The following is a 121,896-nucleotide window of genomic DNA, read 5'->3' as shown; positions in this document are numbered from 1 at the left end:
GCAACGTACGTGGTGCATAATTTAACAGAACTTTATTATTGACGTGTTAAAAGGGTCGTGTAAAATTTAGACCTCCGGGAAACAAAAACAGTTGAAAATAAACAATGGGGTAGCCATGGTTTTTGGTTTGACAACACGTTTTCTCTTTACAAAACGAGTCAAGACTTGCATAATCCCAGTGAGATCTCAAGTCTTTTTGTGACTTCTCTTTGCCCCCCCCCCCCCAGTGCCACAAAATACACAACTGCATGCAAGTATATTCGTGGGATTTAAATTAACGGTTTGCTCTTTTCTGCCATAATTAAGAACAATAGAGGGGGCAAACTGGGGTCCATATCCAAAATTGTGTGTTCCATGGTTCAGAGAGACCTATCACCGGACTCAACGAAATAGTGAATACATGTTATGTTGTTACCTCACTGCGTGCTTCTGATTGGTAGCAAGAAATTGAATAGCATATTAATTATCCCTTACAATAAACCCCATAAGAGGATCTTATAGATCTCAGAGAAGTGACGACAATTCTATAGGAAGCATGTTTAAATCCATATGATTCAAAGGCGTTCGTCTCTAAACCGTGATTGTGACCAGTGTTGCATTCTTTGGCTAGTCTGCGGGCAAGATACTGCACTGGTCATTATGTGAAAGTTGACATTTTGTCATTAAAATTTTCACATAAATCCAGGAGTTATGAAAGTAAAAGATGGACAAGTTTTGAGATGTGCCCCCTTTCATCATATCAAACGTTGAAGAATAAGACAGTGCAATCTCCATACAATATAAGACTTTATGATTTCTTCCAATAGGCTTTGTACAAATCATGCCTGCAGGAAGTCCAGGCTCGGTGGTTCTTTTGTAAACATGTAATTTCACAGGTCACATCGTCTATGGATATGACTTTTTTTATGCGTGAACATGCTGGATCATGGAGGATAGCACCATTGTCCACTCCGTAACCCCATAGACCTTTATCACGCTGTCACCATCTTGGTCATGTTCCATGTTCCATGACAATACTGAATGCTAACATTCATTGCACATGGCACCATACTATTATTTCGTCCAGCCTCAGTTTGGTTACAATGAGTTCGAATGGAGTAAAATCAAGATGGCCACACCGTGATAAAGGTCTACGCACAGTGGATTGGACCCAATTGGGGCTAGCTGGAATATGGACCTGTAAACAATTGATAATAAAATGTAAACATGAAGTATAGATAACTTGCTGAATGTCACCATAGTCGATTGTGCCGCAGAATGTTTTGAGATTATAAAGGAGGTGGACTTCATTGTTTTACACTCAGTTTATGTCAAAAATATTGTTGGAAATTCTTTTCAAACCGTACAATCCAAACTGCTTCTGGTGAATTTTGCAAACCGTGTTCCTGCTTGGAGTACTGGATCCACGTTGCCTAATTGGATGGTAAAGAAAGTTGTTTGAACACTACATGTAGTAGAATACACGATCCACAACAAAATATGCCTTGAAATTGCGTGCTTTTCCTTATAATGTCGTGTCGTGAACTAACCATGTAGCAATGAACTTTAGTTTATTGCTTCATGAACTAACATCACATTGAGAAAACAATTAATGTTTGGATGATTATATTCTACTTTTATCTAACCATACGCATTATTTTGGAAAACAAACGGCTACAAAGGCTTTTCACCAACTCGCCCGATCCAAGGCAACATGTCTTTTAATCTGAAACGGTGTCTTCATGAGGACCCGTGCGCCAAAGGAGAAGAGTACAGAAATATTGCAAGCTGAGAGTTCGCATTTGTACCACATTTTTTAATAGCAGCTTAATTGAGCATTCAATTGAAGGTGTTCGGCTTTCTGGAGATGATGTCAACATCTGGAGAAGAGCCCTCGGCGGCGTGTCCTGATCTCAGCAAGGTCCACGAGCCTCTTGGAGCTTTGTTTGCACCAGTGATAGTAAGCATCACAAAACATAAACTAGACGTTACTTAAAAGTGTTTGTCGATAAATACATAGCCATTCCCTGTTGTTTTGCTTTGAAACAGGACCTTATGAAGTGTAGTTTCAGAACTAACACGAGAGATTAAGAGATTATAGGTTTCAAATCCTACCTATAGATAATATTGTTGTTTTTGCAATAATTATATTTGACCTGGAAATTTGTCCTCAATTCCTCCTAAAACAGAACCACGAAGGGTAGTTTCAGAAACAACGATACCCCAAAAAGATGAACACTATTGGTGTTCCTAACAAACCCCGCATATACCCCCACCATGCAAAGTCAAATCCTACATAGATAATATCTTTTTTTTTGCAATGTATTTAACCTGAAGCCGATTATAACAAATCAATAAAATTCATCGCAAGACAAATTGTTAGTATTACCTTAGTGATTTGTATTGTGTCATCACACTTAACTTAGCAACTACGATTGATTTGCAGTTAAGATCAATCTTGACTCTATGTGAAATCGGCCCCTGGGGTGGATTTCAAAAAGAGTTAAGAGTAGTCCTATCTTGAGTTAGGATGAGTTACTCGTTCGAAGTTAGGATTCGCCCAAAGTTTTTAGTAACTCCCAAATAGTACCGAGGTGGATTTCACAAAGTTAGTCCTAACTTAGGACTAGTCCTAGGCAATGCTAAGAGATAGGACTGGTCCTAAGTTAGGACCAGTAACTCATCCTAACTTAGGACTGGTCCTATCTCTTAGCATTGCCTAGGACTAGTCCTAAGTTAGGACTACCTTTGTGAAATCCACCCCTGGGACTAGTTCTTAGTTAGGATTATCTTTGTGAAATCAACCCCTGAACTTTTACCCTCAATTCCTCCTAAAACAGGATCCTGAAGGCTGGAGACAGTTCCGTCTTACGCAGGACCAGGTGGATCGGTTTTGGCAAGATGGTTACCTCACCAACATCCAAGTCCTGTCTCACCATCAATGTGATAAGATACTTCTAGACTACCAGAGACTTGTTGTGAGTGGGTGACTGGTCTCTTGTATTTCAAGAGAGACTCTAAGGTCAAAATAAATTCAGTTTTGTGGTCTGTTCAAATTTCTTGAATCTGAGAAAGACTGCAGGCCTGCATATTTTTTTAATTTAATTTTTCTTTAATGATCAATCGAGCCCAAATTTTCACAGACTTGTTATTTTTGTGTGTATATGTTGGTTGGGATACACCAAGTGAGAATACTCTGGTCTTTGACAATAATTACCAAAGGTGTCCAGTTCCTTTAAGAGACAAACTGATTTTACATCTCTGATTTGAAACTCTTTTACAGAATGAGGCGGACTCCTTCCCAGGTATTGATGTGATGTATGAATTCCACAGCAACCAATCCAAAGATCCAGGAAATGTCCTCCTACACTGTCTCGGTCATTGGAGACTAACGCCAAGCTTCCATGATGTCTGCTTCTTGCCTGCAATCGCTGTAAGTGTTGGTAGCTTATCAAAATTTAAAATAATAATTACAAGTTTTTATATAGCGCTTTTCACACCCAAAACCCATGGTCACTTGGCCTTAATTCATTCCTTAAACCATGGAGGTATGCTTAAACCATCTCAGCTCCCTCTGAAGTATACAGGCTGTGCAACAAGTATGCACTACTAAGCTAAATCCACCACAAGAACCATCTCTGCCCTCACAGGTACCCCTGGTCGGAGAGAAGCAATTATAGTTCAGTGTCTTGCTCAGGGGGACAAGTGGGGGTGACAAGACAGGGATTTTAACCCACACTCTGCTGAACAGAAACACCAGAGCTCGAGTTCGGTGATCTTATCCACTCGGCCACCACGGTCCTTTTGTTTTGTCTTTCTCCTTCCAGGTGCCAGCATCCCAGCTCCTTGACCCGAAGAAAGAAAGGAAAGTCAGACTGTGGCATGACCAGCTCTTTGCCAAACCTCCACTGCAAGGAGGAAACGTGGCTTGGTAAGAAATCGTTAGCATTATTACAATCAATCAATCAATCAATCAATCAATCTTACAATCAGTCAATCTATCAGTCAATCAATCAACCGATCACTCAAACAAGTCAATCAGGCAAACAATCTGTCAGTCAGTCATCGAACAAGTTGGTTAGTAAAAAAATCAAACAGAACATTTCAAATGACTCCTTGAATACTAAGAGTAAATGGCAATTTGAAATGCAAAGAGTTTTACATTCCTGTACAGCTGAAACTTTGACAGCATTTATCATGACTGCAATTCTTTTTTAAATTTCTTAAAGGCAGTGGACACTATTGGTTATTGTCAAAGACTAGCCTTCAAAGTTGGTGTATCTCAACATCAGCATAAAATAACAAACCTGTGAAAATTTGAGCTCAATCAGTCATCGAACTTGCGAGATAATAATGAAAGAAAAAAACACCCTTGTCACACGAAGTTGTGTGCGTTTAGATGGTTGATTTCGAGACCTCAAGTTCTAAATCTGAGGTCTCGAAATCAAATTCGTGGAATATTACGTCTTTCTCGAAAACTATGGCACTTCAGAGGGAGCCGTTTCTCACAATGTTTTATACCATCAACCTCTCCCCATTACTTGGCACCAAGTAAGGTTTTCTGCCAATTATTATTTTGAGTAATTACCAATAGTGTCAACTGCCTTTAACTAATTCTCCAGGCATCAAGATTTTTCCTACTGGACTAGGACTACACCCATGGCTCATCTGACCATCCACATGGCTCTTGATTCACAGACGCTGGACAATGGTGGCCTACATTACATCCCAGGATCTCACAGGTAAATGAAGGCTGAAGCAAAGGTCACTTTAGACACCTAAGCAAACACTGTGTGAAGTTGACTGTGATACCTTTTGTTCCATCATGAGAATGCTGGGATTTTAACCAGGGACCTCCGACTCCTATCTCACCACAAAAGTCCACCACTTGACCAACTCAATCAGTTAAGAAATCCTGGGAAAATCCTACTCATGAATTTCCGTCACCCATCAGGTTTTCGAAATATAAGTTGTAATAAGAAATTTGTAAACCCCGGCCGAGATTTGAACCTGGGACCTCTGAATCCAAACAAATGGTTCTTCCACTGGACTGCCTCGTTCAGTTAAAAAAATCCTGGAAGAAATCCTACTGATAAGTTTCCTTCCCCTAATCAGTTTTCAAATAAAATGAAGAATTCATTTGGGCTTTTCAGGTGGACAAGGCATGGGGGACCTCTTCCAGTTACAGATTTTGACTTCAAAGATATGGAATCCATACAGGCAAGTAATCATCCAATCTCATTTCCTTTGGGCCAATATCACCCGTTTCAGACAGGTGCGCCAGAGTTGCGCCGAACCAAATAGATTAGGAGCGACTCTAGGTCAACCCAAATATTGTTTGTGTTTCAGACGGGCGAACTTTCATAACATTTAGGTTTGGCTTACATGTATGACAAGAACAAGGTCTGAAACCAAGACACTCCACAGACATTCCGAACAAAAAGTTGATCTTTCGACTTCTAGCGCATCCTGAAATGTTTCAGCCTTCAAACTGTTCATGTACTTAATTAAGAATTTGGTTCAGCACGACTCTGGAGCACCTGAAATGTAGGGTGTTCTTCCACAAGGAGAAAATACCTTGGTGCCCCTGCCGGCCCTCTCAAAAAAAGAAACATACAAACCGCTCGGCCATGACACCCTGAACATCTTGTCTCATTTGTTTGTTTTTAGACAATCTTGACTGATGAAGAGAAAGCCAACTTCAAACCAGTTCATGCCAATCTGAAGAAAGGAGAGGCGAGCATCCATCATCCTCTAACAGTGCATGGTTCCTGGGCCAACAGGTCTGTCCTCCTTCCCTAATTGATCAAGATTCATAGACTTACCCAGTCCCTCTGGGAGCTAGTCAGCATTGCGCCCTGTATACACCAACATCACAGCCATCTGTTTGCCCCCCCCCTCACCCCCCCCTGCCTGTAATGGTGTTATGTATCATGAATGTAGGTGAAAGGTGATTATGGTTTGGAATTGACGTATAGGTATGGGCTCAATAGCAGCTCTTTGGCGCACTTCACAAGCCTTGAAGTGTGACGTCAGATGTTCAGGCTACCTGTTCGTGTTGATCACCAAATCTCTTTGTTAATCTTCCATTATGTAAAGTTTCAAATCCTACTTATACAATGATAGAGAACTGTATTAAGATTCAAATTTCACTTCTCCTGCTTTACCCGTAGGTCTGAGTTTTCTCGTCGTGCCTGTGTAGTGAACTACATCGCGGACGGAGTATGCAGCAACAGTGATGAGCCTCTCTTGCAAGGAACTACCAAGTTTAAAAAGGTAAGACTAAAGCCCCGTTCATACTTCCTGCAAATGAGGGGTTCTCCCTTAAAGACAGGGACACTACTATTGGTAATTGTCAAAGACCAGTATTCTCACTTGGTGTATCTCAATATGTGCATAAAATAACAAACCTGTGAAAATTTGAGCTCAATGGGTCGTCAAAGTTGCGAGATAAAAGACACCATTGTCACACGAAGTTGTGTGCTTTCAGATGCTTGACTTCGAGACCTCAAGTTCTAAATTTGAGGTCTCAAAATCAAATTAGTGAAACATTACTTCTTTCTTGAAAACTATATTACTTCAGAGGGAGCCGTTTCTCACAATGTTTTATACTATCAACCTCTCCCCATTACTCGTAACCAAGAAAGGTTTTATAATAATTAACTATTTTGAGTAATTGCCAATAGTGTCCACTGCCTTTAAGGGATGTGAACGGCTATTATAAAAAAATGAACTCTGAGCGCAAAGCATGAAAGCTTGCTAGTTTGAAAACTTGCAAGCATGAAGCCCAATATTGACATTTATCTTTTGATTTAAAAGTTCTACTCTGCAATCTGGGGTGTTAATATCTGTTTTCATCTTAAAGGAACACGTTGCCTTGGATCGGACGAGTTGGTCTATTAAAAGCGTTTGAAACCGTTTGTTATGAAATGCATATGGTTAGAAAGATGTTTTAAAAGTAGAATATAATGATCCACACAAGTATCACTTGAAATTGCACGGTTTTCCTTTTACGTCGCGAACTATCACGGTCGGCCATTTATGGGAGTCAAAATTTTGACTCCCATAAATGGCCGACCGTGTTAGTCGACGAGGTAAAAAGAAAACCACGCAGTTTCGAGGCATATTTGTGAAGATCATCGTATTCTACTTTTACAATATCTTTCTAACCATATGCATTTTACAACAAACGGTTACAGAACGCTTTTCAAAGACCAACTCGACCGATCCAAGGCAACGTGTTCCTTTAATTTGTTTTATAATATTTGAACCCCCCCCCCCCCGGTCCGGAATTCAGATTAAGAATGGATGAATCACATCCCTGCTTTTTTAACAGTAGTTTGCTGGCCAAATGGCAGTTAAAACATTGGAGGGCCAGTCATAATTCTCTCTGAAATGGCCAGGGCTGCTGGCCAGATCAGTGTTAGAGGCCATCTTTTGTTTCATTTGAAATTATGGAACAAGCTAAATGGTCCTGCTGCCAAGTTATAATAAAAAAGTTAAGAGCAAACCCTGAAATGTGAAGAGAATTTTGACGTCATTAACGGCTGTTTTCCACTGTGAATGTTTCGCGCAAAATTGAACACATCTCAACTCTTTCCAACACAAGATAGTGGGTTCGAATCCTACCAAGCTAACTGCTGATTTAACAGGGACTAGATTAAGTCTAGTGGGGGTTTAATTGAATCACAAGTTCTTGATTTGTCTGTTTTTCATAATTGTAGACGCTAAACTAATGTTTGAATGAGAAAGATTGGCTGTTGCCAGTTTGGTGTTTAATATCTCCTTTTGAGAGTTAGCCATGTTCTCTTGACAGGAAGATCATCTAAACTATTCCTTTCTTTCTTCCTTTGTTTCTTCCCTCGTACAGGGTGACAAGATGGAGGGGCAGTTCCACCCACTGGTTTATGACCCAGCCTGGTCAAGGTCTTGAGATGGGGGTCTGGTGTGGTTTGATGTTCCTTTAAAGGGAAGGTACACGTTTGGTAATTACTCAATACAAATATTAACCTAAAAACTGACTTGGTAACAAGCATTGGAGAGCTGTTGGTAGTATAAAACGTTTTGGGAATTTCTCACTAAAATAATCAAAGACTTCTAGCTAGAAGTCTTTTATTCCTATGTATCTGAAAGCACACAAATACGTCCAATCAGCCTGGTGTTTTTTCTTTCATCATTTTCTCGAAACTTTGATGACCGATTGAGCCCAAATTTTCACAGGCTTGTTATTTTATGCTTATGATGGGATACAAGAAGTGAAAAGACTGGTCTATGACAATTACCAAATGTGCACCTTCCCTTTAATCGTAAGGGAATCTCAAATCAACAGCCTCGATAATCAAATAAAGAGTTGACTTTTGAGTGTTCATGTTTTCATTTGATTGATTTATTCAACTGATGGATGATAGTTGACATATACATTGAGTTAATTCTGCAGTCTGCATTTTGAAGTATTTAAATCTTCATTCATAAATACCCCAGACAGTTTCGCTACTCCTATTGGTGGAGAGCGAGTCACATGGGGGTGTTTAAAAGGTTGATAATGCCCAGCTGGAGCTGTTTATAACCGGCTGTCTTCCGTGTGTCGAGTGCGCAAGCTAGAGTATGCAATATTATCACGGGGAATGCAATTCATAGCTATAAGTAACAGCGCATAATCTAAGCGCGCGCGAAAGCGTACACACAACCCACGTGCATCAAACAGATTCTTCACAAAGTTTTTGAACAAATATTTCAAACCTCAAATTTTAGTTGTCAAAGTGTCTATAATTGTAGTTTTTTAACAAAAGGGAATTTATGAAATGGGAATAAAGAGTAGTGACTCGTTTTTAAATGCCCGATTAAAACCTTGCAAGGTCGTTGCCGTGCGATAAAGGCCCTTGTCTATCACACGGCAACTTACCCTGCCGGTTTTAAACGGCTGTTTAGGAACTCGTTGCTACCCTTTTACTCCATTAATAATTACTTAAAAGTAAAATAGTTGCATCTCAAGACTTTCAATCGGCTTCCCTTTGCAAATATATGGCTTAACATTTTTAATACGGCATTTTAGCTGGTAAACTTGTTCTGCTGAGCATAATTTTGTTGTGCTTAGGAACTTTTTACGATGAACTTTTTATGGTTTTAATCATAAAAAGTAGCTCTGTGCAATTGGTAATTATTTAGACTTATTTAAATACCCATCGTCAAGTTTGGTTCGGCTGAATCAAACAAAGCAGAACACTTGGCTTTTAAAGTATGTTGGTTAATTTAAATCCAAACAAGACTTATTTATCTTTTGTGTAATCATAATCACTTAACTCATCGTCCGTCTCTTCATTTTCGAGATCTTCGTTCCTCCCTTCATCCTCCTCATCCAATGCTACCTCATCCTCCGCTTCTAAATTCTTGACGAACATCTCAAACTCCTCCAAGTCGATCCCAGCACATCTCTGAGCAAACCTCGAGTCTGTACAGTCAACGATCCTGCTGAGCTTTGGGTTATCGATACGCGTTTGTCCTTTCTTATCTGGCATCTCGTATTTGCCGAGTCTCTCGAGGAGGATGTGTCGTTGCCGGGTGTGGCTCAAGGAATATTTGAAGATGTTTGCGGAGACCATGTCCTCTTGATTTGTGAGTCCCATCATGTAGTACACATACTGGAATCTACGCTCTAGTGAGGAAGTTGAAAAAATAGAACCATTACTTACATTTGAAAAATAGTTCCAACTTGTATGTACATAGACCTGGGGCCTATTTCATAGAGCTGCTTAAGCAAAAAATTTGCTTAAGCACGAAAATAGCTCGCTTATTTTACACATGTTACTGGCTCAAATTTCATGCCATATACATTGCTTATGACTCGTATTTAGCTGTTGTTTACTTAGCATAACAATTGAGTGGTATCTTGGCCAGTAATCTGATTTTACTAAGCAAAAAATTTTGTGCTTAAGCAAAATTTTGTGCTTAAGCAGCTCTATGAAATTGGGACCTGTGGACTAGTCGTTAAATGTCTATCTCTTGGCTATCTCGCGACACTGGCGTATCCAGTGCCTTTAGGAACAGTACCAGATTGTCTTGGATCACAGATCACATAATGACAGTTAGTAGAAAACATCCCTTGACATATTTCTGTCTGAAATGCCATATTTGATGAGAAATAAATAAAACTAATTTCTCGTTTAGAGTTTATTGCACAGTGAGCGTTTTATTAAAGTTTGTTGTTAAACCGATGTCATGCAAAATGTGTAATTGGTTTTACACTATTTTCTTGTGACCCAGATGGCTGATCGATCTCAAACTTCAACAGGTTTGTCAGTTTATGTACAAGTACATCTATAAAGTGCTTACACTGCCAGCAACTGTTTTGTTAGCAAAAACAATTCTGGCATTTAACAGTTGTATGGCTTCTGACTGGCACCCCCGAACAAAGACATTGACAAAAAAGGGACACCGCCAATATAGGGCTAGATAGCTCAGTTGGTAGAGCGCCGGCACGTTAATCCGGAGGTCGTTGGTTTGAATCCCACTCTAGTCAATTCTTTGTTCAAGCCCAAAAATCATTTACAAATTTACCCAGTCAGTTTCCCTTGTGGTTTATATTGATGTCTGAAACAAAAAGTCGCATCCCCTTAAGGTGATCCCCTAGCTGCCGCTTCCCAGGTTGTATCGTAATTTGGGTGTGATCCCTGGCTACACGGCAGTTAACAGTTGTATGGCTTCTGACTGGCACCCCCGAACAAAGACATTGACAAAAAAGGGACACCGCCAATATAGGGCTAGATAGCTCAGTTGGTTGAGCGCCGGCACGTTAATCCGGAGGTCGTTGGTTCGAATCCCACTCTAGTCAATTCTTTGTTCAAGCCCAAAAATCAAAAACAATTCTGTAACGTTCCTTTAAACATGAGGCCAGAAGGGGACCATTTTCTTACCAATATCACTAGGCTCAGCATCCAAAACTTGAGGGGCGTTAATGATCACAGTAGCAATCTGCTTGCTTGCGAAGTGGCAAGCTCTCAGCTTACTGATAGCTGCATTGAGTCTAACTTGCTTCAGAGTCAAGATAGTCGGAAACGTTATGATGACCCTTTGAAGACCGCCCTCTCTCAAACCAAGCTTGCGCAGTCTCCTGATGCGCTCTTTTAAGTCGTTCAAGCGGGCGCTGAAGAGCTTAGGGTTACGGTCGAGGACGAGAAGAATGCGGTTGCTGAACACCTGGAGTTCATTCAAGTATCGGATGTTACCGATCAAAACATCCCAATTGGAATTCAGAACTCGTGGATTGGAATCTAGAAACCTGAAGATGTTTTTAGGGTCTGCTCTGAAGCTGAGAAGAAGCCGGGTTAGCTCTTCAATCTTTGACTTGGCATCCTCTGCGCTGATTTTCACTTTCTTGGCAAAGTCGGGAGTAGAAAGAAGTTGAGTGAGATTGCCAAGAAGCCTTTGAAGGTCACCTTCGTCTTTTACATAAGTGACGATATCATCACTGTGGTGTCTCTCAGGAGCATTTATCTGGAATTCTGACATCAAAGATTTTCCACAATGAAATGACGCAACATGGTGTAAGTTGGGAGTGCATTTAAGTTTTGGTCTCCGCTCATGACTTAGAAAACAGGCAGTCTGAAGTAGCTTGGGGTCCTCCAATCTTACCAATCTTTGTAGCAGGGGAGAGCTTGAGAATGTGACTTTTACCCCGATATGTGAGCATAGTGGCGTCAGCCGTAACACCAAACATTTCTTCAGTAGTCCTGCCATGCTGAAACATAAACAAAAAAATTGAAAGAATGAAGATCAATAATTAATTTTTTTTTTTTTTCCACAAGAAAAAAACTTGATTTTTGTAACTAAAATTCAACCTGAAACTAATAAAAATTCTATTTGAGCTGTAATACTTTACAGTTTTATGCCTCCTGGGTTATATAGGCGAGTTGACGGCACCTACCCAGTTGATGCCGGCAAGATAATGCACTGGTACTCAAAGCCATGCGCACTTGGGCTCACACTATCAATTAGTACACGATGATCACATCGCCAGTGCAGAACTTCGACATATTTTCAGAAATAATTTCTTCCATGGATATATTTGTTAGCTGTGAACTCGTTGAGAATAATAGTGAGGGGCACTATGAATATATGAACGGAATTTCAACTTCTCAAATCAGGTAAAAAATAAAGAAAATTGTAGTCAATTTTGTGTTCGCATTAAGAACCTTTATACCCAGGATGTCAGTGCAGTGGCACTGACTGACGTCCTACCAGGGCTAGCTAGACTCTTGAGTTGAAGCAAGTTGTTGTTAATGTTGAATTGTTTGATGAAGTTGTTGCGTCCTTTTTGAGCAAGCACTTACTACCTACGTATCCTCATTTATATTAATCCAACATGTAACTTACGAATAGAATAGGCATTGTTAGGTAGATGTAGAATTACTTGAAAGAAGTAGACATAGTTTTGAAACTGTTTTTAACCAACCATTACGATTTATAATATAAATATACGTCCGGAAACTGGACAAAAAGTTAAACTGATGGTTATTATGGTAAAATTACAACAAATATGAAATTAACTGTCACTATTCGAAGCACTAGGTTTGATTTACACTTTTTGCCGAAAATTACCAAAAATGTATGTGTTAAATTACAGTACACGTCGAGAAAAACTTACATACACACCGCAGAAACGGGAGCACATGTCAGGTTGTGTTATGGTTTGATGATAACAGCGGTGGGTTTATGATAGCGCCCTCTCTCGGTGGATATTTTTTAAAGGGGTGGACACACATCTGTGAATTATGGACTCAATTGGTCATCGATTCAGCGAAGGTTCTAGAGAATATTGAAACACCCCCTCCCACCCCCCCAAAAAAAACCAGCTTGTTGCACATTATTGTGTGCTTTCAGATGCCTATAAAAAGCCTTTCATGGCTTCGTGGACCTACTTATTTTTGAGAAGATAATTGATAATTTGTAACACGAAAGTCACCATCGTAAGCTATGACGTCGTCAAAGAAGAGGATAAAAAAAAATATAATAATAATAATAATAATAATAATAATAATAATCAAAGAAGAAGGAGAGCCGTTTGACCGCCGCATAACTATGTTATGGATATTAATTCATCAGTTGAAGCAAAATTAATACTTTCACTGTTTGTATGCCATGAAGTAATGCATTTGAGTGGAGAAAACCAACTAAAACACTTTGACATCTGACCTTGCTATACAGAGAGGTCAATCGAGTAGGCACATATTAATTTTTTAGATTCTCAAGGTCAGGTTTCTATTCACCTCTACAACAATAATTGTTGTATTGAAAATGAATAATTTTTAGAGATAATTGACCTCAACATTTAAAAATTACCACATAATTTAAATATGTTAATTAGGTCCTTTCTGGGTTGAAACTCTTGTCCCATTTTGGATGTGTCATCAATAACCACCCAATAAACAATAATCAACAATGAAACAAACTTTTGCAATTAATTTGTGTGACTCAAACTTGTCTAAATATGGTCCTCGTTATTGCATATCGCGCAGTGACGTAAGCTTTATATTATCTGTGTTTTGAGTTTTGAGTAATTTAGTAGCCTCGAAGCGTGACGTCAGATGTACAGGCTACGGGGGGGGGGGGGGGGGGTGGGGGGTATGCTCGGATATGGTCCGTGTAGCAGAGCCGTCTGCCCTGTAGATCATCACAGCGCCCTCCTGTGACCACAAGTGACACGTTGACACTTGTCAAACAATAAAAAGAGGTAATACTTTAAACGAAAGAATGTAATATTTTTTCCATAAGAGACTAAAAGACTTGATTTCAAGTCTGAGATCATTATTTATAATAAAAAGATTACTGGGAGTCATGTCGATGCAGATTAATCCATGATACAAAGTACACTGCAATCAGAGCGAGTTGGCTGAAATACCCACTTCGCAATTTGAAGATTAATATTTTGTTCCTTTGGGGAAATTACATCGTCAGATCACATTACACTGGGTTGGTTTTGGGTGAAGACAGAGCAGAACATGTCACCAACCTTTTTTCTATTAAAATGAGAATGTGTGTAGATATTGCCTACGGGTTTATGTACATTTTTTTCTTATGAGGGAGCTGTTTCTCACAGTGTTTTATACTACCAACCCCTCCCCAATACTCGTTGCCAAGAAGGTTTTATGCAAACAATTATTTTGAGTAATTACCAATAGTGTCCACTGCCTTTAAAATGGTAATCGAAGTTAATAATAAACGGAAAAACCACGTACAGTGAAGTGTTTCATGTAAAAAGATATGTTTTACATTTACCGCACACACTTCACAGGTAACGAGTAATGCAGAGCTGTTGATAGTATCATAAAACATTGGAAGAAACGGCTCCCTCTAAAGTGACGTAGCTTTTAAGAAAAAGGTAATTTCTGACAGAAAAACGACTGAAGCCTTTTATTATGCATCTGAAACAATCAACGCAACAAGGGTGTTTTTCTTTCATTATTCTCTTGCAATTTAGATTACCAAGTGAGTCAAAATTTTCACTGGTTTGTTATTATAATATGCATATGCTAAGATACACCAAGTGAGAAGACTGGTCTTTGACAATTACCTAACGTCGCTGTAGTTCCTTTTAGGATTTGGGTACTTTTTGTAACCATTAAAATCACAACGTCCACAGATTTACATTAAACTTTCACCGTTTGAAGATAATGATAGTAGAAAGCATACCTTAAAATAATAATTAGCTGCTGAGGTGCTGTAGTTTTTGTGAAATGAGTAAAACAATGTCATGGAAATCCCTTTATCCATTCTAAAATAATTTTGGTCTCATGATCACTGAGACGAAACTTATTTTCAGGACATTGTTTTACCGATTTCTTAAAAACTACAGCACCTCAGCAAGTAATGTTTTCATGGAAGCTTTCTACTATCATTATCTTCAAACTGTGTAAGTTTTAGTGTAATTCTTTGGAAATTGTGCTTTTTGTCCTACAAAAAGTACATGGACCCTTTAAAAGAAACGTAAACTACTTACATATTTATCTTTTGTTGTAAGCAAACGCACACCGTGCGGCTTGAGGTCGACATTACCACTTTGTAGGCGGGAAAAAGACAACAAATAGGCCCTATCAATGCCAAAACATTGAGGTCACTGGCAGTGCGAATTGCGTTTTATGACAGCAGTTAAGGGTATAATTAATGACATACTACTGAGCTGAGACAACCCATGTTATCGAACACGCCTTGGCGAAGATGGATTTTGCCGACTTTAAAGTGATCCGTTCTACGTGTCTCCAACGGGATTGTAGCGTTCATCGTTATGGGAGGCGTATTCTCGCCAGCGATTTACATGAACTATCTGTTCACGAAATTTATTTGGTAAATTGTCAAAAACCATGTCTTCTCACTTGGTGTATCCCAACGTATGCATAACATAAAATACATGTGAAAATTTGGACTCAATCGGTCATCGAAGTTGCGAGAAAATAATGGAAAAAAACCCGACCCCCCCCACAATACCAAATACAATTGTTGGACATTATTGTGTGCTTTTCTGTTTCAGAAGCATATTCGAAAGGCTTCAGGCCTGAAGTCTTTCAAAGCTACGTTATATTCAGCTGTAGAGGGTGCTTCCGCGGTGGTTTGTCGTACACTAGGCCGGTGTCAGATGCAATTGTGTCCGCCATGCAATACTATCCGCTCCGGACACTTTTGCATATGCAATCGTGTCCGGGGCTATGCAAAAATGACTGTACATGTATGTGGGCGCGTAAGCGAGCGTGCATGCCCTGAACCTACGTATATGCAGCATGAATATTCACGTATTTTATGATTGCAGCGAATACCCAACGGCCGAACATTTCCCATGTCATTCATGACATGCACTTAGTTAGCTTGTAAAAAAATGGCGAACCAAGGGCGTTTAATTTACTGCAACGACTTTGCACGGGCGGACACAACTGCACATGCAAATGTGTCCGGGCGGACACAATTGCATTATGCATCAGCGTCCGGCGGACATTATTGCATATGCAATAATGTCCTCCGGATAGTATAGCACAGAGCATAGAGAACATAATTGCATGCGATACCGGACATGCTGTATTGTAGTAGTTTGCCGTACTCATTGTATTGGACGATTAAATCGTCGGCAACAAACTATTCTGTAACATCATAATATCTAAAGGCAACAGACAAAATAATAAGGTTAAGTGTACTCTGATACTGTTTATAAAACAGATTATATGCGATTGTATCCAATATTGACCCTTATTTCTGATGACGATGTTGAATGTGGTCTGTGCAAAGTCAGCAGATCCAGAATCTCAACAATTGGTTCAATCAGGCGATTCTATTATTGCTTGAGTTTCGAGGGTTTTCGCTATCAACGTTCATTCATAAACCGACGTTGGTTTGGTCCTTCCACTATGTTTATAGGCAAAGGATACTATATTAATATTGTTAGCATAAAATCTTACATGATAACGAGCTATGGAGAGTGTTGATATAATAAAACATTGGGAGAAACGGCTCGCTCGAACGATTTTTTCGAGATTATGTGTGGGGTGTGATTGGTTAAATTCGATTTTTGTTTCTATTTAAAAAAACAAACAGAAACACCCGCGTAAAACATTACTTAGTAACGAGTAATGGGGAGCTGTTGATAGTATAAAACATTGTGAGAAACGGCTCCCTCTGAAGAAACGTATAGTTTTTGAGAAAGAAGTCATTTTCCACGAATTTGATTTAGATACCTCAGAATTAGATTTTGAGGTCTCGAAATCAAGCATCTGAAAGCACACAACTTCATGTGACAAGGGTGTTGTTTCTTTCATTATTATTTGCAACTTCGACGACCAATGAGCTCAAATTTTAAACAGGTTTGTTATTTTATGCATTATGTTGAGATACACAAAGTGAGAAGACTAGTCTTTGACAATTACCAACAGTGTCCAGCAGTCGATTTCACAAAACTTTTCCTAACTTAAGACTAATCTTAGGACTTTAGGACGAGTCCCAACCCTGCACTGTAGCATGCAGACCTTACGATTAATCCTAAGTTAAGACGAGTTACTGTTCCTAACTCGAGATAAGACGAGTCCTAACTCTTTGTGAAATCGACCCCAGTGCCTTTAAGAGATTACAACAATGACGGAAATCTGACAAATCTTGGCACTTTTAATATCAATTTATCAAAATCCTAATCGGAAAGATCGGTCTTTCACCTTTTGAATAAAGACCGCTAATGGCCAGCTATAGATAACAGGTAACCATTAGACTAATAGGTAAAAAACAAGCAAACAAAAATGTCGATATTTTGTAGTTTTATATTCTAGGTTCTATTCTCAACTTTTAAAGACAGTGGACACTATTGGTAATTGTCAAAGACCAGTCTTCTCACTTGGTGTATCTAAATATATGCATAACATAACAAACCTGTGAAAATTTGAACTCAATTGGTCGTCGAAGTTGCGAGATGTGAATGAAATAAAAAACACCCTTGTCACACGAAGTTGTGTGCTTTCAAATGCTTGATTTCGAGACCTCACATTCTAAACTTGAGGTCTCGAAATCAAATTCGTGGTAAATTACTTCTTTCTCTAAAACTACGTCACTTCAGAGGGAGTCGTTTCTCACAATGTTTTATACTGTCAACCTCTCCCCATTACTGGTTACCAAGTAAGGTTTTCTGCTGATAACTATTTTGAGTAATTACCATTAGTGTCCACTGCCTTTAAAAACATTTTCCTATGATGTTTGGTATGACCAATCGGAAATTTATAAACCTGGTAGGCGATAGCCTCTTATATATAGAAACTAATTAGGACACATAAAACAAGCTTTCATAATTTTACAGGTGACAGCATCTGTACAAGATGTATTACCAAACTTTACTGATTGAAGTACGGAACTTAAAAGACTTATCATTGGAAAACAAAAATGATGACGTATTCAATTATGGTTAAAGCAAAGATCATAGCAAAACAATGAGCGAGATGTTCACTTGTTTTTCATTTTCCTGTAACCTTAATGACCAGGGTGCTGGCAGTTACAAAAAGGTCTAAGATCGACATTATAAAGGAGATGTGTAGACATAATGGCATTTTTTTACCTAGAGTAACCCCATGGGGTAAACCTCTTCAGGTTTGTAGGATAACACATTGATATTTTGTTTTGTTTTATCTAAAAACTATACAAGCGTTTTAATAGATGTTAAATTCGCACCGGGATACCATATGTTAAGTTTGGTTTTACCAATTTATCACCGATGTGTGTTACATACTTTTTTTTTTTTTTTTTTTTTTTTTTGGGGTGGGGGAGGGAGGGGGGGGGGGGGGTTGAACTGCGGGGTGAAATATGGAGGTGGGGTGGATGGGTAGTCACCGTAAAGATCGTAACCTAAAGGTATTTCGGATGTCAATTGACCGGTATGATTAGCTTTATAATAAAAAACATATACGTCACAGGAAAAATGAGGCAACACTGGAATCAATGTGGGCGTCTTCTATAAATATGCAACACTCCAAACTCTGCGTCACTAAAAAGCCATGCACCCCAGGCCGGTGTTTAAAGGCACAGGGGTCGATTTCACAAAGAGTTAGGACCAGTCCTAACTTAGGACTAGTCCTAGGAGATATACAAATTGCATGGATAGTCCTAAGTTAGGACGAGTAACTGGTCCTAACTCGAGATAAGACTAGTCCTAACTATTTGTGAAATCCACCCCAGGACACTTTTGGTAAATAATTGTCAAAGACAATAGTCCTAGTTGGGTGTATCCCATTCCCAACACGGGAGGGGAGGGCACATCTGGGAGGGCACATATTTTTTGATGACAGTTTTTTTTTTTTTTGCCCTTCCCTGGACGGCCTGTGCTTGTATTATTGTTTTGTCCGAAGAATTAAAATAATATAATTTATTCACAAAACATCGAAGTTGCAAGAGAACAATGAAAGTAAAAATACCCTTGTTGCACAAAGTTGTGTGCTTGCAGATACCTCAAAAAGCTTTAGTGTTAATTATCAGAATCAAACGATTGATTGAGTGAACTACCTCTTTCTCAAAAACTACGTTACTTCAGAGGGAGTCGTTTCTTACAATGTTTTATAATTATTATCAACAGCTCTCCACTGCTCGTTCCCCAAGTTGTTATGCTAACTACTTTGAGTAATAATAATGTCCACTCTCTTAATTTCAAAGAGTGAAAAATCACTCTTTGAAGAGCCTTATGAGGAACAACTCTTTTTCGAGTGATCTTTCACTCTTTTAGATTGAAGTTTGCATCTTTTTAAGGTGTTTTTTTCACTCTGTCCTGGAATGAAAACCCCTCTACAAGAGTGAAATAACCACTACTCTTTTTAAAGAGCCATATGAGGGACAACTTTTTTTTGAGTGATCTTCCACTCTTTGAGATTGAAGTTTGCATCTTTTTAAGGTGTTTTTTCACTCTGTCCTGGAATGAAAACCCCTCTACAAGAGTGAAATAACCACCACTCTGTTTAAAGAGCCATATGAGGGACAACTCTTTTTCGAGTGATCTTCCACTCTTTTAGATTGAAGTTTGCATCTTTTTAGGTGATTTTCCACTCTGTCCTGGAGTGAAACCCCTCTAAAAGAGTGAAATAACCACCACTCTTTTTAAAGAGCCATATGAGGGACAACTCGGAATGTAAAAAGTGGTGTTTTTCACTTTTTTACATTTGTTTTTAGAGAGCAGTGCCTTTAAAGGCAGTGGACACTATTGGTAACTACTCAAAATAATTATTAGCATAAAACCTTTCTTGGTGACGAGTAATGGGGAGAGGTTGATGGTATAAAACATTGTGAGAAACGGCTCCCTCTGAAGTGCCATAGTTTTCGAGAAAGAAGTAATTTTCCACGAATTTGATTTCGAGACCTCAAGTTTAGAACTTGAGGTCTCGAAATCAACCATCTAAATGCACAGAACTTCTTGTGACAAGGGTGTTTTTTTCTTTCATTATTATCTCGCAAGTTCGATGACCGATTGAGCTCAAATTTTCACAGGTTTGTTACTTTATGCATATGTTGAGATACACCAACTGTGAAGCCTAGTCTTTGACAATAACCAATAGTGTCCATTGGCTTTAATAATAAGACAATTGCAGTTTTCGCCCATTCTTTTTGTTTTATATACCTCCCTTTTAGGAGGAGGATTTTAGCATAAGGTCATGTATTTATCAAGTGGCTTTAATCCAAGCCACACAAAAGCTTCACCTGCTTTGCGCCAAGCCAGGTGAAAAGGGAAGCATTGAATAAATGAATGTATCTGTGATCTGATTTGCTTGTTTGCCCCTTGTCCATACCCGTGGCTTTGCGATGTTTCAATTCGAGAAAGGAGATCACTTTGTGCGCTGGGGCGAGCTCCATTCTTTCGCCTTTGGCTCTTGGCTCATTGTGACAGTTTCGGTATGGGGTGTAGAATTTTGCTATTTGGGGGCTGGAAAGATGAATGAACAGGGAACAAATTTGATTCTATTCAAATTTGTTTTGTAGCGACGAAGTAGGACTCTTTTAGAGCTCAACAGGTTTCCCCATAGGTAAACCCAATTGTTTAGAAAAAGGAACAAGTCCACATTAACAAAACGTATTTGAACTAGGTCCACACAGAGCTGCTTAAAGTGAAGGTAGACGTTTGGTAACTACTCAAAACAAATATTAACTTAAAAACTGACTTGGTAACGAGCATTGGAGAGCTGTTGATAGTATAAAACATTGTGGGAAACGACTCCCTCTGAAGTAACGTAGTTTTTGAGAAAGAGGTAATTTCTCACTTAAATAATAAAAGACTTCTAGCTAGAAGTCTTTTATTCTTGTCTGATAGCACACAAATTCGTCCAACAAGGGTGTTTTTTCTTTCATCATTTTCTTGCAACTTCGATGACCAATTGAGTCCAAATTTTCACAGGCTTGTTATTTTATGCTTATGATTGGATACACCAAGTGAGAACACTGGTCTTTGACATTTACCAAACATACCTTCCCTTTAAAGGCCTTTAGATAGTGATTATTTTCGCTTTTTGGTTATCCGCAGGCTTGTTCTCCGTGTAGTCTTATTTTTATTGCCTATTCTTTGTTTGTACTGTTTGCCTGGAAATAAATAAATAAATAAAAGGCCGATTTTGTGCTTTTTGATTTCCATTTCATAGCGATGCTAACCGTCAGCAGCCGTCGATTGCACAAAGAGTTAGGACTCGTCTTATCTCGAGTTAGGACGAGTAACTCGTCCTAATTTAGGATTAATCTTAAGGTCTGCATGCTACAGTTTAGGGTTGGGACTCGTCCTAATTCCTAAGATTAGTCTTAAGTTAGGAAGAGTTTTGTGAAATCGAGGCATACTAATTTTCCGGAGCTTACTGCACGGAATGAATTACGTCACAATGTAAATCCATGCTGAACGCACAATATTCTTTTTTATGACCGCCTAATGTTCTTACCACAGCAGGGTAACGAGCCAAGTATGCTATGTCAGATGTACAATAATTGTTTACTGGTGTCTAGCAGTCTATCCGCAATATTTTCTGCTTCAGCAGTTCTTTGAAATTCGGCCCATTAAAATTTTAAATTGCCACTAATTTTAAGACACATTACCAAACGTAACAGACCCTTAAAGGCACTGGACAAATGTTGTAATTGTCAGAGACCACTATTCTCTCTCAGCATGCATACAGTAACAAACCTGTGAAAATTTGGACTCAATGGGAGACTTTAGCTTGGTGGCAGCAGACTTACCAGGTAAATTTCCATTGTTTATACTACGTAAAGTTCTGAGCGTTCGCACATGACCATGCCACTTAGCGTCCCAAAGTCTCTCATTGGTTGTCGAAGTTGTGAGAGAATATTGGAAGAAAAAACACCCTTGTCCCAAAGACGAAGTTGTGTGCTTTTCAGATGCCTTGGATTTGAGACCTTTTGAGGATGAGAAATTACCTCTTTGTCAAAAACTATAAGTTACTTCAGAGGGAGCCGTTTCCCACAATGTTTTATACTATCAACAGCTCTCCATTGCTCGTTACCACGTAATTTGTTATGCCAACAATTATTTTGAGTAATTATCAGTAGTGTCCATCAGTGCCTTTAAGATCTGGGTCAGATTTTACAACAAGAAACTTTCAAGACACACACTCACACGCACAAAAATTGCGAATCACGAAAAAGCAATTATACTAATTCAACAAAAGTATCATCTCTCTGTTTGTGGCTCTGATAAATCGTCTTCTAGAGAGAGCTGCTATCGGATCTTAAATCTTTGTAATCTATTCTATTTCCCTTGAGAGAAATAAGAGACTCACGAAATATCAGTCTTTTAATTAAGACATTTTTTGAATACGGTACTTTGTCATCTGCCTACTGTCATTGACCGTCATTGGAAGTATTTTCATCTAATTCTGAAGTCACGATGCTGCATTCCAATGTTACGCTGAAGTGATTTGTTTTCCTTTTTTTTTGTCTAAACAAGAGAGGTTTATATTTGTGGTAATAACATGTGGACATCTTTTTTTGACTAGTGGTGGTTCTAAAAAGACCCGGTGGTTAATTAATCAACGTTTCGACCAGTACCATCTGATTGTCTTCTGGAGAATCTTAAAGTCTGTTGTTGGATGCTTCTCACTGGTGCGCGAAAGCAAGGATCTGGAAAAGGTTTGTTTCGAACAACTGGTTTGGCAAAAATCTGGGATGGCAAGTTACAATACTAACCCGAATTTGGTGACGTGAACTGAAATTGTACAACAGGAGCATGTTTTGTGTCCAAAAAGGAACGTTTGCAGAATTGTAATTTGCCAAAAAAAAAAAAAAAAAAAAAGTTGCTGGCATTGAATAAGCAATTTATGTAATCCACAATGTACATTAACTGACAAACTTGTAGAAGTTTGAGATCGATCGGCCATTTTTTAGGTCAGGAGAAAAAAAGTGAAAAACCTAACAACAAGTCAAGTTATATTGGCATCGTTTAGGTATTATTTAAAGACAGTGGTCAATATTGGTAATTGTTATTTGGTGTATCTCAACATTTTGCATAAAATAACAAACCTGTGAAAATTTAAGCTCGATTAGTCGTCGGAGTTGTGAGATAACTATGAAAGAAAAAAACACCCTTGTCACACGAAGTTGTGTGCTTTCATATGCTTGATTTCGAGACCTCAAATTCGAAAACTACGTCACTTCAGATGGAGCCGTTTCTCACAATGTTTTATACTATCAACCTCTCCCCATTACTTGTTACCAAATGAGGTTTTATGCGGATAATTATTTTGAGTATTTACCAATAGTGTCCACTGCCTTTAAGGTTAAGCAATACTCAATTATTATATATAAAAGAAGCGAAGAACAACCAAATAAGAAAAAAATAACATTGCGACTAAATCAAATAAAAAATCCGTATTTTATTATCATATTTTTTTTCAAAGGCAGTGGACACTATGTGTTAGCACTGAGCATAATTATTAGCATAAAACCTTACTTGGTAACGAATAGTGGGAGAGGTTGATTAGTATACAACATTGTGAGAAACGGCTCCCTCTGAAGTGGCGTAGTTTTCGAGAAAGAAGTAATTCACGAATTTGATTTCGAGACCACAGAATTGGATTTTGAGGTTTCGAAATCAAGCATATAAAAGCACACAACTTCGTCTGACAAGGGTGTTATTTTCTTTCAGTATTATCTCGCAACTTCGATGACCAATTAAGCTCAAATTTTCACAGGTTTGTTATTAATGCATGTGTTGAGTTACACCAAGTTAGAAGACTGGTCTTTGACAATTACCAATAGTGTCCAATGTCTTTAAGGTTGAGGAAGATGACTCTGTTCCCCAACCTATTCACAATCAAACAGACACAGGTAAAGTTTTATGGACGTATAAGACAAGTGAAGCTTTAAAGACACTGGGCACTATTGGTAATTGTCAAAGACCAGTCTTCTCACTTGCTGTATCTCATAGCAAACCTGTGAAAAATTGAGCTCAATCAGTCATTGAAATTGCAAGATAATAATGAAGGGAAAAAACACACTTTGCTGTGTGCTTTCTGATGCTTGATTTCAAGACCTCAAATTCTAAATCTGAGGTCTCGATATCAAATTCGAGGAAAATTACTTCTCACAATGTTTTATACTATCAATTACTCGTAACCAAGTAAGGTTTTATGCTAATAATTATTTTGAGTTAATACCAATAGTGTAAGCATACAATACAACTAACAAAAACAACACCGCAACTAAATCAAATAACAAACCACTAAGTTAATATCATGTTTATTTTTAAAGCATAAAACTTCATTTTGAGGGCACTGAAAACATTGGTATTCCTACGCAAACTTTGATGGCTTTTAGTATAATCACAACAATTTAATTTGCAGGTTGGCACGTTTATGAGACACTAAAAACGCAACAACTCCCTACAGAAAAAGTGGAGGCAATTATCAAATTGCCACATTATTGACAAACATGAATATCAATCCAAGGAAACGTGAAGTCTGTTTGTTAGGCTAAGGCCGACTGTGTGAACATTTGCTCACCCTTGTTTTGGTGTAATAAGGTCATACAATGTTAAGGCTTTCAGTCAACAGAGTTTAACACCAATGTTGGTGGGATACTGATTAATAACAGCCTTACCTCAAGGCAATACTGCAAACAATAAAGACTCTGCAAATAGTTTGGTTTACAAGTTAAAGACACTGGAAACTATTGGTAATTGTCAAAGACTAGTCTTCACAGTTAGTGTTTCTCAACATATGCATAAAATAACAAACCTGTGAAAATTTGAGCTCAATCGGTCGTCGAAGTTGCGAGATATTAATGAAATAAAAAAACATTCTTGTCTCACGACGTTGTGTGCTTCCGTAGGTGCTTGATTTCGAGACCTCAAATTCTAAATCTGAGGTCTCGAAATCAAATTCGTGGAAAATTACTTCGTTCTCGATAACTACGTCACTTCAGCGGGAGCTGTTTCTCACAATGTTTTAAACTATCAACCTCTCCCCGTTACTCGTAATCAAGAAAGGTTTTGTGATAATAATTATTTTGAGTAATTACCAATAGTGTCCACTGCCTTTAAACCATCATTTTTATTTCTAAAACAGACGACTGACCCAAATCGACGAGGCCGAAATACTGAATCTTCCACCGTATACACTGTACAGGATTTCCCACCTCTCGTTTTCAAGACAAGTACACTTTGCGTAATAATTGCAGCATAATCACAAGATCACACTTTTTCCAGATGAACACCATTAAAAAGAGCAGTCAGAACAAATCAGTCGGGATTCGAATCAACCAAGTCCGGTTAAAATGAACCCAAGTGCCCTATACGCAGCTTAAAAACCCTGGACACTATTGGTAAATGACAAAGACCAGCCTCCTCACCTGTGAAAATTTAAGCTCAATTGGTCGTCGAAGTTGCGAGATAATAATGATGAAAAAACACCATTGTCACCCGAAGTTGTGTGCTTTCAGATGCTTGATTTCGAGACCCCAAATTCTAAATCTGAGGTCTCTAAAACTACGTCACTTCAGAGGGAGCCGTTTCTCACAATGTTTTATACCATCAACCTCTCCCCATTACTCGTTAATGCTAAAAATCATTTTGAGTAATTACATAGTATCCACTGCCTTTAACAACTGACTTTTGATCGTGGGATCCTAATGTTAAAGGCACTATGAATACATTGGGAAATTCACAAAGACCAGTATTCTCACTTGGTGTTTCCTAATGCACACAATAACAAATTTCAGGCATTAATAATTCTAATTTGAGTGAGAAATAACTTGTTTTCTTCAAAAAGTACGTTACTTCAGAGAAAACCGTTGTTCACAATGTTGTATGCTATCAACAACTCTTCATTGCTTGTACAGATGAAGCTAACATTTATTTTGAGTATTAACCAATAGTGTCCAGTACCTTTAAATAACCATGAGACAGTAAAGCTAAACGAAAAGGCAGAGATAAGGAGTTGCGTGGGACCAGTTTGTCTCCACGTCAACCAGGCTTAATTTGATGGGCTGTCCATGCTCATTTGCGAAAATATTCATTCCTCTACGTAAGTTTTATTGATAAAAAAATATTTTGATTGATAACAAATAGTTTCCATGACCTGTAAATTGCAGGTTTCTTGTCTTTCTCTTGAACTCCACTTATTGCGTCATGGCTTTTCATAGTATCGCTTAAGTCCCCTCTAGATTCATTTGAATGCCCTAGTCTACGCTCCTCCGAGCCCACTTAAATATCTCCCATCCAAGCTATGTTTTTAAGTGCTCAAATTGAACCCTTACCCCATTACGCGATGAAATTGAGCGTGAGGGACCACTTTATGCCCAATACTTCCAATCTCAGTGGCCAAATTAGAAGACCTATCGTAGATAATTTAGCATCATGGACGGGTTAATAATGAATGTAGTTTAAAAGCCTCACCAATTTGTTCTCCTTTCCTTTCTTGCTTTTAATGGACGGGTTCCTTGAACGATTGCGTGTCTCTTGTTGGTGATGAACCTGGACTTAACGGACCATTTTCAAGCTGTGGGGGAACGAGCTTGATGTCCCCGAGGAAACATTGCTCACGGCCCGGTGCGTTTTCTCCTCGTAACTATATTACCCGTTTCACCCCCATCATTTGAGTTGTTTTCGGAATAAGGACAGGGATATACGTCTAATGAAACGGGGCAAGTCAATTATCAATACCCTATTCCTGAAATGCTCGAATTAAACGTTTTAAATGGAATAAAATTGTAGAAATAAAACAACAATAAACTGACAACAAATCCAGGTATAGTTATTAGGAGTCGAAATAGTTGAGCATAACAAATAAAAAACAAACAAACATTACAAGTAGCTATAAAATAACTGATTAATATAGCAACAAAACAAATAAACAACAAGACGAAGATATAGAAACAAGAAAATCAAACACATGAACAAATAATTTCAAATTAAGTTATAAATAAACATTATTATAACAAGAATAATCTTGGCAAAATCGTTTAAATACAGAAATAATAAATAAAGTAGTAATATTTGTGGACAAAGTTATACAAATCAAGTCAGCTTGAGGCTAAACAAGTATAAGTACAATAAACAGCAATGGATTAGACAATAAATTAATGAATAATAACAATAAATCCGGGTAAAGAAATTAACAAAAACAGTTTGTTTAAATCAAATGTATACGAACGTCACTCAAAACTTATCTTATATCACAGGTTTTCAAGGACTAGTTATTTAGTTGTGCCAGTTTTTGTGTTTGTTTTTGGTTTAACTGCGCCTTGAACACCAGCAGGGTAGTTGTGCGAGTCTTTACTATTTTTTGACTATTATAAAAAATAATCATCTTGATAACATAATAATGACGGATGGGATCAATTATAAGATCCGGGTTTCTTTTTTTAGACAGCCTTTGGCTGGCACTAGTTTTAAACCTAACAGTCTCAATATCCGCAAAATGGCTCAGCAATATCGATCTATAGGAGGGATGAATATATTCACTAATGACCATGGACAGCCAATCAAAACAAGTTTTATTGATGTAGAGACAATCTGGTCCCACGCAGCTTTTACCCCGCCTTTTTGTTTAGCTATATTGTCTCCAGGTAATTTAAGACACTGGCACCAATGGTAATTACTCAAAATAGTTGTTGTCACGAAAACTAACTTGGTAACGAGCAAACATAACTGGGCATTGTGAGAAACGGATCAATCTTAGAAACGTAGTTTTTGAGAAAGATAGTTTTTCACTTAGATATAAAATACTTCAGGCCTGAACCCATTTGTTAAGGACAGTGGACACTGTTGGTATTTGTCTTCTCACTTGCTGTATCTCAACATGTTCATGAAACAACAAACCAGTCTGTGAAAGTTTCAGCTCAATCGGTCATCAAAGTTGCGAGATATTACACGAAATTATGTGCTTTCAGATTTCGACACCTCAAATTCTAAATCTGAGGTCTCGAAATCAACTTTGTGGAAAATTACTTCTTTCTCGAAAACTATACGTTACTTCAGAGGGAGCCGTTTCCCACAATGTTTTATACTACTAACCTCTCCCCATTACTCGTTACCAAGTAGGTTTTTATGCAAAAAAATATTTTGAGTAATTACCAATAGTGTCCACTGCCTTTAATACGTTTTACATGCTTAATAATTGTCGACTCACTGAGAAGAAAAATTATGTTCGTGACTCGGTGTACTTTTTTTTCTAATAAACTACAGCAGTGAAGTAATATTTCAAGGGAAGCTTTATCTTATCATCAAATCAAGTTCAATGTAAATCTGTGGACATTGTGTTTTGTGTCGTACAACAAAGCCTTAGCCCTTTAAACACGGTTGGTTAACGCCACTTTAAAACGTCATCCCAGTTTAGTGTTAAGTCTGGCTCCAGGCCATAAGTTGATGGTTTGCTTCTAAAACACTGTTCTCAACGTTTATTGTTTTGCTTGAAAGTAAATATAAAAATCACTGTCAATATTATGCAATTTAAAATTCAACTTTGTACTATCACGAAGTTCCATTTTATGTGTTATTTAAGTCAAACCCCATCAGTGTATTCCCAGTATAATTGACATCGAGAAGTTAACACCATATCCCGCTTACATAATTTATCTCAAATGATTTCAATTAAGTTGATGTTACCTGAGATCTAACACCCAATCCTCTCTCCGGAATGCAAGAAAACAATTAGTGTACCTGAAACTCTTTCCAATGCAATGCATTCGTGATCAGACGGCACCGACTACCGTGTTTCCCGCCCGTAAACATGATTTTTGGCGCCAAAAATGCATCGGCAATATTTGCGACGGGACTTATCGTTAATCGCCAGCTTAAGTTAATGTACACGTTCATGATGATATAGAGACCGTACGACTGCATGGTGTGAGTGATAATGGACAGATTTGTGTAGTATGGTGACGTCATAGAGGTAACAAATCTGGGCTGGAGGCTGTTCTGGCCTGTTCCATCGGATTATTTCGATGGTCATATGTGTTATCACAGTAAAAAAAAACCAATAAACAAAACAAAACACACACACAGCAGCCCCTCAACAAACAAACCAACCCAACACAAAGCCTAATGAGCAAACGAACAAACAAACAAATAAACAAACACCCAGTAAACCAACAGACGAACGAAAAAAAAAAAAAAAAAAACCCAAAACAAACACCCGTACACCCAAGTACAATATAAACAAACGAACAAACAAATAAACAAACAAAGAAAACCCCAACAAATAAACAAACAACAACCACAAAAACACACGCACAGTCTAAAGATTGGTTTGTGGTTTCCTACTATTGTCGATCTATCTGTCCCTTTTTTCAAACTAACTTTAGGCCTTCGAGAAATGGGTCTTTATAAAGGCGGCTACTATACAAACATAACGAATACGAGAATTTAAAATAACGCAAAATATCAGAAAAGGAGAGTAACATCAGAGAACTGAAAGTACGCACAGTCTCTTTGATTCCTTAATTTCAACCAAAGTGCTTAAAACTCACTGGAATCATGCCTTATAAATGCAACTTTGTACAGAGACGCGACCTACATAAATACTGGTTAAATGGAAGCTTTCCCTAGACCCACACAATACTGAGTACACATCTTTTTCCCCCCACAAATGTTATTAAGAAGCTCAACAAATTCCTTAAACTTTCAGCAAAATTATATCAAGATGCATACATTATAGAAGAAGCGTTTTCAAAGACCACTGTCCGTGGAAAATACACGTAATCACAACAGATATGAAAGACACAGACCCACATCAACACAATTATTTAAATTCATAGAACCTCCAACGGCGCTTCACACAAAAACATCCACTGAACACGCCAATTAGCAGAAAAATTGAACCTTCAAAAAAATAGAATTTAAAGATATTTTAACCTTGAACTTTCAGCATCAAAGCGTTTCAATAGTGAGTCAGGGAAGGCGTTTTTCGCTGATTCAATAATACATGAAAAAGAGTCCCACAATCTTTCTCATTTCGGACCGTGAAATAATTTCCACATCCTTAAATGAAGCTTTAAAATTCTGACAGCGTAATTACCTTAACCTGCCTAAGGCATCAAGCGTACAGGACTTTTGAAATAACAAGCACTCTAAACATTAAGACGTCATGTATTGAACAAAGTCAGGACAGAAGATAGGACACCTAGGAGTAAACCGGAATAGTTTACACCGTGTGTTTATTTGTACAAGTTGTGCCTAATTTGGGACAAGTTATTAAAAATAGAATAAAAAAAGATAAAATTATTGCTATTGTGCTCTGAAAACCTGCAGCGAGGTTTGCTTGCAACGCCCATATTTCAGGTGTCATAAACATGCTGAAAATCTCCCATGATATAGGTGAAAGGAATATGTATCGATTTTTGTTTATCTACGTGTTTATTTATGTCCGGATGATGGGGAAGCTAGTGGTTTGCTGATTTAATTCAGTTTCATCAAAGTTATGTTATTTAGCAATTGACAATTGGTACAATGATGTTGTACATAAATGAGGCTGCCAGAGTTTTGTCCTGGCTTATCCTGACTTTATTAATTAAGTGGGCCAGCCCCTGTTGATTGACACCCCTCCAGGGTGTTTGATATGGTCCAGCTTAGAAAGTCAATGCATGAGCTGATCAGTGTGTACGATGTAGTTAAGGTAATTGAAACATCAAAAAGGTTATATCAGCGCCCTTCAATGCAGAGTTCGGTAATAAGACGTGAAAGAAAAACAGGAACAACCCATGCTTCTTCTAGGATGTTTGATATGGTCCAGCTTCGGGTATCGATGCATACGAGCTGACCAATGTTTACCATGTAGTTAGGATAATTGAGCTGATAAAATAATGTCAACATCAACTGCCCTCATCCCAGGGTTTTGGCGAGGAGACGTACAAAATAAAACCCAGGAGCAACTCGTGCTTCGTTTTGTGAACACACCAGGGTGTTTGATTAGGTCAGGCTTACGATATCAAAGCGTGCGAGCAGACCAGTGTGTAGAATGTAGTTAAGATTTTAACAATAAGATGTCAATATCAACAGCCCGGATCCTTGCAGTAGTGAGGAGAGGTGAAAGATGACCGAGAACAACCATTTTCTATTTTTTGCAGAGGTAACCAGAGAGATGACACAATACGGTTTCCACTTGCTGGCTTCACATTTTGTGACTGGTCTCCTGCTCATTATTGCTCAGCAATACATTGAAAGTTAGTACTTAGTAACAAGCAATGGAGAGCCGTTGATTGTATAAAACATTGACAAGTTACGTAGTTTTCGAGAAAGAAGTATCTTTCGAGACCTCAGAATTAGATTTTGAGGTCCCGAAATCAAGCTTCTGAAAGCACACAACTTCGTGTGACAAGGGTGTTTTCTTTTTTATTATTATCTTGCAACTTCGACGACCAATTGAGTTCAAGTTTTCACAGGCTTGTCATTTTTTGCATTAGGTTGAGATTCACCAAGTGAGAAGGCTGGTCTTTGACAATTACCAATAGTTTCAAATGTCTTTAACCAGCTCTTTGAAATTGGGCCCTGATACTAACGGAACTGGCCAGGGGTTAAGCACCTCGATTTACCCTCTCAAAATTGCCCGGTTGACCTGCGCGTCTTTTACCCCATAAATCACGCACACACCAAAGTCTTCAACCTCGTTTGTTTTACAGCTACGCACTCAAACCCCTGCTTGAAGGCTCGAGTGGTACTCAACGCACACACACACGCAAGGTCAAAACCAATCTGCTAAAAGCCCCTTTTCAATATTACCCGTATACAACGATGAACAAAACCCTTACAGCGAATATCCATCATGTGCATTCGTCTATACGAAGGCTATTCATTAGAGTAGTACGTGAGGAGTACTTTAAACCTCAAACGTGAAGAAAAGGAGTGAGTGTGGATAATATACTCATAAAGGAAACACCCCAGCCGAAAGGTGGTTGTGCATTGTACAAACATGAACTTCAGGCAAGGTGGCTTATTGCAAGCCATGTATGTATATAGTAAGTGTGCACGTTATTAACACTTGGAAACAACCGTAGACAACAGAGCTTAACTCCGTTCATGAAACCTTTGAGTTTTCTTTTCTTTTTTCTTCTTCCCCCCCCCCCACAACACACACAACCCATTACCCACTTGCAGGTCATCCTACCGACACATTGAACCATCATCTTTAGCTCTGGGCTACCTCTATCTCATCAGTCTGTGTTGAAAAAACAAGAACCATTGTTTGGGTTATGTGGCTTTAGTGAACCTTTCATAGTTGATGTATAACATGCTAGAATATTTTGAGAGCAACCAACATCAGTTTTAGAAGTACAGCCGCGGACTGTACGACCATGCGTCGATGTGAATATATTGGCAACGTCCACAGGTTACGGTAATCCAATGTGCACGTATTGACGTTGATTCATTGCGGCAAGTTAACTAATCAATTACTTTGTCTCTTGCTTACACTTGATACGATTCCGATGATTACAAAGTTGAGCGGACCACGGTATAGCAGTCCACATTATGTATGCGAACGTGCCTGCTATAAGAACACTTCAAATAAATATTATGGCTTTCGGCGGATAACCAAATGGGGGATATTTTTTGTTACGCTCATTCTTGACAGGAGTTTACTATAGTTAGAATAAGAATTAGAATTAAAACAATTTACTCAGCCAACGTTAAAAAGTATAAAAAAAACACACAACAAAAACAACCGAAAATTGTATAGTGCACCAGTGAGCTCTCTGGATTTTAAAATCACAAAACTGCACTAACAAAAAAACTAAGAAGATAAGTAGATATAAGTAAAGGCGAAAATCATGCAAATTGCACCTTTTGACTAGATTTTTGAAATTAAACATCTTGTATTTTTAGCTGATTTTTTCCCTGTTGTTTACACACATAGTAATAACTTTTTCATTTGGCATTGAAATCATACACACAGAGAAAATATATTGAAAGTAAACTGTTAACAAAGCCAGGGATGGCACCAAAAGCTGTTTAGACACGGCTTTATTTTCATTGTGTCCTCTCTAAAGCCCTTTTCACACTACAGGTATTTCCCGGGAAATTCCCGGGAAATGTTAGTCGATCTGTTCACACTACAAAACAATTTCCGGGAAACAACATTTTCCCGGGAAATAATTTACCCAGTTAAGGGGTAGGGTTAAAGGAGTTAACCCCGGGGAAAAACGTTTTACCCGGGAAAAACAGCTAGTGAGAACGAAAGCGGGTTTAACTTACCCCACGTTTTGCTTCTACTGTGTTGAGACGTCATTAATCTCGAAAGGTCACAGACGTCAAAAATAGCGCGCCAAATAATTCGCGTGGTAACAATAGCCCTTTTTTTGTTTTCTCCTTCTGAAAGTGTTTACGTTTAGGTACGAAAATAAAATTGAATTACATCTGTAATTTATAAATAAATATATGAATTAAAAACAATGACCACGTGAATGGAATAGGAGTAGAATAAATAGTTGGTGTGAACAAGCTTCCTTCTCGTACACACGCCATGTGTGTATGGTATTTCGTATTTTTACATGTACTTGGCCGTTGATGGACTTTTGTTGTCCAGAGTCAGATTTGAGTTCTTCGATCGACATTGCTGTCTACTACCTGACAGTAAATATTTTAGTTCAATCTGTTGCTCAATTTTTTACGATGGGTAGAAGTGACCGATGGAGTGATGATGAAATTTTGAAACTAGTTGCATTTTTGGCCGACGATGCAGTCCAAAAACAGCTAGATGGGCATATAGGCCTACAAGAAACGGGAAAGTTTTCTGCCTGCGTGAAGCTGAATATTAACGGACCCCTGCCCATTGCAGATAAAAACTGAAAACCTTGGGGAAAAAAGACTATAGGTCGGTATGATAATAGTTTTGTTTTTCAAGGCCTAAATATTTTCTATTGCATAAGTGTTCTCCTGCAAAAACATTTTTTTTTTGAAGAAACATACATTTAAAAGTCTTTATGAAGCCATGAAAAAATGCTAGCCAATATAGGGCTAAAGCCTATTCCGTGTTCTTTCTTTGCACGATGGGAAAACAGCACTGTTGATGTTGGAAGGGAAGAATGCTTCTTTTTTTTCTACTGCTATTGTCAGATTGTGCAAAATCGACTACGCGGTATTTTTTTCTATAAAACCTTTAACTATCTTGGCCCTAACATCATGGACATTATTATGCAATCCTTCGAAAATGTCATTCAGAAAATTTCTAGGCCTTACCCCAGGGTTGATTCCTTAACCCTGCCCCTGAGCAGGGTTAATTATTTCCTGGGAAAACGTCATTTCCCGGGAAATTCCCGGGAGTATCTTTGTAGTGTGAACAGATCAACCAAAAATTCCCGGGAATTTCCCGGGAAATAACTATAGTGTGAACAGGCAAAAATTGAGATGAACGCCAACACAAAACCTCTGGGTAAAACACGGACACAAAAGTCTATTCAATTACAGTTCTCAAAAGAAAAAAAAACTGTCGCAGATGGAAAGCTTCCTTTCGCTTTTTCTAAAAGCAACTTGCTCCCACCAGTGGCCGCTATTCATGGTAGACCAGATTGACCTTTGACCAATAAATACTTCCAGCAAGTGCCATGAAACCCGTCAATCGCACGACATATTCCATCCGATTGTTATACCACATGTCTTTAAAACACTGTCACAACAATCGTCTTCTCCTGACAAGACGCCAGCGACGTCTTCCCCGAACTGCAAGACTTCTTCTCCGCCGTAATCACACAATATATTGGTATAACAACACGCAAATACACAATTAAAGTGCAGCCATTTTGGGTCGCATGTGGCAAGAATTTTGCAGCCGGCCGCGTGGCATTGTGGGAAGGGACTTCCGTCCACAAACATTGTAACTTCCGCATGGGCTGATCTGTTTACCACATTTCCTGGGGTTTGATCGTAAGTGTGAAACGACCGTGCATATTCCTGGGAAATAGTACTCCCAGGAGTTACTAAATTGGGATAGTGAGAACGGTTGCTGGGGTGGCGGTGGGGTTAACAACTCCCGGGATTTTCCCGGGAGTTGATTTCCCGGGAAATGGCTCTGTAGTGTGAAAAGGGCTTAATATGATCAACATTTAGCCGAATTTATTTAGTTACAAATATGTGTTCGAATTGCAAACTATCAGTGGATATATTTGTTCCCCAATTGTTTTTATTCAGCTTTTAAATACACCGGATTGTAGACAGCAGAGTTATAGACAGCGCTTCATAAAAAAAACAAAACATCGACAGTTATCTGAGTTCGGGGACACCACACGAAATTTACAAACTATAAACAGACATAACTCAACACACAGGCATGTTTATGGTCCCGAAGGATGACTTCTCTGTGTTCTCCCATTGTTTGGACAGTTTATTTTTCAGACGTCCCCATTGGTTTTGTACACAAAAATCCACCGAGGACTGTCCCCGGTGTGACTTTTTCCCGGAACCCTTTTGTTAAAGTCCTCCGTATCAGTAGTAGACATGCCCACAGTACAAATGTTATGTGTTCAAGTATTGACGAATCTTACCTCCTGTTATGATAACCGTTCTATTGCCCATTCGATTCTAAACTCAGTATACACTTTCAGCGATAACCTTATATGCCCCTCTATTGAACGCATTGCGTAAAGACAACACGAACTGACAGTGAGGAAAAAAACCCCTGTCGCTCTTTTTGTGTTTGTTCAATGTGCTAGAGATGGATTGCTCCATAGCTGTTTCTGACGTGCCAATTTACCACGACGCCAACCATCAGTTGCCTGCACTGCTTTTGGAGGAGCCACTGTTCAAGTGATAACAATTTAAAGGCACTGGACATAATCGGTAATTACTCAAATAATGTTAGCATAGAATCTTGCTTTGTAACTAGCAATGAGGAGCTGTTGGTACTATAAAACACTTTGAGAAACGACTCCCTGTGAAGTAACGTAGTTTTTGAGAAAGAGGTGAATTCTATAATAATTTTATAATAACAATAATATTATAATATAATAATAATAATAATAATATAATAAAGAGGTGAATTCTCACTCGAATATTTCAATCTTAGGCCTGAAACCTTTTGTAGGCATCTGAAACCACACACGTTTGTACAACAACGGTGTATTTGTCTTTCAATATTCTTTTCGACGACCAATTGGTTAAACATTTTCACACATTTGTCAACTTGTTAGGAGCACCAAGTGAGTCTTTCACAATTACCGGATGTCCAGTGCCTTTAAATAGATAACAATTTAAAGTGGTCGGCAATCAGGCAGCGCGTACTCTTGCGGAGATAATCGCGGGGAAAAAGTATATCATGGAATGTCATAAGTGATCATCACGGGTGTAACAAAGCACATTTTTATTGGGTGTCAAGGTCCTTTGTTTCGCTTGGAAGATTTCCGCGATTTCTAGCAAGGCAGAATGACACAATAACAGTAGAAAAATCAAAGGTCATTGATATGTTAAACTACTACCCTTCAAACTTTATTAATAATATGGGCGTGTCAGCCTCCTGCTTATCCCGACGCTGTTGGGTACTATTATTTATAACATAGGCCTACTATACCAAAATACAATTTTTTTCAAAGCACCTTTCCAATCAATTTCTTTTTTTTTTTACAAGAAATGGCTTCTTTAAATGTCCGTGATGCGCAATTAACTAATTGAAGTTCATTTCACTTTGCGAACGAAAACCCTACACATTTTTGTAAAAAAATGTAAGTCCACAAACTGGCTTGCCTTTTTTATTTATGATGTACAAGAAAAAAACGTGCAATTTCGAGGCATGTCTTTTTTATTGTGTGGATCATTATAATCTACTTATAAAACATTATTCTAACCGTGTGCATTTGAAAGCAACCGGTTTCATACGCTTGTTCATTGACCAACGTGTCCGATCCAACGTGTCCCTTTTATGTTAGCCACAAGGGAAGGATTCCAGACTGTGTACACGTGATCCCAAGGGTGTTTGAGTTTCCTGCGCAAAAGAAAAAGAGGATCGATGTTCAGCCGAAGAGGGCGCTCGACATTGATTGTCATCGAATACGTTTCCTCGTGCATTACATCACCTGTGAATGATTTGATTTTTAACGGGTAACCAACGATTGGAAAGCATATTCATAAACCACTGTTTGGTTCAATAGGTCTATGCACTTATTGCATGCAGTCTATGTCGACGCATAGTAATTTAGGCTAATGGACTTCTTATTAAAGGCACTGGACAGCTTTGGTAATTTTGTCAAAGACCAGTATTCTGTCAACACGATAAATCATAACCCATTCACCTCTTAGAACTCCATCTTTAAGAACCAACGCCTGCCATAAGTCTTCCCCAAAACTGCAAAAGACTTGAACTCACTCCCATACACAACAACCAGCATCATTGCATCTTTTTACAAACAAACAGAAAAATTGCATCTTTTTCAAAAAACATGTTGCATTCAGAAGGAACCGTTTTTCACAACGTTTTATACTTTCAGGAGCTCTCCATTTTTAGTCACCAAGTAAGTTTTTATTTTAACATTTAGTTTTGAGTAATTACCAATAGTGGCCAGTGCATGCCTTTAAAGATTCGAGTCTTGCGTGTTCAGTTAAAATGACTTGTACAAACACATCGTTACTATAACAAATATTCATTGTTTATTAAACATATTCTCTTACCTCGCCACCCTTGCGTTAACTATGGAGGGTATTTTGATTCTGGCTCTGAAGATAATAACAATTAGGAAGTATTGAGGTTATCATACAAGCCAGTACTTTGCTATGAACAATTATAGATGCAAACAAACATTGTTTAGTATAATTATCAAACCATTAAAAGTGAACAGGTCCATCCAAAGGTTAACATTCACTTCAATGTGTTAAATTATAACAAATTTACTTAAAAATAGGGCACACTTACAAAACAGAACTGCTGGAAAAGGCATTTTGTTGAAAATAATAATATTATGAGACAATAGACGGGTCGATCAAACTTGTGGTTATTAATATTCCAAGGAGCGTTTTATCTATTTGGCTGTTTTCCATTTCACACGCGAAAGTGCCAGGAAAGTGGTATAGGAAAACCCAATTGATTTGAGTTGAATTGAATTAAGGCTCCGGTCAGAGGTGGTATTGGAATTGTTATATTGAAATAATGTTTGTACTATTTGTAACTTTTATCCTTTCCTCCATGTGTACATGTAATTTGCGTGTCTGTACACACTCTAAAAAATAGTGTTGGAATTTCAATCCACTATGTTCACATGTTTAGATTATTGTGTGTTTGAATGCTAAAGCATGTTTATCCTTTAAATTTGTTTGAAAAGTGGGTATAACAATTATGTTTGAACTCTAAACAGAATTTTTGTTACGGTATACGTTTCAGAATTGTTTTTTTATGAACCTCCTCAGTCTTGCTTCTCCGCATCTGTTTATATCTCTTGTTTGTGCAATTTTATTGAGCTTGAGGAGAGAAATAAACAAATATAGTAATGATAGAAATAAACTGTTTTCCACCAAGTTGAAAAGCAGGGCATGGAAACCACGTAGACAGTGTAATTCACTTCGCTGAATAATGAAGACCTTGATAATGTGTAATTTTGTTTCAGTTGTCATTCTTTATTTACAATGATTTTGCAGATTAATATATGTCAAGGGTGCACCGTTTTGTTAAACTTTATAAAAAAAAATAATAATCAAATAATAAGAATAATATAATTTGACGTGTTTTCCCCCCATCTCTTACAGGACTAAGATAACGAAGTACTTTTTGTACGAAAAAAAAAACCACACACAAAAGTTCACATAATTACACAAAACTTCACAGCTTAACGAGAAGGATGGTAGAAAATTAATCGTCAAATGGTATGAGGTGAGGTGCTGTAGTTTCTAAGGAAAATAAATCGAAAATTATTTGAGCATTTAGAACGGAATTAACGCGACTCTCCTGAAAACATTGCTCAGTGGTTTTAACTGAAACTTCTGCAGGTAAATTATACTGCATGCGTCTTCATTTTGGCCCAAAACTTAATCTACAAAAGGTATCAAAACTCTTCAAAAGAACTCATAATGATTCATAATTTCCCTGAGTACGTAGTTTTTCAAACCAAATTATAAAAACAACATGTCTTTGACATCTTCCTGTGAACACAGACTCTTTCCAGGCTTACGGGTTCCCAGCGCTAATCACTGTTACTGATTTCTTTCAATATAACCAACCACCTGAACTCTGCTTTCCATTTTACAATGTCCGCTCACGTCACATTCTGAAGAACATCAGTCACCACAACAAGATTGAAATTAACAACCTCTATAAAAAAAAACATGAAAGCAGACCTTTGAAGACGCTCCATAGGTCCCAAGGGTAAATGGCCTACATGTCTTTAAACCCCCAACAACATGCGGAAATTAAGAATGGCGGAACCACTATTACCTTACAAGACCTACCCGTTAGAATTCGGAAGTAGGGGGCGGGGACTCACAAAGGAATGAATACAGGGGGGTCAGGTTCCAAATGAAAGGTCGTCCGGTGGAGCAGTTCATAATTGTTTTCCTTCTAAATTAAATTCATCAGGTGTAACTAGAGAGGAGTAAGGGACAAAGACGGAACGGGTGGATTCATAGCCTCATGAAAAAAAAAAAAAAAAAAAAAAAAAAATACATGTGTGTGTACATTATAAAGAAGACAAGGGGAAAGTTAAAGCCAATAGCTTCGGGTGCAACTTGTGACTTGCTGGTCGTGTTAAACAAACCAAAGCCACGATGTGTTGATGTGGATTGTTTGATAACAATGTTATTCCATTATGTAATTCGCTGTTACTTTGCAATGAGCATTTTGACAACCTGTTTACCTGTTTACTTTTTTTTTTCCAGTACGAGCATGTGCAGATAATAACCCACGTTCGTCCTGGGAAAAAAAAAAAACGCCACACACCGGGGTAGACCCAGGGAAGCTAAACGAACGCACCCATTGCAGTGACGAAGCCCACATTCCGGAATACTCCAAGGTCATCGATATGACCCGGAACTTGGTGCCTGCCCACTTGTTCAAGATGGTCTGGATTTCGATATCAGAGTGTGGTGGGTTCCTGTCTCAGTTGTGACGCTTGTGTTCTTAAAGCAAGACACTAAACCATGATGCTTCGTCCTTCGGATGGGACGTAAAGACGTTGGTCCCGTGTGCTGTGTGTTGTGTAAAGAACCCAGTGCATTTAACGAAAAGAGAAGGGGTTCGCCCCGGTGTACCTGGTATGATTGGTCGCATATTGCGCCACAGCACCTTGTAAACCATAACAATGATTATGTAAAAAGAGTAAGTCTAATAACTCAAACATGTCCCTCATGTACCTTGCAGGAAAATACTAAAAAAATGTTGAAACGCCTTGAGTGTCACTGAGTGTTGGATATGAGTGCTATTAAGAAGCCATGTTATCCAGTTTTTACAGATTGTAGGTGTCCCCGCCCCCACCCCCCCTCCCACACATGCACCAGGATTTGATCGCGTTCTAAATTCAGAGCGTATAACAACCCAAGGTTGATTTGCAATGACAATGTAATTACACCACCTTGAGTCGACGGGTTGATGGGTCTAATGGTGTCGATGGACGGCAGTTTTCTTTACAAGAACATACGACGATCCTCGTACAAATTTCACGTCTGATTTAAGCTGTCGGGGGAAACAGAATGAGCTCTATCTTTTAGCAGACCTTGATTTCGTTTTATTATCGTCTCTTGATAACCATGAGGTTCAAAGTGTTGATTTTAAATTTAAATGGATCTTCAGTCATGACCATGACCCTATTATTTATTTGCTTTGGTCTCATTGTGCTTTCAAAGCAAGGCTTTTTGGGATGTAATAATATGAGCCTATCTTATGTTTATTTTTGAATTGAGAGGGGTAGGGGGCCTACGGGTAAACAAGGTGAACGACAGGTAGATTTGACACTGAGAAATAGATCTACTACTAAGGTGAAGCCAATCTGAACATTGAGATTTGAAATTTGTTTTGTATAACCAAAATGCAATGTACTTTGCTTTACTGACAATCCAATCATTTTCTTCATTTTGAATTGTGTGATTCCTACTTTGAAAACCCCCAACCCCAATTGAAATATACAAGTCTATGTTTAAAACGTTAGACACTGGACACCATTGGGAATTGTCAAAGAACAGTCTTCTCACTATGTGTATCTCATGCCTCTGTGAATTTTTTAACTCAATTGGTCGTCGAAGTTGCGAGATAATAGTGGAAGAAAAAAACACCCTTGCCACACGAAGTTGATAATAGGCATTTACAAATTTTCTTTGCCTTACGAGATGAAGCAATTATCGCTCTTTAATTCCTGTCCGGTTTATAAATACGTCACGTGGCCCACTCGAGTTGATTGATTCCTGCCAAGTGAAAACAAAACAGCCGTCTTATAATACAGATTACTAAAACTGATCCTAGACTATAAGGGAACTATCTTATAATCTTATACCATGCTTCACCGGATTAAAAACAAGATCAGAAGTGAAGAAAACATATACAAAATAGGTTATTAGGGCAATCATCTTATATCCTGCTAGCTAGCTGAAGCAGGATGCGCGCGGAAATACGCTACAATTCACAGCTGAATTTCTGCAGCTACGAAGTCAAAATCAGCCAATCCAAGACCGTAAAACCCCCTCATCTTTGATTCCCTCATCACGAGCGGTGATTTATTCAATTCCAACGGCGGGGCATTCCAGCGGTCACAGAGAGGAAAAACCACCTGGCATGTGGGAGGAGAATTACAATGCCAATCGGAAGGAAGTTATTTACAAAACACGTGCAGATGTGCAGAAGGCAGAGCGCGGGAAAGAAAGATGAAGGAAAGAGAGTAGAAATGGGCACGAGTTTTATTTTACGATCGAATTGTATGCACTATGAATGAGCTATGAGCTAGTCTTGTTACTGAATGCTCGCTGTGGTGTGTGACACAAGAAGAAACATACATGTTCTGACCTTAGTATCATAATTGCAAATACTCAATAAAGGTGAAAAGCTGCCCGTTTAGCAACACTGTCGGAAGTACACAAAACAAATAGGCTACTATTGCTAAATAATAATTATACAATATTTATATTGCGCCCCTTACAAACAAAATGGTCAAAGGCGCAGAACATTTTGCTAAAAAGCACAAAGAAAAAGACAAAGAAAAAAGCCTGGTCACCAGGCCAGTGCCCAAGTATGGGGCTGCCCCGCCAACAGAGAACTAATAGTTACTCCTAGCACAACACACAAATTGAATTGAAGTTTAGCTTCATATGATAATAAATCTTGTGTTTTGTGTAACCACTATAAAACTATTACTTGATCTTAGCACTGGATACTCAGTACTTTCCTGAGTTTTGTTAACAAAATCAACATGGCTATTACTCTGTTGGGATTCGGACCCACGACCTTTGCCATTCTACAACAGAAGTCTTGCCACTATAAACACCGAGATTGCCTGGTAGATATAGAGGCAGTGCGAACCCTATGTTTCAGCCACGATTCGATTAATGTTGAATTTGCATCGGAGATAAAGACTATTATTTTGGCTTTTACGCTATTACTGATGCGTATTAGCATTGTATTACCGAGATGTGAACAAAACATCACATCATCTTACGCAAGTGTGTTACGTGCATAACCTGGTTCAATGATCCACATCTTCAAATTCATTGTTTCTTAAAGACACTGGATACTATTGGTAGTTGTCAAAGACCAGTCTTCTCACTTGTTGTTGCTCAACATCTAAATTTTAAACAAACATGTGAAAAACTGAGCTCAATTGGTGGTCGAATGAGCGAGACAACTGTGAAAGAAAAAACACCCGTCCAAATTCAAAATCTGAGGTCTCGAAATCAAATTCATAGGAAACTACTTCTTTCTCAAGCGGGATCCGTTACAGCTCTCCATTACTCGTTGCAAGTAAGGTTTTATGCTAATAATTATTTTGAGTAATTACCACAGACATAAAGCACCTTTATAGAACCTTTATGTCTGTGGTATTTACCAATATAGTGTCCATGCTTTTAATAGTATCAATCGAATCTTCACTGAGACTACCAGTCACTGTTATTCTACCCGGACAAACAAGCGGCATGTACACTACCTATCAAAATATCACCATTAGTACCTGTCAAACCTTTTCAACGCAAGAAGTTAAGCAATCTGAGGCTGCTCTTGGAGTCTATGACGTAGTTTTAAAGGTACTGATGTGGATTTCACAAAGATAGTCCTAACTTAGGACTAGTCCTAGGCAATACTAAGAGATAGGACCAGTCCTATAGTTAGGATGAGTTACTGGTCCTAACTTAGGACCAGTCCTATCTCTTAGCATTGCCTAGGACTAGTCCTAAACTAGGACTACCTTTGAGAAATCCACCCCTGGGTCGATTTCACAAAGAGTTAGGACTAGTCCTAACTTAGGACTAGTCCTAGAAGATATACAAATTGCATGGAGAGTCCTAATTAGGACGAGTAACTGGTCCTAACTCGAGATAAGACTAGTCCTAACTATTTGTGAAATCCACTCCAGGACACTATTGGTAAATAAAATCATTTTACTCTTACTTGGTAAGAGCAATGGAGAGCTGCTGATAGTTTAAAATCATTGTGAGAAACGGCTGCCTCTGAGGTAACGTGGTTTATGAACAACAGATTCATTATAATTTTACTCACGACTTCAGGCCTGACGCCTTGTGTTAGGCATCCTGAAAGCGTACACATTTGTGTAACAATGGTGTTTTTTCGGTCATTATTTGATTGCAACTTCCATGACCAGTTTGGGTCAATTCCTTTTATCCACGTTTGCATACTGGTCTTTGACAATTACCAAACGTTGGTTGAGTGTTTTTAAGGATGTGTATTTTTTCCCCTATTTAAAAATGCTATTTTTGTTAGTTTATGTGTGCTTGGATCTAGTGTTTTTTAAATGAATGTGCAATGTTTTACTGTGTACATTTTTAATCTTTTATCTTAAAGGCAGTGGACACTATTGGTAATTGTCAAAGACTAGCCTTCACAGTTGGTGTATCTCAACATATGCATAAAATAACAAACCTGTGAAAATTTGAGCTCAATCGGTCATCGAACTTGCAAGATAATAATGAAAGAAAAACCACCCCTAACAAACGAAGTTGTGTGCGTTTAGATGGTTGATTTCGAGACCTCAAGTTCTAAACCTGAGGTCTTGAAATCAAATTCGTGAAAAATTACTTCTCTCTCGAAAACTATGGCACTTCAGAGGGAGCCGTTTCTCACAATGTTTTATACCATCAACCTCACCCCATTACTCGTCACCAAGAAAGGTGTTATGCTAATATTTATTTTGAGTAATAACCAATAGTGTCCACTGCCTTTAAGTGCACTTCTGTAAAGATTGTTATTAGCTGGGATCCATGGGAGATCAGTGAGTTTTTCTTACTGAATGGATTTCCCAGGACAAACAAGAAATAAATAAACGTGTCCAAGCTTTTAAACGCAATCCATGGAGTCAGCAGTTAACATTTTTACATTTCGACAAAGTCAACTCAGGCGTGTGCTAAGACCTTCTCCAAATTTACAGCTGATCTTTTTTTAAACCAAGGTTTTCCCAAATCTCAAGAGTCCAAGATCGATACATGCCCATCAGATGTGAATCTAATCGATAATGAATGAAAACATCAAGTTGTGTTGGTGATAGAAATACAATAATTGTGTAACTTCCCAAGATGTACTTTTCGTTTTTTTTTTTTTTTTTTTGGTCAGCTCAAAGACGGAATTTGCACCCACGGAAATGTCCAATAAGTTGACTGTCCTCAATAGTTTGCTTGTTTGTTTGTGTTCGTTTAAATGGTTGTTACTTGTTTTTTGGGGGCAGTAAACACTTGTTTCCTCGTACAAAGTTCAATACAGTTTAAAGGATTTGGGTACATTTTCAAAATGTCCATAGATTTACATTGAACTTACAGGGTTTGAAGATTATGATAGTGGAAAGCTTCACTTCAAATATTACTTACTGAGGTGCTGAAGTTTTTGAGAAATGAGTAAAACAATGTCATGAAAATAAGTTTGTAAATGATTAAAATAATTTTCGTCTCATGAGACGAAAATTATTTTCATGACATTGTTTTATTCATTTCACTACAGCACCTCAGCACGTAATATTTTTAGGGAAGCTTTCTACTATTATTATCTTCAAACTGTGTAAGTTTAGTGTAAACCTGTAGACATTGTGTTTTTTTGTCCTACACAAGTTACATATAGACCTTTTAAAAACAATTTCTGAAAGTTCTTGTTAAAACGCTGCTTATGATTTATTTAAGATCATAAGTAAGGTTACATGTATACGTCTTTAAAGGTCTTTAAAGCCATTGGACACTTTCGGTACAGAAAAAAAAAAAAGTTCACAGATTTACAAACAATTTACAGGGTTTACAGAAGGTAATGGTGAAAGACTTCTCCTGAAATATTATTCCATGAAATGCTTTACTTTTTGAGAAAACATTAAAACAATTATCAATTCTCGATAGCGAGAATTACGGATTTATTTTAAACACATGTCATGACACAGCGAAACGTGCGGAAACAAGAGTGGGTTTTCCCGTTATTTTCTTCGATGACCGATTGAGCCTTAACGTTCACAGGTTTGTTATTTTATATATAAGTTGTGATACACGAAGTGTGGGACTTGGACAATACTGTTTACCGAAAGTGTCCAATGGCTTTAAGGATAAGTTTATGTTATGCTGAATGAACATTATTTAATACCATTTTAAAGACTGTAATATTCGACCATTGTTTTTTCTTAAAGCAATCGCACAAAATCGGTAAACAGTATTGTCCAAAGGCCCACACTTTGTGTATCACAACTTATATATAAAATAAGAAAATAACGGGAAACCCCACCCTTGTTTCCGTACGTTTCGCCATGTCATGACATGTGTTTAAAATAAGTCCGTTATTCTCGATATCGAGAATTGATATTGTTTTAATGTTTTCTCAAAAAGTAAATCATTTCATTGAATAATATTTCAAGGGAAGTCTTTCACCATTACCTTCTGTAAACCCTGCCGTCGATTTCACAAAACTCTTCCTTACTTAGGATTAATCTTATGACTTAGGACGAGTCCCAACCCTGCACTGTAGCATGCAGACCTTAAGATTAATCCTAACTTAGGACGAGTTACTCGTCCTAACTTGAGATAAGACGAGTCCTAACTCTTTGTGAAATCGACGGCTGTACGTTATGTGTAAATCTGTGAACTTTTAATTTTTGTTCTGTTCAGAAAGTGTACAATGGCTTTAAACCGCCCCAAAACATGGTTCTGTAGCCTAGTCATACAAATCCACACAATGAATATTGGTCCGTAACAATTCGGAGGTGTGTAATCCATATCGGAGTTAGTCCCCGAGTGGTCTAATTAACCGCTCCAGATATTCGGCTATATAATTATCTCAAAAACACTACCAGCTTTTGACATGAAGTTGCAAATATTCATTGTATTGTGTATATCCATATCATAACATGATTATTTCATGTATTTAAAAAATCCGAATGGTTATATTAACAATAAAAATTGCTTGGTCGGCAGCAGACATAATAGGGTAATGATATTTATTACGTGATATTTTCGGAAACGGATTTCCACCTTTAGCGTGTCTAAATGTCTGCTGCTTGAAATAAATTGTCTGACACTTTAAGGTAAGAAAGATCTTGAGTTTAATACAAACACAGAAGGCTACTACTACTGTCATTGAAGGAGACGAGCTTTAAGAATAAAACAAACACCTACTTCTACCGGGGCTTTCAGTTGCGTTGTTTCTGCCTTTGAAATAAAGGATATTTAAAGAATCCTTTTAAAAATTAGCACTCAGTTTTTACGTCATCAGTTTACGTCACATGGATTGTACCTTTTGCACTCTTTACTTTTCCTAAGCTAATGATTAAACTAGCACCTCGTGTTTTTCCACCCAAGAATCATATTTAAGGCAGCGGACACTATTGGTAATTACTCAAAATAATTGTTAGCATGAAAACTTACTTGATAATGAGCAATGGAGAGCTGTTGATAGAATTTTTCTTTTGTGAGAAACGGCTCCCTCTGAAGTAATGCAGTTTTTTGAAAGAGATATTCTCACTCAAATATTTAAAGAATTAGTCAAGCCTAAACCCTTTTAATTTTATTATGCATCCGAAAGTAGACAAACTAAAATGTGTTTCTAACAATCCTACTTCCTCCTGTCATTATGTCAACAAAAAGTTGTGGCAAGGGTTGAATCATAGTTTGAGTGTGTGATGAATGTAACCATCGAAGTATACATTTTATGAAAATGTTATACTTGTTTAAAATACTGGCTGATATAAAACATCATGGGGCAAATGCAAGTAAAAGCAATTGTTTTACCCCCCCCCAGATTACTTCACAAAAGCTTAAAGGAACACGTTGCCTTGGATCGGTCGAGTTGGTCTTTGAAAAGCGTTTGTAACCGCTTGTTATAAAATGCATATGGGTAGAAATATAATGTAAAAGTAGAATACAATGATTCACACAAGCATGCCTCGAAATTGAACGGTTCGTCGACTAACACGGTCTTGGCCAAAAATGGCCGAGCGTGTTATTAGTTCGCACAGTAAAAGGAAAACCAAGCATTTTCGAGGCTTGTGTGGATCATTATATTCTACTTTTACACTATCTTTCTACCTATATGCATTTTATAACAAACGCTTTTTATAGACCAACTCGTCCGATCTAAGGCAACGTGTTCCTTTAAACGCGAAGCCTGATTATACAAAGAAAAGTTTTGGGTTTCCCCTGACGTAGTTTGTGAAGGTTGATCTACTTTAACCGCGCTGAATCGACTGCCGCTTTAAAATGTCAAGTAGCCGTCAAAGACCTTCACCAGAAGACGAAAGGAGGTTATTCCTGGTTACTTGTCATTTTGAAATCTACCTCCAATAATCGGCTTTCCCCTTATGCCTGTAATATTCATCTTTCCTTTTTTTCTGTAGTTTCACCCTATTGCAGAAAGGTTTTGCTATAAAAGTCACAATATCTCGAGGGAACCAGACTAGATAAACCCAATTGTAAAAGACTATGAGGAAAGATACATCTTATATTTAATTCAGGTAATTCTGCTGAATATCACATGCTTTTAATAGTTAATCTAATAGAGTAAGAAAACTTACATTAAAGCCATTGGACCCTTTTGGTACAGATTTCTTTTTTCAGCGTTCACAGATTTACAAATAATTTACAGGGTTTACAGAAGGTAATGGTGAAAGACTTCTGTTGAAAAATTATTCCATGAAATGCTTTACTTTTTGAGAAAACATTAAAACAATATCAATTCTCGATATCGAGAATTGCGGATATATTTTAAACACATGTCATGACACGTCGAAACGTGCGGAAACACGGGTAGGTTTTCCCGTTATTTTCTCCCGACTCCGATGACCGATTGAGCCTAATTTTTTAGTTTTTTTTTTATTTCATATATAAATTGTGATACACGAAGTGTGGGCCTTTGTACAATACTGTTTGCCGATGTTGTGCCATTGCTTTGAAACAAGCAAAGCGTTATCATTGTTTTCCTCAATTCGGATCGGCGTGTTGGACAATAATGTTGAAATATTGTTTGTATACGAGGAATGTGTTTTTCTGCCATTTGCAAACTGACTTATACATCAGACAATAGCAAACCTCGGCAGTCCTAGAATATATGTCTTCTTGTTAATAATAACAAACTTAATACCAAGTTTCCAGAATTAATTATTGAAACTTTAGTTTGAGAATGTAAAATTAAAAATGTACCTATTATAAGCAAGTCCGCATGTTGTACTGTACTAGTATTTGTATAAATTGGTATTTTTTACCAAGGAAATAAAATAGTAGCGACGAGTTAAAGAACGAGTCACTACTCTTTTATTCCCATCCATAAATAAATGCTATTTTGGTTAAAAGGCGTACTGAAGTAAGAAACTCTGTAAAACTTATCCGTTTCATACGTGCTTGAGCTCTGTATGTACATGTACGACGTCCGTTCGTTGCATTGTTATGACTGAGACGCCTATTTACGACAGCCCTGTTCCGTTCGTGCACGTATAGTCTTGGTGCAAGTACGTTCTCGTTTTCCTTTCACACACAGCGCGGCCAACTCACCGACAGCGCCCGCATCGCCCGTAACAAAAACGTCTTGCACCAAGACTAGCGCGTAGTATCCGACTACAATCGGTTATAAGCAGAGCTCAAGCTGGTTACTATCAACCGTTACAACACCCGCACGTGACGCGCTCTCCACCAATAGGAATATCGAAACTGTCTGGGGTATTTATGAGTAGTTTAGCCATTTGCCACGAGTGTAAAAACAATAAACTAAACTAATCTATTTATCTATGACTTTTTAAAATATTGTTGTTGTCTTTACTCGTTTGATACATTTCTTTGTTTAAGATGTTTACTGTCCGGTCCTGGTCTTGAGCTTTTATCAACTATAGGCATGTAACTTTTGTGTAAATTTGACAATAAAGATTGAATTGAATATGTTTTATTAAGGTCGATTTTTGAATCGTCATACTTTCTTGTCAATGTTTATTACCACACAATAATAACAAGAAAACTACGTTAGATTGCACACAGTGTTGGCCAGATTGAATCCAATCGTAGAACGCATCCCGAGTCTGTGGCGTCATCCAATATGGTGCATCTCCAAAGGGCCAGCAACCGCACTTCCGTTCGTGTCTCGTTTCGATGACTTCACTGGATTACAACAACCATATCATTCTGGTTGCAATGCACTGTCACAAGTCGCCATGGTTTCAAGTTAACGAAATAATATAACTGACTTTGTATTTGTCTAACCGCTTCATCTTGTTTGTGTTAATTTTAACATAAACAACTTCTGGTTGCAATGCATTGTCACACACTCTCACAATTTTAAACCAACGAAGTACCGACAATGTATTTTACTTTATAACATACACAAACTTGACTTAATACAAAATATCGAGTGGAAAGATGGTGAGGGTCACAACTCGCCAGGGTTTCAAAATCCTCGATATAATAATATTATAACTGACTTTAATTATCTCTTGCCACTTTATTTTGTTTGTGTGAATTTATAACATAAACAAACTTAACAGAATGCAAATAAAAATATCGAGAGAAAATTGAGTGTCACAACTCGCACAGTTTCAAAGTCAACGAGATACTAAAACTGACTTTGTATTTTCTTAGCAGTTCATGTTGTTTGTGTGGATTTTAATTTTACTAAATACAAAATTTGGAGTGGGAATTTGTTTCTTCTTTTTCTTAAGAAGTAAGGGGGAGATAATTTCCAAGATCAAATGATTAGTTTCCCAACTAGGATAACATAGTTAAAGGATTCGGGTACTTTTTCAAAATGTCCACATATTTACATTAAACTTACAGGGTTTGAATATAATGATAGTGGAAAGCTTCCCTTCAAATATTACTAACTAAGGTTGTGTAGTTTTTGAGAAATGAGTAAAACCAGTCACAAAATAATTTTGGTCTCATGAAGCCAAAATTATTTTAGCATGTAAAATCCCCTTACCAGTTATGATATTATACCAAAACCATAGCATAACTGGATAATACGTTTTTACATGCTAAAACTGAGACGGAAATTATTACTTTTACTCATTTCTCAAGAAACCACAGCACGGAAAGGGAAGCTTTCTACTATCATAATCTGCTATCAAACTGTGTAAGTTTAATGTAAATCTGTGGACATTGTGTTTTTTGTTAGGAAAAAGTACATAATACCCTTTAAGCACCGATCATACCACAACTTTAACATTAGCTAAACGCGTGTCAATACATTCTCAAACCGAATATAATTAATGAAAAAGTGCAATTAACCGTCGAGTATAATGGGAGGCCAATCAAAGTATGAATCAATTTCTGGGAAGAAGCGGAAGGCTGCCGGCATGCAGTCAAAAGGTAAATGTGATGTTTGCTCTAATCAGAACAAATGGTTACCTCTCCGTCATTATTTTCCTGTTTGAGTGTTTTTTTTCTTCTTCGGAATTTAGCATAATCTCGGATTTGCCTTTCCCCACAGTTAACAAAATCCTAAGAATGCACACAGTTCCATACGTCAAGTTTTTTTGTCTTTAACCCCGTCCCCAGCCCACCACCAAACAAATCCGAACATTGATATAACTTGCAAGCATATACAGAAGCGTATTGCCGCCACACGAACAAAATGTCGTATCGTGTACTTACATCGTGTACGTACACGATACATCCAAAACTTGTCGTGTACGTAAACGTAACTTACGTAAACGAGAACTGATGTAAACGATAATTTACGGAAACGATACTTTACGTAACCGATAACTTACGTAAACGACAAGTGGTGTAAACGATAATTTACGGAAACGATAATTGATGTAAACGATAACTTACAGAAACGGCAACTTACGTAAACGATAACTTTGCGTGTATGTACATGATAAGTTTGGATTTATCGTGTACGTACACGAAAAGTTATCATGTACGTTCACGACAAGAGAGATATTACTGCAGTACCCTTACATACAACCTTGGAAAATCTGTACCATACCAGTGATGTTGTGAAGCAGATGATCGCGTGGTGCATGTGGGCGGTGTCGTAAAGTAGGCTATTTCATGATGATAGAGGGAAACTAATTAATTGGGTCTGCAAGTCACGCGTAGTCACATTGCACAGACACGACATAGTTCAAATAAGGTTCACATACTTTTTATGAAATTGCAAAGCATGTCATTTATATTTTGTTGAGGCCTACTGGTTACAACTCAAATTTTCACAGGTTTATTATTTCATGCACATGGTGAGATACACCAAGTGAGAAGACTGGTCTTTGACAATTACCAATAGTGTCCACTGTCTTTAAGATCGGCAAGTTCATGCGAATGCAAAACAAAAAAATAAAAATCGTCAATATTCGCTTCTTATTTATTTCGCATAAAAAAATAACGGGCTGCGGTCAACTGATGCGAATTATTCGTTGCGAATTAGATGACGTCAACAAATTGTGTTCATATTCACGGGATGTATGAACCTTGCTTCAACCTACATCTGTGACGTCATGCTATAGTATTGTTACAGTGCTCTACTTCGCACGAATGGCGTGGAAATATACCCATTGCATTGGCCGCCATCTTTGATGAAACTTGCACGCATGAAAAGCTACCATTGGCTGTAAAGCCCGGTTCATACTTCCTGCGAATGCGAATGTGATACGAATGTTGACGTCACAAATTCGCAACGAATAATTCGCAGCAGTTAGACTTTGCTCAACTCACTTGCGAATATCGCTGGGAAAGGAGGGTTGTGACGTCAAATTTACGTCAAAATCGCTTCGCATTCGCATTCGCAGGAAGTATGAACCGGGCTTGAGTCGTGTGCAGCGCGTACATGCGTTCACTTTTCCATTGTTTTACATCAAAGATGTTTATCAATCATACTATTATGATGGTGGGCAATGACGTCATGTACAGTCCATCCAGTGTTTAAAAAGGTAGCCATCAAATAATGGAGCGAGTGAACAATAGCATGACGTCAGAGGTGGAGGTTAAGCAAATATCAGCTACACCCATCACACTTAAAACACATAAATAATTCTTTGACTAGGATTCACAAAGGCCGAGGTCTAGGAACCACAAATTGACACATATTTTCCCTTTCAATTGTTTTCTTTTCAAAGCAAAACAAGATGTTGATTGAAGGTTTACTATACCCCAGTTGAATCTGACATAAGGTGAAAAGGACAAGTATCGACCTATATTCTGCAGGATAAGACATGATGTGTAACCATTGAGCGACAAAATAGAGGGGGAAATCTTTTTGAACAAAATAAAGTGAAATAGTCTTCTATCACAAATCACATTGCTCTGTATATTTCTGTAGAGGTATTCAAGAATGCACTGAGGGTTTCGTTAATATAGTATAACCTTGCTTGCCACTTTTTACCTTTACCATGTATTATATTGCACTTGATTGAGTTTATGGGTGCATGGTTCCACGCCCAGCCGCGCTACAGTGTGGTAATCTTCACCTATGAAGCAGCATAATGAAGAAGAAGACATTCAGAAAAAGAGCTTATCAAATTTTTGGCATGTCCCTCTTCTGGACAGACTGTTTCGTACTACAAAGCACCCATCAGCTGAACAAATAATAATTCTGAGTTAAAGGCAGTGGACACTGTTGGTAATTGTCAAAGACTAGCCTTCACAGTTTGTGTATCTCAACATATGCATAAAATAACAAACCTGTGAAAAATTGAGCTCAATCGGTCATCGAACTTGTGAGATAATAATGAAAGAAAAAATACCCTTGACACATGATATGAAGTTGTGTGCGTTTAGATAGTTGATTTCGAGACCTCAAGTTCTAAACTTGAGGTCTCGAAATCAAATTCGTGGAAAGTTACTTCTTTCTCGAAAACTATGGCAGTTCAGAAGGAGCCGTTTCTCACAATGTTTTATACCATCAACCTCTCCCCATTACACGTTACCTAGTAAGGTTTTATGCTAATAATTATTTTGAGTAATTACCAATAGTGTCCACTGCCTTTAATAAATCATTCAGTTTACACTGAGCGTATAGAGGCATTTAACCGTAGCGCAGACTTCTTATAGTTGGCAGAGCCATATACATGTTGCTCTATTAATATTATATTCTTCGCAGGACCAAGGTTACGCGTGACAACATTACTTTAATTCTATAGTGAAGCAACATTTTCGGTGGAGTGATTTTCAGACACATTATCTTTCTCTCCTCAATTATTAAATGTTATTCAATAGATAATAACAATGGCTTATTTTATAGCGGCGCTCAAGTTCGTCATTCAGCGACGCTCCAGGCGCTTCAACATGCAGTATTTTCCCTGCAATGTATGTGGGACTACGTTTGAATTATGAGACATGATACTCCTACATAGCACCATGTAATGGTTTACAAGGTGCTGTGGAGTGTTGTGCATAATGCAGCCAATCAAACCAGGAACACCCCCCGATAAGTGCATGCACAGGGTTATTTCACGTGTGCTACAACACACGAGACCAACCGCTTTACGTCCCATCCGAAGGACACAGGAGTCACGATTTGGAATCGAGCCCACACTCTGCTGATCTGAAACACAGAGCTTGAGTCCGGTGCTTTTAACACTCGCCACTTTTTTGTTTGTAACTATATGGGATTTTAGGTATTGCATGGCGAGGTATCAATATTTGGTTTGCGGTAACACCATGTGTGTGTCAACTGGTGTCTACTCGCCAGGAAGATTTTGTTCTATTAGTATTTATTTCTATAATTTATTTGCTTTGCTTTCGCAGACTGCGATGATTAGATAATCTGCTTGATCTTCTGCCTACCAAAGGATTCCACGGAATCAAAATCCGTACGAGTCTCATCATGCACCCGATGTTTGACTTCCGATGTGTGGTGGTGATTGAAACAAATATTGACCGTTGATTTCACGTGTGCCCGCACCTGTTCTTCGGCTTAATTAGTATACACGGTGTACACTCTTGGTATTCCAGTGGTATTTTGCGTGTGCACATTAGAGAAGTGCCACTGTCGTAGTGCAGACAGGGATGCAACTTTCATCTTAAAACTATGAAGAAGAAGAAAAAAAAATACATACAAATAAATACAAACATGTACAAAATCTTAAACTAAGAAAGTAAATTATTACTTGAATATGTAAATAACTCATTGAATAACACAACTAAAATAGTACACGGTTAATGACCTATTTTCCCTACTCGAGTCTACGCTGTTGTACGTTACTTTTAGGCTGATCATATACGACTCCACCCTGGGCCAATATTGTATCACATGTTGACAAAATACAACACAAACACCATGATACTGAACTCAAACGCAAGTCCCGCTATCACATTGCGGCAGCAAGCACCAAAGTGCATTTAAGGGGTAATCGTATATAACGACACGGGACATTTCCTACCTCTTGACTGTTTTACTTCTAGGCATTTTGGCGCTCTCTGAGTTTAAAATGATTGATATCGCTATGGGAAGCCGGGAGACAGAGGGAGCGGGTTACGGTTTTTAAAACAACTAAGGGGTTACGGGTTATATAGGTCTGTTTACCGGACACTCAATAACGCGGTTGACTTTATTTATTGTGAACTTTAATGATAACAGACCGGTAGCTTGCCCGTGTTTGATGAGAGGTTGTTTTTATAGCTACAGTGATCTGTCACAACATGCGGTGCGTTTGTTTTTTCTTTGTTAAAGAGGAGTCGGGTTGTGATATTATTGAACTTAAAGACACGGGACACAATGGTAATGTCAAAGACGAGTCTTCTAACTTGATGTATCTCAACATATGAATAAAATAACAAACCTGTGAAAATTGAAGCTCAATTGGTCGTCGAAATTGCGAAATAATTATGAAAGAAAGAACACCCTTGTCACACGAAGTTATGTGCTTTCAGATGCTTGATTTCAAGACCTCAAAATCTAACTGTGAGGTTTCTAAATCAAATTCGTGAAGGTTTACTTCTTCCTCGAAAACTACGTCACTTCAGAGGGAGCCGTTTCTCACAATGTTTTATACTATCAACCTCTCCCCATTACTCGTCACCAAGAAAGGTTTTATGCTAATAATTATTTTGAGTAATTACCACTGGTGTCCACTGCCTTCAAGGCAGCAGCACTGTGGGGACGGACTGTGGCTGGAGCGGTACAAGTGATATGGGCCATATATAAGACACCAGTTAAAAATAAAAAATAAAAAAATAAAAAAAGTAACAATAACAGGTTTAACCAAATAATGAAGAAAAGAAAAGAAAAAAAACCCTTCTACCGTCATTAATTTGTTTTAATCGTACAATGGTCTGAATTTTCCACAGCCGGAGTCGAAAAGTACAATATTATCACGTCTGTAGGTACATGTTTGGGGCTACATTTAGGTCAGGCTACATTTAGGGCTTGGGCTCACTATGGTGCCACACACACGTCTGTACATTTTAGGTAAAAATCTCAATTTAACAGAAATAAAATTATCATGTCTGACAGAAGTCATATTGACAGAAGTCATATTTATCTATTTTTCCATACAAAAACATGTTATCATGGACGAGATGTCCCCAACAGACTCGATTAACTGAGAACCCATGCCTTACGAACAATCAATTTTTACAGAATTTAAATAAATTGCAGCTCGGCTCTCACAGTACCGAGTTGATGAAAAATACGTTATAACACTCACCACGGTTCGTATTCTTAAAAGACGCTGCCCAAAATGTAATTAATTTGCTAGGACACTTTATAAAATTATGCAAGAACCAAACAATGCAGTTGGTTTGTGATCTGGGGGACAGAGCCATACCATTTTTAAAAATTGAATTTGGTGCAGCTATCTTACTGTGATCATAGTGCTGTGGATTTCCTTTTTAAAGGGAAGGTACACGTTTGGTAGTTACTCAAAACAAATATAAACTTAGAAACTGACTTGGTAACGAGCATTGGAGAGCTGTTGATAGCATCAAACATTGTGGGAAACAACTCCCTCTGTCATGAAGGAAAGATGTAATTTCTCACTCAAACAATAAAAGACTTCTAGCTAAGTCTTTTATTCATGTCTGAAAGCACACAAATTCGTCCAACAAGGGTGTTTTTTCTTTCATCATTTTCTCGCAACTTCGATGACCGATTGAGCCTAAGTTTTTACAGGTTTGTTACTTTATGCTTATGATGGGATACACCAAGTGAGAAGACTGGTCTTTGACAATTACCAAAGCTGTACCTTTCCTTTAAAGGGTTAAACATTTTGTATATCAAGGTTTTGACCAACACACGAATCCCTGAAATTTTATCTTTTTTAGTTGTCAAGTTGTTTATAAAAAAAAGTGAAATCATATATAGAGCAAAGTTTTCAGGTGAGTGGCGTAAATACTTTGCTCATGCTTAAATAATTTTCGTCTCACTGAGACAGGAATTACTTTCGTGAAATTGTTTTATTAAATTCGTTAAAACTAGAGCACCTCAACTCACGTCAGTTACGTACGTGCAGACTTCCTACGTGAGCATGGAATAAGCCAAAAGTGGTGACGTCACCTAGAAACAACACAATTTTCTGACGTTTATGTTACAGGCAGTGGACACTATTGGTAATTGTCAAAGACTAGCCTTCACAGTTGGTGTATCTCAACATATGCATAAAATAACAAACCTGTGAAAATTTGAGCTCAATCAGTCATCGAAGTTGCGAGATAATAATGAAAGAAAAATAACCCTTGTCACACGAAGTTGTGTGCGTTTAGATGGTTGATTTCGAGACCTCAAGTTCTAAACTTGAGGTCTCGAAATCAAATTCGTGGAAAATTACTTCTTTCTCGAAAACTATGGCACTTCAGAGGGAGCCGTTTCTCACAATGTTTTATACCATCAAACTCTCCCCATTACTCGTCACCAAGAAAGGTTTTATGCCAATAATTATTTTGAGTAATTACCAATAGTGTCCACTGCCTTTAACGTGATTGATCGCGTAACGTGCATCTAAACCTCCCTATTAAACATAAATCTCGTAGCACGTCCCTTTAAGGGTTGAATAAGCTTTTTAAAACATGTAAGTAGTCTGACCCAATTGTCTGGTTTGGAAAGTCTATTTTCAACCCAATGGAAGTCCGCGCCACAAGGGAGATGCAGTTTTAATATTAAAGATGGTCCCTACTACGTGTTCACTTTCAGGGGTAATTCCTAATGACGTATTAAAGGCAGTGGACACTATTGGTAAACTCCAAAGACTAGCCTTCACAGTTGGTGTATCTCAACATATGCATAAAATAACAAACCTGAGAAAATTTGAGCTCAATCGGTCATCGAACTTGCGAGATAATAATGAAAGAAAAAAACACCCTTGTCACACAAAGTTGTGTGCGTTAGATGGTTGATTTCAAGACCTCAAGTTCTAAATCTGAGGTCTCGAAATCAAATTCGTGGAAAATTACTTCTCGAAAACTATGGCACTTTAGAGGGAGCCGTTTTTCACAATGTTTTATACCATCAACCTCTCCCTATTACTCGTCACCAAGAAAGGTTTTATGGCAATAATTATTTTGAGTAATTACCAATAGTGCCCACTGCCTTTAAGTAAAATAAAGCAATAAATTAAAATCGTGGGTCTGTACACTTTATCCATGTGGATTAATTTGTTGTAAGTAAGGATGCCTTTAGTAAAACACGAACAAATCCTTGGAAATAGTTTATGTCTTAGCAAAATAGATACCTCTGTTTTTTTTTGTTCGTTTGTTGTAATCACATCATGATACATACAACTAACCGGTTGAAATGTCATTTCAAAAGGTGATGTGATAGGGAAACTAATTAGCAGAATTGTCAATAATCAAATTAATTACACCACAGCTGTTTTTACAAAACATTTGTTAGACCTGTCTAAACATAACTGAACTTTTTTTCATCTTACGGAGCCCTGAAAAGACCGGCAAAACAATTATTGAAAAGGTAAAACAAAATGTTAAAATTATTTCGTTCCCTCACTTTAGTGTTTCATTCCTTTGAAATGTTATTTTGTTCCGTCGAAATCATTTCGTTACCTGAAAGTACCATACATTTCCCTTTTAAAGGCAGTGGAAACTATTGGTAATTACTCAAAATAATCATTATCATAAAACCTTACTTGATTACGAGGAATGGGGAGAGGTTGATAGTATAACCATTGTGAGAAATGGCTCCCTCTGAAGTAACGTAGTTTTCGAGGAAGAAGTAATTTTCCACGAATTTGATTTCGAGACCTCAGATTTAGAATTTGTTTTCTCGAAATCAAGCATCTGGAAACACATTTTTTTGTGACAAGGGTGTTTTTTCTTGCATTATTATCTCGCAACTTCGACGACCGATTGAGCTCAAATATTCACAGATTTGTTATTGTCTATATGCATAATGTTGAGATACATCAACTGTGAAGATTAGTCTTTGACAATTACCAATAGTGTCCACTGTCTTTAAGGGACTCCGTACCATCAAGCTAGCAGACGATTCATGTAAGTTTTACCACTAACCTAAACCATAATAAAATCTTCCTCCTTTTCCCTCGAAAACGAATAAATTTCCAATTGAACCTTCGTTGTTTGTAAAGCCCAAATATTGACAATTTCCTCGGTAAACAGGTTTCTTGGCACTTCGAGGTCGTCCTGTTTGGATTTATTACTGATCTGTTAGGAGTCTAGATTGCAATTTGAGGAAGCTGTCGAGAGAGGACAATAGGGTGAACCTTATAGACAATCCAGTAATCAAACTGGTCGAACCTGATTATCTTAGAGTATGGCCTACATAAGTAGAGTATAAAGGTTATGATAAAACACTCTCTGAGTTTAAATTAACTCGTCTGAGTGAAAGGAGGCACAATCTATTGCACATCTATATGGTAAGAAAATACCCAACTCCAATAAATTTCGTTATCTGCTCCCCTCAATAAGAAAGGGTGCAATGGTTCTCTCAGATCCAATGCACAAGTTTCATTAATCGTTTCCGTTTTCAATACAGACCGATAACAAACAATCTTCTTTAACTGCCCTAATCCCGTTTTGGCATTTGGGTCACCAGTGTTGTTAAATTAACCCAGATGTATAAATAAATAGTTTATACAAACACGCAAGAGTTGTTTTCCCCTACATAATAATCACACTTTTTGTTTTACACTTGAAGACTCCTTTTATTGTGGTTGTCAAATACGGGAATGCATAAATTATTAATTATTATTATTATTAACAAAAAAATTGACCAAGAGATATTTCACTATATTGTATCCATATTTTATGTTAAATACCTTACAGTACACCTAAAACAAAATCTAGAAAGAAGAACAGGAACTGTTTGGGAGTGTTATAGTCAAAAGTGACTGGAGAACAGAGATTTTTAATGAAAGCAAGCTGCATAATTATTTTGCAAACCTCAGTACACTCTTCTAAAGACACTGGACACCTTTGGTAATTGTCAAAGACCAGTCTTCTCACTTGGTGTATCTCAACGTACGCATAAAATAACATACCTGTGAAAGTTTGAGCTCAATTAATTGGTCGTCGAAGTGTTGCGAGATAATACTAAAAGAAAAAAATACTCCTTTCTCGAAAACTACGTCACTTCAGAGGGAGCTACCAAGTAAGATTTTATGCTACGAATTATTTTTAGTAATTACCAATAGTGTCCACTGCCTTTAAATCAAAATGTTCTCTCCTGAATACCACACAGACACACACACACACACACACATGATTTTCGACACCGTAACAATAACAATTCCAACACTTTTGAATGAAAACTGTTTTGCTTTGACGATTCTCACTGAAGTCCAAACCATTTTCTCCCAATGCAATTCTCGAACATCTTTAACCCATGCAACAAAATATGAATAATAACATGAGCCACGGGCATTCTGCGATCTCATTTATCACGGCAAAGACACGGCCTGCTCTCCGATTCCCTGACCGCGGAAGAAAAATATGCCTAAATGAAACCTAGCTCGGCTCTGCACTTGCCAAAAGCTGTATAATATAACATTTCAATTGAATGGGTCCCCATCTGTTGACAGATTTACTATTTGACTTATTACATAGCGGTAGCGTAAACCCCCTTAGCCGCAAATGAAACAAGTATATCTAGTTTCAGGTTTCCGCTAGATGCCGTCGGGCCGCAAAATCAAATTGTCTAATGTTTGTCTTCGTTTTGGCCCGTAGTAATTGGTGATATAATTTAGGTGTTTATTATACGGGGGTTGGAATGTCAGAAAAGGAAAAAAAAACTGTACATTGGTTTGGTGTCTGAATTGGAACAGGTGGCTGCTTCGGGGAGGGGGTGGGGGGGGGGGGGCACGTGCGAAGTCTGGGAGTTTATCAATTAAGGGAAATGTTCGTCCGCTATGTCAACAACTCTTTACGGGTCGAGAAGCGTTTTCGAAACAGCCGGATTTTGCTCAAGCTTAGGCGTGTTTTTGAACACTTTCCGTACGCGAGGTCGAATACTTTGAAGGTCCGTCTCGGCATCTCAAAACATTCAACGACTCGAGAAGCGTTTTCCGAAGACTATTGATAACAAACAAGCTATTACTTTAAAATATTTGGTTTGCGGTAACATAATGTGTACATATCTACTTGCCAGGTAGATTTGTTTTATCTTTTTCCCCTTGCTATATATTCTACAACGATGGAGTATATTTTTCGGATTTTTCAGGAGACATCGTAGCTCTGAAAAGAACTGCCCTGCTTTTTAACTTCTACCTTGGCAGAAGGTAGGAAAGCGGCTAGGACTACTATAAGGTATTACTATAAACCTTAGTAATTTTTTCAAGTATATAAATATTTTACACAAAAGGTTTTTACAGCAAATCGAAAACTTTATTGAGAGTTATTGAACGAAGAAATAGACAATGGCTTTATATTAAATCCGGCACACTAGCCATCGATTCGTATAACAAATAAAGCCAAAGGCGACTGCAAATAAATCATCTATCGTTCGGTTTGCTTATCAAATCTCCTCACAGTAAAGTCTTCGAGAATTTGTCTGATGTAAAAAAAGAAAATCGTTCAAATTTGTCTAATTTCACGGCACAAAGCTTAGTGCCAGCTTACCATATAGGAACCTTAAGATGTACCTTAGCCATGTTTAATCTGATTGCGGCTTTACAGCGATCTCAATAAGTTGCAGTCTTAGAGACTTGAAAGATCCTTCTTTTAGTTTCTTCTTGTTTTACTAATTTCGCAAAACATGCTGTCAACTCACTTCCAAATTGAAATTCTATCGCTCTCCAAGCCCTAAAATCCATCAGAGAAAAACAGGTGCTCCCTGTACTTGCAGACGAGAATGTGACAACACGTAGGTATTAATGCAAAGTACATTCAAGTTAATATGTGGTCTTTAAAGGCACAGGACACCTTAAGTAATTGTAGAAGACCAGTATGCTCACTTTATGTATAAAAAAACAAGTGCAAACTTGAACTCAATTGAAACACACTTTTTACTTGTGTGTGCTTTCAGATGCAAAAAAAACAAGTGAAAACTTGGACTCAATTGGTCATCGAATTGGCAAAGGAGTACTGAAAAAAAAAACCTACTTTTTACATTTAATGTGAGTGCTTTCAGATGCATAACAAAAGGGTTCACGCCTGAAGTGTTCTGAGTGAGAATTTAAATACCTCTTTCTGCAAAGGTAACCAGAGTCGATCAAATTCGATGTTAAAGACACTGGAAACTATTGGTAATTACTAAAAAATAATTATTAGCATACAACCTTACTTGGTAACGAGTATTGGGGAGAGGTTGATAGTATACAACATTGTGAGAAACGGCTTTCTCTGAAGTGACATAGTTTGCGAGACAGCATTAATTTTCCTCGAATTTGATTTCGAGACCCCAGAATTGGATTGTGAGGTCTCGAAATCAAGCATCTGAAAGCACACAACTTCGTGTGACAAGGGTGTTTTTTCTTTCATAGTTATCTCGAAACTTCGACGTCCAATTAAGCTGATATTTGGACAAGTTTGTTGTTTTGTGCATATGTTGAGTCACACCAAGTGAAAAGACTGTTCTTTGACAATTACTAAAGGTGTCCAGTGCCTTTAAATCGGATTCTACGTTAGTTTGGGTAATAATGTGCATTTTTATATTTTGTCAAGGTTTATCCAAGCAAATGTTGATGCAAACTGACGGAAACAATCCGTCTATGTAAAAACTCATTTATGGCCAATAATGGCCAGTTTTAAAGCACCACGTGGTAGTACTACCGTTAATAATACTATTGGTAGTTACTCAAAATAATTGGTAGCTTAAATACTTACTTGGTAACGAGCATTGGAGAGCTGATTTGATAGTATAAAACACTGTGAGTAACGGCTCATTCTAAAGTAACATAGTTTTTGAGAAAGAGGTAATTTCTCACTCAAACTACCAAAAACTTCAGCTGAAGCCTTTTATTCTGAAAGCAGACAAAATGTGTTCAACAAGGGTGTTTTTCTTTCATTATTCTCCTGCAACTTCGATGAAGAATTGAGTCAAAGTTTTCGCAGATTTGTTGTTAGATACACCATGGATGGGAATACCGGTCTTTGACCAAACGTTTTAACGTACAAATGAATGTGTGTTCTCATGCTTGTAATATAAATGTGTTTTAATCGGTTTTGTTTTTTAAAGGAACATTACAGAATTGTTTTTTTTGCTTCCACGATTTTTATAAAAAACTATGTTTCATTTTATATGTTTTTTTCCTGGTGAAAAAAAGGTCGAAACACAACTTCCAACAAAAACCAAATAAGTTCCATTATCGATCACGTGGTGGATTCACCTGTTTGTAATAAGAGAGTGTGTGTCTTAAAGGAACATTACAGAGTTGGTAAAACAAAGCTCGTCTAAGATTACAGATAATATACGACTTGCACTGTCTAATGATGATGATGATAGTAGAAAAAATCCTTTGAGACATTTATGTCTGAAAAGTCATATTTGATGAGAAACAAATACTAATAATTACCCGTTTAGAGTTTATCGTTTACTGAGCGTTTCAATATAATATATTTTTGTTGTGGATGTCATGCAAATATAATAATTTTTCCCCTTTTTTTCTTTCTCGTGACCCAGATGGCAGATCGATCCCAAACTTCTACATGTTCGTCAGTTTATGTATATGGTGGATTACATAAAATGCTCACACTTCTAGCAACTGTTTTCTTAGAAAAACAAAAACTCAAATTATTATGTAATGTTCCTTTAAGATCAATCTTAGCTCTTAATAAAATCAGCCCCAGGTGATATCGGTGAACTAATAAACCCCTCGTAACGTGCCCTTAGCAAAATACGCGTTTATGTAAATCTGTAATCTTAGACAAGTTTTTGTTCTTACACAATTCTGTAATGGCCCTTTCATAGACGTACAATGAACTAATATAGCTCTCGTAACGTAACCCATAAAATAAAAATACTTTAAGCTTTTTGGATAACGTAGAGTCGTAGACCAATCACCCTTGGACGAATCAGCCTCGCCGAGGCTCACCCGTTCCAGTGTCCATCCCAATTTCGGCCTTCCTAAAAAGTCCCCGGTCAGTGTTTCAGTATTCGATACTCTTTTTTCATCCGCAGGATTACATGACAGGTGCGCGACGTATACACATGATCCCAGGATATTCAACTCCGTTCTAATTTAGCTCTTCACCAAACCTTTTTATTTTATTTGCCACAGTCCCTTCAGGTGAGCTCTTGTTAATGAGGGAAGGCAATTTCGTCGCGGCAACCCATCCGTTGGGACGTAGGGGCAGGGTTTTCATGTACCGACAGCTTGCGATAATATTCTTGTCTTCCACCCAGAATAAGTCCCAGATATACCCTAAAAGCAGGTCAATTAGGCAAAACTGTGGTCCACCAACAGGTTTATATCACACACGAAGGGTTGTAATCAACATGTAGGCGGGTTTGCTGCTCCACCGAATAAGTACAATAATATGTTCGAACATTTATTTCAAAAATTGTTATTCTTGGAGTCGGAATATGTAGGTTTGTATTAGGGACGCTGTTGTAGGTAACGAGGATTTTTTTCTCTATTTTTTCCCCTTTTTTCCCTACGATCTTTTTTGAAACAAATTAGTTTAGTAGGTTCTAGGTTGTCCAGTATGTATTCTTTGAGGTTGAAATTATGACGTTGATTGCGTTAATGGTAAATGAAAATATATCTACGTAGCCTGTAGCAGTTGTGAAGACGTTCCCTAAGATAGATAGATAAAGGATTAATCCACAACCGTCATCGCAACATTATAACCAAACTGTAGCTACATCGCTAATCGAATATCAAGACATAAACATCACAAGTGGAAAGAGTAAAAAAAGAAGAAAAATATAGAAACCTACCTAAGACAATTCACACACACCAGTACACATTTTTTGTTAGATACAGTGCTCTCGTATTCGGTATCTTCTGGATACCAATGACAAAACAAAAAAGGGAAAATAAAAGGACTTCATATAGGGAAATTCTAAAGACCGGGCTGTTTCACAAGCAATTTTGTGTACAAAGTCTATTGGAAAATCATAAGTACAGGGACGCATATGTGAGAATGTGGGTTCTCGAATTGTATGACTTCATTTTAAAGGGAAAGTGTATCACAGGAAAAACAAGTTCTAGTATATTTTTGCACATAACTTATGCAGCATTCATGCAGCGCAGAGTCTTGCTTTGTCCAGAAGACGATCAGCATACTGATCGAAACGTCAAGTTGAAACCAACAGTTCTTTTCAGAACCACCCCAACTCAGAAGCTTTCTCCAGAAGACGATCAGAGCATACTGATCGAAACGTCGAGTTGAAACCAACGGTTCTTTTCAGAGCAACCCAACTCATTCAGAGATTACATCATTACATGGTGTTACCGCAAACCTTTACTACATTATATTAACTTGATAATCCAGTAAGCTTCGATACTAAAACTAAACAAGAATTCATGTTTTTCATCCTAAGAAACCCTGTGCTACCTTTAACTTTGATTAACAGGTGTACCACACCTGGCTCTCAGGCAGCCCTCAAGTGCCTAACTTATGACAACACTTCATTGTTGGCGAATGATCTTCATCCAACACAATTACTGCATGTTCTTGGTGTGGTATGGACCCTCTGCGAATCTGTGCCAAGAGCTTTGAAGATGGACTGTGATTACCAGCGGTCGATATACCTCAAAGGGAACACAGACCGGTTACTTATTTTTAAAGATCTTGGCCACATTTTTGGGGCGAGGGTGTGGTCAAATTTTAGCTTCAAGTTTGAACACGGTTGCGACTTTTGGTTTAGGCTTCCGTGTGGTTCGTTGGACGGGCAGCATTAAGAGTTGGGTAGCATTTTAAAAGAGTTTGGCTATGTTGGTAGAGGGTTCATTACACTTTGAGGCTCACATATACTACAGTTAGTCATAAGGGGTTTAGATGTTACGTTGAGGTACACTGTGGCTTATGGTTGGTGCTGCATTCAGGTTGAGGCTACATTTGTTTAGATGGATTGTACTACAGTTAAACCCATGTCAGGTCACACATAGTTTGAGACTACATTATAGGTGACTGAGTGAATACAGAGCTTCCACTGTTTTAAATGTTCATTGTATAATATGGAAATAAACCTGAAACCAAAAGAACCAAAATAATTTGTTAACTCCAAGAAAAAAATGCTGACCATGTCGGCAGTTTCGACGCATATCTGGGTCAATCGTTGTAGTTTACTTTGAAAAAAAAAACCTCTCAGAGCAACCATGATTAACGAGCGTTTTTTTTTCTTTTGATTTTATACTTTTATTTATGCAATTTCGCCCAAAACAAGGCTAAAAGCAACTCCAGGTAAAGAGCTACAAGGAAGAAAACATAGACATGCAGAAAGTAGAAAGCGTACCTTAAAATATTAGTTTCTGAGGTGCTGTAGTTTTTGAGAATTGAGTAAAAAAAATGACATGAAAATACGTTTTTACATGCTAAAATAATGTTCGTGTCATGATCGTTGAGACGAAAATTATTTTCATTACATTTTTTTACACTGGGTATAACGAGCATTATTTAGAGCTGTCGATAGTTTAAAACATGGTGAGAAACGGCTCCCTCTGAAGTAATAAAGTTTTTTGTGGAGGAGGTAATTTCTCACTTAACGTAACAGGCCCACCACGTGGGCGTTGAAACATAACTGCATGGTTAAGAAACACATTGAGCCTTCAAACATTGTATTTATAGCCCATTCATGATCTAAAATCAAAAGCCATATCCCTTTTCGAAGATGAAGCGCCACATCGGATTTAGACTTTTTCGTCTCCAATCTTGAGTCTAAATTCTCTACCTAAAATTACCTCTAAATGTAACATAAGTTCGATATTATTAAAGATACTTCACACTATTGGTAATTGTCACAAAACTACAAGTATTCCCACTTAATGTTTCTCAACATATTCATAAAATAACAACCTGTCAAATTTTGACTCAAGAGTTCATCGTAGTTGCAAGAGAATAATGGAAGAAAAAACATCCAAGTTGCACAAGTTAGTGAGCTTTCAGATGTCTGTTATAAAAAAGACTTCAGATAAAAAAGTACTCTGCCGTTTCTCAGAATGTGTTATACTATCAACATATTCCCATTGCTCGCAACATCCAAGTTTTTCATGCCAACAATCATTTTGAGTAATAACCAACAGTTTCCAGAGGTCGATTTCACATAGAGTTAGAACCAGTCCTAACTTAGGACTAGTCCTAGGAGATAGAAAAAACGTATGGCTAGTCCTAAGTTAGGACGAGTAACTCATCCTAACTCGAGATAAGACTAGTCCTAACTCTTTGTGAAACCACCCCAGTGCCTTTAATGAACATTGTGGTTGCCACCCCCCCCCCAAAAAAAAAAAAGAAGAAAAAAAAAAAAAAATTATTACTCTTAGATCCACACCGCCCATCCATCACCTCAGAATGTTTTATACTATCAACATATTCCCATTGCTCGCAACATCCAAGTTTTTATGCCAACGATCATTTTGAGTAATAACCAACAGTTTCCAGAGGTCGATTTCACATAGAGTTAGAACCAGTCCTAACTTAGGACTAGTCCTAGGAGATAGAAAAAACGTATGGCTAGTCCTAAGTTAGGACGAGTAACTCATCCTAACTCGAGATAAGACTAGTCCTAACTCTTTGTGAAACCACCCCAGTGCCTTTAATGAACATTGTGGTTGCCAACCCCCCCCCCCCAAAAAAAAAAAAAGAAGAAAAAAAAAAATTATTACTCTTAGATCCACACCGCCCATCCATCACCTTTAACTATTATACACAAAATCAGCTCAAAATCGTTGGACCATAAAAATGTGATTACATTTCGTACCCCCTGCCTGGGGGCTATGTCCCGTCACCATTCGGGATGAGCTTCGGTACATACAGTCAGACTTGGAGGAATCTACTGTTAATTGTGATAGGTAATCGATGTTACACTGCCGCGACTATAGGAGCTCTATGAGAGGCGGGTATGTTCCAGGTGCTTGTCGTTGCATGCTCGGCATGGCATTGACGTTAGACGCTCGCCGTAAGTACAACAAAAATTACTACAGCTGAATTAAAGGCACAGGGTCCAACAAGCTGTTTGCGAGTTTAGGTTCTGTTTAATGTCTGGTACAACTACTTGCTTAGTCAACAAAGGGTGCATTCGTTTAGCTTCCCTGGGTCTACCCCGCGGTGCTCACTCGGTGAGCCCCTGACAAGACCTAATCGAACGATCACCCTCGCCCTCTCGTGGTGACGGCATGCACCTCAGGTCACCCCCAAGTGACCCACTCATCAAGCAGGGCATTGGGGGCTGACCGGGTGAGCCCCGTCGAAGCTTTTCGAACGTACCGGGCAAACCGGGGTCGACCCAGGGAAGCTAAACGAACGCACCCTTTATACAGCTTATACATTTAAACTACTCAGACTATCGAGACAGTTGCTACGCCACGTGATTAGGGGCAAGCTTTTGTATACCAGCCTCCATATGAGCAAACCCTGGTACCATTGTGCCATACACATCCACCCAGAAATGTGTATGGGTGTTGACCGTCTCTACGTAACTACGCAAAAGCTTGCCCCTTGTCATGTGACATAGTAACTGTCTTTTCTAACATACAACGCTCTTGAAATCGGCCAACTGTGGGAACGATCAAGGTCATGTGTACCAGTAAATATGTAACATGCGTCGTTGTATCACATCACGTGATAAGTTCTCGAACAATAAAACTTCGCAATCTGTTATAACAGTACATAATTGTTGCACGCTGTGTAGGGATCCATGGCGTTTTGTACACCCGAGGGGGGAAATGGAACCCGAGGCGTAACCAAGGGTATCACTTTTCCCTTGAGGGTGTACAAAACCCATGGACCCCACACCGCGTGCAAAAATTGTTTTGTTATACATTAGTAACGTTAATATTCCCCTTCTCGAAGTTATCTGCCATTATTACGACGGAGTAATTTTATGCATAGCTTATAAGCAGACGAACAGCTGGTATTAAGAAACAATTCTTCACCATTCCCTCGAACCCACGGCTGTTTCGTACTAAGCGCTGGAAATCGACCAACGGTGGGAACGATCAAGGTAATGTACACCGGGGCTAACATTACTAATTATACCCGCCGCGCTGTGCAGCCAAAGTAGATGCGTTTTTGTTGCACGCCACGTGGTTGGTTCTCGACCAATCAAACTTCACAGTTTGTTACCAAATTATTACAATTCCATTTGAAGGGGAATGGCGTGTTCGTAACCCTGATGACCTGTAAATGGTAACCAATAACCAGCAAGGGGCTTTTAGCCAGTCTAGTAAACCGATACGGATCGCTGTGCGTACGGTACCCTGGCTACCTTAATTAAGGCAATTTGGCCGGCTCTGCAATCCTGCAATATTAGACCATCTTCTTGCAACCTGAACACCGCATTGTGCTTTGACTTCGTCTTTACTAACCATGATCCCTTTCCATCTAAAGTAAGACGGTACCATGCTATTAGAAAATGCACTTGGGTAACCGTTTAAGTTCAGCTAAGATCGAACATTGGAAAAAATACTCTCACAATGTTTTTTTCTTTTAACCGTTCGATTTTTTTCAATCCTACATAAACATAGAAAGGCATACATGTGGGAATTTTATATTAATATTGGTTTTTCCGAGTCTCACTCGGGTGGGATTCAAACCCACGACCTTTGCAATTATAGATCAGTGTCTTACCAACTAGAACACCGAGATTGCCCGGTAGCTAGAGGCAGTTCGAAACCTATGTTTTGGCAGCGGGTACCGCAACGAATATAATAATGTTATATTTGCATCGGGAAAGTACTGACTATACAGTGCTTACACACATCGGTGTATATGTAAAAAAACAAAATGAATGTTCTGTATCCCCTTTGAAAATTTAACATCTAGTATAAGGAGAACTAATTTTTGTTTCAAAAAGCGGTCATGTTATTGAGATGTTTCCGAAAATCCGCAGCGGTTATATGTCCATGTTAAGAATGGTCCGTGATTGGACAAAAACGCGACGTGTTTGACAGTAATTAATTTAATTAATCAGATAATAACTAATATAATATGTTTTCCTTAACTCATTACTTAGAAGTGAAGTGATAATATTCGAAATAATAATACTATCGAAAGCTGCTGTATTTAGTCAAAATTGTCATTGCCACTAATTCAAAATCCACAGCGGTTGTAATACTCAATATAAGAGATGTATCTGGCAGTAATTAATTTAATTAATCAGATGATTTTTTGGGGGGAATAACTAATAAATATTGTCATTATCGCATTACTTCAAAGTGAAATGATCTTCAAAATAATGGTACTATCGAAAGCTGCTGTACTGCTCATCAATTTTTTTATGGCTACTAATTCAAAAGTGATTACTAAGTTTTCTACATTAGGTGAAGATAGTATATAATATTTTGATGCATCATTGTAAGTACATCAGCTCATGCATGCTTGTCTACGCATTAAATACAGTGGACACAATTGGTAATTGTCAAAAACTAGTCTTCTCACTTGATATATCTCAACATATGCATAAAATAACAAACCTGTGAAAATTTGAGCTCACTTGGTCGTCGAAGTTGCGAGAAAAAACACCCTTGTCACACAAAGTTATGTGCGTTTAGATGGTTGATTTCGAGACCTCAAGTTCTTAACATGAGGTCTCGAAATCAAGTTCGTGGAAAATTACTTCTTTCTATGTCACTTCAGAGGGAGCCGTTTCTCACAATGTTTTATACCATCAATCTCTCCCCATTACCTGTCACCAAGTAAGGTTTTATGCTAATAATTATTTTGAGTAATTACCAATAGTGTCCACTGCCTTTAATGTTTATAAAAGTGAGATGTGAATTATTTGACCTTTGCTATCATTCTGTTGGCGTACTTTTTGTATGAAATAATTCATGTGCTAAGTTCAAGAATATTTCGAGCCAAGTGAATTGCTCATCAAGGTGAAAACAAATTTTGTAAAGACAAATTATGAAGCATGCTGTGAGTGTCCCTCATAGTTACAGGCATTCTTCTCGAATAAGTCTCGCCACAGTTCATGCAACAGAGCGGCAAAGATCAATCAGCAAGCTAGCTGACTTTAAAATAAATTCGGATTCGGGAACAAATCTTGCCCCAAAAAAGAAACCAGTTGCCAGTATCTATTTTTTTTCTCTCGAAAACTATGCATTATTAATAGTAATTGCTCAGCATGAAACTAATCCTCATAAAGTATGCATGTGATGCCAATGTTATGGAGTCATATAAAGACATCAACCGCCGTGGACACCCCTTGGGATTTTTTGTGAAGCAAAATCCCCGTGGAAATGAAATCTTGAACACAACTTAAAAGTGCATTTTTTTTTTCTTTTTTTTTTTTAATAAATTATGAAATTTTCGATTATGAAATTTTTGAGCTTCGCTGGACAAATTAAACTTAATATAATATCAGGGCACCCAGTTCGTTTCTAAGGTTAACATTTCAGAGCAGAATTCATATTTGGGTCAAAACACTGCAACTGGGTGAGGAGAAGAAGACACAAAGAAAAAAAAAATAGAAATTGTACCGCAAAATGTGCCGCAATAAATCCAGAGTAATAATAATTTATAATGCATTTTTGGTAATACGTAATTGTCAAGTTGAAGTCGATAGATTTGCATTTTTTTGTTGTAATCAAGGAAAGAGGATTGTGACTGGAAGTACAGAAGTTGCTTGCTAGGTAAGTTTTTTTCCAGTAAACTTCATAGTATACACCAACATACCAAATACTTCAGTTAAAGGCAGTGGATACTGTTGGTAATTACTCAAAATAATTATTAGCATAAAACGTTTCTTGGTGACGGGTAATGGGGAGAGGTTGATGGTATAAAACATTGTGATAAACAGCTCCCTCCGAAGTGACGTAGTTTTCGAGAAAGAAATAATTTTCCACGAATTCGATTTCGAGGTCTCAGATTTAGAACTTGATGTCTCGAAATCAACCATCTACACGCACACAACTTCGTGTGACAAGGTTTTTTTTGTTCTCGCAACTTCGATGACCGACTGAGCTCAAATTTTCACAGGTTAGTTATTTTATGCATATGTTGAGATACACCAACTCTTTGACAATTTACCAATAGTGTCCACTGCCTTTAAAAAACCTGTCTTGTGTTGTGCCATACAAACCGAGACCCTTTAAACACAATAGTTTCTGCAAAACGTGACCATGGTTTTGGTTTAGTTTGCCTGTTTTTACACGACTTGTGTTTGTCACTATAGAAGTGCTGACCGTATTTTTTTTAAACGAATTGGAAGGACACAATAAATGTCATTGCATAGACGAATGGTAAAGCCTACTTTGATTTTAAATGCACCGGACACTATTAGTATACGCTAGCATAACACATTGGTCAGGTGCAATGGAGAGCTGTAAATAGTATACAAAAACATTGTAAGAAACGGCTCCCTCTGAAGTAACGTAGTTTATGAGAAAGAGGTTAATTATCACTCAAGTATTTAAAGATTTCATGCTTGAAGCCTCCTATATACAATGTATAGGCATCTGAAAACACAACAATTTGTACAACAAGGTTGTTTTCTGTCATTATTTTCTTGCAACCTCGATGACCAATTGAGACAAAATTTTCACAGATTTGTTATTTTTTGCACATGTTGCTATTCACCGAGTGAGAAAACTGGTCTTTGACAAAATACCAAAGGTGTCCATTGCCTTCAACCTACTCGGGTGCAGTACTTTCCTAATCATAGTAGTATGGTATTGATTTACAACAGGGTTTACGTCAAACAAATGACAACTATTGCGTATCAAGCAAGACAGAAATCAGAATGATGAAACCGCAAAACAGAAAAAACACACTGCCCCTCGTGTGACGCACAGAATCCTTGACTCAATTTGAGGAAAACAAGTCTGACATGTCATTTACATTTTTTTCCCTTCAATACTTAGGACTTGAATGCAATATGGCAGTAGTGCATTTATCACAATCACTTGTATTGTTAAAAAGCCCTGGCACCTCTGGTAATTGTCAAAGAGTATTCTCACTTGGTGTATCCCAACATATACGTAAAATAACAATCTGTAAATATTTTGACTCAATTCCAACATAAAATACATAAAATAACAATCTGTAAACATTTTGACTCGAAGTTGCATAAGAGTAATGGAAGAAAAATACCCTTGTTGCACAATGTGTGAGCTTTCAGATGCATAGTAATGGGATTCAGGCATGAGGTATTTTATTATAATAAATACCTGAGTCAGTGAGAAATTACCCCTTTCTCAAAAACTACGTTACTGAGTGAGCTGTTTATCACAATGTTTTCTACTATCAACAGCTCTCCATAACTCGTTACCAAGTAAGGCTTTTTGCTAACAAATATTTTGAGTAATTTTCAAAAGTGCCAAGTGCCGATTAAAACAGTTTTACAAGCTGACTTGTAATGTCGCTATAATCGGTACGCGCTGTTTTCCAATTTGTGATGCAGGCAAATTCGATTCACAAGAGAAAAGTATAGTTGTTGATAATAATTGGAACCATTTTTCCTGCCAAAATTTGACAGGGTGATGTTATCAAAATAATAATAACCGCGGCTTCTCATATAGCGCTCATAATTATTATATATCACTCAGTGACGAACATTCTACTTGCAAGGTAAGCGTGTATAGGACAACGTTTGAAAGGTGAGACCTGGGCCAAATTTCATAGCGCTGCTTAGCAGCCGATTTTGTGCTTACTGTGCAATTTCTATTTCATAGCGCTGCTAACCGTAATCAAACAAAAATGCATGCTAACCTTCCAGTGCTTACCGCACGAAAATAAATGACGTCACAATGCAAATCCTAGGTCAACGCGCAATATGGCCGCCCATTTTTTCTGCTAACCTGTGAAATACGCTTGCCCCTTAGCAAATTTTTCTGCTACAGAAGCAAGAAAATCTGCTTACCGTTAAGCAGCGCTATGAAATTGGGCCCAGGCCTTTAATGCTTCGTTTTCGAAAGGGTAGTGGCACCAAGGCATTTTCTCCTTGGTAAAGGGCACCCTATGAGGAAATTGTAAATATACTTTAGCATTTTAAGGGCATCAAGGCAGGAACAAGGGGGCATGGATGCAATCGCCTTCGTTTCCTACGAGGTCTGAGAGGCCTGCTCCTTTTACATAGTATGTTTTACGACGTGCTGTGCGGTGCAACATGCAGCAAATCGGAGCAGGAGAAACACGTCAAATCTGCTTTATATCATAGTGTTTTATGTCTCAATCAATTTCGTAAACGATTAGAAATGAGCCCACCACATTAATTCCGGATCATTATGAGCTTTTCTGACCACCTGCTGGATAAGTACTTGATTTATAGTTAGGTAACTCAGAACCCTTAGGGCGAGGGTTCTGACCAAATCTACCACCGGATCAGGATAATCCCAACTTCATCCAAACTCTAGGACAATCCTAGTGGGTTGATCCGGCATTGATCCGGTGCGATTTAGAACACGGAACACGGACTAGAACCCCTTGTTTCGAGACGATGGTTAGAGGGACGATTGATCAGGAATGGCTCTTGGGTCCGGTTGTTCCTGATAACTGTGTAATCCGGCCGGATTACATGCAATCTTTTCCTTCCCATGCACACCCGAGGCTGTAAGGGGGAGGAAAGTCCGAAAGACCCCCTAGCCTTACGGAGATGTTTGCCAAATGCTTGCAATCAAACGTAAGGGCCTACTATGCCAAGTAATAAACTCCAAAGGGACACAGACTTTAGTACAAATTTTGAGTAAAATGTGGGGTTGAACAAAGAAACCTTTAAAGGCACTAGACACTATTGGTAATTACTCAAAATAGATGTTGGCATCAAAGCCTACTTGATAACGTGCAATAGAGAGCTGTTGATAATTATTAAACATTGTGATAAACGCGGCTCCCTCTGAAGAAACATAGGTTGGGAAAAAGAGGTAATTTCTAACTAAAATAATATTTGAAATCTGAAAAGGACTTCAGCATTCTGACAGCCTATGTGCAACAAGGGTATTTTTGTCCTTTCAGTACTCTCTTGCAACTTTGATGACCAATTTTAAAAGTCCACATTTTCTCAGATAAGTTATTTATATGCATAACATTTTGTCGGGTTACACAAAGTGGTGAGAATACTGGTCTTTGACATTTGTTAAAGACGTAGAGCCTTTAGAGCACAAACACTTGTTTCTGGCTGCATGTACTACAGTGTGCGCTCAGTTGAACAGAGACCCACATTTGTTATCTTATAATAAACCCTGTTGCTGTAAATCCGGAAACCGTTTGACTTGAAAGTGGCAGTTTGTTTGCTCACACTGAAGAGCGGGAGTGAGTGCTTAGCACACCAAAGGGCATGTTACACAAGCACTTTGCGCTCGTACACGGGGGCTTGGAAACAATCCGTGGAGCACTTTAAGTGCTGTTCACACGATAGCAACTAAACAGGAGTCCCTTGTTTAATGTTAGGATATGGTTGTTAAATGTAGCAATGTTTGTCAAGATTTTGCAAGAGGACTAATTGGACAGTCGAACCAATTGTTGTCCTTTCACACGAGGTACATTTTGTAAAATTTGTCAAATATGCTAAATTGCATGCTCTTGTGTGAAAATAGGACAGAAGACCCCAGGGTTTCCTTGCTTAATTTGAACATGGTTGCGAAATTTTTACAAAAATGCATGTCGTGTGAAAGGAAAGCATTGTTTAAAACTGTCAATAAAGAACAGCAAATTTAAGAAAGTTTCACTAGGGACTTAGGACAGTCCATGCATTAACATTGCCCAAATTTCAAACGAAGTGCAATTTTTACAATTTGATAACCATGCTAAAATAAAGCAAGAAACCCCTGTTAAAGTACTGTCGTGTGAATAGCACTTAAGTCGGCCGCAGTGGCCAAGGCAGTTTCCATCATCAGTCATGCACCACGCAGTATGGGTAATCGTGAATGATAGATCGCGCTCAGGGACTTTGGTATAGAGAGAACCATAAGAAATAGATCCGTTGTTTGAACAATTATTGCTACTAAATGAAGATTTTACTAGATGTGTAAACATTGCGGATGTTTTGGTTTTGTTTTGAGTTTTTTTTTTTGAAAGGGATCGTGTAAAGCCAACCGAGCTTGAGCAGACGGGCTTAATTAAGGTTTTCTACCGTATAGCGGCAAGGACGGCTAACGGTTGCCGTGCGGAGGTTTTTACCCGCCCACAAACTATACACATTGTATATCATGAATAGCTGATATTTTATGATGAATAACTTTTTCGCGGGTAACTAATGACTGTTTTGTTTACAATCCGGAAGTCAGCGATCACGAAAAAAATCCCCCACCAGATTTGTCTTTTGATTTTCTCCATCTCGGCAAAAGCGTTTTCTATTTCGCAAGCATCCGCAAAACCCGTAGTCACGAGCCCCCGTCTTCTGATCATGCGCAGTGAAAACAGGTGGGCGTTACCATTTTGGGCAGCAAGTCTTAAAATCCACCACTAGGTTTATATTTATACCTCATCCACTGCGGAGACCTTTAGCAGTTGCTGAGTAGCTTAAAACCCGTTTTGAAACGAGAGCAGTTTGTCCGTTTTGCTAACATCAGACACAGATATTGAAGGTATACTTTGAACGGGTTGGACTTTCTCTCGGCTTTTTCGTGTGTTTTTAGAAGTGTTGTGCGATTAGAAGATCAAGTGAACTGTACAATAAAGCAGTAGGAGTGACAGGGAAGTTGGAACAGCTTATTATTAAGGTAAGTGTCAGGGATGTTTTTTGTGTTTTTTGCCTCTTCTTCTTTCATCTCTGTTCGCAATATCGTTGATTAAAATCAATCGCGTAATGCAGAAATCATTCCAAGCAGGAACACAAACAGTGTATATTTGGTTTGCGGTAACACCATTTTTACAATATACAAGAGTGAAGACCTTTATGGAATTTGAGGCATTGCTTGACGAGGTATCACATAATAATTGGTTTGCTGGAACACCATGTGTGTATATGTTCTTTAAAGAACCGTCTAACTTGCTTTATAATATTCTGCAACCGCAAAGTAGATTTTTCTTCTTCACAATCTTGAAAAAAACTCATTGCGTAATGTGGAAATCAACTCAAGAAGGAAACCAAACAGAAAACGGGATTTAAGGCATTGCTTGGTGAGGTATCAATATAATTTTATATTTGGTTTGTGATAACACCATGCGTGTATCTGCTTGCAAGGTAGAGTTTGTTTTTCTTTGAGAACTGTTTTTCTTTTGTTGTAACACCGCAGAGTAGATTTTCGGAATTCGGAAGACTTCGAAGTTCTGAAAAGAACTGTCCTGCTTAGCATTGAATTTCTTCCTTGATAAAAACAGGTTTACCATCCGAATTTCCACGTGATTTTTAGGATAAGCAAACTACAGCTGAATACCAGTAACAAGCAGTATGCAACATATTAAGCTGTGGTTGGTAATCTTTTTTTTATCAAGGAAGAAATTACATGCTAAGCAAATTTCCGTGCTTACAGTCTTTATGAAATTGGGCCACGGCCGGAAAGTATGAAATCGGCTGGGACTACTACTTTAGCTTTAGTGTTTATAAACGTCACTGCAACTACCGCGTAGTGAGTTATTAATGTTATCAACGTTTCGACTACTCCCGGCCATATCTCGTTGGCCCCCCTGCCCCCTTTCAATGTTGGTTCCAATTGCCGATTGTGTTCTGAGTTACAGTCAACATTTCAATGTTGGTTCCAATTGCCGATTGTGTTCTGAGTTACAGTCAACATTTCAATGTTCCGATTGTGTTGAGCGGGGGGCGGGGGACAAATGTTTTGAATGTGAATGCGAAGTGCACAGGGAATTGTTGTTTACAACGTTAGGAAACGGTGGCCCAAGCATTTTGGCGGGGATTGTAGCTTGCTCTATAGTTATCTTTCGGAGGTATTTTTTGTTTAGTTCGCTGTTTTTTTTTAACAGTGTAAGATTGCGGCTAGTGTGGGCTGCGTGAAGATTCCATGACAGGAATCCGATAAGGTTAAATGGTTAGGATTTTTTGGGTTCGTTTTGGAAATAATTATTGACATTTTAAGGACCGAGTCTCGTTTCAACGAAAAATGACGGAAAGATTTGTGTTAATTAAATTGCGGTTTTGTTTTCGTTCGTTTGAAAAATCGGTGATTTCAAGCCATGGCCGTCTTCAAATTCAATGTTCAATTTTTTTCTTCATAATCATCGGCTGGCGTATACAAGTATTTGGTTAATGATCGTTGATGGAAGTTTCCTGTAAACCCGACTCAAGAAAATGTAAACTCTTTTAATATGCTTTACAAGCAAACTCACAGACACACAATATACCAACAAGTATATAGAATAAAACAACAAACAAAAGTTCAATGTATCTTTAAGTTCAAATAAATTGTTGAGATTTTGTTTTTATCAACTTAAAGGGGTGGTCGATAACACCGGTCATTTGCTTCTCTAACTGAGCCCAACCTGCATGTAGCCCCAGAACAACCATGCACTTTAATTAAGCCAGAGCTAAATAGGTTCATAATTTTGAGCTGCAGTTGAGCCCGGCCTAAATTGAGTTTAGGGCCTCCATTGGGCGCTGTATTAACGACAGTGCACAAAGTGTAGACGCTTCGTTATGTTGTACTCGATACTGGGTACTGCACTACGCGCACAACATTACCTCAACCCTCACAATACAAGTTGCAAAAAAAAAAAAAAAAAAAAAAATATACAGTTCAGTTTCTTTCAACGCGATTGAACTAGCCCAGTCCGTCGTCTACAGAGAAGCTTGCCGATTATGTTATCTTTTTAGTTATTAATAATAAGTATGGCATCGGTGTAGGACAAAAACTAACTCATCAAATTCTTCAATAAAGAAACACGCTCCTGGGGGAATTTACAATTGTATACTGGAGGAGTTGTGAAATGAACAGCGTAATTCGGAATCATAATCAAATGTTTTTCAGAGGACTCGGGGCACATGGACACAAACGGAATCCAATGAAACGCGATTCAAAAGAAGGACAAACATAGTTTAATTATAAAAAGCAAAGTTAAAGAACCACAAAGTAAAATTGATGAAGCGATATACAAAATGTTTCATATTATCTATCCGATGTAAAAATAGAAAGCATTGACGATCCGGAGGGGGTTTGGTCACAAAAGGCAACATTAATCAAAGCCGTCTATTATGGACATTGGGTCGGTAACCACCTGCCCCCTCTGGCAAAGGAACCGCCCACAAACGACTCGCTGTGTAACATTACTACACAAAAGAACAAGTGATTGATGTTAGAAGTTCGCTCAACACTACATACATTTTATGTGTATGACTTGATTGAGTTGACACTGTGTTTAATCCATGTAGTGCTATAAGCCTATATACATTGTTTGCCCATTTTGTTCTCTATCCCACAATAAATATCTGAAAAGGTTGACACACGTCAAATTCAACTTTAAAAGATTCCGGTAGTTTTAAGACAACTAGAAGGCACCTTATACTTTAAAAACTCCAGTGACTAAATTGACCTTACCGTGCTTACGGTAAAGCAGTGTCATGAAATCGAAATCGTACAGTAAGCACAAAATGGGTTCTTTATATTAAGCAGCTCTAGTGAAATTGGGTCATGTAAATTTGCATTATTACTAGCCTTTGATGAGATCACAGTGTTAAAGCAATCGCACAACATCGGTATTAACAGTTTTGTCCAAAGGCCCACACTTCGTGTATCACAACTTATACATAAAATAGCAAACCTGTGAAAATTTAGGCTCAATCGGTCATCGGAGTCGGGAGAAAATAACGGAAAACCCATCCTTGTTTACGCACGTTTCGCCGTGCCATGACATGTGTTTAAAACAAATCCATTGTTCTCGATATCGAGAATTGATAATTGTTTTAAAGTTTTCTCAAAAAGTAAAGCATTTCACGGAATAATATTTCAAGGGAAGTCTTTCACCATTACCTGCTGCAAACCCTGTAAGTTATTTGTAAATCTGTGGACTTTTCATTTTTGTTCTGTTCAGAAAGTGTCCAATGGCTTTAAATACACATCAAAGTATTGAACAACATTTGAAATCTTTCTCATAACAAACCTAAAGTCACCGCTCAATGACAGTTTTAATTTCAGGAAAGTTAACTTCCTTTGCTGCTGGGGGAAAGTCTAGTCCTGACTGACCGGTAAATCCCTTAAAGGTACAGGCGGCACGGAAGGGCTTTGAAACCCGCATATACAAATAATTGCTTCCCCGTCCCTACTATTTGTCTATCAAGAACGATATTTCTTCACTTCAAGTGTACCTCAAAAGTTCTGAGCATGAGCAAAACAGTATGGCCGGCCACAAGAATGGGCCTGAATATTTGTAATGCAGTTAGAATGTAGTCAGAAGTTTTAGAACGCACTTCAAACATTTAGGAATATACACAGAATTGTCATTCCGGTGGCATTTCGGCTCATTCTGCATCTGGTGTAAACTAGGGTATAACAGTCACAGTCGGCACGCAAGGACAAAGGCAGTGGACACTATTGGTAATTACTCAAAATAATTATCATCATAAAACCTTTCTTGATTACGAGTAATGGGGAGAGGTTGATGGTATAAAACATTGTGAGAAACAGCTCCCTCTGAAGCAATGGAGTTTTCGAGAAAGAAGTAATTTTCCACGAATTTGATTTCGAGACCTCAAGTTTAGAACCTGAGGTCTCGAAATCAAGCATCTGAAAGCACACAAATTTGTGTGACGGAGGGTGTTTTTTCTTTCATTATTATCTCGCAACTTCGACGACCGATTGAGCTCAAATTTTCACAGGTTTGTTATTTTATGCATATGTTGAGATACACTAACTGTGAAGACTAGTCTTTGACAATTACCAATAGTGTCCACTGTCTTTAAAGGCACTGGACACTATTCTCAAAATAATTATTAGCATATTAAAAAAACTAACTTGGTAACGAGCACCGGAGAGCTGTTGATAACATAGAACATTGTGAGAAACGGCTCCCTCGAAAGTAACGCCGTTTTAAAGTAATTTCTCACTATAAAAGTATACTTGAATTAGCCAAGGTCTCGAATTCAAGCATCTAAAAGCACACAACTTGTGTGACAAGGGTGTGTTTTTCTTCCGTTATTCTCTCGCAACTTCGACAACCAATTGAGTTCAAATTTTCACTGATTTGTTATTTCATACATATGTTTAGATACACTAAATCAGAAGACTGGTCTTTGACAATTGCCAAAGGTGTCCAGTGTCTTTACAAACCCCGCACATACAAATAATTGCATCATTACCTTTCTGTTTGCCTCTCACAAACGAATGATCTGTTTTTGTTTGAGTTTCATTGTTTCAATATTGGAGTCTGTTGATTACCGCAGGGATTGACGGCACCACTTTATACCTGTCCAGTCTTGTCTGTTACGGATTATGTATGGCCTATCGACTCGTTGCTATTATGTTTACTGTCTTTGAAAGTTTAAGATACATAGAGACGTTGTTTACATACATTCTGTTCATTTTTTGAGAGGATTACTTTCAAATGTTAGCATAATAGCTGAAACTATTGATGAATATTAATTTTGGTGATGATGTTGTTGGTTTGGACGGGTTGTGTTTGTTAGTGGACTTTCTGGATCAAAAGGACAAAAGAAAAAAGTGTTTTCCATCGACGGTTGCCTGTTTTATGAAAACGACCTTGCTTCTTCGTATAAATTATCCATTGAAACGAGACACTATAAAGCTGGAGAGTGTGGGGTGAAATTAGTGCGCGTTTTTTTATTTTTATTTTTTAAATAATGAAATGAACACTTAATGACTGACTTCACTCGTCTGACAGAAATTAGTTTCGCTTGAGTTGGTCCGATCCATTATAATGGTTCGTTCACGGCCAAGCTTTCTCTGCACAAAACGGAGCTTATTTCTGCTTGGACAGATATGAGCTGGCTTTACACCTGAGATTGTCAGAGGAAAGCACATACAACCCGGGTCTGAAACAACTTTTCCTGGGCAACTGAAGGGGCAGACACCCCCTGGTCATTGCCTTGGTGCCCTAGGTCGCCAGGCCTTAATGTATCTGGGTTTGTTTCTCCCTTGGTGGGCTTTTAACCTGGGATTAAAGAGAGCGCGTACAACCCGGGTATGAAAGGACTTCTCTTGGGCAACTACATGGGTAGAAACTCCCTGCTCATCGCCTTGGTGCCCTAGGTCGTTAGGCCTCAATGCAATCTGTTAATTTATTTTCTCCCTTGGTGGGCTTTTCACCCGGGATTAAAGAGAGCGCGTACAACCTGGGCCTGAAACGACTTCACTTGGGCAACTATAAGGGCAGAATCCCCTGGTCATTGCCTTGGTGCCCTATGTTGTTACTTCTCTTGGGCAACTATAAGGGCAAAACCCCCTGGTCATTGCCTTGGTGCTCTGGGTGAATGGGTATCGTTTTTTTCTAGTGTACGCGTTCAGTGATTTTATGCCCATTGGTAACTCCCTTTGTGCTTAGTATTTCATTTGGCCTAGATGCTGCCTGTTGTAAGTGTGGTTTTCCCCGTTGGTGTACGTGTTCAACTCCATAATGCCCATTGGTCAATTCATTGGTACCCTACCTTGTTGTCCTTAATGCCCTATGCTGTTGGAGGGTTTCGCCCTCTGTTCAATGCCACAATGCCCGTTGGTCAATGCCTAGCTGCCCTAGCTTGTGCCCTCTAATGTTTGAGGGTTCGCCCCCTGTTCAATGCCATAATGCCTATTGGTCAATGACTTGTTGCCCTAGCTTGTTAATGCCCTCTGTTGTTTGAGGGTTTCCCCTTGTTCAGCGCCATAATGCTAGGTCCTCGTAGAATAAATATTAATAGTTGAACGAATACGCAGCTTTAAACATTGCACATGGTTATATTTTAGTACAAATATCCACAAGGTTTCATGCCAGATAAGTCTTTTATTTATTCATACCAAAAGTCAATAGAAATTGGACAGTGCTGTCTTCATGAAAGATTGACCGTTTAAGCTGAGCAGGCCTGCAAGAAGTCCATGCCCTGTTGCTCTTTTGTAAACAGTATACTGTCACAAGTTGCGTGGTCTAAGCACATGCACACACACCATATTATGAAATTGTTCAATAAGTTAATATAAACATATTTAAAAATGACTCGTGTACAGGGCTGGAGGTAACCGGCCACTCTTTCCACAGGCAGAGTAGATATGATTTATGTTCACTCAACCCCACCTCGCACTACCCCCGTGACATAAGCTAAAGTACAACGTGCAGTCTTCGTTAATAATTCACAGTTCATTTACATTCTTAATCCTGTTGTGGTATTCCTTCCATTTTACGGCTCTCTGAAAGTAATGAATCACGACAGCATCCCCGTTATTTTCCTTCCATTCAATCGAGGCTTTAACATAAACACTTCTTAAATAGCGTTAATTGTGTTGATAGGCGTGGAGAGTCTCTTGGTAATAATGACAGACAACTGCTTTAAAGAAACTGGACACCTTTGGTAATTGTCAAAGAGCAATATTCTCACTTTGTGTGTATCTCAAGATATGCACAAAATAACAAACCTGTGAAAATTTGAACTCAATTGGTCGTCGAAGATGCAAACAAAATGTGAAAAACACCCTTGTTGCATTACTTTGTGAGCTTCCAGATGCCTGGAAGGAATGAGTTTTTTCTTCTATATCGTATCGCAACGTCGACGACCAACTGGGTTCAAAATTTTCACAGGTATATGTTGAGATACACCAAGTGAGAGACTGGTCTTCGACAATTACCAAAGGTAAGTACAGTGTCTTTAGGTCCCCTGATGGGTTCCGGGGGACACGGAACAACTGCAGTAGGTGGTATCTTCGTAACATGAAGTAAAACTATGTAATAGACTTTGCATTTTTTTAAAGTAAGAAATTAAATTGATATTGTTGTATTTAAAGACACTGGACACTATTGGTAATTGTAAAAGACCAGTCTTCTCACTTGGCGTATATCAACATATGCATAAAATAACAAACCTGTGAAAATTTGAGCTCGATTGGTTGTCGGAGTTGCGAGATAACTATGAAAGAAAACAAAAACAAATTCTAAACTTGAGGTCTCGAAATCAAATTCGTGGTAAACTACTTCTTTCTCGAAAACTACGTCACTTCAGAGGGAGCTGTTTCTCACAATGTTTTATTATCGACATCTCCCCGTTGCTCGTTACCAAGTAAGGTTTTATGCTGAGCAATTACCAATAGTGTCCACTGCCGTTAATGAGTAGGGTAGATGGCCTGAGCTTTCGATCCAAATCGAACCTTCTTCAGAGGTAATATATTTTGTTATATTTATATAATTTGAAAAGAAAAACATAAAATAAAAATATAACGAGTGTTATATGATATTCAAAGCTGCCTTTATGGCATTATAGGTTTTCAACATAACTTGTCTTCACTCAAAATTACTGTTACCGCTTTGCAGTAACTCAGCACGTTTTGGTGCGAGTGTGTATGAAACACTGTCGCTAGCTTGTTGTCGTGTTTATGACTCCAGAAACCGTCTGGACCCTGGATATTAAGGCTCCATTAAAGCTAAGATACAGTGGGGCGAAACCAACCCATTAACGGTCATAGATGGAGTGGGATTTGCGGTCCATCAATTCTCATTAAGCTACGCACGATTTGACGTGGAAAAAGAACATTTTTTTCCTGTAGATGTGTTTCAACTCGACTAATACATCTTGGATTCTTCACAAACTATGATACCTTTTTAAAACCTGAACACTTTATTTAAATGAACATTACAGAATTGGTTTTTGCTAACAAAACAGTTGCTGGCAGAGTAAGCACTTTATGTAATCCATCCTAAACATAAACTGACAAACCTGTCGAAGTTCGGCCATCTGAGTCACGAAAAAATAGTGAAAAATCGATTACAAATGTTGCATTGCATCGACGCCAAAACAAAAATGAATAAAACGCTCACTGAGCGATAAACTCCAAACGCGAATATAGATCATTTATTTCTCACCAAATATGAAATTTCAGACAGAAGGGGTGTTTTTTTACTATCATTATCATTAGACCGTGTAAGTTTTATGTAAATCTGTGATCATCACGAGTTTTGTTTCTTACCAATTCTGTAACCTTCCTTTAAAGGCACTGTACACATTGTCAAAGACCAGTTTTCCCACTTTGGTGCATCCCTACACAAATGCATAAAATAACAAATCTGTAAAAATGTTGACTCAATTTGGTCATCGCAGTTGCAAGGGATTAGTGAAAGAAAAACACCGTGTGGAAAAAATTTGTTTGCTTTCAGATGCCTATTCAAAGGCTTAATGCCTAAAGTATTTTATTACTTGAGCGAGAAATAACTTCTTTCTCAAAAACTACGTTACCAAAGAGGACCGTCACTCAAAATGTTTGTTTTATACATTGAAGTAACATGGGGGTAATCTCAACATTGGCCCACCAGTCGAACTGCCGCGGTCGGCCTGAGGTTTTAGCAACATTATTTTGTCTTGTGCCAAAATGTTACTTTCAGCAAAGTAAATACAAATAGAATTATAATAATGTTATCAACCATTTTTTCATATATTTATTTATTTATTCAATTTTTGGTTGTCATAACTTAGTTAATATTAAATTTACATATATCTAAAGTATTTAGACAAGACTTACATGCCGGGAAACCCGAGTTCTTCAATATTCTATAACTCAAACGGAGACACCACTTTATTTTCTTAATTTTTATTTTTTTATTTTGTCTTCTTATTATTTTTTTAAGTTATTATTTTTTTCTACCAAGAACTACATATTGAAGTAGAGATAGCAACTCATCCGATGAAAAATTGACAAAGAATCAACTTCGGAAGAAAATTTCCAATAAATATTAAGACTTAAGAGCTTATTAAATTTTGGTTTTACCCATATCAAAAATATGAAGAGCTTGTTATGACACAATGTGATTAAAGGCTTGTCGTATATATACACACAGGGGAGGCTTGGCAACGATTTAAATACATGAAAACTGTACTTCGATAATCAAATATTAAAGGAACATTACGGAAGTGGTGTTTACTAACAAAACTGTTGCTTGCAGTGCAAGCACTTTATGTTATGCACGATATATAGGCTGACAAACCTGTCGAAGTTTGAGACCGATCGTTCATCTGTTTGGGTCACGAGAAAAAAGAAAAACCGATCACACACAAAAATAACTCCGACTGGGAAATTATTTTCTATTATTTCTCATCAACTTGAAATTTCAGACAGAAATATTTCAGGGAATTTTGTCTATTATCATCACCATAAGACCGTGTAGGTTTTATGTAAGTCTGTGATCTTGGTTTTTTCTTAACGGCTCTGTAATGTTCCTTTAAGATGGAAGAAAATTGTCTCAACAAAACAATTATTCATGTGTTATTCTACAAACTCGAAGCAGCTGCAGTCAACTAATAAACCGTCTAAAAGTTTATATTTTTTAATTTATATCTGGTTTTAAGAAATTATCCCGTTTACTTAATACTGGCTGTTATTATTTGGACAATAAAAAACACATTCTACCCGTCACCGTCTAATATACTGCAGCTGAAATCGTTTTTTATTTATATTTGGTTTTAACATAGTTTTCAGTCTACTTGTTGATGTATTTAATTGCTCAATAAAGAACGCGTTCTGCCCCGTCACCGTCTAAATTTTTGCAACTGAAATCGTTTTTGATTTATGTTTGTTAAAAAAAAAGATATGCAGTCTACTTTTTGATGTTTTTATTTGTTAAAAACAAAGCCATTTCTGCCTCGTCGCCGTCTAAAGTTTTGCAACTGAAATCGTTTTTGATTTATACTTGTTTTCAACAAATTATTCAGTCTACTTTCTGATGTTTTTATTTGATAAAAACAACGCAATTTCTGCCCCGTCGCCGTCTAAATTTTTGCAACTGAAATCGTTTTTGATTTATATTTGTTAAAAAAAAGATATGCAGTCTACTTTTTGATGTTTTTATTTGTTAAAAACAAAGCCATTTCTGCCTCGTCGCCGTCTAAAGTTTTGCAACTGAAATCGTTTTTGATTTATATTTGTTAGTCAGTCTACTTTCTGATGTTTTTATTTGATAAAAACAACGCAATTTCTGCCCCGTCGCCGTCTAAATTTTTGCAACTGAAATCGTTTTTGATTTATATTTGTTTTTAAACAATTTTTCAGCCTACTTTTTGATGTTTTTATTTGCTCAATAAAACGCAATTTCTGCCCCGTCGCCGTCTAAATTATTGCATCTGAAACCGTTGATGAAAGTTCGTCAAGAAATGATTTGAAGCCGAGGTTACAATTTGGAAGTGGGGGGGGGGGGAATTTAAATAAAAGCAGTACCCGGCGTCCCAAGTGGGGACTCATGCCCCGGGCCATGTTTTTAGTATAAGTCATTGGAAGTGATGTAGTGTTTTGCAATACAATACGGACTGAATGCCCCTTAATGGATTCTACGCATAACATGTGGCTAACAGTTATTAATATGAGACACGACATGGGGCACTTTAGTTCGGAAGTCGAGCATGGTATCGAAATATATAACCGGATGTAAAGTTAACCCTATTATTAATTTTTGATTTCCCCTCCATCTTTTTTGTTTTGTTTTTGTTTTTCATTTTGTTTCCCCAGCCGTCATTAGTAATTTGTTTTGCAAACCTTACAACGGACTTAAAGCCACTTAAACTTACTAAGAGACAAGGAAACGTGCCTGCAACAGATTATGGTCTTACTCTTTGTTAGATGAGTCAAACGCCTGTGGTGGTTTAAGTGATGAAACATTTAAATCCGCCTATTCTACTTGGATACGTGAGTCGCTAAACGGAATGCAGGGGCGGATCCAGGATTTTCATAAAGAGGGTGTGGTTGCTTTGAAAAGGCTAATGTTTAAATGTACAATTTCCAGTAATCCCTCTGTTCGTGTTGATCACAACGTGGGGGTCCAATTCCCTTTTTCCCCCTTTTTTCCCCTTTTTCTTCATATGAGATGCTCTCTGGTGCAATCTAGGGTATTTCAAAACCGTTTTAGCAGTCACTTTAAAGGCAGTGGACACTATTGGTAATTACTCAAAATAATTGTTAGCATAAAACCTTACTTGGTAATGAGTTATGAGGAGCTGTTGATAGTATACAACATTGTGGTATTTGCAATACAGGCAAACTGAAATAAAAGTAAAATATATGGAAACAAACAAATTTCATTTGTGATGAACAAAAACTCTTTAAATGTTAATATTATTTTTTCTTTGAATATTAGGCTCGATGATTTGTCAAAGTGTTTATGCGCAGATTCTTCCATCGGTTAATATTATGTACATTGGAAATTCACTTAAAATTATGCGAACCTCTCCTGAACTAATCTACTTATTTGATTTTAAACAAACACCTCTTGACATCCCTGGGAACAATTTGCGATTTTAACCTTTCACAGAGGGACACTCTAAAATGAGCTAATTTTCTTTACAAGTGACAAGGTCTGCGACTGCATTGTTTGAACCAGCGACCGGTAGTCTTTGTTAATGCATTTGCCACGATTTTACCATCAGCGCTAAATTAGATTAAACTGTCCCTACTCAATTTTATTTTATTTTTTTATTCATATTTTTTTTTTTAAATTGATGACTAAAATAACATAAAAGGATTCCGGCTATGAGGGGTATTTTTGATGTGTGTGTGTGAGGGTGGGGGTGGGGGAGGGGGTGGGGGAGGGGGGGGGGGTGGGGGAGGGGGGGGGGGGTAGGATACAACAAAGGAATTTCTCGTTCAATCGTGGCAGAGAGTTCACATTGCCAAAGGCCTTTGCTGTCATTTCAAAATCTACTCGATCCCGGCCTCACATGTATCTCTTCTTTGGCACATCACGCATTTTCCAGGCTACACTTTATCCAAGTTTAGCATAATATGCTTTGTTTTTTGTTATTATAGTCTGAGCTGCAATTTTCTTTGTCCTTGGAAAAAACGTGAAAAAATGTGACAAACAGCCTGAACATTTAAATCTTAATAGCCATTCACCGTGAACATGTAGGTCAGGCTTTGTGCTCGAAAATGATTTGCCCACCTTTTTTTTTCTCAAGGACCAAAATCATACCATGCCTGTGTAAAAATACGCGGGATATAAGTTATACTGAAATTAGTTTGGATTTCCATGCGAGCTTTTTCATCCTTCTTCAATCAATCAATCAATCAATCAATAAATAAAACATTTATTTCCACATTCACATCACATGGAGGCATCATCCTAAAAGCCGAGGCTTGTGGCGGATGTGCCCGTTACAAGATTACAGAACAAAACAGGATAACAGCACTAAATAGACGAATAAATAAATACATACCACTACGGTATGTATTTAAAGTAGTACAATTAAAGACACTGTGGACACTATTGGTAATGCTCAAAGACCAGTCTTCTCACTTGGTGTATCTCAACTTATGCATAAAATAACAACCCTGATGTGAAAATTTGAGCTCAATTGGTCGTCAAAGATGCGAGATAGTAATGGAATTAGTAGGATTTGAAACTTTGCATGGTGGAAATACGATATAGAAAGGTTTGCGGTAACACCATGTAATGACTATCTCTAATGAGTTGGGATGGTTCTGAAAATAACCGTTGGTGAAATTAGAAAAAATACACCCTTCACATGAAGTTGTGTGCTTTCATCAGATACTTGATTTCAAGAGGTCTCGAAATCTAATTCGTTGAAAATTACTTCGTTCTCGAAACCTACGTATACTTTAGAGGAAGCCGTTTCGCACAATGTTTTGTACCCTCATTATTTTCAGACTGTCTATGGGAAATCAGCACTTTTAGTATGGAACTCATGCCTATCAAAGTACATCTCAATATTATTACAAAGGATGCGTTCGTTTAGCTTCCCTGGGTCGACCCCGATGTTGCGTATTTTATTTTTTTCCAGTGGGCAAAAGTGGGCGAACGTGGGCACACAATTACCCCACGTTCGTCCTCGAACCAGAAAAAAAAACCACAGACACGTCACCACGTGAGCCTTCCCGTGGTGACGTTAGTGCACCTCGGGCCAGCCCGAAGTGACCCAATCCACAAGTGGGGCTCTTGGGGCTGGCCTGAGGTGCACTGACGTCACCACAGGAAGGCTCACGTGGTGATGTGTCTGGGTTTTTTTTCCTGGTTCGAGGACGAACGTGGGGTAATTGTGTGCCCACGTTCGTCCTGGAAAAAAAATATAATACGCAACATCGGGGTCGACCCAGGGAAGCTAAACGAACGCACCCACTGTCTGTCTGGGTCTCAACCACAAATACACATTATATACATACTGCAGGCTAAAAAGAAACCCCTCCTCTGTTCAAAACTCTGCAAAAAAATATATATATAACTATGTCATCCCCATGAGTATCAAATGTTGGAAGTATTCAAGTCTGTTCATTGTTTTCTTGCAAAACTTAGAGTTCATTACCCACATCCTGCTCCCGAGGGCTCAGATGTACTTCACGCAATTAAGCGTCATGGAAAACAATTTGTCACAGAGGGCTGTAAAGATGTAGTCGCAGCTTAAGTTGTCTTCAACTCACAGAAAATACTTTTGTAAAACAGAAATATTCGATTGAGAGTGATTGAGCGGATTTGTATAGACCTTCAATGTTTTAAGATGATAGAAGTAATCGATGTATATCTCTTATGGCATTCGGAGCATTAGAGCGTGGCTCAAGACGGTAGTGTTTGGGATTAGGATTTCCAATTGGTGCACAAGGTGAAAAACCATAAGGTAAGAGAAGTTTGAGTTTGCATTCCAAGGTCATGGGTTCATTCAAGTTCGATTGAACTAACCACCCCAACTGTAAATTGCTGCGAATGTTGTATTTGATTATTTATTGATTATTTCAAGGATTTGGGTACTTTGTTTGTGACATAAAACACACAGATTTACATTAATGACGTTCTTCCTAAGCCTACCATGGAATGTTTAAAGCAATGTTTTAGTTATTCTGGTTCTGCAATATGGTCCTAAATAGGGCGAACTCTGCCAAATGTTATAGAACTGCCTCAACGGTAAGCACGGTACGCAACGGTAGTTTGTGTGCTTACCGTATAGCTTAATAACTTACTAAAAAGTAAGCGTATTTAACAGATTAGCAAAGAATTAAAGCGTCTATCTTGCACGTTCACCACGGATTTACAGCTTAAATATCGCAAGAGGATATTTTGAACACCACATTTTTTTTTTACCATTTTCCCTCCAAATTGTGAAAATCTTATTTAAAATTTTACGATGATTTTATTTTTTATAAGTTCCACTGACTTATTTTGTTAGCAATCTATCCCTTCCTCTTTTTCGTTTAGTTTGAGCAGCAAAGAGTAACCCCTTCCACGTACTGACTGGGTTTGAGCAACAAGGAACAATTTATCCCTCCTCTTTTTGGCTGGGTTTGTGCACAGTTTCGTACTTTGTTCTCTCAGAAACACTCTATGAAGAAAAGGAGCACAGTTTGAACTTTCTGAAGAAAGACAAATCAAGAAAAGTCGTCATATTTCACTCAAAGAATGAAACATTTAAATTTGTGGTTAAAAATAAACCTGTAAACGTATGTATCACCATTGACAATATTCCTAGTATAGTTTAACCGTATCATTTAATAAATACACGTGGGCGAACCAATCGCTTCACTGTAATATCGGTTTTGTTCGTGACTACACATGCAGTTATTTGGTTTCCCCTGTCAATGCCAAGATACTTAGTTACAAGCCTCTCCATTGTAAAAAGCCGACAGTCCATAAACATATCTTCTAAGAAAAAAAAATCGACCTCATTGTGTTTTCCCTCCGAGTCCTTGATTAACCTGACAGGTTTATGTTGCACTACTATAGCGACATTTCAAATCATCTGTCACTTTCGAACTGTCGCAATCTCGGTTTTGAACATCCATTCGACCCAATAAAACACAGGTTTTTATTGGGCACTTTATCATTGACGGGGAGAGTCTGTTATTTGTGACACAAGATGTACTTAACGGGGAAAAACAGTTTGAAGGGCTATACTCGTGGGTTTTAGTGGGTTTTAGTTTAAAGGCACTGGACAACTTTGGTAATTGTCAAAGACCAGTATTCTCACTTGGTGTATATCAAAATAATACAAGACAAATTCTCACGCGGAGAAGACAGTTTTTTTTTTTAAGTACCCGAACCTTAAAAAGGGTTTTGGTACTTTGTTTGTACGAGACAAACCACATTGTCTACAGATTTACATTAAACTTACACGATTTAAAGATGATGATGTTAGAAAGCGTCCTTTAAAAAAATACTTGCCGAGATGCTGTAGTTTTTGAGGAATGAGTAAAACAATTTCACGAAAATAGTTATTTCCTTCTCAGTGAGACAACAATTATTTTAGCGTGTACAACGGATTTACGGAACTCATCTGGAATCATATTGCTCTGTGATTTTCACTTTTGTTTCTGCAAAAAACTTGACGACTAATGAAACAGTGCAGAGCCAGTGCAGAGCATCTAACATTTATCCATATATGACTCCTATAATGTGTTTCATTTTTAGCCTTGCCTTATTAAACCTGGAAAAAATAATGGATGAAACGTGACCCGTGCTCCAACAATCAAAATGACAATTGTATAATTCAATACGCATTACTGATACCTGAGAAGATAATATTTCCTTCAAAGTGTTAATAGTATTCATTATTTTCTCGACAAAACCTCCTTAACTTGTTAATAAGAAGTGAACATTCACATTGGTTGTGATTAATGCTGAAACTTGTTGAGTGTGAGACAAATTTTACTCCTTCAAAAGCCACTGATCACAAATGACACGAGTGACAAAATGCGCACTCTAAAAAGTCCAGAGCAAGTTAAAATAAATTCAGAGTCTCATGACGTGCTATTGTAATTAGACACTGGACACCTTTGGTAATTGGCAAAGTACCAGTCTTCTCATCTGGTGTTTCTCAACAAATGCATATAATAACAAATCTGTGAACATTTGAGCTCAATCGGTTGTCCAAGTTGCGAGATATTAATGAACGAAAAGAAACACCCTTGTCACACAAAGTTGTGTGCTTTCAGATGCTTGACTTCGAGACCTCATTCTAAATCCGAGGTCTCCGTCACTTTAGAGGGAGCCGTTTTTCACAATGTTTTATACTATCAACAGCTCCCAATTAAGGCCGGCTTATAGTCGGTCGTGCGATGGTCGCGCGACGGAAATCTTGCGCGCAATCCTAAGAATGAGACCTAAAAATTGTGTCTTTTTACGATCGCGCGTCTAGATTTCCGACGCCCGACCATCGCGCGACCGACTATAACTCGGCCTTTACTTGTTACTTAGTAAGGTTTTATGCTAATAACTATTTTGAGAAATTACCAATAGTGTCCACTGCCTTTAGCTGCTTTATAAACTATTGTCGTTCAAAAATTAGTAAAAACGTAAATTTTAGTATTTTTAACTGCTGTCGTGGATTATTTTTAATTGAACAATGAAACCAAAATGAATGAATGGAATTACATGTACTTGGATCAATGACCATACGTCCGAACTTCATATTCTGGTTATAAAAGTAACCACACGAAACATGGGTATTACGAGACGAGACTCAACGCCCTAGGGGCACTGAAGAACCTACCCCATCTATGAACGCAAGACCCATAACCGGAAAGCAATCTCGACAACTTTCTACTACACCAACACTGTATGGATATTGACTTCATTAATCCAATGATAATCGTGCTCCTGATGGGGTTTAGGCATCCCGTCCTTAAGTGGACAGGTGTAGTCACACTCTCAAGGAAAACATCCGGTAAATCACTAAAAACATCTTAGGATTGTCAGGGAGTAAGACGTTAGTTACTAATGCACAAAGTCCGGTTGCGGGCCAACCCGTTTAAAAAGGTTAAATGCACAGGAGCCGATTTCACGTGTTAGGACGAGTTCGTTCGGACGAGTAACTAGTCCTAGCTTATCTTAAACATGTTAGAGTGCAAGGCTGGGGGGCTCGTCCTAAGTCCTAAGATTAGTCCTAAGTTTGGAAGAGTTGGGTGAAACCGAAGGCTGGGTAAGTTCATTTATTGTCAAAGACCACAGTATTGTCACTTGAGGTGTCCCAACATAAAATAACAAATCTGTGAAAATGAGAACTCAATTGGTCATCGCAGTTCGAAGCGAATATTGAAACAAAAAACACCCTTTTAGCACAAAATTGTGTGCTTTCATATTCTTGAGAAAGGCTTCAGGCCTGAAGTATTTAATATTCAAATATTAAGGTGGGAAATGTGGCCCCGTTCAGCAACACATTGTGCATGTGCATACCTACCGTTACTTAAGCAAAGGCCCCTTGACGTCACTGCAGTTTGCTTTATTATACAATGGGTATTTTTTTTTTTTTTTTACATAGCTATAATGCGTCTACCTTTATAGTGCTCAACTACAAGGCGTTTGGCAAACACATAGGCCGTTTTCGAAACCACGTCTTCAACTTTGGATTCGGCTTCAGGCTCCATCCGCGCGTCGTCCGAAGCCCAGAGCGCGTATGCAAAGCACGCGCAACTTTCAGAAACAATCGCGATGTCCAACCCATCTGCGGTTCCGTGTCCAATGCGCAATTTATTCTCTTACACAACGGTAATAATTACTCAATAAAGTTCACCGCTAAATCATGAGAAGAGCTAGGCTGGGGAAAGGTGTGGGAAAGCAGTGTCGTGCCCCGGGATAGTCTGTTCTAAAGGCAACAGTACTGGAGTCTCCGGCATGGACTGCACGTAGTACTGCAGAGCCTGCTGCTGAAAATGAACCATTTAGTCACCTAAAGATTAAAGGAACACGTTGCCTTGGATCGGGGGAGTTGGGATTTGAAAAGCGTTTGTAATCGTTTGTTATGAGGTACATGGTGTAGATAGAAATTTCAAAAGTATAACACAATGATCCACACAAATTTGCCTCGAAATTGCATGGTTTTCCTTTTACTTTGCGAACTAACACGGTCGGCCATTAAATGGGAGTCAAAAATTTGAATCCCATAAATGGCCGACCGTGTTAGTCGACGAGGTACAGGAAAACCACGCAGTTTCAAGGCATAGATCATTGTATTCTACTTTTACAAAATCTTTCTAACCAATATACATTAATTTTTATATCAAACGGTTACAAGCGCTTTTTATCGACCAACTCGTCCAATCCAAGGCAACGTGTCCACCTTTAACAAATCTGATTTTTACTCCGATTGAGCGTCAGTTTAGTAGAGTTCCGGTCAATTTTATACAATTCCGGTCAGTTCTGACATAGTTCCGGTCAGTTTTGACACAGATTCCGGGCCAAAAGTGGGTAATGCTCAAGCATATTTTGTTGTGATCATGTTGAAACTAACTATACTCGTTGACCTGTTTGACTAGGTTCAGAATCGATTATTAGGGAATGCGTGATACCTACGCCAAAGTGAGAACACCCTCATCAGAAACAGGAGGGGGAAATAAAACACAAAACAGAAACAGAGTTTTCTGTGAAAACAATAAAAATCACGTAGCCACCACGACATGTCAATAGCCCTTTAGTGATGAATTCCAACACAGTCGAATGGAGATGTCAACAAATTCTACTTTTCTTTTGAGCTTTCTTTTTGGAACATGTTTTGTTCTGTGTTGTCTAGAACATTTCACATGTTGTCTTGTTGTAACTGTCATCTCAGCAGTCATAATTGCTTTCAACTACGAGAGCTTCTTCCATTTTATTTGGCCACAGATCGTTTCCTTCTGCAGCACCGTTTCTTTGCAATATTATTCCTATGCTTATTCGCCGGGCTAGTTTATACTGTTTTAAGTCTCTGTTAAAAACTAAACTAATTTTTGTTTGAAGCTGCTTATTACTTTGTAACTGTATATTTCCACTCATTGTTTATTTTATTAATCTCTTTATACGCTTAGAGGCTTTGGCAGTAGGCGCTTTACAAATGTCTTTTATTATAGTATTACAAGTGCATCCTACTAGGTGTTCAACCAATAGGAAATCCTCAACAGTACCCTAAAAAATACCATGCACTGTAACACGAGGGTTGAATATAATTGTGTAGAGAAGATGACGAAGAATGGGAGACTTTTTATGGACGCTTGGTGGCAGCAGACTTACCCAATCCACAAGTGGGGCTCTTGGGGCTGGCCCGAGGTGCACTGACGTCACCACAGGAAGGCTCATGTGGTGACGTGTCTGGGTTTTTTTCCTGGTTCGAGGACGAACGTGGGGTAATTGTGTGCCCACGTTCGTCCTGGAAAAAAATAAAATACGCAACATCGGGGTCGACCCAGGGAAGCTAAACGAACGCACCCCTACTTATTTTGAGATTTCCTCCCCATAAAACACAATATGACAACATTTCCAACTGAGCATTCATTTGAAAGCTACTTTGCTCAGACCAGTAAGTTAACACTACAGTGAATAGTGGCTTATTTTATAGCGTACATATCCGTCACTCTGTGAAGCTCGAGGCGCTTCAACATACACTGTTTTCCTGCAAGGTATGTGATGGGACTACGTTTGAATAATGATACCCTACTCCTTTTCCATAGCAGAATGTAGTCTTTTACAAGGTGCTGTGGCGTAATATGCTGCCAATCAAACCAGTAACACCGGGGCAAACCCCTTCTCTTTTCGATAAGTTTACAAGATGCTGTGCCGCAGTATGCTGCCAATCAAACCAAGAACACCGGGGCAAACCCCCTTCTCTTTTCGATAAGTGCTCTTAGTTCTGTGACGTGCGTTACACAGCTCAAGAAGCAATAAAGCAGGCTTATATTGATCATGTAATGCGGTAACGAGCTCAATCTGTCAAAACTATCATAGAGGATGGACGCTTGAGGCGCACATTGGAGGCGTAATTGTTGCTATAAAAGAATGCCGCTATGGTTGCGTTTTGACGTAATAAGATATTCTATGTCAGGCTACCTCAATGTTTAGTGTCAACTGTCATATCTCATACTCTACGACAGACAGGAAAAAACATAAACCTATTGCAGGAATTTGCATTGTGAAACGAAAAGGTACATGCAGCGAAGCTAACGGGCCAGTCTTAATCTGAATCACTGATTAAGAGCAGGTGAATTGTTCAACCAATGCGGAAATTGAGTTCCAAAAAGAATAACAATAAAATATTTGTTTATGATTTATCTTAATGAACATAGCTTTAAAGTAGAATTTGTGTTTAATATTGGCAAAATGAAATCTATGGCCTGTGCTGTTGGTTAGTGGTTATTGTTCCATACTGGTTTCTAAATAATAACATTACCAAGGCTTATTTGTTTATGATTTATCTAAATGTACAGTCTTGAAATATAATTGTTGTTCAATATTGGTAAAACGAAAAACCATGGCCTGAGCAAATTTGCTTAGCATAATCACTCCAAAAAGAATGCCAACAATGGTCACTTATTTGTTTATGATCTAGCTGTAATACCTGCTAATGTATAGCTGTTTAATTTTACATGATATTTTTGGTTCAATAATATTGGTAAAACGAAAACCATGGCCTTTAGCAAATTTGATTAATATGATCACTTCAAATGGGTTGTGGTTTTTAGCGGTCCCCGAAGACAAACATGGTTCCACGGCTACTTAGTGTGCGCGACGCCGTCCCAGCGCTGCGACGTACTTTCCTGAAACAAGGCCCGTGAACATTTTTGCTCGCTTTTATTTAAATGGACTGTCACGAGTCCATTGGGAACAACTCTAGTCTACCAGATCGGAAATGAGTAGGGTCCTCTAGCAGGAGGAAGCGTCGCTCTGGGAGGTGGTCTCAACTCCAGCCGAATAAAACTATTTAAGACTGTTCCCCCTAGTATTGGTAGCTACGGGGGGAAGTGTTGTGATACGGAGAATGCATTCATACAAATGAATAACTTGTCCGTGTAATTTCCATGAGTAATAAAAACAAAGTTAAAACTGTTGTACTTGCACTGGCAGATTAACCTGTGTCACTCTTTGGCATTTGCTAAACTAAACAAGGTCGATGCAAATCAGGCACCGGTTTGTTAGGATGGTGCCTTTTATTTGCTTTCTGTGTCGCCAGATCACTTCTGTTTAATACCGAGATAGACAGAAAAACACGACTTAAGCTTGAATTATACCAATACACCTGAGCATTATTTTGAGATGATAAACAGACAATGAAGTTGAGTTGCCGAATTGCAAGCAACCAAGGACAACTTTAAGAAAGGTCCTGTAGTAAATACATTCCCGGCACTTCTCTTTTAAAGGCAGTGGACACTATTGGTAATTACTCAAAATAAAATTATTAGCATAAAACCTTACTTTGTGTGACGAGTAATGGGGAAAGGTTGACGGTATAAAACATTGTGAGAAACGGCTCCCTCTGAAGTGCCATAGTTTTCGAGAAAGAAGTAATTTTCCACGAAGTTGATTTCGAGACCTCAGATTTAGTATTTGAGGTCTCGAAATCAACCATCTAAACGCACACAACTTCGTGTGAAAAGGGTGTTTTTTCTGTCATTATTATCTCGCAACTTCGACGACCAATTGAGCTCCAAACTTTCACAGGTTTGTTATTTTATGCACATGTTGAGATACACTAAGTGAGAAGACTGGTCTTTGACAATTACCAATAGTGTCCAGTGTCTTTAAACTGTCAGTACTGAGGCCTTTTATGATGTACGAAAGCACACAAATGTGTGTGTTTTCTCTCATTGTTCTTTTGCAAGTTCGATGACCAATGCCGTCAAAATGTATATATGTATTATGTTGGGATACACCAAGTGGAATTACATCAGCCAATTTTACGCAACACGGGTATACCTCTAGTTAGGACGAGTAATTCGTCCTAACTTAGGATGGGTTCAATGCGTCCTAACGTCTTTAGATACGGAACTAAACTCAACACACAAGTCCTAATACTAATCATAAGTAAGGAAGAGTCTGGTGAAATCGACGGCTGTGCCTTTAACGGTATGTGCTTTGTGACACTATTGATGTAGCTCCGACGCCCGCTTCGGCTGAGAAAAGTCTGCGTAATCAAATAACAGATTCGATTCGTTGAGCCCAACAGACTGAAAAGTCAAAGAATTTTGTTTGCCGACGTCATTGCTTTTGATCTATCCTTGAACTTATGTCATCTTCCTCAGCAGATGTTCAACATGTAGTTTTTCTGGAATTTGTTGTTTGAATTTTTTTTTTCCAAATCGCTTGGCCTCAGATTGAATATAAGAACTGTATATAAGGGAGTTGCAGTTTTAAGGGGTTGTGTAACATAAAACTTGACATGCAAGACTATTTCGACCGCGTAGTCTTCAATATAAAGCATGACATCTTTCACTGAATACAGTGTCGCAATAAACAGGGCAAACGAATAACTAATGCAAATGTAAATGCAATCAGAGTTTTTTTTTTTTTTTTTTTTTTCAACGGAGGATTTTTTTCATTCACACTTAAGATCTCTTCATTTTACAAACACGCTGAAAATACGTAACATTAACAGCAAAACAAAATTAACAAAATACAAAATACGATGTTAACCTTGAACCAATAGTTTTAAAGAGTCCCATTTTTTGAGAAAATTAACAGTGGAATCATTGGTGATGGAGATGCATTTATCCAAAGTATAATAAAGCTTTAAATCCAGTTTTATGCAATCGGAGTGCCTGTGTGTGCATCAAATCTCGAACTTTCTAACTTGTTTTTATTTCGCTTATTGTACTGTTTCTTGTAAAGCGCGTGTTCAAAGTGTAAGAGCGCTCAACGTGTAAGAGTGCCCGTTACTATTAAACGTGCAAAACGAGGACGAACAAAAAAAAAGAAGAAGATGCGATTTTTTTGAAAGTGGATACCGAGAACGAGCGGCCACCGACTGTGCTCATTAAACAAACAAAAAACCCGTAGTCGTGACTTTCCCGTAGAAGTCCCAACCTCCCCTTGGGAATCACAAAAAAATGAACTCTCAGAAACCCACGATCATGTGTCCAGAGACCCGGCGTAATAGTCCACGAGGATAGCAATCGTGATCTTCCATTTTAAACGGTATATAAAGAGAGCTTACCCAGATCATCCCAGCAATCATAGAGCGTGTACCTCAATAGTACAGTACCACCCGAGAGACCTCTTTCCCTGAATGTAAGGTGGTTATATATCCACTGGATCGCTCTGTTTTCTAGATAAGGGACAACATAAATTGGTTATCAAAAAGTACAAATTGGACAATGAATCTGTTTTGATGACTGTTATTAGTATAAATATCTCATTTGACGAGAGAGAGTAGGGGATAAGCGGGTGATTATAATAGCGAATAAAAACAAATCACTCTTACTTTTATGATCGAATGACGATTTCGAGGAGTGATATTCCGAGGTACCGTCAATTTGTGACGATTAATAAGTGATATTTTGGAATATTTTCCGGTATTGATAGTGAATTAACATCCCATTGATTGCCATCTGTACTTTTTTAATAGCAAAGTATTAATTTAATTTAATGGTTATCCCAATTCAGCTGTTGCTGTTTAGAAAAAAAAAGTGTAGAATTTGAAAACGCGATTTGTGTCGTAGCTAATTAAAGGGAAGGTACACGTTTGGTAATTGTCAAAGACCAGTCTGTTCACTTGGTGTATCCCATCATAACCATAAAGTAACAAGCCAGTGAAAATTTGGGCCCAATTGGTCATCGAAGTTGCGAGGAAATGATGAAAGAAAACACACCCTTGTTGGACGAATTTGTGTGCTTTCAGATAAGAATAAAAGACTTCTAGCTAGAAGGCTTTTATTATTTTAGTGAGAAATTACCTCTTTCTCAAAAACTAAGTTGTTTCAGAGGGAGTCATTTCCCACAATGTCTTATACTATCAACATCTCTCCAATGATCGTTACCAAGTCAGTTTTCAAGTGAATATTTGTTTTGAGTAATTACCAAACGTGTACCTTCCCTTTAAAGACACTGGACACTTTTGGTAATTGTCAAAGACCATGTCTTACTTGTTGTGTGTCCAATCATAATGTGCACAAAATAACAAATCTGTGAAAAATTTGACTCAACTGGTCATTGAAGTTGCAAGAGAATAGTGAAAAAGAAAAAACACCGCCACAAAAAATGTGTGTGCATTCAGATGCAAAAAAAAGAGAGAAAAAAAGAGAGACGTTTCCTCCATCGTCTCAAACTAAAAAAAATCACTTTTCACTGTTTGTTTTTTGGACGATCTTCCCGTCAAGGGAACTCGGCAAACTCCAATAATACAAACACCAAGCTGGCAACAGCTAAACTTTCTCATAAAATCATTGGTTGAAATAATGTCATGCCGAATTGCACAGATCATGATGGTGTGCTTCAGTAACAAGAAGACAATTGATGTATTACACATGACGTCATTGGCCGCCATCTTTGATTGAACGTGCACGCATGAAAGGTTATCATTATTGCTGAGAGTTATTCGCAATGCGACACGTGTGCACTTTTACATTGGTTATCGTCATCAAAGATGGCAGTCGGTAACGCTATGTGCAATCATACTATCTGTATCTGTATTGTTGAGCCGGCAAAAAAAAAATGTCTAAAGACACATCACACCAGCTTTGCGCATTGTGTGGATGGGATGGCTTAATTTTTGAAGTGCTTAGCGAGAGTGTCTTTGAAGACATCTAATGAGTTGCTGATGGAAATCACACTACCGGGTAAGGCGTTCCAGTCCTTGATGGTGGCCGGAAAATACTTATGTAGTCACTGTGAGATCAGCGGTTAGGGTAGGATTCGAACCCACTGTTTCCCCCCTTCACTATCAAAGGCAACTCAGATACTTAATTCTGCAGAATATACATTCTGTCGCTTTGATTCAACAAAGTTTATGAGTGAGAGTACTTTAACGACAGAGTGCAAGTTGCATCATATCTGCTTCCGATAAGGACTTCTTGTAAAGGCAATTTGTTCGCATTAATACTTGTTTGCTGTTCATCTAAATTACTTTGATGCAACCGACCAAGACAAACTGAGAATGTCCAAAGGTTACACCATTGTGCCAAGCTGCTCAGACCTGCCTGTATACCATCTCGCTTGCATCAATCCAATGATATGACTCCTAGTAATGACACATGCAAAATACCTAACAGAATTAAATAACAGTGTCCATTCACGCCGATAAGTTCAACACAAATTACATCATGTCTATATACAAAGTCATTTTTATTTTGCTGCGTCGCTGGATTAATTTATCCCAACATGTAATATAATTTCTGTTCATACCTTCTTTGTCACCCCCCCCCCCCCCACTCTCCAAGGAGACTTTCCGAGAGCCGAGGTCAGTGGAATTCAATTCCCCAAACCAACCCAATCAATTTAGGGGGGTTATTTCTAGTGCTCCACCGCTCTCTCGGAAAGCCTGGGATACGAAATTGTGAATTTGTACATGTGTATGCGGCTATTTTTACCAGAAATGAGGTTGTTTGATCTTGTGTGAACTGACTTTCCTGACTTCTCGCGTCTAGTGTTTGCCCCGGGGTTACACACTTTACGATTAGAAAACAGATAGTGCAGCTACCGTGTACATGTGTATGCGAGCTGTCAATGCTATAGACTATGTAACTTGATTTACTCACTGCGACACTATAACGGGACAAAAGGAACTACATGGAACAATGGGATATGCCAAATTACAGGATAGTTGACTTTATATGCAATCACCAAAAAAATATTCAAACGATTGGGCTTATTGGTCATAACGCGCTTTATCGTAAATTATGACAACGGGAAAGACATTGAACAATAAAATATATGCAATGACAAGATAATTGTTGACCTTTTATATAGTTGTAAAAAAAGATAGGGCTTAACTTGGTTATATCGCACATTTTGGGGAGAAAATTTGCAGTATCCCATAGATTTGAATCCAAATTGAAATGAGAAGGGAATTTAATTGTCGTTACCGTACATTACAGCAGAATGTGCACACATGAAATGAACTTTGAAATTTTGATCCGTCAAGGAACCAAAAGAAAGGTTTCCACAACGCTGAACTTTGAATGCATTTCAAGATTATTAGATTTTTGCCGTGGTTGGAGTTCTTAAAGACGTAGTCCATTGTGACGTATTAGACTTGGGTCGAGAAAACTTTTACACTTTCACCAGATTGTGTAAAACGTCATAAAAATGCGCAAAGAGTGATGACGACATATCCACCAAAAGTCGTCGCTGCGATAACCGTACGCCAACGGAACCTATCTATAATGCTACGCATTATAAGCCACGTGACATAAATGAAGTATTTGAAACACATCATTTTAAATTATCCAAATGCACTTGTACGCAGAGCAAAGTTCAACCTAGCGATTACATAATACAAACTCCAGGGGACGTTAACTTTAATTAAAACTTGCATTAAAGTCGTTAGGCCCTTTCGGTACATAACAAAAAAGTTCAAAGATTTACAAATTAGTACAGGGTTTACAGAAGGTAGCGGTGAAAGACTTCTCTTGAAATATTATTACGTGAAATGCTTTACTTTTTGAAAAAAAACAGTAAAACAATATCAATTCTCGATATCGAGAATTGCGGATTTATTTTAAACACAATCATGTCATGACACGGCGAAACGTGCGGATACAAGGGTGGGTTTTCCCGTTATTTTCTCCCGACTCCGATGACCGATTGAGCCTAAATTTCCACAGGTTTGTTATTTTATATAGAAGTTGTAATACACGAAGTGTGGGCCTTGGACAATACTGTTTAACAAAATGGTCCAATGGCTTTAACTTACAAAAACACATGTTTTGTTGCTATACAAAAAAACTGCCACACCACTGGACCCCCTTTCCCCAGCTCTAACCATACCTCCAGCCGTGAATCTTGGCCAAACCATGAGCAATATACTTAATCAAATTGTTTGCAAATAAATTTGTAAAAATGTAACCAATGTTTGTTGCAATGTACCTCTAAAAATGATTTCGTCTACATTTGTTGTCAACCAAACAGAATTCTCCCTTAAGACATTTTTTTTCTTCATTCTTTCAAAATGCCAAGATGGCTTTCAAGTAAGTTTTACTCAAAATGCCTTTGGGCATTTCCCCCCTTTACATTACTAACACCTCTCAATTTAAATTGAAGATAACAAACAAAGTTTGTTTGACGCCGTGTAATTCCTTATGGGGTACAAACCTGGGGAAACTGCACAATATTGTTCCATTTTATTTCCTAAGGTGTCTACTGTTAAGCAATCTGTTCGAGCTAGCGTGTACTATTATAAGCTCTATCTCCGAGATACGGTACACAACTAGGTCATCTTGGGAACGCCCGCCCACTTCCCGAAATGGCGGGAAATTAGTCCCCGTGTTCTATTTGATCAGGGCCCAATTTCATGGCTCTGCTTACTGTAAGAACAGAATCAGTGCTTACTGAAGCAGTGAATTCTGTGCTTACGGCAAGCGTATTTCACGGGTTAGCAGCGAATTTTGGCTTCTGCGCGTGCGAACTCCACGTTATACATAGACATTCTACGCTTACAAGGCTAGAAGAAATTCGGCGCTTGCACGTAAGCGGGGAATCTTGGTCGTAAGCGCAGAGTTCGGCGGTAAACAGAACCATTAAGTTGGGCCCAGATTGTGGTGCGAAAGATGGATTGCACATGACGTCATTGACCACAATCTTTGATGAAAAGTGCAGGCGTGAAAGGCTATCATTGGTTGGGAGTTGTGTTCAGCGCATACACGCATGCACTTTCCCATTGCTGAATGCATAATTGGATTCAGGCCTAGTGTTTTATACGTTGTGGGCACAAAATGTGCACCCGTAACATGCACATGTGTTAACATTCGAGTGAGGAGTTAACTCTTTCTCAAAAACCACGTTACTTCAGGCGAGCTGTTTCTCACAATGTTTTATACTATCAATACCTTTCCTTTGTTCGTTACCAAGTAAATTCTTAGGCTGACAAATATTTTCCAAAAGTGTCCTTTAAGATAAGGAGTTCTTCTAGAGGCAGTTTTTGCAGAAATGCTTGCTCGTTATTCAACTTAATAATGTTGATGCAACCGACAAGAGATGAGCTCGGGGAGGGTCCAGACTGTTTTCTTTGTCAGCTTTCGGAAGTCGCTGCTATCATTGTTTTCTTTAGGCTTGAAGCGAAATAGATAATCCCATAAACTATTGGAGAAAGTTGAATTAGTTCTTAATTGGACCTTACGTGCGTTACTTTAAAGTTTTGCTCATGTTTGTATGCGTTAAACATTTGTATCTTACGAAATACAAACAAACAGGTGGGTCTTTGGATGGCATGTTCCTCCCCGTCCTTAATATGTAAAGTATTGTACGTATTCATGTGTGCCATGTCCTGGCGGTTAAGAGCACATGATTCAAGTTTTGGTGTTTCTGATAAGCAGAGTGTGGACCCAGTCGTGACACCTCCGTCATAGCAAGACACTTGACCATCGATGCGTCCTTCGGACGAGACGTAAATCCGTTGGTCCCGTGTGTTGTGTAACGTAAAGGAACTAATTGCACTTATCGTATTACAAGAGAAGGGGGTTCGCCCCTGTGTTCCTGGCTGGATTGGCAGCATATTGCGCACAGCACCTTGTAAACCATTACATGGTGCTATGTAAAAGGAGTAGATCTCATAATTCAAACGTAGTCCCACAATACCTTGCAGGAAGTTACTGATTGTTGAAGCGCGTTAAGCATCACTGAGTGACGGATATGAGCGTTATTAAAGGCAGTGGACACTATTGGTAATTACTCAAAATAGTTATCAGCGTAAAACCTCACTTGCTAACGAGTAATGGGGAGAGGTTGGTAGCATAACAAATTATGAGAAACAGCTCCCTCTGAAGTTACTTAGTTTTCGAGAAAGAAGTGACTTTCCACGAGTTTGATTTCGAGACCTCAAGTTAAGAGTTTGAGGTCTCGAAATCAAGCATATGAAAGCATACAACTTCGTGTGACAAGGGTGTTTTTTCCTTTCATAGTTATCTCGCAACTCCGACGACCAATCAAGCTCAAATTTCCACAGGTTTGTAATTTTATGCATATGTTGAGATACACCAAGTGGGAAGACTGGTCTTTGACAATTACCAATAGTGTTGTCTTTAAGAAACCACTACAAAGAGACCCAACAACTCATAAGAGATAGAGGAACCTGGCACCATTTCATCCAAGCTGCTTCTACTATTCCGTCCAAGGACGAAGGATGATGATGATGACGATGATGAATATCATTTAGTAACATGGCATACAAATCAAATAGTTCATGGCCAGACGATTTGATTTTGTAGGCGTCTATTTGACGTTCTGCCGTTATTACGTTGTCGAAGTTTAGTTTTTTGGTTTAGATAATTATTACTTTTTTTGTTTGTGTTTTTCCACATTTTTAATACAAAACCGAGAATCTCCTTTCAGCACTAAGATAATCCTGTCCTCTAAATGTCGATTTAATTAAAAATATCCTAATTTAGTAAATAAACAAACAAAAATAGTCGTATTAAAGCCATTATACACTTTCGGTAAACAGTATTGTCCAAATCCCACACTTCGTGTATCACAACTAATAATATATAAAACAACAAACCTGTGAAAAATTAGGTTCAATCGCTAATCGGAGTCGGGAGAAAATAACGGGAAAACCCATTCTTGTTTCCGCACGTTTTGCCGTGTCATAACATGTGTTAAAAATAAATCCGTAATTCTCGCCAACGAGAATTTATATTGTTTTAGTGTTTTCTCAAAAAGTAAAGCATTTCATGGAACAATATTTCAAGAGAAGTCTTTCACCACTACCTTCTTTAAACCCTGTAAATTATTTGTAAATCTGTGATTTTTTTTTTTTTTGGTCCTGTACCGAAAGGGTCCAATGGCTTTAACAATGTATACGTTCCACTGTACTGATTTTAAGCGACTGTGGTGCTTGTATAAATACTGCTTCACAACTTGTATAGTTGTTCACTCAAATTCACAACTTGTAAAGTTGTTCACTCAAATTCAAATCCATCACATCTTAAACCCCAAAGAATTACCTCCCAGTAATTTGAGTCCGTACGTGCAATATTATCACCAATTCTTTGATAGGCGTTAGGGCGGTCCCGACCCGTTATAATAACATGTTCACACTTACCCAAATAACACACCTCCGGCGTTTCCTATAAACCTCGTTTTATGATTGATTGGTTGGTGGAAATTATTTTGTTCGCGCTCAAAAGACGATCATCTATAGAGCCTATGGGTATGTATGACTTTGTTTTTCCACAGACACAAGAACATTAAATACTGGACGATATTGGGTAGCCTTGGGGTATAGGAGCGGCTTAATCATCCTCCACGGAGTGATGTGAACATCACACATACTGTACGTGGATTAGTCCGTTAGTCTTGATGAAATCTTTCGAAAACACCTCAATCTTAATTTGAGTTTCTGAAAAGATTTACTTTATTTAAAAGTACAGTTTAAATTAAATGAATAATCTTGCCTTCGGTGCTTGCTGTATTGTTACTACTTTTGTTTAATCCCCTCATTTTAAAACAAAATAATAATAATAATCGTTGGAGCTGTCGGGAAAAGATAGTTTCTCACAATGTTTTATACTATCAACAGAGTCCCATTACTCGCTACCAAGTAAGGTTTTATGCTAATAATTTGTTGGAGTAATTACAAATAGTGTCCACTGCCTTTAATTGCATTTACTTTTAGATGGATACATTGTGAATACTTTTATTTCATTTTTTTTTTTAACCTATGAAATATTTACAAAGAAAATGCAGATTTCATATGGTTGGATTTGTTATCCTAAACGTTAAGTCGGTTGGGGACTCTATAATGTTTTTGTATTTTTTTGTCGATGGAGACGAAAAGGTATAGTTTGAGTGACAAGCTCTGGTCACAGGAAAAACAAACAAAATCGAACTTTGATTCCACCCATAGGGACGTGACAGTGGAAAGTACTTGCCGCCGAATGCCTACTTTAAAAAACAAAAACTCCATCATCATTTCGAAAGTCTTCCGTCGCTACTCCGAAAAGCTTGTTTTCAGAGACAATATTATACATCCCCGTAACACGCACTTTTAACTCCGAGCTGGAGATCGGGACACGTTATTTATATGCTAGTTTTACCGTTTATGACCTCTCCTCTCCTCGGGAGAATAAACATGTATTACTAGTTTATTAGAGATGTCATTTAAATGGATGGTACACGTTTGGTAATTACTGAAAACAAATATTAACTTAAAAACTGACTTGGTAACGAGTATTAGACAGCTGTTGAAAGTATAAACAATGTGGGAAACGACTCCCTCTGAAGTAACGTAGTTTTTGAGAAAGAGGTAATTTCTCATTTAAATAATAAAAAACTTCTATTATTAAGTCTTTTATTCCTATCTGGAATGAAAGCACATAAATTCGCCCAACAATGGTGTTTTTTTCTTTCATCATTTCTCGCAACTTCGATGACCGATTGAGCCCAAACTTTCACAGTCTTGTTATTGAATGTTTATGATGGGATACACCAAGTGAGAACACTGGTCTTTGACAAACGTGTATTGTGTCTTCACATAAACACTAAAGAATTTGTGAGAGAAAAAAACTCGTCTATAAAGATCACAGATTTGCATAAAACATACACGGTCTAATGTTGATGGTAGAAGACAACATCCCGTGAAAGATTTATGTCTGAAATGTCATAATTATGAGAAATAGATATCTAACACCCCGTACGGAGTTTATCGCTCAGTGAGTGTTTTATTTGTATTTATTTGTTAATCGATATCACGCAAAATATGTAATCGGTTTTTCACTATTTCGTCGTGACCCAGATGGCCGATCGATCTCAAACTTCTACAGGTTTGTCAGTTTATGTATTAAATAGTAGCCTACATATAAAGTGCTTATACTGCCAGCAACTGTTTTCTTAGCAAAAAAAAACAATTGTGTAATGTTCCTTTAAGCTATAAGTCCAGAATAGTTTGTTTGTCTTCGTCTTCTGTTGTATGTGATTTTTTTTTGAGTGGCAGCTACACTTGCCCCTGAAGCTTTTCCTCTAAGCCGCTGCTATCCTGATTGATTGAAATGAGTTTTAATTTCTAGCCCGTTGCGGGGGTGATTGAAAGTGGGCGTTTGTTTGTATTTGCTCAGGCAAGGAGTCGTTGACCCAAATTAATTTTGTGATATCTGGATTCTGAAATCAATCAAGTTCTATCACACGACGTGAATCTCGCGTCTGGATTTTTTCTTCGTCAAACAGATGTCAAATTCGTTGTGGTGCCCTTAAAGGGAAGGTTCACTATTGGTAATTTTCAAAGACCAGTCTTCTCACTTGATGTATCTAAACATATGCATAAAATAACAAACCTGTGAAAATTTGAGCTCAACTGGTCATCGGAGTTGGGAGAAAATGATGAAAGAAAAAACACCCTTGTCGGTCGAATTTGTGTGCTTTCAGATAGGAATAAAAGACTAGAAGCCAGAAGCCTTTTATTATTTTAGTGACAAATTACCCCTTTCTAAAAAAAACTACGTTACTTCAGAGGGAGCCGTTTCTAACAATGTTTTAAACTATCATTAGTATGAAGAGCTCTCAAATGCTCTTTACCAAGTCAGTTTCTAATAATTGTTTTGAGTAAAATCAAACGTGTACCTTCCCTATAAAGGCACTGGGCTCTGATGGTAAAATACTCAAAATAACTGTAAGCTTAAAAAAAACTGGAGAGCAGTTGGAGAGCTGTTGATAAAACATTGTGAGAAGGGGGTAAATTCTCTCTCAAAAATAATAAGAGACAACATTCCGAAGTCTTTTGTTATGCATCTAAAAGCACACAATTTTTTGCAACCATGTTTTTGTTCTTCGTTATTCTCTTGTAGTTTCGATGACCAATTACTGAGTCCACATTTTCACAGGTTTGTTATATTCTGCATATGTTGGGATACACCAAGTGATAACACTGGTCTTTGACAATTACCAATAGTGTTCAGTGTCTTTAAAACTGTGTAGGGAATCGAACTTTTTTGAAGTGACGTAGTTTTTGAGAAAGAAGTTATTTTCCACGAATTTGATTTCGAGACCTCAGAATTAGAATTTGAGGTCTCGAAATCAAGCATCTGAAGGCACACAACTTCGTTTGACAAGGGAATTTTTTTTTCTTTCATTATTATTTTGAAACTTCGACGACCAAATGAGCTCAAATTTTCACAGGTTTGTTATATTATGCATATGTTGAGCTACAACATAGTGAAAAGGCTGGTCTTTGACAATTACTAAAGGTGTCCAGTGTCTTTAATGTTACCGATCTTGATGTTTTATGTGTTGGGGGCGGGGGAGATTTGTAACAAAAGGTTAATACACCTAAAGTAATTTATTGTGAACAACAAACGACCTCTTTTTACCCGCAGAAGATACATCTGTCCCTTTTAAAAATAGCCCCTCCAGAATGAAAAAATTGGTGCAAGAAACGACTTGAGTTATCCCATCTCTAGTTGCAGCGTTGAAATATCACACGCACAAATCAATCTCATTGTGTTATGGAAACAACCTTAGGACTAGCAGAACATCTGCTCCCAATTATTACGAACACATGAACAGAAAGCTGTGATCAACCGCAATGGGAAATCTTGTCCAAAATTGATTTTTCTTGGAAGAAAACAAGCAACAGAAATCAACAGATACAAGGAGTTGCAGTGATGCGTTAGATCACAGGGTACACTTTTCACAAGCCAATGGCGTTCATCAGGGTTATTGGTGGAGTTCAGATTTTAGACTAAAGAGTTAGGACGAGTAATTCGTCCTAACTTAGGACTAGCCTTAAGTTTTAAATGACTCCTAGGACTAATCATATTAGTAACACCTATCTTTGTGACAGTTGGTAGTAACTCTGATTTGGATGGCAATAAAGACTTTACATTATACAGCAGCTTTTGATAATATTCATTATGAGAATCATTTCACTTCAAAGAATTGCAGTTATGGAAAAATGTGTCACTTTAAATCCCCCAAAATCCCCCGAAGCTTTTAAGGTCTATGTACTTTGTGTTGGACAAAAACACAATGTCCATATATTTACTCTAAACTTACACAGTTTGAAGATAATGATAGTAGAAAGCTTCCCTGAAAATATTACGTGCTGAGGTGCTGTAGTTTTTGGGAAATGAGTAAAACGATGTCATGAAAGTAATTTTGGTCTCATGAGACCAACATTATTTTAAGCATTTACAAACGTATTTTCATGACATTGTTTTACTCATTTCTCAAAAACTACAGCAACTCAGTAAGTAACATTTGAAGGGAAGCTTTCCACTATCATTATCTTCAAACCCTGTAAGTTTAATGTAAATCTATGGACATTTTGAAAAAGTACCCGAATCCTTATAAGCATACCCAACCCTTCCATTGGCAACGTGCTTTGTACAATAACGATCAAATTGAACTAGAACAACAGTACAGAGCTGTTTAGCTTTTGACCAAAAACGTGACATGTCCCAGACAGCAATAGTTGAAGTCGTGCCGCTGTCATTATTGGTTTATGATTGGTTATGATTGGATACGATGACAAGGCCTTCGTACACCAACAGCAAATTTCTCGGCGGTGATGTGTTCATCGCTTGTGTATAGACCAGTTTTCTCACTAACATTGCATAAAAAAAAAAAAAAAAAAAATCTCTGAAAAATTGCACTCATGATTGGTTATCGAAGTAGCAAGGGAACAATGAAAGAAAAAACACCCTTGTTGCTACCACATTGTGTACTGTCAGAGGCACAATAAAAAGGTTTCGGGCCTGAAGTCTTTTAATTATTTGAGTGAGAAATTCCCTCTTTCTAAAAAACTACGTTCATTCAGCTGCTTATAAACCGTTAATTTTGTTATTGTTTCGGTAACGATTCTCTTTAAGTCCACATTGAACGAAAACGGCAATAGATGATCTTTGCTGAAAATTCGTTTAAAATGTGTTCAGTCAAAAGACAAAACAGTTCATCTGATTTATTTATAATACAAACAAATATATTCTTCGCTGGTATACTTTTCTGAAATAATAATATTTGCGAAAATGCCCAATACTTCATCATTTATGTTACGTCATTTCGAAGTCTCCGTTTTTATAGCCACTTACGATATTACACGGGGGTATACAAGAGCAGCAACCCTCACATGACGTCAAAGTGACGTCATGTGACGGAGGCCGTCGAAAGCAGAAGTGCTTACATTTTTTTTCTTCAAATGACCAACAAACTCATTGTAAACAAGTTCAAATACATTTCTCTTTTAAAAACAAACGCTCGGGGAGCTGTATACACTGGACACGTTTGGTAATTGTCAAAGACTAGTCTTCTCACTTGGTGTATTTTAACAAAAATGCATAAAATAACAAACCTGTGAAAATTTGAGCTCAATTAGTCGTCGAAGTTGTGAGATAATAATGAAAGAAAAAACACCCTTGTCACACGAAGTTGTGCGCTGTAGATGCTTGATTTCGAGACCTCAAAATCTAATTCTGAGGTCTCGAAATCAAATTCGTGGAAAATTACTTCTTTCTCAAAAACTACGTTACCTCAGAGGGAGTCGTTTCTCACAATGTTTTATACTGTCAACCTCTCCCCATTACTCGTTACCAAGTAAGGTTTTATGATAATAATTATTATCAGTAATCCCCAACAGTGTCCACTGCCTTTAAGAACCAAGCTTGTTTATGCACTCAAGATCACTTGACCGGGAGATATATTTTCGCGGACACAACGAAGGCGATTGCCTCCATGCCCGCTGGTCATTGCCTTAGTGCCCTTAAAATGCTCCAGTAGAAATTTACAATTTCCTCACAGGGTGCCCATTACCAAAGAGAAAATGCCTTGGTGCCCTTGCCCTTTCAAAAACAAAGCACACAGGCCTGCTTGGCCCTGATGTTATTCTACTTCAGATGCATTACATTACAAATTTTACTAATACGGTGCCACATAAGGAGTCAAATAAAATTTATTTTTATTATAAATATACTTACAAAAATATTGTGTTGTCGCAATATCGTTGCTGGCGACGATAATCCATCATATGACGTATGTGTACTTTCCCCTAAGCCTTGAGCACTCACAATTTACCCAATACAATCCGCCTCTATAACTGAAAAGGTTCAACATTCTTAATTTCCCCTGGAAGACATCCTAAACTTGCAATATCTAAGCCAAAATGTGGGATTAGTTTTGCCTTGCCGAAGGCGATAACAGTCACTTTACTCCATTGTGTAGCATGATGTGTTATTTTGGCCACCAGGATGTCTTAAAGTAGAGACTAGAATTTTCTGAGTCTACGCAGTTTGGACAATGACGGATCCTTTATGAAATTACAACGGGACGTTATCCAATTTGATAAGTCGATGGGTCGTCCCTGGTGCGAGGCACACACAAAAGGGCACACTGGAGTCCGGTTGGATTGCGTCAGATTTGGTGAGGCTAGATTTTTGAGCTTCGCTAATTTATCTTGACTAGCTGTACATTACAATCAATATCGGAATATAACGTTTGCGTAAGGCTATCTTTGGGCCAAAAAGTAAAAATAAAAAAAGTGGATTGCCCACTCCCTATCCCTTTTTATTTTATTTTTTTTATTTTTATTTTTAGGCCGCATCCTTTTATTTTATTTTATTATGACAAAATTAATTGTCTGTGTCTCTTTCTCATTAAACTTATAATCTTTTAAGAGTTTGTAACTACATTAAGTAAGTGGTGACCTTCAACCGAAGAATTGGTGGCCAGTCTGAATTAAAATGCTTGGCAAAGAGATACAAAATAAAACAAATATATTAAAAGGCCCTCATCCTCCTCTTTTTGAAAAAAAAAACAAAACAAAAAACCGGACGATCAACTGTTATTTTTATTTTTTTATTTGCCTCTTAACGTTTTTGATTTAAGTGACTCTATGGACAAGCAATGTCTATCCATTTACAGTTTTTTTTATTTTGTATTAGTTGGATGGTTTATATCAGAGTTAGGCCTACTGATATTAATTTGAAATACTGTCCCCCGTTTTTGAAGTTCAGTCTTGACGCAAACTCATTTCATATTTCAAAACCGATTAAATCAAATTATACTTTGGCCAGAGCAATAGCGTTGCAAGGAAACATCTGAACGTATTAAGTCTTTAAACGTTTCATTAAACAAAAAGTCAACAAGAATGTAGTCCTTTTTCATTTTGCAATAAAAAAAAACCTGCCCCTATAATTTCGAGGAATATTTTCATTCCTCCAAACAAGTCTTGTGCTTTTATACAATTCGACAAATATATGATTTGAAGCAACATATGGTGAGGTATCAATATATATTTGGTTTGCGGTAACACCATGTGTGTATCTACTTGCCAGGTAGAGTTTGTTCTTTAGAGGAATGTCTTTCTATATTCTACTACCGCGTCCGCGGAGTAGATTTATCGGATGTTCGGGAGACTTCTCAGTTCTAAAAAGAACTGGTGACTTCTCAGTTCTTAAAAGCACTGTCCTGCTTTTTAACTACTACCCGGGCGGAAGGTATAGACAAATTGGCTGGGACTACTACTTAAGCTTATAGGATCGTGATTAACTGTACTACCGCGGAGTCAGTTCTTAAATTTGTCTCAAACGTTTCGACTAGCTTGCTCTAGTCATCGTCAGGAGATTAAAGACAAAGGGAAAAGTAGACTTATTTATAGTGGTTCAGAGGATCCATCGTGAGACATACGCTCTGTACATTTATCTACAGTTTTTCTTTCATTGTTCTCATGCAACTTCGATAAACAAACAAGTCAAATTTTTCAGAGACTGTTATTTGATGCATAAGTTTGTACACACCAAGTGAGAATACTGCATCTTCGATAATTACCAAAGGAGTCCAGTGCCTTTTTAAACCTGCCTTGTGCGGTTAGGAACTTCAACGAAAAAAAAAAAAAAAAAAAAATTCCCTAGATACGGTATAGCTAACTGTTGCTCATTTAAAAAAAATCACATCTATAAAAACTATATACCTCTTTTAAACAAACATTACAAATAAAAAGAACGTCGATACACTTCTACACAATCCCCATGCAATATAAACCATGCATCCATTTTCAAGATGACAGTTTTGTCAGATATTGACGTTTTATTATTAACGGCCATTTTAAGTCATAACTTGTTTCGGGAGATAAAAGCTCTTCAGAAAGATGCATGGTTGTTTTTTTTTCTTTAACCCTACTGCTTCTTCTGGTTCTTCTTTTTCTTACTCCGCGTCTTCTTATTCTTATTTCTCATCGGGATCAATGCCTTGTTTCAGACCGATTGATTGGAGCCTTACGAGGGTCTGCGAATGCAGGCGCCTTGTAGAACATCAACAAGACAATCAGTACAAAATGAAACGGGCTGTCTGGTGGTGAATTTTCCCCTTTTCATTTTTTTCTTCATGCTTTGTGTTTAAGGGTTTGATACTTATTGTTTTACTGGTTTTTTTTTTTCAATTAAATAAATCATTCATTTCGGTATTGCCCTCACTTGATTAAATACATTAGTGTTTCATAAATTTAACAGTAATAAACAGTAGCCAACATTATTAACAAATCAGAAGGGCAAAAATCGGGATTGGGTGAAGTCTTTGCTTTTATATCCTAACCTATTGAAAAAAACTGCATAATAAGACTCAAGTAGTAGTCCAAGCCTATTTCTATACCATCCGCCCTGGTAACAGTTAAAAAGCAGGACAGTTCTTTTCAGAACTGAGAAGTCTCCCGAACATCTGCTCCGCGGTAGTAGAATAAAGCAAGTCTGAAGGACAAACTCTACCTGGCAAGTAGATACACACATGGTGTTACCTCAAACCATTAATATACATTGATACCTTACCCTGCAATGCCACAAATCCTATAAACCTTATACAGATTAAGTTTGAGGCCATGACATGAATCCCTATCTCACTGTCAATGACGATGTATGTAATATAGAAGGGATTAAATGAGAATAACAAAATAAAAAGTATAAATAAAAAGTGATGCAAATGAACAACAAATTAAAAAATGGAAAGATCGATGCCCGATTGAGGTTAATAGGTCGCCTGTCTATGGTTTAATTAAACTGTGAATGCGGGTCACTCCAATTGCCCCCTTCGTGAAAGACTGACTTACCAAGACGCCGAAAAAATGCATATTTTTTTAAAAACAGAGCTAAAATCCCCACTAACAACAGTAAGAAGACACCCTTATTTATGGTACCCGAACTCCTTTCTGAAGCAGAACAACAAAAATTAGAGGAGGAAAAGCGAAGTCTTGATTGGCAAGATTATTTCAGTCTTCGATCCGGACGTATTGATTGCACTGTTTGAAAATAGACATGCCTTAAAAAATGCAGCAATTACTACCCGAGACCTCTATCACTCGTGCCTTATTTAGCGTTCAATCGAAAAATCATCTTGGCTTTGATGACAGATATGACATATATACACCGCTGCCAATTTGTCGCCAGCTTAAAGACAGGGGACAGACAAGGTTAAAAAGTTTCCGATTTTTAAAGGGGTTGTACGTCACAAAACAGAATATGTCCACAAATTTAGATTAAACTGACACGGTTTAAAGCTAATGATGGTAGAGATGTTTCCTTAAACACAGTACTTGCTTATGGTGCTTAAACACAGGCCCAGTTTTAAAGTAGCACGTTGCCTTGGACCGGTCGAGTTGGTCTTTGAAAAGCGTTTGTAACCGTTTGATATAAAATGCATATGGTTGGAAAGATGTTTTAAAAGTAGAATACAATGATCCGCACAAATATGCCTCGAAATTGCGTGGTTTTGGAGTTAATTAACGGCGGATAAATTGGTGGCGACGACCGGAAGAATATCCGATCATTGTATTCTACGTTTAAAACATCTTTCCAACCATATGCATATTAACAAATGGTTGCAAACGCTTTTCAAAGACCAACTCGTCCGATCCAAGGCAACGTGTCCCTATTAGCAACTTACCATTTCTTCCACTTTTTCTACCTCTGCACACTGTTATATGGTGTATAGCTGGGTTGTTGATCAGATTCGACGAGTGTTTAGAAATTTGTTCACCTACTATGTGTGCGTAAGTCGTTAAGCAACGCCTTGGCTCAAATTAATATTAACTAATTAGCTATAACTTACAGTGAATATAGGCCTTACAGTGTTGTGTAAACTTGGAAAGAAGACCAAGTAAAGTCTGCATAAAGGTTCTTATTACACTATACATAGAAACAGATCCAGAAGTCAGGCACTCTGGTAGTATTATATTGAGAGTGGTTGTAACACGCATAACTATTATCTTTCAAACCGAAGTGCCTATTCATGCATGGAAATAACAAAAGGCTGTCTGCAGTGCCCTGAGATATTCAGGTATACATATAAATAAAGGCACTTCGGACAAGAGGTGGTAATGTGGTCACTACAACCACATTCGAAATCGTCCTGATAAATATGGAGAATGTCGGCACAATAGAAACACAAGAGCATTATCTACCTGGCAAGAAGAGACACATATACTTAACCGCAAACCAACATATATTATTAATACCTCACCATGCAATGCCTCAAATCCCTATAATAATAAAAATAGGCTACAATTATACTAAAAATACAATTGTCCGTTCTTTGAATGCTTTTGTTTGAGCCTATATGCCTCTGCCGTTGGTCGAGTTTGGATCGAAAGCTAAAGGCCATCTCCCCTATAGTTTTATACAGTTCGGATGTCGAATATTGTTATCATCACACTTTTGAAAGTTGCACATTACACAGATGTATGGTATTTTCGTTGAAAACTACAGTTTTGCCGTTTCCAAAAGCAACGATGCACCATACCTCCTCTATACTATAGGGTTTGGATTTAAAGACACTGGACACTATTGGTGATTGTCAAAGACCAGTCTGCTCACTTGGTGTATCCCAACATATGCACAAAACAACAAACTTATTATAATCTGAGCTCAAATGGTCGTCGAAGTTGCGAGATAATAATGTAAAAAAAAAAACACCCTTGTCACACGACGTTGTGTGCTTTCAGATGCTTGACTTCGAGACCTCATGAGTTCTCGAAATAAATTTCGTGGAAAATTACTTCTTTCTCAAATACTAAGTCAGAGGAAGCCATTTCTCACAATGTCTTATTCTATCAACAGCTCTCCATTGCTTGTTACCAAGTGAGGTTTTATGCTGATAATTATTTTGAGTAATATTATCAATAGTGTCCACTGCCTTTTAAAGATAGAATCCACCTACCAGTTTTGTATAAACCGGTTTTACCCTGTTTCTCATCACAATTTTAAAAGTTACACAGATGTATGGTACAGACCTTAGGCACGCTGTCACCATCTTGTGCATGTTCCTTGTTTCCATAACAGTAATGCATGCTAACATTCATTGCGCAAACATGGCACCAGACTATTATTTCGTCCAGCCTCAGTTTGGTTGCATTGAGTTGGAATGGAGTAAAATAAGATGGCCACAGCGTGATTAAGGTCTTTACTCGTTGAAAACTACAGTGTATGGATTGATTTTACCGTTTCCCAAAAGGAACGATGCATCTCTTCCCTGCCCCTCTCCCCTTTAAAGGTCGGCTGTCAAAAATCACGCTCCAGACAAACACTGAGTAGATTGGGGGAAAGTGAACAATTTGGCAAAGAAAATAAACGTGTCTCTCTCACTTTGGCAGTGACAGGCGGCGAAGGAGGGACGGATGTTGAACTTGATGACAGAGAGACGAAGTTAAGAAAAGCAATTGTCATGGCAAACGAGATTCTTGCTATCGTTTGCGCGCGAAACAGTAAATGCTCATCACGGCAAAAACAGAAAGAAAAAACAAACAATTTTTCGGAATTCCTGATTATTTTCTAACGCAGGATCGTCTCTCTGAAAAAAAAAATGGAATGGCTGCGTAATTGCGGAGCGAGACTCATTCTTCATCAAAATCATTATATAAAATAACTTCGAGTGATAGAGTGGAATTGCGTAGGTGATTTTGATGGATTCGCTGTCAATTAAAGAGAGAAATTGGTTGTGTTTATGGTGCTGTAATGACGGTTTTAAGGCTGGTTTTATGTTGATACTGTGGCGGGGATAATAAATGTTCAGTGTAATCAGTCTAAGAGGATTTGTTGATGGTTTTCAATGTTCTGGTTGAGTGATTGGAATGGAAACATTGGGCGTACCAACTTTCTGATGTACGCCTACGGTTTCACTGTAGAAATATTATTCTTGACACTATCCACTCGATTCGGGTGTATACCAACCGACGGTGCGGGGGCAGAACTCTTTTGGCATTGACAACTCATTTTTATTAATTTTATTCTAAATCTTCGGACATAAATCTTTGTTGGCAGGGGCCGTCCAAGTTAATGCAACCGTTCAAAAACCATCACAGCGATGTGCCCTCCCAGACTCCGCCTCACAAATGGCATACATGTACATTATATATAAAAAATAGAGGGGGAAAAAAGCATGAACATACAAAACAGAGAATGATAAAATATTATGTATGTTACTAATGAAGTCATAAGAACACAAAACAGGTGACAGTAACGTGGTGGAGTTCTCTTAAAGAAAATCAACTTGTTCAGCAGAGTGTGGGTTCGAGTCCTGCAGCCGATTTTTACGAAACTTTACGCAACTGCGTAAGTCCACTTGCGCAACGTTTATGGCGCAACTTACGCCATAAACGTTGCGCATGTTGCGTAAAGTTTCGTGAAATCGGCCCCTGGTTATGACATTTGTATTCGTAAAGCAAGACACTTAACCATTATTTATGCCTCCTTCGGGTAGGGCGTAGAACCGTTTATCCCGTTTGTTGTGTAATGCACGAAAAATCCAGTGCACAAGTGGTGCATATTGCGTCAGAGGTGTTAGCCTCTTTCTTAAAAGAAAAGTAGCTCCACAAAACCTTACCCAAAAAAAAAAAAAAGAATGTTGCAGCGCCTTGAGTGTCACTGGGTGACGGACATGAGAGTTACAAGAAACCACTACTAGTATAGTGCGACTGTTATATATAAAACCAATCCCCGCTCATAATCACCTATATCACATAATGATATACATTTATTTTACACGGATTAAAAGTCCAGCTGCCAAACGTCACCTCGGACCAATCAAAACACAGATGTGGAAAACTTACGTCACTGCACGTTGATCCAATGAAATCATTGTATTCAATGAAATCACTGTGAAAAGCAAGTATCTGTCTTTATCCTCATTGATAAGGACGGGTACCAGTCTACCATTCCCCTTGTACACATTTCTTTTGATACCCTTTTCACCACCTCTACGACGTCCCACCCCATGTTTGTTCCGATCACACTCAAAGTTTCAATTATATAGTTTTCCCCAGTCCCATTAACTTTATATTCAAAAGTTAATACATTGTGACTGCATGATCGTGTTCATGTGATGTTAGGATATAACGCAGCAGCTTGAGGCCTCAGATCGTGACTTAGCTCTCATTGACTTCTTTTGAGCCCTTAATATACGGTGTCTCCTGGTTATTATTCCACACAGCGTGAACATTGGAATCTGTCGGCAAAATGAGGAGGTGCGAGAACATGAATATTAGATGAAGCACGCTATTGCACAAATTGAAAGGTTGAAATTTGGAACGGAAGCAACAAATGGGACTTGGGAAAAGTGAGACATGCCCTCAGACGTTACAACATGTACGGCATTCACAATGGTTGTTGAAGTTGCGAAGTATGTAGTGACTTTAAATCAAAGAGCATGGGCGCCATGTTTAATGTGAAGCAGCTTTTCGGTAACGACGAGCACGGCTCAATTTCAGAAAGCTTGTAATAGCACAAAAACTTCCTGAGTACAGAACGGTAACATAACATTAAAGGCACTGGACACTATTGGTAATTGCCAAAGACCAGTCTTCTCACTTGGTGTATCTCAAAGTATGCATACAATAACAAACCTGTGAAAATTTGAACTTGATTGGTCATCGGACTTGCGAGATAACTATGAAAGAAAAACACCCTTGTCACACGAAGTGGTGTGCTTTCAGCAGATGCTTGATTTCGAGACCTCAAATTCCAAACTTGAGGTCTCGAAATCAAATTTGTGGAAAATACTTCTTCTCGAAAACTACGTCACTTCAGAGGGAGTCGTTTCTGATAATGTTTTATACTATCAAGCTCTCCCCATTACTCGTCACAAAGAAAGGTTTTATGCTAATAATTATTTTGAGTAATTGTCAATAATGTCCACTGCCTTTAAATTATATATTTTTGTGAATGGTGTCCCATTTAATGAAATTTAGCTTCGTGCCGCCGACAGCTTCGTAGAGCCGCGATCCTAGGCGACAAGAATGGAAGACCACGCACGCGAGTGGCGAAGCCAAGAGGGCCCTTTTTGTTTAACTTTTTGACGGTTTTAATGTTTTTCTTTATAATCTCGATTTTTGCAGACTCTCTGACCCGTTGCTTCTGGTTGTTGTTGTTGTTTTTTTTTTGTTTTTTTTGTTTTTTTTTACAATTTCAAAAGTTTGTAAAATTGTAGATATTTGTAGGACGGCACGTGATCGATATGAAGTATGTGGCTGATTAGTGATATGGAATAACATGAAGCAGTAGGCATAGCATGCAGTGAATATGACTTTAAGTCCCATGTGTGACAACTTTGACGCATTCATGTTAACGAATTCCGTTTCATAGTTCATGCTACCACTCACACGTCGCTGCTCGCACTTAACGCAATTTGTCATTTCGCGTTGCGATTAAAGGCCCTGGACACTATTGGTAATGACTCAATAAAATTATAAGCATACACACTTACTTGGTTACGAACAATGGAGAACTTGATAGTATAAAACATTGTGTGAAACGGCTTTCTCTGAAGTAATGTAGCTTTTGGGAAGAGGTACATTCTCACACAAATATTAAAATACTTTAGCCAAATCCTTTTTAGGCATCTGAAAGCATCTGAAAGTCTTCTGCAACAAGAATGTTTTTCTGTCATTATTCTCTTGCGACTTCTCGATGACCAATCGAGTCCAAATTTTCACAGATTTGTTATTTTATGCATTTGAGTTGGGACACACCAAATGAGAATACCGGTCTTTGAAAACTACCAAGAAACGTTGTCAGTTCCTTTAACCAAGATTTCATTTTTCGTGGAGATTAAAGTGCAATACG

The 121,896-nt window shown here is 38.0% G+C and overlaps 2 protein-coding genes across 3 annotated transcripts; one reads left to right on the top strand and one right to left on the bottom strand.

Annotated features, from left to right (window-relative positions):
* The first annotated feature begins 1,246 nt into the window (after window positions 1-1,246).
* LOC139951525 (phytanoyl-CoA dioxygenase, peroxisomal-like) lies at window positions 1,247-7,946 on the top strand. Its single transcript, XM_071950458.1, has 9 exons — window positions 1,247-1,939; window positions 2,820-2,957; window positions 3,263-3,412; window positions 3,807-3,910; window positions 4,602-4,721; window positions 5,133-5,199; window positions 5,650-5,762; window positions 6,153-6,255; window positions 7,850-7,946. Exons 1-9 carry the CDS (start codon window positions 1,847-1,849, stop codon window positions 7,910-7,912), a joined length of 951 nt encoding a protein of 316 aa, XP_071806559.1. The 5' UTR covers window positions 1,247-1,846; the 3' UTR covers window positions 7,913-7,946.
* Window positions 7,947-8,282: 336 nt separating this feature from the next.
* Window positions 8,283-99,985, bottom strand: LOC139951550 (uncharacterized). Of its 2 annotated transcripts, none has more exons than XM_071950490.1 (3): window positions 99,873-99,985; window positions 10,890-11,713; window positions 8,283-9,631 (listed from the first exon to the last, which is right to left on the bottom strand). In XM_071950490.1, the coding sequence occupies exons 2-3, from the start codon at window positions 11,710-11,712 to the stop codon at window positions 9,246-9,248; spliced, it is 1,209 nt and encodes a 402-aa protein (XP_071806591.1). In that variant the 5' UTR covers window position 11,713; window positions 99,873-99,985; the 3' UTR covers window positions 8,283-9,245. The 2 variants fall into 2 exon arrangements, with proteins under 2 accessions (XP_071806591.1, XP_071806590.1); XM_071950489.1 differs by lacking the exon at window positions 99,873-99,985 and adding an exon at window positions 12,620-12,678.
* Between the last annotated feature and the right edge of the window lie 21,911 nt (window positions 99,986-121,896).

The sequence above is a fragment of the Asterias amurensis genome, chromosome 19 (genome assembly GCF_032118995.1).
Source record: "Asterias amurensis chromosome 19, ASM3211899v1".
In the NCBI taxonomy this organism is placed as follows: domain Eukaryota; kingdom Metazoa; phylum Echinodermata; class Asteroidea; order Forcipulatida; family Asteriidae; genus Asterias; species Asterias amurensis.
The sequence above is the reverse complement of the archived record's forward strand: the minus strand, read 5'-3'. Positions and strand labels throughout refer to the sequence as shown.

What these genes read in the sequence shown, in the direction of transcription:
- LOC139951525 (XM_071950458.1), top strand. Translation starts at nt 1,847, where the DNA reads ATGATGTCAACATCTGGAGAAGAGCCCTCGGCGGCGTGTCCTGATCTC. An exon ending in TACATCCCAGGATCTCACAG is followed by an intron (nt 4,722 to 5,132) that starts GTAAATGAAGGC and finishes TGGGCTTTTCAG; the next exon opens with GTGGACAAGGCATGGGGGAC. An exon ending in CATGGTTCCTGGGCCAACAG is followed by an intron (nt 5,763 to 6,152) that starts GTCTGTCCTCCT and finishes CTTTACCCGTAG; the next exon opens with GTCTGAGTTTTCTCGTCGTG.
- LOC139951550 (XM_071950490.1), bottom strand. Translation starts at nt 11,712, where the DNA reads ATGGCAGGACTACTGAAGAAATGTTTGGTGTTACGGCTGACGCCACTA. An exon ending in TGCTGAGCCTAGTGATATTG is followed by an intron (nt 9,632 to 10,889) that starts GTAAGAAAATGG and finishes CTTCCTCACTAG; the next exon opens with AGCGTAGATTCCAGTATGTG.